General features: G+C 46.4%; 4 protein-coding genes across 8 annotated transcripts; 2 read left to right on the forward strand and 2 right to left on the reverse strand.

The window, feature by feature from the left end:
- Positions 1-12,877: 12,877 nt before the first annotated feature.
- On the forward strand, positions 12,878-31,062 carry LOC309970173 (myelin and lymphocyte protein; the record flags this gene model as incomplete). 4 transcript variants are annotated; one of them, XM_082852434.1, is made up of 4 exons in its annotated part: positions 12,878-12,970; positions 25,322-25,489; positions 26,629-26,754; positions 30,972-31,062. In XM_082852434.1, 4 exons carry the CDS (start codon positions 12,878-12,880, stop codon positions 31,044-31,046), a joined length of 462 nt encoding a protein of 153 aa, XP_082708560.1. The 4 variants fall into 4 exon arrangements, with proteins under 4 accessions (XP_082708560.1, XP_082708562.1, XP_082708561.1 ...); XM_082852436.1 differs by lacking the exon at positions 25,322-25,489; XM_082852435.1 differs by lacking the exon at positions 26,629-26,754 and having other exon boundaries at positions 30,972-31,046.
- A 14,834-nt stretch (positions 31,063-45,896) lies between these two features.
- On the reverse strand, positions 45,897-72,432 carry MRPS5 (mitochondrial ribosomal protein S5). Its single transcript, XM_082851302.1, has 12 exons — positions 72,363-72,432; positions 69,059-69,139; positions 66,159-66,296; positions 62,160-62,285; positions 60,109-60,342; positions 58,117-58,151; positions 56,478-56,568; positions 54,212-54,258; positions 53,679-53,736; positions 53,309-53,371; positions 49,730-49,866; positions 45,897-47,340 (listed from the first exon to the last, which is right to left on the reverse strand). The coding sequence occupies exons 1-12, from the start codon at positions 72,418-72,420 to the stop codon at positions 47,116-47,118; spliced, it is 1,293 nt and encodes a 430-aa protein (XP_082707428.1). The 5' UTR covers positions 72,421-72,432; the 3' UTR covers positions 45,897-47,115.
- ZNF2 (zinc finger protein 2) lies at positions 72,419-115,276 on the forward strand (the record flags this gene model as incomplete). The annotated part of the gene is made up of 6 exons (XM_082851229.1): positions 72,419-72,556; positions 72,646-72,816; positions 110,392-110,463; positions 111,725-111,851; positions 113,300-113,413; positions 113,942-115,276. The coding sequence occupies 6 exons, from the start codon at positions 72,419-72,421 to the stop codon at positions 114,946-114,948; spliced, it is 1,629 nt and encodes a 542-aa protein (XP_082707355.1). The 3' UTR covers positions 114,949-115,276.
- ZNF514 (zinc finger protein 514) lies at positions 84,559-95,333 on the reverse strand. Of its 2 annotated transcripts, XM_082851246.1 has the most exons (5): positions 94,757-95,333; positions 92,922-93,010; positions 88,379-88,505; positions 87,964-88,059; positions 84,559-85,593 (listed from the first exon to the last, which is right to left on the reverse strand). In XM_082851246.1, the coding sequence occupies exons 1-5, from the start codon at positions 94,890-94,892 to the stop codon at positions 84,608-84,610; spliced, it is 1,434 nt and encodes a 477-aa protein (XP_082707372.1). In that variant the 5' UTR covers positions 94,893-95,333; the 3' UTR covers positions 84,559-84,607. The 2 variants fall into 2 exon arrangements, with proteins under 2 accessions (XP_082707372.1, XP_082707373.1); XM_082851247.1 differs by lacking the exon at positions 84,559-85,593 and having other exon boundaries at positions 87,886-88,059.
- Positions 115,277-115,599: the final 323 nt, after the last annotated feature.

Here is a 115,599-nt window from a genome sequence, read left to right on the forward strand (position 1 = left end):
CATTTTTGTAATTGACGTAAAAGCAGTATTAACAGTATATTGGTTTCGGGTGTACAACCTAATCATTCGATATTTGTATACACTGCAAAGCGACCACCACAAAAGTCTAGCTCCCATCCGTCACCACACAACTGGAGCCCTTCACCCTTTTGTCCAGCCCACAGCCCCTGGCCCTCTGATATAGCCACCAATCTGTTCTCTGCATCTATGAGGTTTTTGGTTTGGTTTTGTTTTCTTTGTTCATTTGTTCTGTTTCCTTTAGCAACAGACACATAGATAATGGAACAGAATAGAGCCCAGAAATAAACATAAATTTATGGTCGATTAATTTACAACAAAGGAGGCAAGAATACACACTGGGGAAAGGACAGTCTCTTCAATAACTGGTGTTGGGGAAACTGGACAGCTACATGTAAAAGAATGAAATTAGAGCACTCTCTAACACCACACACACAGAACTAACTCAAAATGGATTAAAGACCTGAATGTAAGACCAGAAACCATAAAACTCCTGGCAGAAATCATAGGCAGTAAGCTTCCTGGTACCGGACTTACCAGACGGGTCCTGTGGTGTGATCCGGCACTGGCAGAGGTGGGAGCGGCCTCTTTCTCAGACAGGTGTTTTCATGACTTCTAGGGAGATCCCCAACCCACTTCAAGTGCTTTGCTGCGCACCTGTGACCCACAGACCCGCAGTGAGGGAGGCGGTCTCTGTGCACCCTGGCTGCTTACTGAGGAGCCCTGGGCAGCCAGCCTTGCCTCCAGTCCCTCAATGTGGCCCTTTTCCCATGCGAGCCCATGCGAGGCCCCTCCCTCGCTCTCTGGTCCACAGTAAACCTTCCCAGCATCCTTTGCCACGACCCTTGGGGGCTCCAGCAGGAGAGCAGACCACCAGCTGGTCACTCACTGTCTGGATTTTTCAGGCTGGAATCCCAGACCAGTCCCTGTGTTCCCCAAACCGTGGGGTCACATGTTAGCCTCTTCAAGCAGGCTCCTTAAAGCCCTGTACTTGAAGCAGATAGTACCCCCTCCATCCCCTTGGGGATCAGCTCCTGAGGCCCGCCAAACTCCTTCTCATTTCCAACTCTCAGCCTTCTACCCCGTGATGTGAGCCCACTGTTAGGAGTCTTGTAACCGATTTTCATCGCTTTGTTTCCAAAGCTCCAGGGCACAGCGTGCCTGGGGGTTCCCATGAGAACTCCCCTCACTGCCAGGCCAAAATTTCCCGAAGTGTGACCTAAAGCGGCTGCCTTGCTGCAGGGATGACCTCCCTGGGCCCTGTCTGGGTTTCCTCGTCGAGTAGATGCATGGACGTTAGCACACGTGACCTCACAGTGCTGTGCTCACTCCCATGAAGATGGTTCCACTGTGAGCAGTCGCTCTGGTCTCTGTTCTAGAACATTCTCCGTCTCACACAGCTGCGCACCGGGCCCCTAACATTCTCCATGTCCTCAGTCAAGTTCAGAGCCAGGCCTCTTGACTTCTAGCAGGTTGCACTCGGCCCCCTCCTCCTTCTACCCAGTGGGGTCCGGCCTCTCCTGTGAAATGCAGCATCTGCTGTCCATGGTTGCCTAAACTGACATTTCTGTGCTAACATCTGCTGCACACGTGTGCAGCTAAATGGGCTCTTACTACACACGCTCCCTTCCATGTAGTAGATTTGAACATCTCTCCAGGTCACTGTAGGTTCACATTAGAGTTTCCACATGGCAGATCCCAGAATCTCTGCAAGGCAGGGGTGATGAAACCGCCTCTAGCTTGGCTTGCGGCCCCCTGTCTCTGTGGCAGCTGCCTGTCTAGAAAGCGGTGTGGCACCTTGAGAGGGAAGCAGCCTCCCCTCCCTGGCAAGTTGGGGTGCACGAGGGCTTCTTTCAACCCGGAAACATCCTCTTCAACACCACACTGCTCATGGCTGCACTGCGGTCAAAGCAGTGTCTCAGACGATGTCTCCAACCTGTGCCCCGAGGTCCCTGCCGTCTGGAAGGCTCATGGAAGAGCTTGCTGGAGGAGCAGGAATTGGGGGTGAAGAGGAAGGGACCCTCCGGGCCAGGACACAGGGAAGGCCGGCGGGGTGGGGGCATGCAGGCTGGCTGGGTTTTACAGAGAGGAGGAGAGACGGGAAGGCGTCTACATCATCACTAGTGCCTGACGCTGTCCTTGATTAGTCCGCCGGTGGGATGGGCTCCAGGTAGGAAAGGCTGGTTTAATCCCTCAGCAGCCCCAAGGGGAGGTACCACAATTGTGTCTACTTCACAGGTGAGGAGACTGAGGCTTCGGGGCGTGAAATGACTTGAGCAGCCTCCAGGTGACAGAAGTGGACTTGAACTCATGCTATGTGACCCACACCCAGCAGACTTCACAGCACCTGCTGAGGGCCCCTTCCTGAGATCCCCGTTGTCCCTGCCCTACAACTACCATACTATCCACACCAGGGGCCAGGAGTTGGAACAGGCCTTCCCATGAGCACTTGGTACAACACTCTTGGAGGTGGCAGAGCTGCAGGGGCAGTGGCCCAGCTCTGCCCCAGTCGGTCGCACCGTGGGCTCACTGGGCTCCAGTCCTCCACCACGGACAGAGACTTAAAGGCACCCAGTGACCAGTGGCCCAGCCCAGCACGGGCCGGCGATGGCCAGTCCTGTTCCAGCTGTGGAGTGACGGAAACCCAGATTACATTCCAGGGTCTCTCTCCAGGCTGTACACCCTGGAGCCGGTTGGCGACCCCAGCCCTGTGTGTACACGGCCGCTGTGCATCTCCAGCTCCCTGCACATCAGAGGCTGGGGCGGGGGTCTCTGCAGTGGGGGAGATGAGATGGTGGGGTCACCGTGACTGTGAGTGAAAGCCCAGGGCTTCACTCTAGGAGATGAGAAATTCCTCAAGCTGGCCAATCCACAGGGAGCCCGAGAAGCCTAGCTAACGGCTTGCAAGCTGCCCTCTGCAGCTCCAGCTGCCTGGTCCCCGGGTACGAGCCCCTGTGTGGCTTTGCCTGGCGGCTTGCTCTGGCTTGGAGCTGTAAGTAACAGAGTCTGCCTTTCATATATCTGAGGATCTTTGTGTCAGGGCCACCATCAAAGGGACCTTTAAGTCTTAGGAAACAATTGGTGCTGTGAGCAGAATGGCGGGGCCCTGACCGTTGGCTTCTGGAGAGCTTTGTCGGGAGGCGGCTCTTGGTTTATTTATTGGTTCTAGACCACGGTGAGAGGGCTGGGGACAGAGCTGGGGCTTGCATGTCGGGCTTGTTGCTGCTGCTGTGTGCTTGCTACTCTCCCCGCGCCCAAGCGTCCTCAGCACGGGAACATTCAAATGAGGGGTGCTAACTGGCGGAGCTCTGGGGACTGCCTACCCCCTCAGGTGGCCCACTTTAGGGCCACAGGAGTGACGTGGGTCACCAGAGCAGCACTTTTCTGGGTTGCTTGTTCCAGTGTGTCTCCAGCATTTGTCCAGGACCTCATCCTGTCTTCGGTGTCGTTTTTTTTTTTTTTTTTTTTGCGGTACGTGGGCCTCTCACTGTTGTGGCCTCTCTCCCGTTGCGGAGCACAGGCTCCGGACGCGCAGGCTCAGCGGCCATGGCTCACGGGCCCAGCCGCTCCGCGGCATGTGGGATCTTCCCGGACCGGGGCACGAACCCGTGTCCCCTGCATCGGCAGGCGGACTCTCAACCACTGCGCCACCAGGGAAGGCCGGTGTCATTTATTTAATTGTCCTTTGGGGCGGGACTCTGGTTTGTCTGTGTGTTTTGGGTGATCCCCGTGGAAAGACGTGTTGGTTGGACCCCCCTGAGGTAGAGAAATGGGCCCCGTCTCACTGTCCGTGTTGCTCAGGTGGCGCTGGCGGCCTCCGTGTCTTTGTGGCTGCATAACTCACTGCTCTCACCTGCACACTCCCCGCTCCCCAGACCCTCGGGGGTATTGTGAGTTACATGTTCTCCCACCCACCTCCAGCCCCTGCCCGAGCCACGTGTGCTTGGGCCTGACTAAGCACCCCCAAATGTTAACATGCAAAGGGACTGATCCCTCAGACTGAGGGCCCAACTGTGCTGTCCCAAGGAGAGGCTGCTATCGCTCTTCTAAATGCAAACCCCCATCTCTGGGAGGGGGAGGCCCTTTCCCCACTCCTTTTCCTTAACCTCCTAGAAGGCCTACACTATCAGTTATCACAGACAAAAACTAAAAACCACAGCTTTAGGATACTAGAAGCCCCCCAAAAGAAAGAAACCTGGATACAGAAGGAGGTGCATATATATGTATATTATATATATAAATTATACACCAACCTTAAAAATACCTTCCCATTCCCCTTTCCTATATTTAAAGGGAGATATGTCTCAACTTCATATATACGAAGACTCGTTACACATGAGGCCCTTTACTCACATCTTTCCTTATCTATATGGATTTTCAATCCTGCCCCCATCCCATAGGGCTGGAGGCCAGATCGAGGGCATATATTCCCTCGGGACGCATTGACCACAGATTGTCTCATGGGCCAGACACCTGCCCATCTGGTATAGGGCCCATTTGAAACTAAATTTCCACCATCCAAAACTCCTTCCTTAACGACTGGGTTCTAAGGGTGCATAACTCATCCGGGCTTCCCCAAGGATCCTCTCCAGGAAAGTACAATTATTTCCTCAGAGCTGTTCCCACAGATAGTGTGGTCTATCAGAAAGAGAGATAAAAAGACAAAAGGTCCACTCAGTAAATAAAAATCACTGTACCCCATAATGGTGAAACCAGCCAATCCCTCATTTGTAATAACACATGCTAGGGGAAGATCGACCGCAGACCAGAAAAGCCTGTCTGGTACAACTACACGCCATGCTATTAACTCTTGGTCTTGTTAATGCTGCTCTGGGTGCTTTCACCACTTTGCAATTCAGAGGCCAGAACCCTCCAAATAAGCCACCGTTTCAACCAACCATGGCAAATGCCAAGGCCCGCACGCATTCTATCGTATTAGGCTGATACTCTCTCTGAAGCCCAAAGACCCGGCTGGCGTGGCCGTCACCAACCAAACCAGCACCTGAGCCAGGAGCCCCATGGCAATTGCCAGATTGGAGGGCCTGCCCCCGGGCTGTGCTAAACTCCTACCTCAGCCACGGGGATCTCAACTGACAAACAACCTGACACTCTCTTAAGGGCCCAAATCAGGCCGTATGTTTCCAGCCTATCCGCGGCAAAACCCCTCTCATCACCCATCTGGGCAAAGGCTTGGAACCTTGGAAACCATTAGATTCGGTCACGCTTAAACAGGGCTTGAATTGTGCCAGCTGGGTTCCAGAGCTTCGGTCCAGTTACAACAATATCAGAGATGCTGGGCTCACCTTTGCTGGCTGTGCACCCACAAAACCACTTGATTTAAAAGATATTCGCAGGGACTTTGCTGGTGGCACAGTGGATAAGAATCCACCTGTCAATGCAGGGGACCCGGGTTCGATCCCTGGTCCGGAAAGATGCCACAGAGCAGCTAAGTCCTTGCGCCACAACTACTGAGCCTGCGCTCTAGAGCCCACAAACCTCAACTACTGAGCCCGCGTGCCACAACTACTGAAGCCTGCGCGCCTAGAGCCCGTGCTCCGCAACAAGAGAAGTCACCGCAATGAGAAGCCCGCGCACCGCAACAAAGAGTAGCCCCAGCTCACCACAACTAGAGAAAGCTCGCGGCAGCAACAAAGACCCAACACAGCCCCCCAAAAAAGATATTCACAAATCAAGCTCCCAGGCTTCAGATTACAAGGAGCTCAGCCACAGAGCCACAAAAACACAACCCACATCAACCCAAGTGGATCTCCACTTGGAAAGACTACCCCAGTCCCACAATCCACATCCAAGACCTGATTGTTAGAGACGGCTTTGCTCCAGACAATGAGACCGTTGCCACAGTGAAGGCCAGGGGCCGCTCCTAAGGGGCTGACAAACTGGACTCAGGATATTTATGGCTTTTCTTCCCTTGATATTAGGGATTCTATTCTGTTTCCTGAGCTTGCTGTTTGCCTAGCCCACGATCCTGTATATTCCTCGCTCTCTGCCAAAACGTACACCTCTATATTGCCACGCCTGGGGTGAAATCTTGTAGATGTTACTACTGTCCATGCATTTGCAGCCATGTTCACCACAAGCACCTCCTCCCCCTTGGTCACCAGCAAGTACCACTGTTCCTTGTCCATGTGTCTCACTGAACTATCAGTTCAGACCCTCCAACAACATAGCTGCTGGACCTGCCCCCTCGGCCCAAGAAATATACCAAGACATTATCGTCATAAAAATGTCACTCGTACTTTTAACGTACTTTACAATTCCACCAAGATATTATTAAAGACCCCAAAACATTTCAGATCTGTTTTCTTAGCTAATGCCACGTAACCAGGAAACTTGGTTATGGGCCAGCCTATACGGACTCCCTGTATAGATATTTCTTCTTGTTTTCCTACCATTTACAGCAATGTATGCCCTGCGCTCTAAAAGTCTCCTCTACTAGTCAGGCCACTAGTAATACCCCAAATAATCAAGCTCAAAACTGACGCCAGGACATTAAGGGGTCAATTGTAATAGAGTTGTGTTTTGAACACCATCTAGACCCACTTTTGAGGCCGTGGCTAGAGGCTTGTCAGTTCCTTTTCTTGAGAAGATGATTAAGTCCACACTCCAACCACTTCCCTTATCAGGCTCTCCACTGTGGACCACTACGCATCAGGCCCCGGGAGCAGGTGCCACAGGTACCCGCCAACCAGGCACAGGCCCTAGACCCTAGGGCTTATAATTCCAAGTCATTCAAATTAGCCAGTCCCCGGGGAGGCTGTGAACCCCAGTTAGCTCACCTCACTGGCTACAGCCAAACTGCTCCACACAGCTCCCACTGCCTGTTATTCTGCTCCCAGGTGCGCGTCCCCTGCTGTGGCCCTGCCTGGAGGCCTTCTCCCATTTGGAGCCATAAGGAACAAAAAATTCTGCTAGAAACTGCCTGCCTAGAAACAGGCTCAGGCCCGGGAAGTGACCACCAGGAAACCAGGCAGGCATGCAGGGATGTGAATAAAAGCCAGAATGTTCTCTAATGGAATCTGGGTTCAATAAGGGAGAAAATTTATCCTCTCCCTTATTGGACCCAGAATGAAGGTGTGTGAAAGGGCACACGCACGGCAATGATGAATCCCAGGGGAATTTTGCGAGCATCGACTCATACAAACTTCCAAGTCTTGAAGTTTACCTCATGGCAGGCACGGCAAAGGGCACCTGACACATATTACCTCATTTAATTCACAAATATCCCTGTGAGAGAGGGACTACTCTTGCCATTTTATAGACAAGCAAACCAAGGCAAAGAAATCAAGTACTTCATCTGAAGTTGCAGCGAGTATATTTCTATCTACTTCTATTTACTTCTTCTCAGGAGAGATGTTTAACCCAAGTTCCACATTCACACTCTATAAGCTGAGGGCTCACCAAGGTCTCTCACTAAGTATCTATTGTATATTCAACATGGGACCAGAGGGAGGGCCATGACTGTGATAAAATTAGGGGTGCAGCTGTGGCTGTACGTGGCTGTCTTTGTGGAACACAAGATGCAGAAGAGAAAGCCAGAGGCCACAGTTCAGAACAGCCAGATGCCTGAGCGCTCAGGTCCTTCTTGCAGGAAGGAAACCCAGGCAGGAGGACTGACAACCAGCGGACCTGAGGCAGCCCAAGCAAGCAGAGCCAAGATGTGCCCTCCTGAATGGGGTCTCCAACGACAAGTTCTATGTTCCGTGTCCACTGTTCAAGAAACAGTGTCATTTCTCTCCTACCCTCAGCCTCACGTCTCTACGTACTGGTCTGCAGCTTCGTCTTTTCACCTCCAAATTAGGCTCTCCTGGTCATGTTCCTGTGTCAGCACATGGACGTCTACTGTGCCTTTTCCAGCTCTGAGAGGGCCTCCCACAGAATGGACACAGCCCTGGTGCGTCTGGATGACTTGTTCTATTCGGAGTGGATGTGGTCACAGGGCTTCTTGAGAATGGGCTGTCCTTTCCCACAGAGTTGCTCTCTCCCATTGACTGACCAGAGGTGGGGAGGGGATGTCGTGTCTCAGAGAACCTGGTAAGGCCAGGATTCGGGTCCTTCTGATGTTTAAGTTGGGGTCTGAAGCACCTCCCATGATGCAATGGCTGCTCTGCACAGTCACGACTGCTGCCCAAAACAGCTGGGCTGGTCAGATGAGGGCCAGGCCTCGTCCCCAGGGGCTGTGGCCCCGTCCACCCTGTTCAGCCAGGCTGTGTCCTGCACACTTCTGGGTGCAGCTCTCTGGAGCCTTCTCTGTCATCCAGGTGAAGCAACGACAGGCGCCCTCCCTTCCTTGCAAGGGCTTAGCTGTTCCGAGTCATAGACCAAGACCTAGAGCAGCCAAGAGCTCTTCCTCCTTTCTGTTCCCCACATCTGGAAAAGCCAGTCTGTTTACAGTGATGGCAATCAATTCACCCAAAGGACACATCCTGGCAAGTTCAGGAAACCAGTGGGACACAGCCCCTGTGGAAGCTGAGTGTTCCTGGGCTTCCAGAAACCTGCCTGCACGCTTAATATTTCCCTCCCTCTTTCTGTCCCTCCTTCTCCCCACCCTTTCTCCCTGTCCTTCAACAAACACTCATCACCCTTCACATGTACCAGGCACTGTGGTTAAGTACTGAGCACCGAAAGGTGAATTAGCAAGTTCCTACTACTCTTCATAAGGACATGCCGTTCTTCTGCACCAAGTTTCAAATTCCTCTTGGTTGAGGTTTTCTATAGTTTTATTGTATTTTCTGAATTCATGCTGTCCCAGATATCGAGGGTCCCTACGCTGATTCAGAGAACTATGGGCTGGTCCCTGGACCCCTGTTTCTTTAGGCTCTGTCCCAAGTGCTTTGCACTGACCAAGTCTTCCAAGAACTGAAGAAACATGGGCACCTGCTGGAATCCCCTCTCTTTCCTGGAGGAGAACTCACAATGGCCTTGTCAAAGGCCGTCATTGCTGCCACCTGGAATGCTCCCAGGTACAATGGCCTCACCTCCGCTACCCAGGCTCCCACATATACCTCCCTCTCCAGCCTGGTCACTTGTGCTCAGACAGCTTGGGCGTGGCACTTTGAGGGTACATTTTAGGTTGAATGAATGGACAAGTCACCAGGTGGAAACAGAAGCTCAGAGACGTAGCAAGTCTGCCCCTTCATGACTTCTAAAAGGTAACATGCAGAGCTGAAAATAGTTGCCTTGATTTGGGAGAATCAGGGAGTATTAGTACAATTTTCCTTTCTATGTTTTCTAAGTTTAAGTGTATTTTTTCTAAAAGAAAACAAATGCAGAGAAAAGATAACAAGAAAGGTCCCTCTGGCACAGTAGGTGGGAGGGTAAAGGTTTCTCAATACCTGGAGGCAAGTGGCTTCTCTAAAAGGTGGGTTCCTGGTCATCCAAGAGGGGGTCAGTTCCCATGGGGAGGCCTTCGGAGGAAGCCTGAGTCTGAGAGTGAAAGGCCCAGGATCAAGGCTGTTCCGGGATGCACCTGCTAAATTCTAGTTCTTTCTCAGCAATTCTTCGAAGTCTTAGTAGCATGCTGCATGGCAAAGGCTATTTGAGAGGTGCTGTAAGTGAAACCTGGAAAGGACATGCTTAACAGGGAGCAGGCTGCAAGCCCCAACCTGCACAGCTTGAGTAGTGAGTCTGCATCCAGGGGACCCACTGGCCCAGCCCTCTCTGTGCATCTGATGCTTCCTGATGTCCTGGGCAACTTGGGCCAAACTCTAGGTGTAACTCACTGGGCAGGCAGTGAGCTCTCCTGCAGAGTGGCAGGGTCCCCACCCCTCTCTGGGGCAGAGAGCATGAACCTGATTATTCTCAGGGCTGAACAGGGGGAAATTACTAAGCTTGAAGTATGCTTAATACTCTTTAGCTTTTGCCCCTTTCCTCTGAGCCCAGCCTGCCCTTGGCCTTTCCAGCTCTGCCCCAGGAGCCACCCTGCTCCCTACAGAGATCAAAGACTTTCCAGCCTCCAGGACCCTTCCAGGTGCACCCTGCCTCCCTCTTCCTGCACAGACTCCCCTATCAGCATCTGTCCTGTCTTCTTCTCCCAGAACCCACCGTCTGTGCCTATTTCCTTCTGCCCTAGACGTCCATGGCTCTTCTCCTTTCTCCCCCAGCACAGTGGCTCTGACCCCTATCAGGGATTCCCTTATGTATCCTGCAGCCCTTGCAGCATGTGGAGCAGGGCCTGACCATTCTCCAGGGCCCGTGCCTGCTGTTCCTCTGTAGGGAAGGCCTCCTTCTCCCTCTAGTTAACCACTGCACACTCGCTCAAGGGTCACTTCCTCCCACAAGCTCCCTCCACCCCTAGGCCAAGCCAGGCTGGGCTGCTGGGTGCCTCTGAGGATCCCTGCAGTCTCCTCCCAGCACCAAACCCTTTACACATTTATCATGCAGTGTTTGATTGATCTCTCTCTCTCCTTTCCCTAGAGTAAGCTTCAAAAAGGCAGGGATCCACATCCTTGCCAACATTTGTTCTATGTGTTCTTTTTGATGACAGCCATTCTGAAAGGTATGAGGTGACATATCACCATGGTTTTGATTTGCATTTCCTGGATTAGTGATCAGCATCTTTTCATGTCCCTTGGCCATAGGCATTTCCTCTTTGGAAAAATGTATATTCAGTTCTTCTACCCATTTTTAAATCGGTTTATTTATTTATTTTTTTAAGTTATATTAGCTGTTTATATATGTTGGATATTAACTACTGTCGGTCATATAATTTGCAAATATTTTTCTCATTCAGTAGGTTGTCTTTTCATTTGTCAATTGTTGTCTTTGTTGTGCAAAAGCATTTAAGTTTTATTACTAAGGTCCTATTTGTTTATTTTTGCTTTTATGTCCTTTGCTTTAGGAGACAGATCCAAAAAATATTGCTACAATTTATTTCAAAGAATATTTTGGCTATGTTTTCCTCTAGGAATTTTATGGTTTCCTATCTTACATTTAGGTCTTTAATCCATTTTGAGTTTAGTTTTGTATATGGTGTTAGAGAATGTTCTAATTTCATTCTTTTATGTGTGGCTGTCTAGTTTTCCCTGCACCACTTATTGAAAAGACTGTCTTTTCTCCATTGTATATTCTTTCCTCCTTTGTCATAGATTAATTGAACATAAGTGTGTGAGTTTCTTTCTGGGCTCTCTATTCTGTTCCATTGATTTATGTGTCTGTTTTTGTACCAGTACCATACTGTTTTGATGACTGTAGCATTGTAGTATAGTCTGAAGTCAGGGAGTATGATTGCTCCAGCTCTGTTCTTTCTCAAGATTGTTTTGGCTATTCAGGGTCTATTGTGTTTCCATACAAAATTTAAAATTATTTGTTCTAGTTCTGCAAAAAATGCCATTGGTATTTTACTAGGTGTTGCACTGAATCTTTAGATTGCCTTGGGTAGTATGGTCATTTTAACAATATTAATTCTTCCAATCCATGTTGGTGAGGATGTGGAGAAAAGGGAAAGCCCATACACAGTTGGTGGGAAGGTAAATTGGTGCAGCCACTTTGGAAAACAGTATGGAGGTTTCTCAAAATACTAAAAATAGAACTACCATCTGACACTACTCCTGGGTATAACTAAACCACTCATTTGAAAAGATACATGCACCCCAATGTTCATAGCAGCATTATTTACAATTGCCAAGATATAGAAGCAACATGAATGTCCATCAACAGAGAATGGATAAAGAAGATGTGAGATACAGACACACACACACACACACACACACACAATGGAATACTACTCAGCCATATAAAAGAATAAAATTTTGCCATTTGCAGCAACATGGACGGACTTGGAAGACGTGCTAAATGAAATAAGTCAGACAGAGAAAGACAAATACTGTTGATATCACTTATATGTGAAATTTTAAAAATACAACAAACTACTGAATATCACATAAAAGAAGCAGACTCACAGATATAGTTTTCAAGTGTGTGGATTTTATGCAGGGGGCACGGAGGCAGTGGGACAGTCTGCCTTCTAGAGTCAAGAGACCCAGTTGCCCTCCATGTGGCCTGGGCATGTTCCTTCCCCACTCTGAGCCTGTAGGTGGGGTGACACCTACTGGAAAGGCTCTGTGGGATTAAATGAGGTCGTGTGTGCAAAGAGCCTATGGCAGTGCTGGACACTTAGTAGGCCCTCAGCAATGCTGGCTCCCCTCCACCCTCCAAGGTCCGAGGCAGCTGTGACTGTCCTTAATCCATCGCCCAGCAGCTCCACCACAGAGTGATGCGGACCGGGGTGCAGCGTTCCGGGCTCCGGGCTCTGAGGGTGCAGGGAGAAGGAATGGGTGGCCGGAGCTGGTCTCAGCACCGCCTCTGCAGGGCAGGGAACTGGTCTCACGATGAGCCTGGACCCAGAGGTCACGCGTATTAACTAACCCAGCAGAAAGATGAAAGAGCTCCAACTTATGAACAGTTCGAGCAGTGGTGACCCGAGGGGTGCCACGGTGGAGAGTTTGGGGGGAATAGTGGTTGATGGTGATCATTCTTAAGAAATGGCGATCACCTGCAGAGTGCAAAGTGTGCCAAGTGTGCGAAGCGCCTCACCGCGGTAGCTTTGGCTCCGGGTGGGAGGTGGCGCCCAGACGTGGGAATCAGGAGTCAAACCCCCGCCCCAACCTCGGGGTGGTTCAGGGCTGCGCCCTTGGCGCTGGGCAGGTCCCTTGGGGTGCCCCTCAGTCTAGGGCGGGGGCCGGGCGGCGGCCGGGGCTCCTCCCTCTTCGTCAGGGGCGCCCCTGCTCTTAACCCGCGCGCGGGGGCGCCCTGGCCACTGAGCTCCGCCGGGCAAGCGAGTGCTCAGCGCAGAGCCAGAGCTGCGCGCGTCCTGTTCCGAGGTCGTCGCCAGCCCACCAGCATGGCCCCCTCTGCGGCGTCGGGTGGCAGCAGCCTGCCTAGCGGCTTCGCGGTCTTCATCACCTTCCCGGACCTGCTCTTCATCTTCGAGTTTGTGAGTGGCTGGCGCGCCCCGCGCCCGCGCCGAGGAGGGCGGGATGGGATGGGTCGTGCCGCGCGCTCTCCTGGGGGATCCGCACAGCGCGCCGACTGATCCGCAAGCAGCGAGGGTCCCTGAGCCTCGGTAGCCGGGCCCGGGGAGGAAAGGCTCTCCCGCACGCCCACCCCGCAGTAATACTTTGGCCCCTTCTAGCTAACGGCCATGGGGAAACCGTCTCCAAGACTTAGGTGGAAAAAACGAACTCGCAACACGGGTCAGATACCCGAAGCCGGCCCCGGTCCACTCTTTGCGCGCCGGTTTCGATGCTGCGCTCCCAACCTGTCTCCCATGGGCCGAGCAGAGGAAGCCCTTATTGGAGAGCGACGTCCCTGTAGAGGGGCCCAGCTCTTTCCAGGGTTAGGATTTTGCTTCAAAATTTAAAAATCATCAAAAGAAACCTGAGGATTACCAAGCGAACTGTGGAGATTGGGTTGGTGTCATAGGAGGAGCCGAATCCGGATTATTTTCTCTTGAACGTCTCTGGTGAAGGTATTTGCGACAACTTTGATCTGGAACTAATAAAACACGCTGTCGTTTGCTCCGCCACAGCCATGGTGCCCAGTGTGGGGTGTGCGAGGGGAGAGGGACCTGTGAGAGCCGTCCCCGGCCTTGGCTGACTTTGAGCAGTCTGTAGACCTCTGCACCGCGGCTGGTCCCTCCTTACACTGGAGCCGCACAGCCGCGCACGGCTGCAGGAAATCACTTCCTACTCTGGGCTCCTGTAAAGTGCTCACTGCCGGGAGACTTCAGACCCGCCTTCAGCCTAAACTCCCCAGGGCCCCAGGGCCTCACCTAAGGGGGTGGGGGGAGCGGGTGCGGTATTTCTTCTGTGGGTGCCGTTCCACGGGCTCCGAGACTCCTTTCCCTGCGTCCCCACCGCAGAAGTGGCTGCCTGGAGAGTCAGCCGGAAAAGAAAACGTCCAAGCCTGTTTAAAAACGGGACCCCAGCTTCTTATCTCCTGACGGTCAGGGAGGGTGTGAACAACAAAGGGATCAGGTTCTGTCATCCATGGAGGGTTGGGGGAAAGGGAAGCGGGGGTTAAGTTTGCTTGATGGTACCATATCAAGGAAGTGACATCTAGGAGACACCCTGGACACCTCTAAGCTGAGCCACACCATTTATAGGTAGGGACACCCAGGCCCAGAGTGGAAGGGGCTTGCAGTCACTGGAACATTCCTTCCCCAAATGGCTCATCTCTGCGCTTCCAGTCGCACTTAGCCTGAAAATGAGTAATAGGTGGTTTCTTCAGAGGCTACTGTACTTACAAAGGCAGCATTTGGTGACTGTAAGTGATGACGGCTAGAGGTGAGATGGGGCAGAGAGATTTTTAAGCATCAAAATGACTTGCTCGTATCTCTTGAGTTGCCCTAATGAGTTTTTTACTCTGCCTTTGTAGCTGTTTGGGGAGCATTATAACAAGAATCATAAGAAAGTGTGTTGAGAATTCCCTGGCAGTCCGGTGGTTAGGACTCTGTGCTTCCACTGCCAGGGGCCCGGGTTCAATCCCTGGCTGGGGAACTAAGATCCCGCACGCCACACGGCATGGTCAAATAAATAAAAAATTTTTTTTAAGTGTGTTAATCGGGCTTCATGCAAAAGACTCTAGCACACCCTCCTCCTCTTGCCCTGACCTGAACAGGTACATGAACATGTGTGTCACAATAATCAACAGGTGGAAACAGCCCAAATGTCCCATCAACGGGTGAACGGATAAGCAAACTGTAATATTCCATGCAACAGAATATTACTCAGCTGTAGAAAGGAATGAAGTACTGATACAGGTTGATAAACACTGAAACACTGCTCTAAGTAAAAGAAGCCAGGCACAAAAGGTTACGTAGCGTATGACTGCATTTATCTGAAATGTCCAGAATGGGTAAGTCTATAGAGACAGAACACAAGTTGGTGGTTTGCCAGGGGCCGAGAGGAGAGGGAAATTGGGAGCGGCTTAATGGGTATGGGCTTTTCTTTCGGGTGATGAAAAGGTTTTGGAGTTGGCGGTGATGGTTGCACAACATCGTGAGTGTATTAAATGCCATCGAACTGGTCCATTTTAAATGGTTAGTTTTCTGTTGTACCAACTTCAAATCAAATTTTTTTAAGTAAGAACTATTTCAAAAATGACAGAAAACTATATATACCTTAATAGGCATCCATGTAATTAACACTCAACTTTGTCAAATCTTACTATTTTGCCTTATTTACTCTCAGTATTAAGGAAATAGGGCTTTCAGATGACATCTAAGGCCCCTGGGTATTTTGCTATGACCTTACCTTATCTCTCCTCCCTCCAGCCTCAGGACGACCCCTGGGCTGAATGTGTGTTCAAGATTAGACCTTTACTGCACACCTAGCTACCCATGACTACACACGGTGTGGTTTTATATTTTTTCCCACTTTCTGAAAGTACCGTCACCCCGTACACATCCTTCTGCAACATGCTTTTCATGCAACCTTGTTCTGAGCTTTATACATGTTGACACTGTTTATTCAGTCTTCTATTGATGGACGCTTGGGCAATTTCCAATGTGTTGCATTTTGATAGCGCAGCTGGAACCGCCAAAGAACATCCTTGTATTTGCCTCTTTACCTTTGGGAATTTCTTGTGGGAACACACAGAGATTTGACTTGCTGGGTATAGGGAATGCACACCCTTGTTTTCCCAGATGTTAGCGCACTGATGTCCAAAAGGGTTACAACGTACACAGCCAGAAGTGAAGTCTCCAGGAAGCTGATGAAGCTTAATTAAGCTCAGGACCCCCGCTTGCTCAGGACCCTTCCACGACTCCGACTCACTCTGCGTGCTTTCGTAAAGAGGGTCCCCATATTGTATAACTTCCTGACCCCACCAGCGGCTTATGAAAGTCTGCATTGTTCCTCATCCTGCCACACTTGGTGGAGTCAGACTTTGTAATTTTCTGCTGGTCCAGAGGGTGTGAAATGCTTGATTATTTTCTAACTCTGTGGTCCAGCGAGTCGTTGATTACTCCCAGTCTGTATTCTCATGCCTGACCTCCCAATAGCCTGGGAGGTGCAGATGCCAAACTTTCAGCCTCCAGGACTGAGGGTGGAGCTCTGCCCAGCTCCCAAGACATGCCCACAGAGCAGGGAAGGCTGGTAGCTCGGGCTGGCGCAGGGCAGCTCAACTCTGGCCCTGCACCCCTAACCCTGAGCTCCTGACTTCTGAGAGTTGCAGGGTCTTCACGGGAAGGGGAAGGCAGGCCCAACCAGTGGTGTGACCCTGCCCCCGTGAGCACTCCAGAGCCGCAGAGGCCATGCCGCTGTTGCAGGCGGTGGGGTCACAGGTGTACCCCCATTCAGGTGCAGGTGGAACGCCCAGTGTCCCCCCTCCCACAACAACTCCGCCTAGGGCTTTGCTTCTGGTCTGTTCCCGCACTGCCACCCAAGGACATTTTTCCTTTTGGAACCAAGGCTCTGTCTCCCCATCCTCGTCTTCCCTCTAAGCCAGGGGCTTCGGGACACTCGGGACATGTTCAGAAAATGGGATGTTAACATAGGATGTTTTTTGTCTCAGCTCTGGCCAGCTCTGGTCTCCCCAAGTGCCGGGAGAGACGCCTCCCTTTCGAAACTTGTGAAGGGGATACCTGAAAACAGGTTATGTAATAATCTTTAACCCAACTGCCTCTTCCCCAGCCTGCTAGAGATGGAGCCGCTGATAGAATGGCTGGACCTTGAGAGAACATTTCTTTGGAAAGAGTGTGCGCACCTCAGAGTGTGCCCTTTGGGGGGCGGGGGTGGGAGTTGGAAGCCACCCGGAATCAGCTGGCAGTGTCGATTCTTACAGTGAACTGGACATAGTAGTTACTGAAATGAGACTGCTTCTAGGACCCAAAGTGACTGGGGACTTTTTATTATTTGCGAGTGACCAGAAAAATCCTGGGACTGCGGGGGGCGGGGGGGGGGCAGGATGACAAAGCACTTTTCTGACGGGTGGTCCACATTCTGGCTACACTGGGAAGGCAGCATGAGGACCCCTAGGAGATGAGAGATGTGGAATCACAGAAACATAGTTTTCAAGAGGTGGGGGGAAACTGAGGCTCAGAGAGGGGAGGCAGCTCGCCTGGTACCTCCGTCTCCAGTGGTACTTCTTGCAGTGACAGCAGAGCTCTCGCAGGTTCCTGCATTCGCCCAAACACCCACGATGAACTTCCGTCTACAGCAGAAGGGACCACACTGCCCACCTGGCAGCCCTGGGCAAGGCCTGGTTCCCTCTTCTCCCCCCAAGGGAGTGAAGGGACAGCTCGGAGCCACTGGGGAGCTCACAGCTGCCTAGGCCTTATTGTCAAAAACACCCTGGAGGTCCTGAGTCGCTAGGTCCTGGGCCGGCCCAAGAATCTGCATTTGATAAGCACTGCACAGCCCGCATCATCCACCTAGGTTTGGAGTGGTCGACGGGAGGCCAGTCTACCCCTCAACGTTAAATGGGCGACACGACACTGGAGATGGCTCTCAGTGAAAGGCTTGGGCAAGAAGCCAGGTGCCCTGAGGTTCTCCTGGGCTCGGCGGAAGCACCCTCTCTGCTCCTGGGGAAACATTCCTGCTGCCCCAGCCAGGGACCTCTCCTACAGTCACCAGAGAGTGCGGGCCGGCCCTGCTGCTAGCGCAGGACGGTGGCAGAGCCTCACTTCCCTGGCTGTGCCCACTGACTCCTGGCCCTGTGTCTCTCCTCGTGTTGCAGGCCCCTCCCTGGAGCTGTTTAGAAGGAGGTAAGGGTACTGCTGGGTTTTCTCCTTTCCTCTTCTCTAAAGGGAGGGGAAGAATTACAGGTAGAGGTCTCTCAGGGGTTTGTCCTTGGAGCTGAGAAGTGACTTTTCCAGGTTTTCAAGAATGGGAGGCCTGCTTTGATCCGAAGTCAGTGACTGAGCTGTTCTCTGGAAACCGCTAAGCGTGATGATGCAGCTCAGCTCCAGGATCCTCATGCGTATGTCGTCACAACCAAGCTGCCTTGAAAAAGATCGCTTTAACGCTTTCCATAGGTCACCCGCAACTCGACGCAGATGGGCCCCCCTCTCTGTCCGAGTGCTTTCAGAAGAGAGTAGGCGGGTTCCAGATGCCCCTGCAACGCACAGCTCACACTCAAGTCAGGCCAGGACAAAGGATGGCTGTTGTACCCACTCCCTCCATGCTGGCTGCCAGGGCGCGTTGGGGACGTGTGCTGTGCTGCCAGCCAAGGCTGGTTCTGCAGAGCCTTAGGAATAGCTTGTGTTTTTTGTTTGTTTGTTTTTTTTAATTGAAGGATAGTTGATTTACGTTGGGCCAATCTCTGCTGTACAGCAAAGTGACTCAGTTATACACATACAGACATTCTTTTTTAAAATATTCTTTTCCATTATGGTTCATCCCAGGAGACTGGGTATAGTTTCCTGTGCTATACGGTAGGACCTCGTGGTCTATCCATTCTAAATGTAATGGTTTGCATCTACCAACCCCAAGTTCCCAGTCCATCCCTCTCCCTTCCTCCCCCTTGGCAACCACAGGTCTATTCTTTATGTCTATAAGTCTTTTTCTGCTTTGTAGATAGGTTCATTTGTGCCCTATTTTAGATTCCACATGTAAGTGACATCATATGGTATTTGTCTTTCCCTTTCTGACTTACTTCACTTAGTATGACAATCTCTAGTTGCATCCATGTTGCTGCAAATGGCATTATTTCGTTCTTTTTAATGGCTGTGTAGTATTCTATTGTATATATGTACCACATCTTCTTTACCCAAGGAATAGCTTGGCTTTGCTCTGGACTCAGGACACTTTATCTGAGGGAAGGGCTGGGCATGGGAACTGGGCCACCTGGGGCCTGCCTCCAGGCAGGATGGGGCCAGCCAGTCTGGACCTGGATGGGGGCTGGGGACTGACTCCCCCTGGATTCCGTGCTGAGCCCTGGCTTCCACCCCTGATACAAGCCCAGCTGCACTTCTTCTTGGCTCTCAAGTATAGGTCCCCGGACTTGGTGCTTTGGACCAGAGGCCACCAGGGTCAGGCACTGATGAGATGCCCCAGCAGGTGCTCTCTCTGGATGCTCATGAATGTGAGGACAGCAGGTGAATGACAGCCCTGGTCCCTGAAGCACTGATGCCTTGGGTAGGTGTGGGCCAACTCCTCACGGGTTCCAGATTATTCCTCAGAGCACGCAGCAGGGCCCTGGTACTCTCTGCATTGTGAGGCTCTGACCTGTCTTCTGCATTCTGGTGGGAGGCTGTGGTTCCTGGTAGCTTCTGGATGGGTAGCTTCTAGTGGCATAACTACTTCCTAGGGGAATGTAGTGGCCTTGATTCTCTGTCCCTCCCACCATGTGAAAAATATTCTGTTCACGCTGGGGCAAAACAACCCTTGTGTTGAATCATTTTAATACACCAAGGTCCTAGGACCTAGAACATACACGTAGGAACTAAAAGAAAAGCCTTGGCACCAGCCATCACACATTGATGTGCATGTGCAGTGAGAAAAAGGGCCACACGGCCAGCCTCAGCTGACCTGAAATTCCACACTGGAGCCTTGGTTCCTATTAGAATACAGTCAGGCTGGGAGGGGAGGGGGCAGAAAGAGAGGGACGGGGGGGAAGGGGGAGAAGTACCCCCGCATGCTAATGACCAGTGCTATGGAGAGAGCGGGGGTGGGTACTCACCTGAGGGAAGAGGGACTCAGGCCTGGACGGGGGGCCACTTCCCAGTCCACACTCACCCTGTTAATATCAACTACAGACGTGAACCCACACCCTGTCTTTTTGAATCCCAGACCTCTATCCTCCTCTTCACAAACAGACTCAAGGTCCCCTGAGTCCTGGTCTCACCCTCAGATTAAAGGGACATTATCTAAGTCTATATTGGGAGGGTCATGTAATGATGGTTCCCCAGAAGGAAGGAGCCTGCTGACAATGGGACCAGGAGGGCAGAGCACCTGGCATAGGTAAACTGAGTCACGAAGCCTCAGCGGCATTCCTGGCATTCACCATGGGAATAGACTCAGAGGTCAGACTCCTCAGTTGGCAGAGGGGGAGAGGGTCCCCACAGAGAGAATCTCTGACCTGCCCCAGATACCTCCATGCGGTCCAAGGAGAGGACGCTGTGCAAATTTCTGGGCTCTTTCCCTCTCCTTGGCAGAGGTGTTCAGCTGGTCACCCTCCCTGGGGCCCTGACACTCACCAGGACCTGCCTCTGCCCTTGGTGGCCCCAGAGCTGCTTGAGTCGGGCTCGGCAGCAAGACTGGAGGAGAGAGGCCAGGACGGGCGAGATGGGCTCCATTTACTGGTGTGTCTTTGAAGAAAGTCTGTCTCCCTGGACATACCTGCCCCCAGTGCTGCCATTTCCTCTCAGTATCTGTTAAATGCATAAGTGAATGAATGAATGAATGGGTGGCTGAGTAAGTGAGAGATGAAGGAAGGCTTTCCTTACTTGCTGGGAGCCTAGTTCCTCCGTACAAGGGTGGTGGGGCTCATATGAGAACTAGTGTTTGCTTCCTGCTGTCTCTGCTTTTCAGAACAGGAAGAGCCCCCAGCCTCCCCCTCAGACCCCTTTTCGTGGGTCTTGGGGAAGATTTCAGTGCTCCGACCTCCCTCTCTCTATACTCTCCTGCTGCCTGGCGCTTAAGTCCTCTTGACCTGGTGCCTATTCCCTTCCCTGCAGTAGCTCAGCCTCCAGACACACACGTGCAAGAAAACGCCCTCTGCTCTACCTCACGGAACGACTGCTTGTTTTAGTCAACCAAGGCTCAGAGCTGGGACTGCTGCTTCTCCTGGAACACCGTTACTCTACCGGCCAAGTCGCCTGCATAGGCCCTCCCAGCATTGCAGTGACCCCTGACTGCCAAAAGAGTTCAGTGGATAGAGGCACTTCCAGAAACACAAACTGGAGTTGCTCTTCCTGGTGGCCTTGGGAGAGCACCTAAGGGCTCGGAGCTCTCGGCAGCCGGGACAAGTCTCATCGGTGTGTCCATCTCTCTTCTCCCTCCTGGGGAGGTGGTTTTTGCCCACCTGACCGAAGTAGCAGGACTGCTCCGGGCTGGGTGCGCCACCTGTGTTCTGTGGCCAGTTTCCTTCTCAAGAGTTCAGGGCACAAGCTCCTGTTCACATACATGTGCCCTTCAAGACCACACCGTGCCCTCGGAGCTTGGGAATTCTGACACTGGGCCCCGAGGGACTTACTACCGGGTGTGTGTGTGAACAGCCCCACGTGGACGTCCTCCTTGGGTCACGTCTTGCCTTGTTATGGGAAGACTGCCTGCTTGTGGTAACCCTGACAGAGTAAAATGAGCCCCAGAAAAATATTCAGAGAATTTGAGCGATTCTTCTGCCTTGAACTCGATGATCCAAGTCCTGCCGCAAAAACACTGGACAATTGTGGACCCAGAGCTCTCAGCCCTGCACAAGCAATGGAGACACCCTACCAATCTCAAGAATGTGCCGGAGGAGTCCTTTTCCCACTTCTGTAACCAGAGCTCATTGCTGGAAGGAAGGCTTTCGCATATTTTTATGTCCTTTGTGTTCCCTTCGGCAGAGGCAGACACATTTTCCTCAGCTTTTGATTTCTGGGAGATTTTAGGTTTTTCTCTTTTTGATGCTTCTGAAGTTATTTTAAAATTCTTGGTCCCCACAAGGTCTGGGGGGGGATAATTGTGCAAGTTGAGATCTTGACCTACTGGGGTTTTCACGTGGTTACAGGAGCGGCTTCGCCCCATCGTACGACAGTTAAGACAGCAAGTACTTAGAGCACTCGCCGTGTGCCAGGCACCTGTAGGTATAAACTCATTTCACCCCCGTCCCATTGGGTGGGCACTACTGCTATCACTATTTTTCAGATAGGGACCAGAGAGGAAGTAACCTGCCCAGAGACAACCAGTGACCCAGCAAAATGTGGCAGAGCTGATTCAGATTCAGTAATTCTGAAGTCTACACCCATAACCACCCTTGCCTGCCTCCTCTGGATTAATTCAGAAAAGAAAAGAAAGAACCTACTCTTGAGTTCACGTGAGACCTTCCCCAAGACCATCTCCTGAGGAAATTGTTTTCACAAAAATCATGTGACAGGGTAGACCGCAGATTAAAACTTTTTTAAGTCTTTGGAAATTTTTTGTCTGGATTTGTACGATATCCTTGGTTCTTACAGAACTTCACCTCTGCTCAGCCTCCACAAGCACACTGAATGAAAGATGGGCGGTTTCCAGGCCTGAAACACCAGGGTGGGTAGAGGCCTCCGATCCCCAGCTCCACCCCATTCCTGGATACTGAGGCTCTGTCCCCGTGTCTAGAGGACACCCAAGGACGAGCGACTCTCACGTTCAGAGCAAGACAGGGATGGAGCCTTAAGGAGAGGAAAGGAAACTTTGTATCAGAGCCAGGGAGGAACTGGAGAGGCCTCTTGGCCGGCATTGCTGGACGTTGGAGACAGGAACCATTTCTCCTTGTTTGACAGGAGTTACCAAAACTCCATCCATGGACCGCTTGTGTTATGGAAACATACTCCAAAGCCTTTGGCAAAGAGCCTGGGATGTTTGCTTCTTGTCCTATCATTCTGCTTCTCTCCTTGGCATGAGACCTGGGCACTGGGGTTTTCGAGGTGAACCAGGCGATTCCAGTGCAGAGTGAGGGCTGAGGACCACTGAGCCCTAGTCCAGGCCCCACCCCCGTTTTCTAGCGTGGGGATCTGGGACCCAGAGAGCGAGCTCAAGTCTGGTGACTCTCGGGCCACTCAGCTAAGAGATGTTATGCAAGACGGTGACCTGGGCGCAGGTGAGGGTGGTAGGAATCTGGCCTGTTGACGGAGATGAACGGAAACTGGGGCCATGCCTCCACCTGTGTAACTGATGTGTCAAAACGATTGCCTCTCAGCGTGCTTCCTGAGAGCTGGGAGCCCCTCCGGGTTCCCTTTAGGAAGGGAAGTGCTTGAACCCTCACCTACCCCTTTGCTCTGGACAAATATTTGGCCAGTAGGGCTCTGAGGCCAGGGTGCAGTGGACTGCTCCCTGCCTGGGATGCCTTATCTCCTAGGTGTGGGCGCTGTACTTGCTGTGTTTGCTCTCTGCAAACTTTGTAGGTCGAGTGAGGCAGGCACTGGCTTTGCCCCGTGATTCATGCTGAATCTCGGCTTTCCACTGAGCAGGGCCTGGCACGCCTTTGAGGTGGCCCAACGATCAGTCCTGTGTGAAGGTCACCCTTCCTCAAGCCGCACTCCCTGCCACTCCTTGTTCCCCAACCTCGTGCCAACTCATGGCCTTCCCAAGCCCTCACTGCTGCTGCAGCATCCTTTGGGCTTGGCATGTACCCTTCCTCCCCTGGAAAGCCTCGTCCTGACCTTCTGGCCTAAGTCCACCTCTCCCTTCAAGACTCATTTGGGCCGTGTCCCAGTCGGGACTGCCTTGCCCAATCGTCCTGCGCTGTCACTGGCTGACTCTACATCTGTCTGCACTGGGCTGCCGGCATCCTGGGTGAGCAGACTTCCCTCTGCTGTTGGGTGGTGAGGGGGCACAGGGCCAGAAGCTTCACACTCACGCCCACAGTTTCAGGCGGTTCGCACCAGCCGGCAACGTGCGGAGTGAGCTGCCAGGTGCCATTTACAGTGGAGGAAGCTGGGGCCCGACAGGTGGAACCACAGGCTACAGCATCCTCCAGCCAGGGCCCGACAGGTGGAACCACAGGCTACAGCATCCTCCAGCCAGGGCCCGACAGGTGGAACCACAGGCTACAGCATCCTCCAGCCAGGGCCCGACAGGTGGAACCACAGGCTACAGCATCCTCCAGTGGGTGCGGTGGAGAGGCCCTCTCACGCCGTGTGCCAGCAGCCCTCTGCTCCCAAGATGGGCCAGTTCCACCCTCTTCTCCACGCCACACTCTCGTGCCTTCTAAAGCCAAGTCTGTCTCAGCCATCGGCACGATCACATCCTTTTGTTAAGCGTCCCTTATGAAAAAGTCCCGGCAATCTGTTTGATCTTAAGGGCAACTATGGATGAATCTACACACACATCTTACTCTACAGCAGTCTGAGGATTTTTATTTAATCGATTTTGCTCCACTTATTGTAAGTTGGAAAGTGTGTCCCACTGCCTCTCAATCATCAGTAGAGGAGTTTTCTGATCAGAGATGCCCACATATGATTCATCAGACCCAACTTGGTTTTGATAACTCCAGATTCTTCACTGCACTGATTTTCCTACCCAAATGTGATGGTCTCCTGAAGCTTCTCAGCTAAGAGGCTCAGAGAACACCTGGGGAAGTGCTATCTCTTACCCAGCAAGTGGGCAGCAGGTGCAGGGAGACAAGGTCAGGGTACCACATGCATTTACACCCCAGGGAATGCAGGGCTAGGAGGGCAGCCCGTCCTCAGCCCCCAGACCCTCAGGAGGATGGAGCTAAGCTCTGCAGTACCTTGGACCCTGTGACTATCTCCACCCGTGTCCCAGCCCAGTCCTTCTCTGGGTGGGGTCGGTGGAGGAGGCTGAGGTGACTTCACTGGGATGGAGAGGGACAAGGAGAATGGAAGACAAGTAAAGGAAATCCCAGCTTGGGTTGTACCTTGTCCACAGGGGGAGCCGGACTATACCATTGAGATTATGAACCCCAAGTCTGTCCTTATGCTTCTCTTGAAAACATGGGGCTCCCTGACCCTGAGGACACCAAGTGGGATGTCTTCTGGATAATGACAGGGGGGAGGAACGCTTCTCCCACCTCTGAGGAGACCAGGCTGATCTGGGCCCTCCCCACTCCAACCCCATCTCCAAAAGTCAGAGAACTTCTGGGACTGGGGGATTTAAAGGTCAAGTTGTTTTCTTAAATGCTAATGATATAGTATGGCTAATTTGTTTTGCCAAGTAAAGACCAAAAGAATCAGCTGGCCACTACCATTTTATAAAAGAAAGAATATTTGGGGGAGTTTCCTGGTGGTGCAGTGGTTAGGACTCAGTGCTCTCACTGCCGTGGCCCCGGGTTCAAGCCTTGGGCCACAAGCCGTGCAGCGTGGCCAAAACAAAACAAAAAGGATATTTGTCTATAAAAAATACTAGGAAGGATATAATCTCAGGGTTTGCCCTTCTACTAAAAGACCCTGGATGGCCTCAGTCCTTTCTAGGGATAACACATTTTTTTGGGGGGGGGGGGATAACGAATTTTTAATTCAAAGGTGCCTCTGTTTCCCCATCTCACAGATGGGTCAGTACCACACTCCCGGGGATGTTGTGAGGATTGACTGAGTTACCATTTATAGAGTGCCCCCGGTTCCCCAGCGTGACCTCCGGGTCTGCCTGCCTGGGTGTGGGCTCTCCTGGTCTGACCCTCAGCCCTTCTCTCCCTCCCTCTGCAGGTCTTTGGGGGGCTGGTATGGATCCTGATTGCCTCGTCCCATGTGCCCATCCCACTGATCCAGGGCTGGGTCATGTTCACGTCTGTGTCTTGCTTCATAGCCACCACTCTACTGCTCTTCCTGTACCTAATTGGTGCCCACGGCAGCAGAACTTCCTGGATCACCCTGGTGAGTCCCGGTCCTGAGATGTTTGAGGTGGGGGTGGGGGTGGGGTGCGGCATCGGAGCGTAGCCCCTGGTAGGTTGGCTTTGCCGCTGCTGGGTGAGGTGCCCCGTACACGTCTCCCACCCATGCGCCAAGGCTGAGCCGGGCAGGCCCTCAGATCCGAGCTGCCCATAGCAGCCCAGGGCTCCCCGCCGCAGGAGGTCGGGCAGAGGTGAAAGGCAGAAGCGGACTGTCACTGTCACAACCCTCCCTGTACCTCCTGCACCTGCCAGGGGCCAGCTGGCATCTCCCACCACCCAGAAGGGCTGGCTTCCATTTCGGGGGAGGGGACAGGGTGCTGGGGGCTGGTCCTGGCTGCCCAGCGTGAGACCACGCTCACTGCCCAGCTCTCAGTCACCACCTTCTAGAGCAGGGTCACCAGAGAGGGACTTGGCCCAGGAAGAGGGAAGGCCTATGATCGCTCTTGCACATGAATTCTGCTTTGAGGCCCATGAAGGGGGTAAACTTACACGTGGGCCACCTGCCCTTACCTCCCCTGGAAGGGGGTGGGGCTGTTAGCCAGGCCTCTTAGTCTCAAAGGGCCTCCAACCTAAACCTTAGAAACCACCTCCAAATCGTAACTACTCAAAAACCTGTTCTAGCGCTTTTCTGCTTTTAAAACATACCTGGAGCCCCAATCCCTGGCTCCCCCCAAGAAAAAGCTAACAACACCACAACAGTGAAAATGGCCTGAGCCTCTCACTCTGTGTTGGCCACCAAGGCCACACCCGAACTGGGGACTGTGACTGCAGCTGACACTTCTCAGGTCCAGAACCAATTTCTACCAATCCCAAAGGGCCACCTCCCCACCCCTTACTAGATCCCACCTCAAGGGAAAGCAGTATCCTTCCTCCATCAAAGTCCTTACTCTGGCCCCAAACCAGTGAGATAACTCAGCTCGGCATCTCTGGTTAATCAATGTCTCTGAGGAGGGGGGCTGGGTTGGGGGGTGTCAAAGGGAGTAGCAGATGATGACGGGGGACCTGGTCCTGGGGTGGGTCCCCCGTCATCTGAGGGGTGGACAGGCCCTGCTGGGACCACAGCTGCCCCACATCTCCATATCTGGGTGCCCCACCTGTCTAGTGGCCTTTTCTCACCTGCAGGATGCAGCCTACCACTGTGTCGCCTCCCTGTTTTACTTTGGTGCCTCTGTCCTGGAAGCTTTGGCCGCCATCGAGCTGCAAGTGGGCTTCACCTACAAACATTACCATGAAAACATCGCTGCTGTGGTGAGTCCCCAGTCAATTTGCCCTGTTCACAGCTCCCACTGAAAAGGTTCTGAGTGGAAGGCTGCCCGGGCCCTCCCGCATTTTTTTAGTTCACTAAATTTTGAATAAAATAAACCTTCTCCTCATTTCTGAAGAAACAAAGCCTCAGAAAAGGGAAATGATGAGCCCCAGACTCCCTCAGCCATCAGTCAGTGCTGCACTGCCCAGGCCTGCACTGCCCAGGGGTCCAAGCCTGGTTGGGCTTTGAGGCAGATGCGGGAGGAGACATGACCGTGGGGCCTGGCACAGTCTTGAGCCCTTGTGAACAATCTTGCTTACCCCTAACGACACCGCTAGGAGGGAGGTGCCGTTATACCCATTTCACAGATGGAGAACTAGGGCCTTAAGAGCATGCACAACCTGCCCCAGGGTCACCAGGAATTGGAAAGGCCTGGTGTCCAGGCCAGGTGCTCTTTCACCCACACTCTTAGCACCAGTGTGAACAGAACATCTGGCCACTTGGGTTCCTGGCTCTCCATGAGTGTCTTCCAGGGAAGCACACCATCAGGGCAGGGGCAGTGCTGAGACCACAGATGGAAAGTCGAGTGGCCAGTGTCTCCCAGGCCCTGGCTCTGCGGCTGTGGGGAGGCCCTGCCACGCGCAGCATGTCCAGACCCCCAGCCATGGATGGTTGCTGCTGGGATTAGGCCTTCGTCTCTTGACGACGGTGTCTCCTGCCTGACAGCTCTGAGAACCTGTGCAGGAGGAAGCCTGGAGTTCACACTCGCCCATTCCTTGTGCAAGTCCCTTTGTGCCCTCTGAGCCTCGGTTTGCTCATCTATAAAATGGGACAGTAATTCCTGTTGTTTCCCTGGAGAATGAGACAGCTCTTAAACCGCTTCCATCCAAGGCCTCATGATGAGCAATGGGTGGAATAGGGCTGTGATCTCCTTCACCCCATTAGGAGGTGAGATGGGGCTGAAACTGTGTGTCTGGGGAGCACACCGCACGTAGGTCTGAGCTTTAAAAGGAACAACCTCCAACTGGGGGACCAGATCCATGGCGGTCTGTGAGGTCATGACCTGATTTTCTTGTTGATGGAAGAGATCAGAGTGACAGGGAATATGAGAAGGTACTGTTTCATGAAACTCTTTCCCAGACTTGTGCGCGTGTGTCCTTGCACCAGTGTGCTAACGCATGATATCAGATGTATTTCTAACCATGGATATTGTTTAAAAACTAAGAAAAAGTTTCAGAAATAGCACTCAGGTTTCTAGCGATCGACCTATGAACTGAGCAAATCCCAAGGTCAAATGTGATGACACACCACGAGATGTCCGCCCCAGGTGCCAAATCTGTGCCACCCCCGCCTCTCTTTGGGAAGGGTAGAGCAGAGGCTGAGAGAAAACCCACAGGGTGGGCGCAGTTGGGCTCTGGGAAGGGGGTTAGTGAGGGTGCCCTTCCTGTCCCCAGAGGGAGGGGTCTGGGGGAAAGCTCCTCAAAGCCTGTCTGCTGGTCCCCAGGGGCCCACCTCCTTCCCTGGGGAAGCCACACACTCCCCTCAGCTCCCAGCCGCTCTCCAGTTCCATAAGCATGGCCACCTCCTGGTTCCTGGCATCTCCTCAAATGTCCCACCGTGTGGGACCCTCCCCCATGTGGGCTCATCTCCCAAGGTGGCTGGTTCCTAACCAGGAGCACAGCCAGGCAGCACCTTGGGTGTTCTTCCCTCTCTTGGGAGACTGGTCATCTGCCTCCTCCGTCACCTTCAAATGACTATTTCATCGCCCCCTCACAAGAGAACCCACACACACCTCCCCCATCCCAAGCCCAGAAGCCTTGTCTCTGAACAGACATCAGCCAGGCATTTGACAATCGTTTCTGTAAAATTACTGCAGAAGAGGGCAGTGAAAGGTAGATGGAATGTGGGTAGTGGGCCAGCCCTTGACTGAGCAACGCAGGAGCGGGGAGTGAATGACCTGCCCACTGGGCAGATATCTAGTTGGGAACCACTGGGCTCTACCAGGCTCTACCCTATTCTGACTTCTCCCTTTTACTTTCCATCAAAATGCAGCATAAACAGGCATCCAGGGAGGTGACCTGGAAGCACGTGTACAACCTGATGAATTCCCATAATGCACCCATGACTCATAGTTCACAAGCCCTCCGTGTAACAAAGCATCCAGGCTAAGAAACAACATGATAAGCAGCTCCCAGAAGCCCCCTTCTTGTCCTGCTGCGGTCACTGGGCCCCTGAATGAGGACAAGCGCTGGCCTGGTTTCCAGCTCAGGTTCCACTTCCCCTGCTTTGCATTCTCACGAGCGTGACGCGCCTTCTCCCGTGTCTGGCTTCTCTCTCTTCGCCTCCGGTTTGTGAGGCTCCTCCATACTGCTGGGTGGGGATGCAGAGGTTCGTCCTCTGTGCTGTTTAGTGCTCCACTGAGGACTGTACCAACATCTATTTATCCCTGCCACGACGCATCACGTCCCCACGTCTCTGGGAGCTGAGCTGGAGAACCATGAGGAGGCCCAGGCAAAGTCAGCAGGGCTGGAACCAGGAATCCACATGTTGCCAGCAGACGGAAACGCTGGGCTGGAGCCCCCCGGGGGAAATACGAGCCCAGTTCAATGGAAACTCACGCCTTTCTGTTCAAAACATCAGTTTGTGTCCGTGCACGTGGGAGACGGGATCATGATGACACGCTCAGGATTTAACCCCAGACCCTGCCCCACACCCACATGCCCCTCCCATGGTCTCAGGGTGGGGCGGGGCTGCGGCAGTCCGGGGATGTGACCTCCCGCACACCCCTGGCCTTTGGGAGCATCTGGCCTCCTCTCACCCCTCTGGGGCTCCTCACCTGCCTCAAAAGCTGAGCTTCTCCCTCTCTCCTCGGCTGGCAGCAGAGAATCTGCACCAGAGGGATCCCTGGGATTGGTGAGAGTTGCCTGAGAGTAGCTGGAAATTTCTGGAGAAATCTAGAGGTTTCTGGATCTTAACTGTGGTGGGCAATAATGGCAGCTGTTTAGGGAGAGGGGTTTTTAAGGGCCTAAGTTCATGTCCATTCATGGCCCTGGCTCTCCATGTTCCGTGTGCCATTTCTTGACCCCCCTTTAAAGTAAGTGTTTCCTGTTCCTGTGGGGACTTCTGAGGTGCTCCTGCCAAGGGTCTCCATTGGGCTCGGAGTCCCCGACACAATACACTGCTCCCTCCTGATGCACAGGGGGGTCTTCGAGGGGCTTCTCAGTCGTGTGTGACTGCTCCCTTCAGACAGGGTATTTGATTCCCAGATACATTTTCTTACCTTGGTTATTAAATAACTCAGGTTACTTACCGCCTCCGGCAGTGAGGGTGAGGGTTCGCCCAGGTGTGGAGGCAGCGGAAGAGCAGGCACAGTTACGGCTGGTTTTAGGGGAATTTTCAACAGTCACGGGAGTGTAGCCGCCCTGATGTTATGCCTGGGTTAGAAACTCCTGACCCTACACCCAAGGTCACAAGCCAGGTGCAGATATTTGCTTGGGAGCAGGCAGCCCTCAGGGCCGGCCACCCAGAGCAGGGTGATAGGACAGATGGTGCCCAGGTGCACAACAGCAGGTCAGAGCCTTGACAGGGCACAAAGTGACCTTTTGCCACATTCCCCAGCCTCTGCTCCCAGTAGTAGCTTTCTCAGTAAGCTCCCTCCTTTTGCCAAAAGCTCAAAATCCCTCCTCTCCATCCCAGTCCCTCACTTCCTGTGGCCTGGCTCCCTGGCCCATGCTTGTGCAATTCAGAATCTTAGAATAAAATTCTGGTCGGGGTCTGAACACGTCCAGGCGGCAAACCCATGTGTTCAGACTCTCTTAGCCGAGGCCGCTGGGATCACAGCTGGTGGACTCTGGTCTTATCGGTGTGCAGGCAGGAAGTTTTCCATGAAGAGCCCTTCAATCATCACTTGAAGGGTCTCTGAGGACCCTCGTTTCCAGTTGGATGGTACCAATATGATGATGTGTGACGGCAAATAGTTGACCTTGCACACCAAGTTCAGTATATCATTAGGTCACCTGGAGTCTGTGCTGAGAGCGTTCTGGGTCGCACCTAGGCTCTGCAGGAAAGCATATCTGCGTGTGTGATGGGAAGCAGTGGCAGTCCACAGACGTAAGGGCTGCCGATCGCAAGCCATGCACGTGGCGACCCCAGTGTGCACAGCCCTTGCCTTTCCCTCTCCCCATGCACGGCCATTAATTGTCACTTATCTTGCTTTCAGGTGTTTTCATTCGTAGTCACTCTGCTGTACGTGGTCCATGCAGTGTTTTCTTTAATCAGATGGAAGTCTTCCTAAAGCAGCAGAAGACCTTTAGCTGAAAACCAAGAGGGTTATTAACTGATCGGCCCGCCTTCCAGCATAACACTTTAGAATGCAGAAATGTTCCTGATAGTGGGGAAAGAAAGAGGTTTACTCTCCCATATACCTTCATGTCAGAGTAGGAGGCTTGCTACATTTATCCTCCAACTACTGAGCTGTCTTTCCAAGATCGTTTCCTATTTGAAAGGGGGCAGTGGGAGTGGGAAGTGAGGAATGTGATCTGAGAGACCACAAAACTGGACTGCTGACTCCTGGACCGGATCGTGAGAACCGTCTACTGGAATTTTCCTCCGGCTCTTTTGAGTGTCCATCTTGCAGCAAGTTTCTCTGTCTTCAAGAATATTCTACCTGTCATGGGGAACAAAATTCACCCAACAAATACTTGCAGATGTCCACAGTGGGATGTGATAAACCTTTGAAATACTTTATAAAGTACCTTTATGTTCAATACTTTCATGGGGGTGTTTTTCAGTTTTTTTTTTTTTTAATTCTCCAGCATAGAGAACACAATCATGTCAGCTTTCTGAGGAATCCTTGGTTTAGACCAAATCTCTAGAGGCAGCATCAAAGGGCAGTTCAGGTGACAGTGTGCCCAGCCACTGCATCTCAGAGAGACCACCGTGGGTATCCCATCCTCCCCAGGAACCAGGGAGGTCAGAGGGCTTCACCATCTCTGGAAACTAACCAAGTACCAGCCTGGGTGACCCCTTCTTTTTCCTACAAAACAGAGGGGTGGGTCCGTGCTAAATTAGAAAATCCTTAAGCCAAAAGAAAACAGGGGCAGAAGTTTCTTCTCACTCTCTATGAAGCTGATCAGAAATTTTCTGGGCAGTATCTTCCATGTTCTATTCCCATTAGGAACGTGGATAAGAAACTGTTTTTAGAATTTCCTTGGACCACACTGTTGTAGAGAAAGGGGACCGGGCCACAGTGTGAAAGGAAGTAGTATGACAAGTGGCAGTGCTACCTTTCAGGTATGAGATGTCTGGGTCGGGAGGAGAAAGGATGATTAGGAAGGAGGGCACTCAGTAAGGAATCCTGAAAACTCCGCTCCCGTTACGAAATGCTCCTTCATTAAAGGAAGGGAATGATATTCTAGAGCTGGGACGCCAGAACAGGTGTCTCAAAAGCTGGTCACGTTCCAGCGTGGAGGTGCAGATGCAGAGGCTGCACGACTGCTGGCTGGCGGGCACGCAGAGCAAAGACTGAAGCCTCAAGCAGAGGTCTGACTAGTTGACGTGTCACTCCCCTTCCAACATGGGGACCCTGTGACTAAACTGGATCTCAGTGGTATCTTCAGGAGCTGTTATCCCAGGGTAATTGTACCAGAAAAGGCCACTTTCACCGAGTCCACTTAAATTTAAGGTAAAATTTTACATTATTAGGAGCAAAAGGTGATTGGGGCTATATCCTGAAAAATACAAGTTAAGAAATGATAGGAAGTTTGTCACGTGTTTAACAAAATTTGCTACCAGGTGTTGACTGAGGGAAGTCTACAATTTTTTCATCACGCACCAAGATGCTAACAGAAGCTCACATTCGACCCCATCGGAAAAAAAAGAAACCAGAGGCTTAGTCGAATTTCCCAAGGGTTTCTCAGTGTTTTTTCAATTATCCTCTTTAAAGGAAATTTGATGTGCTCTTTCTCTACTTTCCCTTTTTCAGTTGGGAACTGTCTAATTCTAAACCCTCATTAATCCCAAGCTTTGCAGAAGATTCTCTGACATGACCTTCTCATTCCTTCTATCCTGAGTCATTTTTATAATTTGCAGTTTCACTGGGCATTCGACTTGCCTCCTCTTGCTTTGGGTGTAATAAGGGTGGGCAGCCTCAAAAAAGGCCCTCTCCTGGTCCCGTTTTCCTTCACCCAGACCACCCCGCCTCTCCCCACCCCCAGCAGACCCTGGTCCAGTCTCCCGGCCGGTGCACCTCACTGCTCAGCTCCATCTGCATCCAGCTACTTAGGAAGTGTTTGCAGGTACAACTTCTGGCCAGTGGGCAGGGCTCCTTGCTAAGGGCAGTGCTCCCAGGAACCCATGTGGCCTGGGGAAGGGGGCATTTAAGAAGCCTGCTGGGCAACAGCAGAAAGGTCCTCCGATCACAGAGACTGGGCGTCAACTGAGCACCTACTGTGTGCTGGGACCATTGGTCCCTCCAGGTGTGGGATGGTGTCTGCCCCCCAAAGCTTCTCATGGCTGGCATGCCTCAGCTCTGCCTCTGGGTCTTGAGCAAAAGGGAACCTCCTATGGGGCACATCTGGCTGCCACCCCAAGGGCAGGTGGGACATGCCTTAGAGGTTGCCTGCTTGGTGGCCCTGGCTTGGACCAAAGGGCAGGTCACACCAACACCCAAATTTGCACTGTGTGACCATCTTGGCTGCCATGTTTGGAGCTCCTGGCTTGGGTCAGACACTGTGGAAGCACCTCCCATGTAGAGAGCCTCCTGTCATCCTCCCAGTGGGCACAGTAGACAGCTATGACTGTCCTTGTACAGGTAAGGAGACAGACTCACTTAGCAGGTGAGAACTGGAGCTGGGTCTGGGGCCAACTTCTTCCGTCCCTGAAGCCCTGTGCTCACTCACTGTCCTCAGGTGTCCAGACCTGTCCCCATGAGGGTCTGTCCTCTGGCTGCTTCTCAGGAAGTGACAGTGAGACAAGACCTTGTAGTAGACCTGCTATCAGTGAGCAGAGGACGTCAGAGGGGGATGAAGCCGGGCATGTGGGACAGACCCGGACCGCTAGCAGGGCTTGCAGGAGGCCACACAGCTGAGTCCAGGTCCTGGGCACCGTTGTCTTCCTGAAAGGGGTGGGCTGCTCTGAGCTGCAAAGTCATGGCCAAGCCTGTCCAGGCAGCGGCCGAGCTCCACGCTGCAGCCCCGACAAAGCCAAAGGGCCCCCGGGCCAGATGACGCTCTGTGAAGAAGGTGAATAACTGGAAGTCTCTAAGTTCATAGAACAAAGAGCTATGTCCCTCCACGGGCCTGAGAAAGGAGTAAGAAGTCAATGTCTGTACGTGACCAAGAGGCAAAGCTTGCAGCACAGAACAAACCATGGTGAGTACAAGCTTGGGTGAGGGTGTGCGTCTCTGGACGGAGAGAAGGAGAGGCAGCCGTGGATCAAATCCCGCCAGGATATTCGGGGTGCTTCTACCTGTGACTTCAGTGCCTGTGGCCCCCTTGCTCTATGGGGGCTCTGGGGACACATCCTAAGGGCCTTCCCTGGGCAGGGCAGGCGGCCTGGGAGGGGCTTCATCACACGTAGTCCCCCTCCAGGAACCGAGCCCCTACCCCTTGCTGCGCTCCCAGTGGGTCCCACCAGATCTGCCCTTCTCCTGGAGAGGACAAAGCGTAGAGGAGCTGGGCTTCACCGACATGCCCGAACCGAACTCTAAAAAGCACCTCTTATCAGAGCCCCTGCAGCAGCCCACGTGCGGGATTTAAGGCCTCTCCATGCTGACCTTAAAGAGACACAGGCTTTGCACTGCCAGCCGTGGCCCGTGGGCCGTGGGCCAGTGCAGCCTTCAAGCCCACACAAGGGATGATTGTTCCCGGGGTCACAATGGGGCCTCTGAGGGCCAAAGTGCCTCTGGCCTGGCCGAGTGCTCCTACACACATGGGCATCCGCCCAGGGCATTTAGAATAACACGGCTTGAGAAAAAGACTGAAAGTGATTTTCCCCGCTCTCCGCATGACTCATGGCCTTTGTTCTCATGGGCCTCGTTCAGCAGCCTCCAAGAACTGGGGTGCTGGAGGCAGGCGCTGGGGCTCCTAGCTATGCCCTCTCTCTGCTCTCACAGGTAATCTGGGACAATCACAGTGCCAGGCTCTAGACATGGTACCCAGAGAGGTTTGATACATGCAGGGCGTTCAGCTTCCAAGACGTCCTTCAGCCAATTTGTAGTCAAGGAGAGCCTGGTAGGAGGCAGGCGCCCAGGGACATGATGGGAGAAGCCTTGCCAACAACACTGGCTGCTCAGTGCTGCTTAAAGCACTTTACTTATGCACTTAATCCTCATGACAACCCTATGTGGTGGATACTGTTTAGACAAGGACTCTGAGGCGAAGAGAGGTTAAGTGATTTACCCAAGGTCACAGAGCAAGCAGGCGTGACTCGAGTTCCAAGGGTCTGGCTCCACGGCCCCCAGTGTTACCTGTCATGTGCCACATCTCATAGGACCAGGGGGCACAGACCTGCCGAGCGAGTCCATCAAACCCACAACGCTGACAGACGATACAGAAGGTTCCAGACTACACACAGGGACTTTCAGGAAACGCAGGCCGAAGCCCAACCCGCCAAGGAAGCGTGTCTGATATGAGAACACCTGCAGGCAGGGAGTCTTCCCCAGGCAGAGCCGGGACAATGATCCAGCCAGGTGGGGCGGGGGAGGGGAGGTGTCCAGAGGTCAGGAGAGTCTGACATGGCCCTGAAGGCGAGTACCTGTTGGCAGGGGCAGCTCTCCAGGTGAGAGATGCTATGGGTGTGGGCAGTAGCAGGGGTGGTGGGGGAAGAGCGGCGGACAGGCTGGGCTGGGGAGGTGGGATAGACCTGACCAGGTTTTGGTGAACAGAGATCCCATGGAAGGCAGCGGCTGAAGACACGGACCCTGAGCCTGCACACGTGTGTGACCTCTCAGCCTCAGGGCCCTTGCCCACAGAAGGGGAATATTCATCCTGCCTCACAGGTTGTTGGGAGGATTCAAGAACTTGGTTCAGGTAAGCACCTAGGACCAAGGAAGGCTGAGGCAGTGTCAGCTGGGCTCACCATCATGGGAATGAAGGAGGAAAAGGTCTAGAATGATCCTAAGTCTCTAACCTGGGCAGATGATGGTTATTGGCATTGTGTTTATTAATTAACCATGTTCCTGACATTGTCAGAAACTCGGACTGACACTTGCTTTTCCCCACAGAACTGAACATTTAATCAGCCATGACATACTTTAAAATAGCCCCACCTAGAGAGAGTGGCATAGACATATATACACTGCCAAACGTGAAGTGGATAGCTGGTGGGATGCAGCCGCATGGCACAGGGAGATCAGCTCGGTGCTTTGTGACCACCTAGAGGGGTGGGATAGAGAGGGTGGGAGGGAGGGAGACGCAAGAGGGAAGAGATATGGGAACATATGTATATGTATAACTGATTCACTCTGTTATAAAGAAGAAACACACCATTGTAAAGCAATTATACTCCAACAAAGATGTTAAAAAAAAAACAAGCCCCACCTAGTTGATGACAGACTGAAATCATACGGAAGTAATCACAACTCAGGAATACAAAACAGGGCAGGTGGCCACTGAGAATCTTGTCTCAGACACGTCCCTGCACCACTGAGAACTTCAACATTTTCTTAACTATATCAAACCAAGGACACCAGTTGTTTTTCAAACAACATCTGTGGTCTCAAGGCTGTTCCCCCTTCTAACTACACAATCACTTCAGACTCCAACTGATCCTTACCTCCTGCCGGCTCCAATTATAATTCTTGATCAACAACTCGTAACTAACTGTGGCCTTGCGGGTTTTGCCTTTATAAGCCCTCTCCATTTTGTCGTCCAGCAGAACACGATTCAAGTGCTTCTTGAATCTGGCTCTCCTGGGCTGCAGTCCTAAAAAACCCCAAAGAAATGCCTCTTTATTTCCATTAAGTCTTCATTCCCCAAATTGTGATTCACAGAGTAAACCCACTTTCAGTCCCTTGGGAAGGAAGCCATTTCTGCCAGAGCCCTCTGACCGCCAAGTGCAGGTCACTGTCATGGTCATGGTCATCTGACCAGACCCTTCAGTCCCTTAGTTGCCCAGGCATGAGTAGCCAGACCTAACAAGCTTCACTCCTCCCTCCTGGGGGCAGTGCTGGGAGGGGTCGGGGACATTCCAGATGAAGAACAGGAGGCTGGAGAGGCCAAGAGACTCACCTGAGCACCCAGTAAGTTAGCGCTGGAGCAGGCGCGCAGCCTCAGGGCTCCCGGGCACCCTCCTCTGAAAGCTGCCCCCCTTGTCTTCCTGCCCCTGCCACCCTCCTCTTTTTCCCTCCAGTTTTATTAAGATACAGTTGTCATATAACATGGTAGAAGTTTAAGGTGTACAACATGATGATTTGATCTATGTATATATATACTGTGAAATGCTACAAATGCTTTAATTAACATCCATCACCTCACATAGTTGACACAATCTTTTCTCCTTGGGATGAGAACTTTTAAGATTTACTCTCTTAGCTACTTTCAAATATACAGAAGAGTGTTATCACCTATTGTCATCATGCTGTACAAACATGCCCGGGACTTATTTATCTCTAACTGGAAGTTTGTACCTTTGACCATTTTCACCCAATTCTCCAACGCCCTAGCCCCACTTTGGCAACCACAAAACTGATCTGTTTCTATAAGGTAGTTTTTGTTTGTTTGTTTTAGATTCCATATGTGAGATCATACACTGTCTTTCTCTGACTTACTTCACTCAGCATAAGGTAATCACTATCCCAGAGAGACACCTGTACCCTCACGTTCACTGCAGCATTATTTACAGTCGCCAAGACACGGAATCAATCGAAGTGTCCACTGACAGGAACTTGAGGGCGTTGTGTCTTCCTCTTTTAAGATATCCCACCGCTTTCTGCCACTTGCACTGAGGCAGAACAGAGAGAGGGGCTAAATTAGCAACCTGCACTGACCACAGGGCAGGAGGTCAAAAAGAGCCATCCCTGTGAGTGTGGAGGTTCAGTGCCTGGGCTCTGGGGCCCACCAGCTGCCCTGCGGACTTCAGTTTCTGGGGTAAGAATGGACGACGACCTTGCGAATCACCGGACAGCATCCACCAGCGGCTCGGGACGGGCACGGCCATCCCTGAGAGTCAGGCACAGATCACCCAGCCCACTCTTTGAACACTGTACCACGAACATCTGTGATGATGCCGACGCATCCCCACACCCAGCCTGCTCCCGCTGTCCTGCTCTCCACACCACCAGCCTCTGCTCTTTAACCCTACGCGCACCTCGCCCACCCCCACCTCCCAGGCAGATGCCCTGACTGGTTCCTTCTCTGCAGATGCTCGCCCTACCCACACCCCAACAGGACACAGTGAGGCTAGAAGGACCGAGGGGCTCTCAACAGCTCCCAGGAGGAAGAAGTTCTTTGGTCCAAAGGGCCCCTCCTGGGACTCATTCCTATCGCCCCGGTCGGGAAGGGATGGCAGGCAGGGCAGGTGCAGGTGGACAGACAGCATATTTCTGCCAAGCCCTCACTTCTAAAAGTGGGGCAGGGGCCTCCAGTCTCGGCCTGTGCCCTGCCTTGGGCAAACAATGCCTGGAATGCACCCCGAGACAGCGTGCCTGCAGAGCTGGCCTCTTCCACCAGATGCTCTGATAGGGCTGCCCGCCCTTCGCCCCACTCTCCTAAGTCAGGTGGATTTCTGGCCTCTGATTCTAACAGGGGAAAGATCCTGGACCCTTTCGGGGGTCTCCCGACAGGGTGTCCTCCGTGGCCCGGCACAGCCCTCAGCGGTAATGGAAGGCGCAGGGGACTCTGGCCTCACCAGGCAGGGAGGTGGGGGAGGGTTAGGGGGAGAGGAAGCTGCCACGTGGTCACCATAGGGCCCCATCCTGCCCCCCCGCCACCCGCTCAGCTCTGCTCCCTCCTGGGACCCACACGAGGGCCCCTAGTGGCTGGCGTGCACCCCCAGTGGGACGGAAGCTAAGAGCTCCCCACGTGTTCTCTGCCGTCACCTCACGGCGATCCTACCAGGCAGGTGTGGTCACCGTTTCCACGGCGCAGCCTCTGGATCACGCCCCGCTGAGGCCGCTGCTAAGAGGCTGAGCCCAGCCCTGAAGCAGGGAGGCTGAGCGGGCGCCCAGGCAGGGAAGGAGCCGTCCCCGAAGAAGCATCGCATTCCCCACCTTCCCCGGTCCCCTCGAGCACCTGCCTCCCCCGCTCCCCCAGCTCCATACAGGTTCTCAGCTGCCCCGGTTCACCTTCGGGGCTTAAAGGGACTATGGCTCCCGAGGATGTTGCATTTTAGCAGGAGACCCTGAAAATCTGCAAGGAAGGATTTAACGGTGTTTGGCCACCAGGATCCCATCCTTCCCGGCCCCGAAACCTTTCTCTCAAGGAGACTCTTCTTCCCGCTGGGGTGAGAGAACAGACCCACAGGGAATGGAACCCCCCTCACACCCCCAACCCTGAGGAGCAGTAAGGAGCCCCAGCTGGACTCCGCGAGCTCCGGTCTCCTGGGCCCAGAGAAGTCATTTCCCAGAACAGCTGTGAGCAGGAACAGACGCGGCTGCAGAAGCCGCCGGGGTCCGGAGTTGGCAGGAGGCAGGGAGAGGTGCCCGGGACAAGGGCAGCAAAGCCACATGCAAGACGGCTCTCCTGTCACTTGCCCAGAGGGTGGGCACTAGCGTCACTGGCAAAGCTCATTCACAATTCCTAGTATATAAAAACAGAATCTGAATAATCAAGTCTAAGCTCTTTTCCTCCTCTCGTTTCCTTTGTGCTCAGTCCGGTGTCACTTGGTCAAAGGGTGCCTCGAGCAGTGGCTTCGCACCCGGCACTTCAGACAGAGTTCCCACAGCCAGGGGCTGCGCCTGACACCCCAGCTCGGCGCGCCGTGCGCAAACGGTGCCCAAGACACTCAACCCAGGATGGCGGCGGCGGGCGGTGTGCAGAGACGTTGCCCCGCCCTTCAGTGTTACGTGCAGAGGGCAATGCGCCTGCGCTGGACCTGCAGGAGCCCACCCGGCCCTCCATGGAAGAGAACCTGATTGAGCAGCCCGGCCCGTAGCCTTTCGGGAAAAGCGTGTACTCTGAGGCCGCTCACACCTCTCCATTCTTTTATCAGAGAATAAAACTTCCCTTCGCTTCTGAATCGAACTCCCTCTCGTTCTATTGGCACAAGTGATGCCGGACAGAAGGACCTTTGTTGGGGCCTGAATCCAAAGTGTCAGTAACATGACTACTTTTCTTTTCCTTAAAATAATTTTATTTCCCATAGGGTTAATATCTGTGGTTTTTTGTTTTGTGTTTGTTTTTAAAGGGGAGGGATTTATTTTTTTCTATTATCATTAATTCAACCAAAATACTGTAGCAGTTTTCTAAATCTCTCAAGTTGTGAGATGTGTCAGATATTCCCTCAGTTTTTTTTTGTTTTGTTTTGTTTTTTTTGACGTTAATAAGTCTCTCCCAGAGCTCTGCAATCTGAATTGGTTGTCCTGTTGGGACCTTGTGCCCAGCTGTCCCCTCATCATCACTCTGCATGTTCTCTCCCTGCCACGTTGCTCTCTGGTTTCCTGTGGTCCATGCAACCCTTGCTCCTTGTTTGGCTCACTCCTTCATTTGGGGGAGCACATGCTTTAGTTACTTCCTAGGAAACAGTTCAATGGGGACTGAGGTGATTGCTTTTAGACTGCTTGTGTTTGAAAATATTTTATTCTACCTTTGCACTTGATTAATAGTTTAGCAGGGTATATACAATTTGGGTTAAAAATAATTTCCCTCCAATCATCAAACAAATAACAGCTCTGAAATCTTGAATGCAACAGAGCAATGCTTCACATATACATAGCAGATCTACATCTGATTATCATTATTCACAATAACTAGGTTCTATAAAGTCCCCACAAACACTGGCTTGGTAAATACTGAACTACTGCTCCTAGGATAAATACAGCATTAGGTTCTATAAGCCTACGGTCACTACATTTTCACCAGTTGGCAAACACATCCCCTTGTTTTATCTGTGTTTCTGTTTAAAGACGCCTTATTTAATGTATTTGGTTGATTCATTAACACCGAATTCATGACTAACAGCACTATAATTCATTCCTGAATGAAGCTTACCTAACACAGGTATTTTCCCCATAAGGCACATTACAGCCTTTTTGCGCTTAGGGACACTAGTCAGCACTGACTGTGCTGCACTAACTGTGCTGCACTGACTGTGCTGCATTAACTGCACCATTTTAAAAAGTAAAATCACCAACAAAGAGCACAAAAATTCAAAACACATGGCGCTAAATAGACCGTGAAAAGGATACTTGGCTACAGGACAAGGGCTGAAACATGAAAGCAGAGCACCACCTTGTTCAACCTCAGCCAGAATGTGCACATCAGGCAACTCAAATTCCCAAGTACCCTGCACATGTCCACAAATGACCCAGAAGTACCATGAGGATCCACTTCAGGGGTAAAATGAATGTTAGCAAGTTGGCAAATTCACAGTACAGAACAAATAATGAGAAGCAAGTGTACATATTGTCAGAGGGATGCATGACCCAAGTTGGATACAAGTCCTTTGTCAGTTATATGTGTTGTGAATATTTGCTCCCAATCTGTGGCTTGTCTTTTTGTTTTCTTTTTCTGTCTTTTGAGAAGCAGAACATTTATTTTTATGAAGACTGGTCTACCAATGTATCTTTTTTAATGATTTATGTTTTTGTGTTTCTAAGACATCAGTTATCGCCTACCCTGAGGTCTTCAAGATTATCTTCTAGAAATTTTATTGATTTAACTTTTATATTTAGGTCTATGATCCATTTCGAGCTAACTTTTGTGTGTAGCCTAAAGTAAGGTCAAGCTTTTTTTTTCCATATGAATATCCAAGGGTTCCAGGCACTAAATGTTGAAAAGACTATTCTTTTCCTCCTTGAATTACCATGGAGTCTGTCAAAAATCATTTGACAATATATGTGTAAGTCTGAAATTGCAGAAAATCAGAGAGTTCCATGATGGCCTAGTGATTAGGATTCTGGGCTTTCACTGCTGTGGCCCGGGTTCAACCCCTAGTTACAGAACTAACATCCCACAAGCCACATGGCCAAAAAAAAAGTACCCTCTGAAATTTCAGAAAATCAAAGGTAAAGAAAAGCCTTGAGAGAAGCCAAGGGAAAAAATATCTCACCCATAGAGAAGCAAAGATAAGAATTACATCCATCTTCTCCTCAGAAACCATGCAAGTAAGAAGCGAGTGGAATGAAATGTTTAAAGTATTGAGGGGAAAAAAATCTCACCAAACTTGAATTTTGTATCCTGTAAAATTATCTTTCAAAAGCAAGGGAGAAATAAAGACTTTCTCAGACAAACAACAATTAGGGAATTTGTCAAGTAGACTTGCCTTGCAAGAAATGTTAAAAGAAGCTGTTCAGAAAGATGGAAAATGATATAGGCCAGAAACTCGGGTCTGCATCAAGAAAGGAAGAGCATTAAAGAAGGAATAAGTGAAGGAAAAATAAAAATTTTTTCTTAGTTATCTAACATATAACAGTTCAAAATAAAAATAGTCACAGTGTATCATTGGTTATAAATTATGTATAAGTGAAAAGAATGACATTAAGGGACGAGAGGGAGGAATTAGAAATACTTTATTATTATAAGGTACTTGCACTACCCATGAAGTGGTACAGTGTTATTTGAAAGTGGACTTGGATTAGTTGTAAGTTTATACTGGAAACTTTAGGGCAGCCACTAAAAAAAAAAAGTATAATGACATGCTGAGAGAGAAAATGAAATCATATAAAATGCTCAATTATAACAACACACACACAAAGCAGATAGGGGTGGAAGACAACAATAGGAACAGAGAACAAGGGCAACAAGAAAGGGTTCTCAGAACCCTTTGGTTGTAGCAGGCACCAGGAATCTGTCTCCCCATCTAAATAACAACTGTGCTGGCAGAATCTGATGTAACTGTTTTGGAATTGTGGAGTCTATTGAAGGTTTCTGACTTTCAGGGAAATGCATGGATGGTAAATTGTGGCTAATTTTGGTCAGTTTCATCACTCAGCACAGTAGCAGCTCCCCACCCCTGCTTTCAGCCACCTGGCAGGCAGCTGTGCAAGTGTCCTTGGAGCAGCCTGCACACAGCTTGCTGAAGCCAGGGTGAGCAAAAAGGACCCTGTCCCCCAAATACCAGGGATCTCTGCTCTGATCACTGATTGTTGCCTCTGATCAGAGAGGTGTAGACAAAAAGGCTGGTGGCTAATTTTGTTGCACCTCCCACAACTGTTTGAAGCCCCTCCACCTCCAGCTGAAGTGACTTTAAGGGGATTTAAAGGGATGATTTCCCCTTCTCTTTATTTTTCTCTTTTTCACCTTTTGGGGGTCACACATTAAAGAGTAGGAGGTTCAAAAGGAGCTGCATATACAAGGAACATTATAAAGTGACCATTCATACCCAGGGAAAGGCACAGACTCAGAAAAGACCTGAGAAGACCTTAAGTTTACATCTTGGCATATTCTTGACATAGAGGCAACCTACAACAATATAAATACATACATACATAAATTTAAAACATTTAAAAACATCAAACCCTGGGGAAGGAGGAGAATCTGATTTCTGGAGTTACCACATTATTAGATTAAAATGTCTACTTTTGAATCTGTCCCTGAGAAAGACCTAATGGCAGATCTAACAGACAAAGACATTAAAACAACTGTCTTAAAGACACTCAAAGAACTAAAGGAAGATGGGGACAAAACCAAAAAACACAATGTACGAACAAAATGGAAACACCAATAAAGATATCGAACACCTAGAACAAAGCAAACAAAAAAGTTCTGTAGCTATATTTTAATAACTGAAATGGAAATTTTTATTAAAGGGATTAAAAGGCAGGTTTGAGCAGGCAAAAGATAGAGTCAATTAACTTAAAGAAATTATCAATCTGAGGAACAGAAAGAAAAAGGTTGAAGAAAAATGAACAGCGCTAAGGGACCTGTGGGACAGCATCAAACAGATGAACACGCAAATTGTGGGAGTCTCAGAAAAAAGAGAAAAGGGGAGAATAAAACACTTGAAGAAGTAATGGCTGAAAACTTCTCAAATTTGATGAAAGACATGAATATAAACATCTAAAATATAAATTCCAAGTAAGATAAACTCAAAGGGATCCACACCAAGACACATTATAATCAAATTTTCAAAGGACAAGCACAAAGAGACAATCTTCAAAGAGGCAAGAAGTAAATCATCACATACAAGGGATCCTCATTAAAACTACCAGCATATCTCATCAGAAAATTTGGCTACATCATATGTTAGGCCAGAAACTGTCATACAGATTTTAAAAGATAACTATTATAAAAAGTAACTTATCCAACCACAACAAAAAGTCAGAAATCAATAACAAAAGGAAAACTTGGAAATTCACAAATTTGTAGATATCAAACAACACACTTTAAACAATAAGTCAAAAAAGTAATCACAAAGTGAATTAGAAATACTTAGAGATATATAAAAAAGAAAATACAACATACCAAAACTTATGGGACACAACAAAGCAGTGCAAAGGGTGAATTACACAGCTATAAATGCTTACACTGAAAACCAAGAAAGATTTCAAATTGACAACCTAATTTATAAATTAAGGAACTAGAATAAACTAAACCCAAAACTTGCAGAAAGAAGGAAATAATAAAGATTAGAGCAGAGATAACAAAATAGAGAATAGAAAAATAATTGAAAAACATCAATGAAAGCAAGAGTTGGTTCTTTGAAAAGATCAACAGAATTGACAAACCTTTAGCTCGATGGACTAAGAACAAAAAGAGAGAAGACTCAAATTATTAAAAAATTAGAAATAAAACTAAGGTTGTTAATACTGATTCTACAGAAATAAAAAGGATTATAAGAGAGTATACTGGACAATTGTACACCCATAAATTGGGTCAGCTAGATGAAATGAACAAATTCATAAAAACACAAAACCTACCAAAATAAATCACGAAGAAATAGAAAATATGAATAGACCTATAACTACTGAGGAGATTAAGTAGGTAATCAAAAATCTTGTGACAAAGAAAACCCCTAGACCTGGTGGCTTCACTGTTGAATTCTATCAAATATTTAAAGATGAATTAATATTAATCTTTCTCAAACTTTCCCCCAAAAATTGAAGAGGGGGGAATACTTCCTAACTCATTCTATGAGACTACCATTAGCCTGATAGAAAAGCCAAAGACACTACAAGAAAACTACAGACCAATATCCCTTATCAAATGGAAACTGCAAAAGCAATTTCATTTAAAATGGCATCAAAAAGAATAAAACACTTAGGAATTAATTTAACCAAGGAAGTGAAAGTACAATGAAAACTATAAAACATTGCTAAAAGAAATTAAAGAAGATGTAAATAAGTGAACACATACCCACGTTCATGGAATGGAAGACTTAATATTTAAGATGTCAATACTACCCAAAGTGATCTACAGAGTCAATGCAATCCCTATCAATATCCCAAAGATATTTTTTGCAGAAACAGAAATACCCATCCTAAAATTCATATGGAATTTCAAGTGACACCTGACCAGCCAAAACAATCTTGAAAAAGAAGAACAAAACGGAAAGACTCATACTTCCTGATTTCAAAATATCCAACAAAGGTATAGTCACCAAAACAGTGTGGTACTGGCATAAAGACAGACATGTTAACCAATGGGATAGAATAGAGAGCCCAGAAATAAACCTCTGTATATACGGTTGAATGATTTTTGACAAAGGTGCCAAGACCATTCAATGGGGAAAGGACAGTGTTTTCAACAAATGTTGCTGGGAAAACTGGATATCCACATGCAAAAGAATGAAGTTGATCTCTAACACCATACACAAAAAACAAACTCAAAAGAAATCAAAGGCCTAAATGTAAGACCCAAAACTATAAAACTCTTAGAAGAAAACATAGGACAAAAGCTTCACGACACTGGATTTAGCAATAATTACTTGTACAGAACACCAAAGATACAGGCAACAAAAGAAAAACAGACAAATTAGACTTCATGAAAATTTTAAAATTCTGTCTCTCTTCCATCTGGAAGTTCATCTGTATCCTTTATCATAGGCAATAAATAAACTGTATTCCTAAATTCTGTAAGCCACTCTAGCAAATTATCAAACACAATGAGGGAGTCATGGGAACCTCTGATTTACAGCTGATGAGTAAGAAGCACAGGTGACAACCGGACTTGCAATTGGTGTGAAGTGGGGTGGGGGGGCAGTCTTGAGGGACTGAGCCTTTAACCAGTGGAATTTGATGTTACCTCCAGGTAGACAGTGTCAGAATTGAGTTAAATTGTAGGACAAGTAGCTGGTATTGCAGAGGACTGCTTGGTGAGGGGAAACCCCCCACGTCTGCTGTCAGAAGTGCTGGGAGTGTGGTAGTACTGTGAGAGTTAAGGAGACACACAGGAGGGGACCTTGGCTTTTCCCCACTCAAAATGACAAAAGGACTCTTGGAATATCAGGAAAGAAGAACGACTGAAAGAGCAAAAACATGGGTAAATACAATAGGCTATTTTCTTTTCTTCTTTAGTTTTTTTGTTTTTGTTGTTTTTTCTGCGGTACGCAGGCCTCTCACTGTTGTGGCCTCTCCCGTTGCGGAGCACAGGCTCCGGACGCGCAGGCTCAGCAGCCATGGCTCACGGGACTAGCCGCTCCATGGCATGAGGGATCTTCCCGGACCGGGCACAAACCTGTGTCCCCTGCATCAGCAGGCAGACTCACAACCACTGCACCACCAGGGAAGCCCTGCATATTATTTTTTATTAGGTCAGACGAGAAGCCCTGCCTCCCTAATTTGCTAGTTTAAATGAATATTTAAAGTAGTTTTTAACTAAGATATGTATGTAAAGTTCCTATCACAGTAATTGGTATATATGATGTGCTCAATAAATTAAATCTATAATTATTTGTTATTTGTAAATAAAGAAATGTAAGGTTGGCCTTTCCTTTAAAAAAAAAAAAAGTGACAATCCAAAGTGTGAGGGGTTGAGGGCTTCACTGGTGGCACAGTGGTTGAGAGTCTGCCTGCCGACGCATGGGACACGGGTTCGTGCCCTGGTCCGGGAAGATCCCACATGCCACTGAGAGGCTGGGCCCGTGAGCCATGGCTACTGAGCCTGCGCGTCCGGAGCCTGTGCTCCTCAACGGGAAAGGCCACAGCAGTGAGAGGCCCGTGTACTGCAAAAAAAAAAAAAAAAAAAAATCAACAAAGTGTGAGGGGTTGAGTCTCTCCCAGGTGCCAGAAGCGAGAGATGCCAGGCTGAGCCAGGCCAGAGGGAGGCCTAGGTGGCGCCTCTCTTTAAACTTGACCACACAGAGCGCTTCATACCCTGGGCAGCCTTCACGTCTTCCCAGTCCAGTTTGATGTTTGGAACCTCATCTTCCGGCTCCGGATCCTTTCTCAAGGCCCCCTTGGGGGAGGCAACCACGATGGGCAGAGGGCCACATTCGTCCCGGAATTCCACAACATGGAGACTCTTCTTATCAGCCAGCTGTTGATGGGTTTCCTGGACACGACCAAATTGAGAACACGAGGTTAGGTCTATGAGGTTGGTCTAACATGGTCCAGCCCTGATACTTATCTTGCATGGCCAAAACTGTTTGGTTGATTAAAATGTAGCAACTCTTTAAAATTCATTAATTGAGGGTGATTATTACAGCAGGAAACATGGCCCAGGTAATATAATATCAAGTTTAGTTGTTTACTCAATTATTTAAGAGTGATTAAAAACAAGATCTTAGGGCTTCCCTGGTGACGCAGTGGTTGAGAGTCCGCCTGCCGATGCAGGGGACACGGGTTCGTGCCCCGGTCTGGGAAGATCCCACATGCCGCGGAGCGGCTGGGCCCGTGAGCCATGGCTGCTGGGCCTGCACGTCTGGAGCCTGTGCTCCACAACGGGAGAGGCCACAACAGTGAGAGGACCGCGTACCGCAAAAAAAAAAAGAATCCGCCTGCCAATGCAGGGGTCACGGGTTCGAACCCTGGTCCCGAACGATCCCACATGCCGCGGAGCAACTAAGCCCGTGCACCACAACTACTGAGCCTGCCCACGTGCCACAACTACTGAAGGCCGCACGCCTAGAGCCCGTGCTCCGCAACAAGAGAAGCCACCGCAATGAGAAGCCTGTGCACCGCAGTGAAAGAGTCGCCCCCGCTCGCTGCAACTAGAGAAAACCTGTGCACAGCAACAAAGGCCCAAAGCAGGCAAAAATAAATTAATTAAAAAAATTTTTTTAATCTGACAAATGGATACATTTCTATGAACACTGACTAGATGTCTGATATCTCGTTACTGTTAATTTTTTACATATGTTATTAGTATTGTTGGGTCCTTTTTAATCCTTACCTTTTAGAGATACATGATAAAATATTTATGAGTGAAATAAATTGATATCTGAGATTTGGGTCAAAATGACTAGGGCTGGTTGGGGGTGGTTTAGAGAAACAAAACTGGCCACGAGCTGCTAACTGTTGATGCTGTATAAAAGAGCCATGGGGATTCATAACAGAAGGTAGCCATAAAAGTCGGAAAAAGGCGAATAAACTCAATAGATGGTTTATTGATCGTAATTAAAATACCTAAAATACCATGAGAAATGTACAATCTCATGTTTCCAGACTTTATGCGCATCTTGTACTATTCTAATTCTATACACGTTTGAAATTAGAAAAGAGAAGAGCGGATTCATAAAAAAAAAAACATAAAATAATTTAAATTGGAGTGTCTTATAATCAGTGGCATGTTGCTTACACTGGTGTCATTTTTTTTCTTTGAGTAGCAAAATGCAAATTTTTATAGCTGATGGCATTTTAGAACAGGTCTACTTGACCATAAATATGACCTATCTAAAACAAATATCTTAGCTACATCAAACAATTAAACCTCTTAACAGTAAGTGTAAATTTAGAAGTGCTTTTGAAGGATGTTTTAGATAGTAGTAACACACACACACACGTTTTAGACAGTAGTAACACAAACACACATACACACACATGAACACAGCTGTTCAAAAAAAGTTTTTTAAGCAAAGCTTTTTCTTTCAATTAATTTTCCTATTTTAAACAGAGACGGCTACAATTATTCCATGGATCACTTTATTCAGAAACAGCCATCACACTCTGTCAGGAAACCTGTCAAAGTCCTCAGCAAATGGAGGTCAGCAAATGTCTCTTGAACCTGGCTGTCTTTCTGCTCACCCAGCTCTGCTAAGGTCCACCCATCCTTTCAAGGCACAAGCCATCCCCACCGAGCTGGCGGAGAGGCAGCAGGCAGCCCAGAAGGGGGGGCCCCGTGCAGCGACAGCCCTTCCTCCCTACCGCTGGAGTGACTGTGAGCCTAGCCGAGGCTGAGGGGGTGAGCTGGGCAGGGGCCCAGAGCCCCCATCTATGTGGAGAAATAACCTGAACTACTAATGTTCATATTCCTACTGACTCAGATGTCCCTCTGAACTACCGATACAGGTGACATGAAAACTGACTGTGCTTCAGTTGAAGACCGCTCTCGAGTAGAGGTGCCCGAGGGGCTTCACCCCAGTTCCAAAGGAACAGACGAAATTAGGAAAGAGACTTTCTCTTTTTACTTTACATCTTTATGTTGTTGAAGCTTTAGAACAAGTGGGTATTCTTTCCATAATAAAGCAGATTATAATTACTGGCTTTTAAAAATACTTAATTTTAAAACTTCAAAACGCCCTTAGAGTATTTTTTTACAGGATAATTCTCATGAACTAACTCGTCAGCTGGATTAACTAACCTGATGCAGCCACAGACAACAAAGAATGCCCAGTCCTCAGGTGGCCTGAGAGCAACTACAGGACAGCCCAGGAGACGGTGGTCTCAGAGCACACAAATGACATACAAACTAGCCCTTCCGTTTCAGAGCCCAGGGAAGTTACCTGGCGGGAGAGCCCGCGGAAGAGGCCCCGGGTGAGGTTAAGCATGTTGACGGAGCCAGAGACCTTGGCATACATGTCTTTGATGCCAATGAGCCGGCAGATGGTGATGATGGCCCGGTGGCAGCGGAGGCCATAACCTAGAAAGAGGAAGAACAAGTCAAACACCTGCCCACTGCCCACGGTGCAGGCGGCATCACCTGCTGGCTTCGCACAGCTTCCAGCTCTGGGTTTAGGGGATGCTGGTTCACATTCCGGCTTCACCACTTCCCAGCTGGGTGACACTTCACAACTTACTTAACTTCCACAATGACACTTATTTAAATGAGATGTTATAAGGATTAAACAAATAATATATAAGTTTCTTAAACATATGGGCAAAAAAACCAGGGCTGTTAAGATTAACAGAGATGCCTGAAGGTTCTTGGTGCCCCATGTCCAGGTTAACTAAGACTCGAGGGACACATCTGTTCTCAACCTCCCTGAATGCTCAGCTGCACTGAGCAGAGACATCCACTTCCTCCTGGAAAAACTCTTTTAGCTTCGGTAACACACCCTCTCCCAGACTTCCTCCTAGCTACTGGCCCATCCTTCTCACCTCCTTGCTGGCCTCTAAATCTTGGGTGGTTTCCCCTCCAGCCATTCGCCCTACTCTGGTCTACCTGTAATCCCTTCCCTAGGGAGAGCTTTAAAAACACAAAGCAAACACATCACTCCCTATTTAAAGCCCTTCACTTCCCACTGTCCCTTGAATTAAAATAAGTACAGTTGACCCTTGAACAGTGTGGAGGTTAGGGGAGCCGACCCTCCACATAGTGGAAAATCTGAGTCTAACTTATAGTTGGCCCTCCATGTCCTCAGTTTCTCCATATCCAAGGTTCCACATCCATGGATTCAACCAGCCACGGACTATGAAGCACTATAGTATTTAGAAAAATAGCCGAGTATAAGTGGACCCGAGCAGTGCAAACCCGTGCTGTTCAAGGGTCGACTGTAACAAAGAACTCCACGGCCTTCAAAGCGCTCTGTGACTGACATCTCACCAACTTCATCCAGAGACACCACTCTCTGTGTGCTGGCCTTCCCGCCGCAAGGACTTTGCACTCAGTGTTTCCCTCAGCCTGCTCTCCCTGCATGACCCCTTCTTACCTGCAATGTCTCGCTCAGATACATCCTCCTCAAAGAGACCTTCCCAGACCACACTAGTGAAGGTGGCCTCCTTCCTCCCTCCCCATGCCCTCCCCTGCAAACCAGACCCGGATGGCTGCTTTCAAGCACTCAGCCGAACTTGTTATCCGATGTTTCCCCTCAGCAGAATGCGAGTTCCATGAGAGCCAGGATATTGTTTGCTTACTGCTGTATCCCCAGAGCCCCTGGCAGATGCAGGTGGGAATGATGCAGAGAAAAAGCCCAAATTTAGACTCTTAACATTCTGATTAACCAGGCATGGACCTCAGCACATGGCTTAAAGGCAGGACTGAAAACTACAGCTTTGATTAGAAGACAGGGAAGATAAAAAAGGTAACTTCTGCAATTAAAACGGTAGCAGTCTTTCCAAAATCATTCAGATAAAGATGTATCCAAAGTAACATGTCTAACAAAAACATGACACAAGCCACAAATGTAAGCCATATATATGATTTTAAATTCTCTCGCAGATATGTTTTTTAAAGTTTTTTTTAAAAACAGGTAAAACTGAATTTAGTAATGTATTTTATTAACCCAATATGTCTAAAACATTATCATCTGAACATGTAATCAATACAGTAATATTTTTGAGATATTTCTTATTCTTTTTTTATACTAAGTCTTTGAAATCTGGTGGTGTTTGACACTTACAGGGTCTCTCAGAAGCCACATTTCACGTGCTCCATAGCCACACAGGCCGCAACTACCACATGGGACACACCTTAGCACAGGTCTAAACCTTAATGTCTAAGTGTTCAACTCAATACTTTTTCTAATAATAAGATAAATGGTTTTTATCTGGCATATGAATGATTAATTATGACTTTAAAGCAGAAGGCAAGTTCTGGTGCACTGATACAATAGGTACTGTATTTGATTTTTATTTCTCTTGGTTTATTTCCATGCCATAGCTCTAGCAAAGTTGTATGAGAAGCTTTGACATGAAAAATTTAAATACTGTTTAATATTTTATCTTCTGATCCAGACCTTGTAAGTATACCTAGAGTTATATGAGATCGTTTTTACTGTAGAACCACAGGTGAAACACAAATCAGAATGTTCAAGAATTCTACACCTCGAGACCACTGGGCATGACTGGCATAGCTCCATGACCCTGAACTCTGCCTGCTTGCTCTTTCCAAGACAGGAAGAAGGTCCATCTCTGAAACCTCAGAGCTCAGTGTAGCACCTGGTTCACAGAAGATGCTCAGTCAATACCTGGTGATGAGAATAAATGAGTGGAACTGAACAAGCTGTAAGAAAAGAACCATCTGGGACTTCCCTGGTGGCACAGTGGTTGAGAATCCGCCTGCCAATGCAGGGTACGTGGGTTCGATCCCTGGTCCGGGAAGATCCCACATGCTGTGGAGCAACTAAGCCCGTGAGCCACAACTACTGAGCCTGCGTGACACTACTACTGAAGCCCGTGCGCCTAGAGCCCGTGTTCTGCAACAACAGAAGCCACTGCAGTGAGAAGCCCGCACACCGCAATGAAGAGTAGCCCCTGCTCGCCGCAACTAAAGAAAGCCCGCATGCAGCAACTAAGACCAAACGCAGCCAAAATAAATAAACAAATTTATTTTTAAAAAAAAGAATCCGCCTGCCAATGCAGGGGAAATGGGTTCAATCCCCAGTCTGGGAAGATCCCACATGCCACAGAGCTACTAAGCCTGTGCGCCACAACTACTGAAGCCCACGCGCCTAGAGCCCGTGCTCCGCAACAAGAGAAGCCACCACAACCAAGAGTAGTCCCCAGCTCGCCGCAACTAGAGAAAGCCCACGCACAGCAACAAAGATCCAACACAGCCATAAATAAATAAATTTAAAAATTTTTTTTAAAAAAAGAACCAGCTAGTAGCATCAATGAATTGTCTAGGAGTAACCAATGTTCCCACTACAAACCCAACTATTCACTCACTCAGTTACTTTTTCTTTTTTTTTTTTTTGCAGACACGGGCCTCTCACTGTTGTGGCCTCTCCCGTTGCGGAGCACAGGCTCTGGACGCGCAGGCTCAGCGGCCATGGCTCACAGGCCCAGCCGCTCCGCGGCATGTGGGATCCTCCCGGACCGGGGCACGAACCCGTGTCCCCTGCATCGGCAGGCGGAGTCTCAACCACTGCGCCACCAGAGAAGCCCCAGTTATTGTTTCTTATTCATTAAGTGCTCTTCCCACCTACAGTCACCCCTGGAAGTGTTTTAATCATGAGAGCCTGGGTAGGATGACTGCTTTTTATTTCCCCCAAAGCCTCAATCTTCTTAAATCTAACTTGGGCCTTTACATTTTGGTATTTTCAAAATGAGTTCAGGTAAAGGTGAGCAAAAATAGAGGGCAGGATGAAATTGGTACAGTTTCTCTGCTTTATCTTCAACAAATTATGAGTTTTTTTAGTTACCTCTGGTTTGTTTCTTCATCTTGATATGCGTCCTTTTAAATCTTAAAGAAATATCATGGTATACTGGAGGGTAAAAACATAAATATAAGAAGGGTTAGGGGTATAGATTTAATGCCCTTGCAAATATCACAAAGCAACCACTACTACCCTAAGCAGACACCACATGTTGGCCAAGGATGAGTAACAAACTCCGATCTCACTCATTACTCATCTTCTCAGGAGAGAAAGTTTGTTTCTACATTTTATATATTTATATGTAAGAATGCAGTAACAAGCAGGGAAACACAGAAACACCCACAGAGATATACAGCCACACATAAATAAAACAAATATAATCCTGCAAAGTTTAAAAGCAAAGATTAAAACTCACTTGTATGGTCTTCATATCGTTCTATATAATGCAAATAGTGAACGGCCTTGTTCTTTGCCTGAAAGAAAGAAGGAAAATATTTTTCTTCAATCTACTGTTAGAATTTACATTTCTTCAGAGATTTCAAAAAATACCTTTCATAAAATATTTTATTATGGAAAATTTCAAACTTACACAAAAATTTCAGTATATACTTCTAAAAGCTAAGGATTTAATTAAAAAACAAACAAACGTAAGTATAACATCACTATCACACCAGAAAACAAACCCAAAACAATTCCTTAATATCTCTGACAGTGTTCAAACATTCCCTGTTGTCTCGTAATTTTGGTAAGCAATTACAAGTCTGATAGAAATGATGCAAGAATACAGGCACTTCTGAAATTGCTTTTTCTGAGGTAAGTAACCTTTGCCAGTAAGTATTTGACAGTTATTAAGTAACCTTTGACAGTAAGTATTTTTTTGTGGTTCCCACAATGTCTAGCACATAGCTTATTGGTCTTTTACTGTTAACAAAGGGAAAATGTACATACTTTTCTGAAAGCATCTGCCCGTTCACTGGCTTTCCCAATGGCAAAACCTTTAAAAGAAAAAGCATAAATATGAAAAGGGGCATAAATTTGGCACATAATGTCTTTTACCACATTTCAGGTTTCAGTTCCTACAACATTTCACAGTAGTTCATCTTTCCTCTGCCCACAGAAAACCCGCTATCCGAAACAAATGGCAAAGCGTGAGGCTACAGAGATTTGCTTCTTTGTTCTGGGGCATTTTGGAAACATTACATTTGAACGTACCTATGAAATTCAAGGTTAGATGCATAACATTACCTTTTATGAATTTCTAGATAAAACTACACTGAATAAAAAAACAAACGAAAAACCCAAAAAAACCCTAACCATGCTAAATTAATAAGGTAAATGGTTTTCACAAATTCTGAAAACAGATTAAAATAACCAGAACAGCTGGGAAAAAAACATACACTGCTAGACATACACGGAAATAAAAATCAATGATTCCTGAGTTTGTAAATGCTTAATCCTGTGAAATGAGGTTTACCACAAGTTAAGAAAATGTCTGCATTATTTGCTATCACCATTATTTATTCTGAAGAATGTATTTTGTTTTTAAATTATACACAGAAAAGTAACATAAGACAGTACTGTTCCATGAGATATGCAAGACATCTGAGAAGCTGGGGCAAAAGGGGCTGTGGATTAAAATTACTAGTTTAAAAAAAATTAAACCATATAAGTCCTTGAGGAATATATGGGTGAACTTACTTGCTATATAAAGGTATAAAGTTCCTGTGATTTAAAAACTTTCATGTGGAAAAAATTTAAAACTAAGTCAAAATATATGACAGATAAAGGGCTAATGTCCTTAACATACAAAGAGGAAAATCATTGAAGAGAATAATCACCCAACAGAAAGTGGGTGAAACACATGAACTAACAGATCTCAAAAAGGAAATTATAATGGCCAACAGACATGTAAAATGGTGTCCTAACTCTCATAACTAAAGAAATACAGATCAAAACTAAGAGTTATGTTTCATATCGTCACTTACTTACAGTCAGTAAAGTCTGACTCTATCCAGGACTGGCAAGGGTGTGACGGTGCAGATAAACATAAACGGATGCAGCCTTTTGGGAGGGCAATCTGGCAACACTCAACATTTCAAATGCATGTAACTTAGAGGCAGCAATTTCACTGCAAGAAATTTCCCCCATCGATATGCTTGCAAAAGTACAACATATGACATGTACAAGAAGCTCACTGTTTTTATAAATAGTAAAAAAAAAAAAGTATAAACAACATAAATATTCAGCAATAGGAAAAAGGTTACAAAAATTACGCTATCCATACACTGGAACACGATGCAATCAATACAAAAAAATGAGGGGGAATCCACTTATGCTAATATATAAATCTCTGGGTATAATACTAGGCAAGAAAAACAAGCTATAAAATTATGGATATAATATGACCCTTTGTATAATTTTTTTAAAAAGATATATGGTGATATTTAAACAAAGAATTTCTGAAAAGATATAAAAGTAACTGTTAAGAGTGGTTTCCTTTGGCAACATACTATCTACAGGTATTGTTTTGAAAGTGTCAGTATGGATTTAAATAGGCAGTTTTCCATTTTTCTTTCCACTTTTCTTTCCCTTTTGAAATGTATTCATGTATACATTTCAAAAACAGATGTTCACTATGGAAACTTTAGAGAAAAGTATCAAGAAGAAATTTAAATGATTGGCAAACATACTAATTAAACATTTTTAATCTTTTCAGTGTATATCCTTCCAATCCTTCCAGTCTTTTCTTCACATATAAACATACTTTTAAAAAACTGGGATTATATTATACAGTTCTATATGAAGTGGGTTTTTGTTTGTCTGTTCATTTGACTTACCATTATTTTTTAAGTAATTTTCCATAATTCTTTAATGGCTATAGACTATTACAATGTATAGCTATACTCTTCTTGTAACTGTGTCCCTACTGTGGAACATTTAGTGTCCACCCCCCTTGTTTTTCACTATTATACATAAACAATAGTGTCTTAAGCCTTTTAAAATATTAATTGTCTTCATGGAAAAAGGCAGATGTAGGAAGAGCCTTCTTTTGACTCTAAGGGATTATATGGGTTTACCACAAGGTTTGTGAGCCCAAGCCGCTGAAAGATTTGATTAGTCAAAAAAGCCTGAACCCACTGACTCCACGGCTGAGCCCAGGCCACAGCTGTCCCTCCACCACCAGCTCTCCGTATATGATCACAGCCCCATTCACCTGCAGCTCCTCTGCCATTCCCCACAGCGACCAGGACACGGACTGATCTCTTTCTTCCCTCTTTTGCTGTCATGTTGAAAACATTCCTCACCTAAAAGAAAATGTTTCATAAATATTACACCTTAAGAAAATTCTGAAGTAGGGAACTGGAGTGACCTCCTCACACACACACAGGCACACGTGGTGAATGCACACATCATCCCTCAATCCCACGAGCACCAACAGCACACTGTCTCCACTGGGAAACCTCCATCTGGACTGTTTCTTCAGGAGTAAAACGGAAGTAAGGCTTTCTCTTCTTATTTCACAGGCTTGTTAGAAAGTTTGACTGAGAAACCTTTTAAAGGATGTGAAACTGTAAAACTCAATGCACCCTATTTTAATGAACGCACCACAAGAAAGATAAAAAATTGCCGATTAAACTCTGACGTAGTTTATAACTAACTGATTATAAGAGCACATCCTTCGAATTCCCTGGAGGTCCAGTGGCTAGGACTTGGCGTTCTCACTGCTGGGGCCTGGGTTCCATCCCCGGTCGGGGGACTAAGGTATAACCAGCTGCGGGGAGCAGCCAAAAATCAATCAATCAGTCAATCAATCACATCCCAATATCACAGATGTTAAAATATGAAAAAATGTGCATCTCAGAAATGATAAAATGCAGTGTATAGAAATAATTAGCACAGGACTGGATCTCTATGGGTTAGGCTCAACTGAAAATAGAAAATTTGGAAATACCTGCTTATTATGAACTACAAGAAAATCTGCATTTTTTGGGCAAATTTATAAATTTACCAAGAACTATGAAACGTTAACTAAACTGCTTACATGGCAGCCCCTTTCCCATAAGGTAAGAAAAGGGGGCTCAAGCCCACTCCTGTGGATAATCCTACAGGAAATCACCCACACAGACAAGAGTTCTTCAAAGGAATTAATTTCAAAAGGGTGTAAGCTAGGACCCAAAGATTTAAAATACTTGTAAATATATCTTAAACTCTGTAATGCAACTGATATTGAAGAAACAATATACACATTCAATCACAAACTCAATACATGATTATTGCATATGGCATTTAACACTAAGTATGCAGCACTAGCTCAAAGGGAAGTTGACTATTTTAGGAAACACCAAGAGTGATTGCAATTTACCTGATACAGGCTTCAGTTTCAAGGGCCTACAAGCAGCCCAGCAGATCATTTCCCCACCAAGAGCTGGACATACACAGTAACTCCAAGCTTTCTGCCCTTCCCCATGGCTCCCCTCAATCTCTGCCCGCTGAACTGAGTGTCAGATACACCGAATTCAAGGAGAAATTGCTACTGCAACCCCTTTGCTTTAAGAAGGAGGAAATTTAAATGCAATCTCCAAATTCTGTTACCAACAATACCACTGAAGTTGCTTTGTCTTGAGACCTTAATGGGTGGCCCTCCAGAAGGGCAGCAGTCAGAAAAGCCAATATGATCAAGTAACTGAAATTAAAGTTTCATTATTTCCTTACCCAAAGCAGCTCTGTAGCTCAGAAAAAGTCATGCATCAAAGGCTTTTCCTCACTGTTCCTCTTACCCTCTCCACCCACCCCACTCCATCCATCCCAACTCCTCCAAAGGCTTAACTGGGTATTTAATTCAGCATGCCCACCTCAAGTATTCTGGTATCGAAATCATCATATGTTTCTGTAGGGAGAAAAGAAACAGGTATACAGATAAATGTGTCTATATAATTAGTGTATGAAAGTTTTTTTTGTTTTTTTTTTTTTGTTTTGCGGTACGCGGGCCTCTCACTGCTGTGGCCTCTCCCGTTGCAGAGCACAGGCTCCGGATGCGCAGGCTCAGCGGCCATGGCTCACGGGCCCAGGCGCTCCGCGGCATGTGGCATCTTCCCGGACCGGGGCACGAACCCGTGTCCCCTGCATCGGCAGGCGGACTATCAACCACTGCGCCACCAGGGAAGCCCCATCACTGACTTTTAACTAAGAAAGACTCTCAGATATTTTGGTGCCACTATCAAAGCAACACCCTGGTCCTCCATCATCACCAGAAACTGTTCTACCACTAAATTCACAAACTCGACCACTATCTCCCTGCCTGCATCCTCCCACCTCTCCAGCTCTCACTCAGTGACTGAAAGGTGATGGTCCTTGGGGCTTCCCAGCACCTCCAGACTCTTGACCACTGTTCCCCTTCCCCATCACCCCTCTGGTCTTCCAGTCTCTCCCACTCAGTCAAGACACCACAGCCCAACACTTCCACCAGGTCTAGTGAATATCCTCAACTCTCTCACCTCTTCCCCTCTCCACCACACTATCCAGGATGGAATCAATGCCGCTGTCTGGGCACACCTGACCTGCCAGGTGCTGCTGTAGAGAAGTCAAAGCATGGGACACACGTGGGCCACGAAAGACTCATGGTCTCCAACTCAGTCAAGTCCTCCCTGCTGCCTGCTGGCCTTTTGCATCCTTTTAGTTAGGTCTCTCTCCTCTCACCACAGCAGCCATTTCAAACACTCTCTGTGTTCTTTTATTGTTAATGACTTTTTACTATAGAAAATTTACATTCATAGGCAAAAAAACACCCCAAAAAACAGTAAAACGTGAGCTTATGTACCATTAGCTAGCTTCAACGATTATCAACTCACAGCCAATCTTCTTTCCTCTAAACTCTGTCCAAGTCCCACTCCACTGGATAATTCTGAGGCCCGTCCCAGATACCCTACCTTTTCATCAAAATATTCTAGTGGCCATGCTCATCCAGGCCCATCTCCTCCTCACAGACTAACTGAAGGCTCCAGAGAGACAGCATTCACACAGGCCCCACCCCCTCCTTCCACTACCAACAACACAGCTTACCTGGCTCTGTCCCCTGCCCTTTCTTCCATCACAAGTTCGTCCATTTATCTACACTCTAAATCTGGGCCCTCCCTAGGGACTTAAGTTTATGGGTTTTTTCTCTCCCTCCCGTATCTTCATTCTCCCAGTGGAAGCATTCTGCTCAGTCCTAAGCATGCTGGCCTGAGTCTCTCCACCTCAACCTCTCGTCTCCTCTTTGAGCCGAACTAAAGAAAGCAGCGGAACACTTGTCTATTTCTTCATCTCCTATTCATTGACAAGAATGAACATTTCAGATGATTTTTACTTCTTTACGTACTCAGGAAGCAGTGGGGAGATGACTTTGCTTTCTAATTTAGTCTGATAAATATTATCAATTTTTATTTCATGTGCACTTTTATGAGGCTTAATGACAACTATTTGGTTTCTTCTGTTATCAAAACAGCACTCCCAAGCCATGCTGCTCCGTACCCAATGACCAACAGCATTTGGGAAACTGCATCCCACAGGTGACTTATATAGAGCCATATGCACACCACCAAGTTCAAATGCTCTGAGAAGCCACACAGTAAAGACACCAGAACCCAGTGCTTTGCCCCCTATTTGTGGAATACTTCTTGGCTCATAGGCCTCTAGTGCTCCATAAAATACATTTGGGTAATAATGTGAAGTTATTTCAATGATGCTCAAATCCTTTTTAGGAAGAAGGCAATCTAAACAGACGAGTAAATAAAATCATATCAAAGAATTCCAGAAATAGGAGTGCTCTCTCTGTCACAATGTAAGCAAAACCAGGACTCTGCTACCTCCATTGGGACCAGGGTCAGGGGGGCCGAGACTGACGCCTCCCCACGTGTTTCCGCTCCATCCTCGCTCCCGTTTAACCTTCATCTTCCTCTTCCAGTCCCACTCTTCTCTCTGCCGGACCATATCCGCCTCTACCTTCTCCTGCTCTTCCTTGCTTCTTTGAGCAATGGTCTGCACAGCTCCGTTTCTCATAAGAGGGACGTTCAGACCAGGCCATAGGAAGCCATAACGCCCTGAAGGTTTAAAAACATACATAAATAAGGATTTTTTTAAAAGCATTCATTTCTTGAGTATTAAAATGCCAGGCAATGTGTATATAGATAATGATACCGCTGGTGGGAGCTTAAGCTAACATAATCACTCTACAGGCCACTTGGCATTGTTCAGTAAAATTTTAAACATACCTACCGTAACAGCTAGTAATTCTACTTACTGGTATTGCCTAGAAAAACACTCCCATGCAGGTATGAGGCATATGTGTGCTTGGACAAGGATGTCCACTGAAGTGTTATTTGTAAAGGCAAAAAACAGAAACAATCTAAATGTCCAGCAATATTGGAACAGTAAAATGAACTACGGCATATCCAACCTATGAAATACTACTCTATACTAAATTCAAAGAATAAGTTAGCATTATAGGTTCTGATATAGAACAATTTCCAAGACCTATTATTGAGTGAAAAAAAGCAAATAAGACAATATGTACCATATGACATAATCTAATTATTTTTAAAAGAAAATATATACTCCTTTTAGGGTATTTATATATATATAAGCATTAGAAAATGTCAGAAGGAAACACATCAAAATGAAATCAGTGGTTTCCTTAGGGGAGGCAACTGGGATTGGGGGAGATAAAAAAGGCATCAAGGGGGACTTTAGGTTTCTCTATTTTTTTTTATTGAGAAATTTTTTTTATTGAGAAAGTATACATATATGATTGTTTAAAATGTTAAAAAAATAAATAAATAAAAAAGATATAAGGTAAGTCATGGAGAAAAACATCCAAGTAGACATGCAACAGCTACAAGTGCAGTGAAAGGTGTTTTCTTTACATCCAAAAGGCTATTACTATCAAAGATAATTTGTCAGCAACCACAGTAAAGAATGTTGATTCAAGTATACTATTTTTATTCTTTAAAAAACACAAGTATAACCAATCATGTGTTCCAGAAGTTGGCAAAGTAAGGCCCACAATCCAAATCTACTCCACCACTTTTTTTTATTTTTAATAAATTTATTTATTTATTTATTTATTTTTGGCTGTGTTAGGTCTTTGTTGCTGCACGCGGGCTTCCTCTAGTTGTGGCGAGCAGGGGCTACTCTTCGTTGCGGTGCGTGGGCTTCTTATTCCGGTGCCTACTCTTGTCGCGGAGCACGGGCTCTAGGCGCGCAGGCTGCAGTAGTTATGGCTCGCAGGCTCTAGAGCACAGGCTCAGTAGTTGTGGCGCACGGGCTTAGCTGCTCCGCAGCATGTGGGATCTTCCCAGACCAGGGCTCAAACCCGTGTTCCCTGCATTGGCAGGCGGATTCTTAACCACTGCCCCACCAGGGAAGCCCTAGCCCACCACTTATTTTTGTAAATAAAGTTTTATTGGAACACAGGTATGCCCATTTGGTTATGTATTGTCTATGACTGTTCTTGTGCTACAACAGCAGAGTTGAATAGTTGGAACAGAGACCATGTGGCCCATAAGGCTAAAAAAGTATTTACTACCTGGCCCTTCAGAGAGAAAGTTAAGCCAGTTCTCCAGTTATTCCACCTTCTACCTCTGAATCGTAAGTTCTCTGAGGATAGGGACTTTTGCAGCAGATGCTACACAAGGGCATTTAAGGCTTGTTGAATGAATAACTAAATGAATGAATCCCTTTCTATGGGATTTTCCTTTCCCTGAATCATGGGGCAATAAGCCATTTGGCTGGACCCTAAAATCACAGAACCTAATACCCTTCATGAGAAATGTTTTATCTTTTAGTTTGTAAAATAGCTATAAAATTTTGGAGAAAAAATCTTAGAAAGCACATTAGCTGTTTTTATAAATAAGTTTACCTTCACCGATGATCTGACCCCTGTTCAAATCTTTTCTTTTCTTTTTCTTAGTTCTTTTGCCTCTTCCTTTTCTTGTTCCGGCACCAGACTCTGCTAAGGCACCTTTCCACAGCTCATCTGCTGTCACTATAAAGAAAGAGGTTTTAAAAAATTTCTTCAAAAAAAAAAAATTTCTTCAAGAAATGATCTACGGTCTATTGATTTATTCCTGTTGAATACAAAAGGCTGGAAGAAGTCGGGTCACATATCATTATGGCAATGAAAGCAAAATTGAAACATTCTTTGTACACATCACATGGTTACATTTGGAAAGCCCAAGAGGAAGCGATTCTACTCCTTTTACAGAATATGGCCTTCCCCCACAAAAGACAACCATATTTCAATCCCTGTTACTTTCCAGTAGATTTGTCTCCCAGACATTTTAACAACTGTGTGACCGGTCTCTTCCCTGCCCTCTTGCCTCCATTATAACTATTGAGATAATCAGTAACTAGACTTCCAAAATACAGATCTCTTAGCCCAAAGTACCAACACTGCAATTTGAACCCAAAAATCTTAATAATTTGGATTGTTTGCTCTATTCTGTAAATTCCCTAAACACCTCTGTATATCCTTCAAAATGAGATGCCCAAATTCACCTTCAACTCTGATTATAGCCTAACCAATACTTGCAAAAGAATGAGTGTGTAGAGGTCTGATAGTTAATACCTGCATGTGTATGTGTGTATTTCTTAAATCATTGTTGTTGTCTTTTTCTTTATATATAGACCCTGACACTGCTGATTTATTTCCATTTGTGAATTTCCAGGGTCCCCAGATCTTTTTCTATCATAAATTGCAAGCAGTATTTTCCCCTTTGTACTTGTGGAATATTCAGATTCTTTACTTTTGACCACTTCTGAATTTTATTGGTCTGTGTTGTTTAGCTAGCTATGTTGTTTATTAGATTTAAATTGTCTTCACAAGGACTTCTACCTTTCACAGTATCACCAATTGATTTTATGACCACAGATTGTTCCATTACCAATTTAATAAAGAATCAGAGCCATACAAATGTTGTACTAGTCAAAAATCTAAGATACATATATCTACATGCCTGAAATATTAAACATATTCTAGAACTCAAATGAGTATCTTCATTCTCCTCTTCTGAGCCCTTAAGCTTTAAAAGTTCTACCATACCAAGGGGGTAAGAGGGGGTGGGTGGGATGAATTGGGAGATTGGGATTGACATATATACACTATATATACACTATTGATACTATGCATAAAACAGGTAACTAGTAAGAACCTACTGTATAGCTCAGGGAACTCTACTCAATGCTCTGTGGGGACCTATATAGGAAGGAAATCCCAAAAAGAGGGGATATATATTATACATATAGCTGATTCAGTCTGCTGTACAGTAGAAACTAACACAACATTGTAAAGCAACTATACTCCAATAAAAATTTTTAAAAATAATAAAAATGAAAGTTCTACCTGCTAGCCTCCTGAGAGGCCTTACACCTTGATCCTTTGGGTAGATAACATGAAAAGGGAAAAATGCTTTGGATTTATAATATTTTTTAATGCTTTATAGCTATACAGTACCCTGTTTTTAAAAATACAAATGTATTATTACAGATGATCTGCATAACTGAAGCTCACAAAAGTCAGTAAGCTTCCACATCACATGCTGCGTTGTGTATCCCTGATCAAAGCAAAGGGTTAACTTCAAACTTTAGGCTGACACTGATTCTTTTAAAAGAACCACAGGTTTGAAATAAAATTACCAACCTCAAACTAAACTCTCACTAAAGACTGCTTTTCTTTCCTAATTGCTTAAAAATGATGGTATCTATAAACGCCATCAAAAACTTGGAAGTTCACAGCGAGAGCACTTTTAATGGAGGCCTAAGGCGGTCAATCAATTACAGTTTCTCTTAGAATCAGAATAAGCAAATCACTCATTAAGGCTAAAAGGGATTCAATTTTAAAAGAAACAATATTAAGACGAAGATTTAAAAGACTCCACCATTTAATGGTGGACCCTCTATGGCAGAGGGATAGATTTACAAATACAATGTTAAACATTTTTAGGAAACCTTAATGAGTAAAAATTATGGTTTTCTTTATTTCTTGGAAGAGATTTAGAAAGTCAAAGACTAGCTCCTATCAAAACAGCAAAAACTAGCCCCATGCTGGTTTCAACTGAGTTCACCCCCACCCCGCCCTGACTTGGGAGCAATAAACTCATAAGGGTTCAGAGTCCTATGACTGCGGAAGAAGGGAGGCTAATGGAGAGTCAGAGGCAGGTGCGAGTGGTCTCAGAGGGCAAGGGGCACCTCTAGAACAAGAAGAGTTAGAGAAAAGGCCTTTCAGGGCAGGGCAAAGACTATTTTTAAAAAGGCCTGTAAGTCTGATATACACCCGCCCAACACCCCCCAACCACCACCATCGAAGCACAAAGTCAGCTCTCAGAAAACACTGGGGCTGGGGGCACCAAGAGCCTCATGGCTCCAACTCTACCCACCTCTCTTTTCTCTTTACACCAAAATCCTCTAATACAAGAAAGACTGTGTTACTTGCAATTCCCCATCACCTGGTCCTCTTTTCTGCATAGCTACACAAATGACCTAGTAGGTCATTATTTAATTTAATCCAAATTAAAGTGATCTGTACCCACACAATGAAATATTCTACAGTTATGACACTGCACTGGAGAAGCCCATGTACTGTCATGGGAAAATGTATAGCGTACTGCTGTATGAAAATAGCAGCAAATCCAGGATTTCAGGGTAGTAGGATTACAAGTGATTTTTTGCTTTTTGATTCTGTATTTACCAAACAGTCTAAAATGAATTGGCTTTATAATCCTAATTTCTTTTAATTTGCCTAATGCTGAATTGTGGATTCAATCTCCATTTCTTACAAGCTAATTTCAGTTCAGACTGGACTCTCAAATACTATCTCAGGTAGGAGTAATATTAGTAAAACAACATCTACTTAAAATTAACTTTTCCTGATTAGTCCTATCTCCTCAACTAAAGTGCAACTGAAAACAGATTTTGAGTATATTCTTGGTGTGAATCTAAATCAGCAGGGATTTGGGCCACAATTCCATCCTGGAATTCCAGGGATTCCACAGGTCCTTTAGACCTCAGGTGCCCCAAATGAGGGGATTAAAGTAAACTAGTACTCCCAAAAGTGTGTATAGTACAACTGGTAGCATGTAAGATAATTCTAGGAGGTACATGGAGGAACATTTTTATTTGAATAGCACAGGCGTACCTTGGAGACATTGAGGGTTTGGTTCCAGACCACTGTGACGAAGCAAACATCACAATAAAGTGAGTCACACACATTTTCTGGTTTCCCAGTGCCTACAAAAGTTATGTTTATACTATACTGCAGTCTTAAGCATGCAATAGCATTATGTCTAAAACAACAATATATATACTTTAATTTAAAAAATATTCAAAAATAAAATAAAAAATACTCTACTGCTAAAAAATGCTAATCTTCAGCCAGTCATAGTAGCAACATCAAAGACCACTGATCACATATCACCATATCAAATATAATAATAACTAAAAAGTCTGAGATAGTGCAAGAATTACCAAAATATGACACAGAGACAACACACAAATGCTGTTGGAAAAAATGGTGCAGATAGATCTGTTCAACACAGGTTGCCACAAACCTTAAATATGTCAAAAACGCAATATCCACAAAGCCCAATACAGTGAAGTGCAATAAAATGAGGTACGCCTGTACATCATCATTAACACATTAAAATGAGGTACGCCTGTACATCATCATTGATACATTAAAATGAGGTACGCCTGTACATCATCATTAATACGTTAAAATGAGGTATGCCTGTACATCATATATTAATCTCTGAAGTGTTAGTTCATTTAAGGAGGAAAAAGAAAAAGAAGAAAAATTAAGATACAAATCCACCTTTTATTTTCCTGTTTCATGAAATGGGAAGTTTGTGGCCAGTCTACGTACATTTAGTGAAGAAACTATAGAATCTATACTGTTGGCCCATCAAGTTACTGGGAGAAGAAATACAGCACTGTGTCTGTAGCGCACGGGTCAAGCTGATAAAATGACGGTTGTCTCTGGTTCCTGGAGATGACAAACAGCCTGCAGGTAGATGGAATAAAACTTTGTTAGATGCTCCACACCTATGGAGAAACACTGCCAGCACCAAAAAATTAACTGTTACTAATAAAAATAAGTCACTAAAATCCTGAACTTTTGAGAATCTTTTTTTTTTTTTTTTGCGGTACACGGCCTCTCACTGTTGTGGCCTCTCCTGTTGCGGAGCACAGGCTCCAGACGCACAGGCCCAGCGGCCATGGCTCACGGGCCTAGCCACTCCGCGGCACGTGGGATCTTCCCGGACTGGGGCACAAATCCGTGTCCCCTGCGTTGGCAGGCGGACTCTCAACCACTGTGCCACCAGGGAAGCCCTAAGAATCATATTTCGAGGACAGTCTTTCTTTAAAAAATAAAACTTCTGGAGGCTGGCTCAGATGACATAGTGAGGTCTCTCTGGACCTATTAGCTTACTTTGTAAATTACTCAATTAAAAGTAAATAGAAAATACTGGCTTTTCATTTTGAATATATTCAGATCTTCAATAATCATTCTAAATCCCATTATGTTGGACACATTTTAGTTTTCCTTGTAACCTTCTCAATCTTCAACAAAATATCAAGTGCGCATGAATTTATTCTTGTAGTTTAGAACTACAATCCTTGACATACTTTAAGAGTGTAAAAATCACTACCATCAAATTGAGAAATCTTTAATCTTTTTCTAAAGACCAAAATACTATTCACAAATAATAATGTAGTTAGCCTACAAAGGTCCAACTGTCAAAAATAGAAAGAAATCAACTTCAAACTTCAGAAATAATCTCTTTCAATGTACTGTTGCTACAACTGTTTGCTCAAATTGCATTGTGCTTTTTAAAACAGGAGGTGGCAGCAGCTCATGCTAAATCACATTTGAAGTCCAATTACAGATTATCATCCACCAATGATCAATTAACAATTTTGCTCTGATCCTTTGAATGCTTATTAATTTCAGACCATGAAGTCTCCATCTCAGGAATAGCATGGAGTCCACAGAGGGCCAAGCCCAGGATGCTCCCTTGGGTGGACTTCTTCAAAGACAGTCTGCCCTTGAAGGTTTCACTTCAGTGTTTAACAGTTTTCACCATGAAGAATTTCTTCCTTCTAATTTAAATCTCTTCTATTAAATCAAACTGGTTAATTAGTGGTGTGTTTCAGGGATTTTAGAAAAATTATTGCTATATCTGACCAATCTGTTGCAGCCTTTAGGAAAATACTGCAACAGGTACAAAGAATACAAAGCAATTTTTTAAAAACAAGGCAATTACTAACTCTAGGGAAAAGAAAATGTTGTAGGAGAAAGGAAACATAATAAGAGAATACAGCTGACCCTTAAACAGCGTGAGGGTGATGGGCACTGACCGCCCCCCCCACCCCGCCAGTTAAAAATCCACGTATAACGTATAGTTGGCCTTCCCTATCTGCGATTCCACATCCTTGGATTCAACCAACCTCGAATTGCATGGTACTGTAGTACTTATTTCTTGAAAAAAATCCACATATAATTGGACCCGTGCAGTTTAAACCCGTTCTGGTTGTACAGGGTCAACTGTACTACCTAGCTCGGCTGTGAAGAACATATACATAACTGCCTACAGATTCGACCAAAACTGTGCTTACAACTATGCTCAGAAAAAGCAGGGATGGTGCCTAATTAAATATTCAATTAGCATAACGACGTTAACAGAGAAAAGAACAAGTATATACACTATCTGTTTAGAAATATAACCAGATGGAAGTTAAAGTGTCACTGGAAGATGAGAAGGCCTAGAAAAGGGAAGTGGTTTTTTGTTTTTTTGTTTTTTTTTTTTTTTGCGGTACGCAAGCATGTGGGATCTTCTTGGACTGGGGCACGAACCCGTGTCCCCTGCATCGGCAGGCGGACTCTCAATCACTGCGCCACCAGGGAAGCCCTGGGAAGTGGTTTTAAGATATAAACCTTTTAGTACTCTTCGGAAGTACAATGTTTCAATATAACAACCTTTAAAGTAGGAACTACCATCCTCATTTTATAGAAGAGGAAACTGAGGGTCCAAGGGGTGTCATTAGTTCATGGTCGCACAGGCAGAAAGTGGAGGAGCCGAGAACTGTGCAGTCATTCCACCAGTCAGCACTCTCCCCACCCCTTCTACAAACACTGTGCTTCCAGAACACATCACAGTATCCAAGATAGCTCAGGACCCAGTCCTGCCATTACTGGCTGTGTGACCTTAAAGCAAGTCACTTAGCCTCTCAGAGACTCACTTCAGCATCTGTAAAATGGGAATAACAACTCCTCATAAAAACTGGTGTGAGGATTAACCAAGATAACATACTATTAACCTGATACAGTCATTACTCAATAAATCATGGCTATTATTTTTTAAAGCCTTGAATTATAACAGCTGTAATCATTAAAAATCTGAAAAATACTCTTTAGACCTTATCCATTTCTATTACAAAGAATGTACTTCATTCCTCTACATTTTTTTTTTTTTTTTTTTTTTTGCAGTATGCGGGCCTCTCACTGTTGTGGCCTCTCCCGTTGGCGGAGCACAGGAGCCGGACACGCAGGCTCAGCGGCCATGGCTCACGGGCTTAACCGCTCCGCGGCATGTGGGATCTTCCCGAACTGGGGCACGAACCCGTGTCCCCTGCATCGGCAGGCGGACTCTCAACCACTGCGCCACCAGGGAAGCCCCATTCCTCTACATTTTTAAAAAACTACATAAAGTACTCTTAACACTAGCTCTTATAAGAAAAGGTAGTTAGATACATAAATCTCACCATTGCTGGGAACAGTCTTCAATGCCAAAATGGAAGCTGCTGGAAAGCTGTTTAGGTAAAGCTGCCTGGACCATAGATGACCTATAAATTAAAAAAAAAAAAATTAAGATCCATTTCTACATGAAAAGAAACATTTTTTAACACCTAAAGAATAGTATTATCTATAGAATAAAAGAACCAAGACAAGTAAATGAGTAATTTCTGGGCTCCATGACCACTTGCCCAAGTAAATGAAATCACATCACATCGGCTCCTTCACTCTCACATCTGACCTGTTACCAAGCCCTAGAGATTCTCCTCAAAGGACAGTCTCCTGTTGACAGTCTCCTAACAGGTCTCCAGTCTGCCTCCAGTCTCCCTCTAATTCACCATCTGCTGTCAAGCAGGCCCTTTTCTCTCTCTCTCTCTTTTTTTTTTTTGCTTATTTCAAACTCCTAATTTACCCCCCTCCCCTTTTCCCTTTGGTAACAGGCAGGCCTTTCTAAAACTACAAGTCTAGTCACCGCACAGCCCTGATATATCATTCTTTGGCTCCCTACTATCTGCAGAACAAATTCAAAACTCCTCAGCATCACCTACAGGGCTGCGGCTTGGCCCCAACCTTCCACGTCAGCCTCATCTCCACCACTCTCCTCTCCATCCCCCTCTGGCCACACCAGACTCGCAGTCAGTATGGAACACACTCAGCTCTTGAATCCTTTACTGTGTCTCTGACAGGTTCTCCTGGTTTGCCTGAAACACCACCTCTCGGTGAAGGCTCCCCAATTCCCACAGCACTCTGCTCCCCTCTTTCATCAGGAGCTCCTGCAGCGCCAGGCTGTAACTATACGGTGTATCACTTCACACAGTACAGTACTTCAGAACAGGCTCTGACAACATTCACTGGACACTAATTTTTGAAAAAGGCACCAAGAAAAACCAGTGGAGAAAGAATAATCTTTCCAACAAATGATGCTGGGACAACTGAGTATTCACATGCAAAAAGAATGAAGTTGGAGCCCTACTTATACCATACATAAAACTTAACTCAAAATGGATCAAAGACCTAAAGGTAAGAGCAAAAACTATAAAACCTTTAGAATAAAACATAAGGGTAAATAATTATGACCTTGGATTTTGCAATGGTTTCTTAGATATAACACTAAAAGCATAAGCAACAAAAACCAAAAACAGGTAAATCAGACATTATCCAAATTTAAAACTTTTGTTTTTCAAAGGACACTATCAAGAAAATGAAAAGACAACACACAGATGGGGAGAAAATTTTACAAATCACTTATCTGACAAGGGACTTGTATCTAGAAAATATAAAGAACTCTTACAATTCACTAATAAAAAGACAGCCCAGTTTAAAAATGGATATAGATTAGAACAGACATTTCTCCAAAGAACATATAGAAATGGCCAAGAAGCACAAAAGAAGACGTTCATTAGCTATCAGGGAAATGCAAATCAAAACCACAAATTGATACCACTTCACACCCACTAGGATGACTACAGTCAAAACGACAGAAAATAACAAGTGTTGACAAGGATGTGGAGAAATAAAAATCCTCATGCTGGTGGGAATGTAAAAAGGTGCAGCTACTTTAGACAACAGTCTAGCAGTTCCTCAAAAAGTGAAACATGGAGTCGCCATTTGATCCAGCAATTCCACTCCAAGGTGTATACACATGAGAAATGAAAATATAAGTACATACAAAAACACTGCACACAAATATTTACAGCCACATTAGGCATAATAGCCAAAAGGTACAAATTACCCAAATGCTCAATAGATAAACAAAATGTGGTATATACACACAACAAAATATTATTCAGCCATAAAAAGGAATTAAGTACTGATTTATGCTACAACATGGACAAATCTGGAAAACATTATGCTAAGTGAAAGAAGCCAGTCACAAAAGATCACATATTACTTGATTCCATTTATATGAAATCTCTAGAACATGCAAACTATAGAGAAAAAAGTAAATTAGTGGTTGCCCAGGGCTGGGGGCAATGGGGGTCTGGGGGGATGCTAGCTAAAAGAGTACAGGGTTTCTTTTTGGGGTGATGAAAATGTTCTAAAATTGACTGTGGTGATGGTTGCACAGCTCTGTGAATACACTAAAAACCACTGAACTGTATACTTTAAGAAGATGAATCCTGTGGTACGTAAATTACATCCCAATAAAGCCACTACCAAAAAAAGTTTATACACTAGAAAAAGAAAAAGAAAAAAAAAAAAGGAAAGAAATAAAGAGGCTCTGGAGCCAGGTGGTGTGGGTGAAAAACCTGACATCCTCCCAGTCTAACTTTGAACAAGTTTCTCAACCTCTGTGTGCCTTAATTCCTTCATCTGTAAAATGGGAATAATAAAGGCATCTATCTCATAAAGGCATTGTGAAGATGAAGCAAGGAAAAAAGCATAAAGAGTTTAAAACAGTCCCAGCTACACATAAGAGCTCATGAAAGAAAGTTACACATGCTGAGTGCTATTTGATCGGGGCTTTGGAAAAGAAGGAGGTGGTCACAACATGAACAAAAGTAAAAAATGCTCAGGTCAGATTTTCCTACAAACGACTGTAGGTCAAGTTTCCCAACAAAATGAGTTACTAAAAAGAACTTTTCGATTTTTACAGATCTTTGGATTTCGGAATTACGAATGCTGGATTGTGGGTTTACAATAAAATAGAGCGAATAGAGGTCAAATTAATTACGAAGTGGTTCCTAGAGATAAACATCAGGCTGGAGGATAGCAGATTGCCTTTCCTCGGGCTGCAAACAACCAACTAGGGGTGGGGGAGGACAATAAGAGCAAAACTACTGACATTCCCAACATCCTTCTTTTTAATAAAGGGCACTGATCAGCCCGGAATCTAAAATAACTGACACTAATCCTATCCGACTCAAGCTGGAGGGCAGCCTATTTCCCTTTCGAGCTTCGCTGGCCGCCATCCACCTCGAACCCCACATCAACATCACCAAATGAACCTGTGAATCACGCCCGCGGGGAAGGCGATGCTCGCCTGCCACTACCCTGCCCCTTTTAACCGAGCATGCACGAGCGGCCTGGTGAACTGGAAGAGACTCTGGACCGCGTCCAGTCCACCCTCAATTTACAGACCCGGGCCCTGCGACCCAGAGAGGATGCGGACGCGCGCAAGGTCACACAGCAGGTCCCAGCGGGACAAGAGCCGGGCGTGAGAAGCCGGCGCTGCGGCTTCTCGCTTCTTTCCACCCGGGTGTCTGAAAGCCCTGGGCGAACCCCCACTCCCGCCCCGCTCAGAGCCCCTGCTCCCAGCGTCCTGGCTCTCACCCGCCGGCGCGCCACACAGCACAGGGAGAATTCCCGCAGCGCGCACCGTCGCAGCCATGGTGGAGACCCACGAGCGCCTCCGTCCGGGCAGCCTTCCCACCGCCTGCCGCGACTGCTCCTCGTCCAACGGCCGCGGACCTCGGCCCGAGACTGAATTTCCGAGGCCAGGGGGCCGCCCCGCAACGCAGGCCCGAGTGAGGGGTTGTCTGGACGGGAAGCAAAGTAGGATGAGTACGGCGCAGCCTCGGACAGCCCCCGCGGGGGACCTCGCGTTAGGACCCAGGGGCGGGGCTTGGGCTGGCTGCCGGTGTGGCCGGGGCTGGCTCACGGTGTTCTCTCCAGGGACCCGGCGGCACAGTCGGGATCTACAGGGCGGCGGGACCGCGAGCCGGTGACATCCTCCTCCCTCGGAACGGAGCTGATGCTGCGGACTCTTCCCAACCAGAAGTGCGAGGTACAGACGAGCACGGAGAGGGTCTCAGTGAAGGTCCGAGGGGGGGAAATAAATAGGAGAATGAAAAAGCTATTCATACCCAACTCCAGCAAAGCTCTGGATTGTTGTTTTGGGAGAAGCATTGCGGGCAATGAAGACAAATCCATATCCAGAGTGTCTGTTCCAGTCAGAACAAGGTGCTGCTCCTTCCATGATAGAGCTGGCCCGATGTAATCAATCTGCAACCAGATAGCTGGCTAATCCTCGGGAAGTAGTGTCATACTGGGGGCTCAGTGTTGGTCTCTGCTGTTGGAATATTGCGCACCAAGCAGTGGCTGGAGCCCGATTGGCCCTGGTGAGTGGAAGTCCATGTTGCTGAGCGCAAACGTGACCTCCATCCCTAGTGCTTTGTTCTTGAGTCCATTTCTGTGGAAGGAGGCTGACTGACATTCACAGGTTGGTTATTCTGTCCACCTCATTAAAATCCTCCTCTGTGGAGGACACCCTTTGGTAAGCATTTATATGGAACATAATTATCTTAACATTCTGTGCCAAATTAGAGAAGTCTGTCGACACACCTCTCCCCAGACTCCTTGTCAGGCTTCCTTGAATTTTCTAATCATACTCCTTTCAAGTACCTGACCATCCAGCCAAGCCATTAGCCACAGCGCATGAAAAAGTATGGCTCTGTGCTTCTGATCAGGCAAAATGAACAACGAGGTGCACTGCTCAAATTTCTGCCCACTGAGAGGATTTCCCTTCATCACTGTCCCGCAGAGCCTTCCCAAAGTGAGATGTTGTGCAGCTGTGTCCTTTTAGGTGATGCATACCATGCAGAACCCAAGAGTTTTCCTCTCCAGGCAACTGGTCAGAGGGAGGTTACCGTGAAGCTGTAGGTAGGGGTTGGAGAGAGAAGATAATGTCGCAAGAGTAGAGGCCACGGTCATGAGGAAATCAATTTCTTGTGCCTCCAGGATCTGCTTGAGCCCAGCTTCATATATACCACTTCCACCTGATGATGGCGTGCTGCTGTGTGCCCAGCTTTATGGCTTGGTGGGTCAGATGGCACCCAGTTCATGATGGACAGCTCAGGTCACAAGGGAACTTGCTGGCCCATGGCCAAGCAGTCAAGTTCTGGTTTGTTTGTTTTTTCTAACTTGTCATTTTGAAATAATTACAGACTTATAGGGAGCTGCAAAAATAGGACAGAAAGGTCCCATGCACCCCTCACCCAGTTTTTCCCAATCGTGACATCTTATACAGTCATCTCTCAGTATCCACAGAGGATTGGCTCCACGGATACCAAAATCCATGGGTGATCAGGTCCCATAGTTGGCCCTCTGAATTCGTACTGTTGCATCCATGGATTTAACCAATCGCATATCATGTAGTACAGCAGTATTTATGGAGAAAAAATTTGCATATAAGCAGACTCATGCAGTCCAAACCCATGTTGTTCAAGGGTCAACTGTATAACTATAATACAGTATCAAAACCATTGTACACATTGATACAATTCACAGAGTTCATTTGGATTTTATCAGTTTACATGCATTCTTGGGGGTGGTGTGTAGTTCTACACAATTTTTATCACGTGTAGACTTCTATAACCACCACAATCACGATACAGAACTATCATCACAAAGATCCCTTGTGCTTTCTCTTTAGAGCCACATTCTCCCTCTTCTGTCTTCCCCAACCATCCCTAACCCTTGGCAACCACTAGTATGTTCTCTATATCTAAAATGCTGTCATTTTGAGAATGTTATATAAATGGAATAGAGAGATTGGCTTTTTTCACTTAGCATAATACCATTGATGTACATCCAAGTTGTTGAATGCATCAATAGTTTCTTCCTTTTGTTCCACCATTCATCATTGTAGGATAGGTCGTTTTTCTCCAATTTTCGGTTGTTCCAAACAAAGCTGCTGTGAATATTCATGTGCATTTTTTGACATTTAAAAATTTTCAAATTGTGCTAAAATACACGTAACATAAAATTTACCATCTTAACTATTTTTAAGTGTACAGTTCAGAGCATTGAGTCCATTCATATTGTTGGCAACCATCACTACCATCTATCTCCAGAACTCTTTTCATCTTGCAAAACAGAAACTCCCTATTCCTTTCTCTCGCCAGTCTCTGGCAACCACCATTCTATTTTCTGTCTCTATGAATTTGATTAACTATCTCCTATAAGTAGAATCATACAGTGTTTGTCCTTTTGTGATTGGCTTATTTCACTTAACATAATGTCCTCAAGGTTCATCCTTGTGTAGCATGTGTCAGAATTTCCTTCCTTTTTAAAGGCTGAATAATATTCCATTGTATGTATATACTGTATTTTGTTTATCTATCCATCTGCCAATGGACAGTTGGGTTGCTTCTACCTTTTTGCTATTTTGAATAATACTGCTATGAACATGGGGTACAAATAGATTTTCAGGTCCCTGCTTTCAATACTTAGAGGTATATACCCATCATGTACATGTTTTTGTGTGGGCATAAGCTTTCATTTCTCTGGAATGAATGCCAAGCAGTGAGATTGCATGGTAAAGGTATGTTTTGTTTTTTAAGAACGGCCAAACTCTTTCATAGTGGCCGTACCATTTTATATTTCCACCAGCAATGTGTGAGATCTACTTCCTCTGATCTTCACTAGCATTTAGAATTGTCACTTAAAAAACACTTTTTTAAGCTGTTCTAATAGCTGAGTAGTGATAAATCATCATGGTTTTAATTTACATTTCCCTAATAGGTAATGATGTTTGAATGTCTTTTCACGTGCTTGTTTGCCATCTGTATGTCCTCTTTGGTGAAATGTTTGCTCACTCTCTAGTTGGATTGCTTGGTTTCTTTTACTATTGAGTTTTGAGAGTTCTTTGTATATTCTAGATGGGAGTACATTTCAAAATAAGTTGTCTGCAAATATTTTCTCCCAGCCTGTAGCCTGTCTTTTCATCCTCTTAATAGGGTCTTTCACCAAGCAAAAGGTTTCAGTTTTGATGAAGTCCAGTTTATCGGTTTGTTTCTTTTATGGATCATGTATGGAAATATTATTGATTTTTGTATATTGATCTGATTGTATCCAGGAACTTTGCTGAATTCATTTATTCCAATAGGTTTTTAGTGTATTTCTTAGGATTTTCTACATATCAGATCATGTCATCTGTGAAAAGAGAGAGTTTACACTGTCAGCCTGCTAATTAACATCTTATTATGTTATATTCTGTTACTCTCTCCCTCTCACATTTCTGTTCACTACTGCAGCACGCTGAACCCTGCCACATTCCTGCCCCTAACAGAAGGAGAACCTCATGATTGTCTTACCTTAGTTAGGAAACTTTCTGTACCTTGCTCAGATTTACTAGAGACTCCAATTAAGAATTCTGAACTAATATTTTTTTGTTGATGAAGCATATCTCAAGTATGAAACCAAAGGTTATCAAGAAGGATATGGTGTCACTAATTTAAGTTCTCTTTAGAATGTAGTCCTTTCTACCTGAGTTACAGTCAGCCCAGATGGCAGAACTTATTGCACTTACTCTATACAGTTAGTCGACTGGCCAAAGACCAGAGGGTAAGCACATACACAGATAGGAGATATGCTTGAGATCAGAACATGACTTTGAGATGCTTTGAAACAAAGAAGGTTTCCTAACCTCTCCTAGAATCCCCATCAAAAACGGACAACAGGGCTTCCCTGGTGGCGCAGTGGTTGAGAGTCCGCCTGCCGATGCAGGGGACACGGGTTCGTGCCCCGGTCCGGGAAGATCCCACATGCCGCGGAGCGGCTAGGCCCGTGAGCCATGGCCGCTGAGCCTGTGCATCCGGAGCCTGTGCTCTGCAACGGGAGAGTCCACAACAGTGAGAGGTCCGCGTACCACAAAAAAAAAAAAAAAAAAAAAAAAAAAAAACGGACAACAAGAACTTACGGATTCACTCCTGTTTCCTAGAGAGGTGGCTATTATAAGGGCTGAGGCTCATATAAAAGAGATAATATGGATGTGAAAGGAAATGCACTAGCAGATCATTAGGCCAAACAAGCAGCCTTAACCCAGGTGAGGTTCCTAACTAAACCCTCAAAGGATAAATCTCTGGAGGAATTCAGAGAGGCCACTATAGAATATCAACGTTTAGCCCCTGACTCTGAAAAAGAAGAATGTTAAAAAATGTAACCTTCACTCAGATCATCACTGGTGCTCCCAAGGTGGCCACTTGGTGGTGCCAGATGATTTCAGATGATAGCTGAACTTTTCCATGAAACTACACATCATGGTACAAATTGGTTACAATCTTAAATTAACATTGGTAAATAAACTTTAAAAAGAAAACTTTTTAACAGGTTATTTTTAGGCCACGTGTCACCTATAATCATAATCTTGACAAAACTAAAGGTGGGACATGGCCTGGAACCAAAGCCTCCAAGATCCTTGGACACCTTCAGATGGATTTTATCCAGCTCCTACCCTTCATGAAATGGGAATGTTTTAGTTTTTAATATGTCTATTTTTATGATGGACTGAAGCATTTAGCTGCTATGAAAAGCTATAGTCCTTACTAAAAGCTGCTTGATTTTGTGTATCCAACCTATCACATCCCATTTTTTATATCAGGTGGTCAAAGCACACACTTTACAGGAATCAGTGACATCCTTAACTTAAAATTAGCAAAAATCTCAGAAACCCTTTAGCTCCCTGGCCAAGGGTACTCTCAGAAGCCCTTATGGCCGTATGGTTCACTCCCTTGGGGATACATCAGTTATCTAAGAACTGAACCCATTTATTTAGAGATTCCACTTCCAATACTAGACTCTACCCTGCTGCATGCAGACATGGCAAAATATTACAAGGGATTAATGTACTCCACCCAGTCCTATCATCAGCAGGTTAGTTAAGGACATCTTCCCCCAGCATCTTCCTAAATAGCTTCTTGGTGATCTTCAACCATGAGATTTTTGTCTGAGACATCAGAGAAAAATTGTTCTTGAACCTTATTGTATAGAACCTTATCGGGTACTGTTAACAAATACAGCAGTGAAACTCCAGGGGGTCAATTCTTCAATACATATTTTACAACTAAAGAAGAATTTCCGAATTGACACAACTGGAAGCCTATTCCAGTAGAGGACTTCAAACTGAGGATTCTCCCAGATGCTCTAGAAGCAGCTGGTCTTCAGAAGTATACAGCTGACCAAAGACCTTTGGAATAAACAGATGACTTCAGATGACAGATAGCTTCTGCCCAAGATGTCAGACCAAGACCTGTGTCAAAGCCCTGTTTTGCCTAACACAATACTGTATCAACTATACTTCAAAAATAGTCTTGTTTTGTTTTTCATCTGCTTGCTTATAGTTACTCTTCTCATTTCTATTGATTCCTGGTTGTCATCCACCCATAACAACCCGTTTTCTCTTTTCTTCCCTCTTCATTCTAATTGTTAGGTCAGAGCGTACTCATTCTTTTTTTTAAAAGTCTTTTATTGAATTTGTTACAATATTGCTTCTGTTTTATGTTTTGGTCTTTTGGCATGTGGGATCTTAGCTTCCCAACCAGGGATTGAACCCGCACCCCCTGCACTGGAAGGCAAAGTCTTAACCACTGGACCGCCAGGGAAGTCCCCAGAGCGTACTCATTCTAATGCCATTCTTAGATTATCCTAAATAGTAGCCACTACTCTAAATCTCACCAACTGCTGGATATGCCATCCACTGGCAGACCATCATGATAAATATATATGAATGGTTCTGGTCTCACCAAATGAGACTATAGAGAATTAAAGCCAGTGGTTTTTCCATTAGCACCTACAGGGACAAATGAACTTAAACAAAGCAACCTGTGACTTTGCTGGTGTCCCACTCTCCCAGAAGAAGAGCCAGTTATCACAATCTGTTGATCAGAATCCAGGTAATTCTGAATTCGAATTCAACAACCTTCATTAGGGTAGTAGGCCAGTTACTTATCAGCTGGAAGACAGTAAAGGGATCCAAGTATATAGCAGAGCTAAATATATAGCAAAGCCACCTAAGGGTGGCTTTGGCGCCAATCTCATGTCATGAACAACTTTTTTCCTGGATCTCTATGTGCCCTTACTGGATTCTACTTCCTCTGTAACCAGGTCAACAGGTCTCGTTTTCCTCAGACTAAAAATTCATGCACTTTAGGAATAGCATCCCAAAACTGTCTGTATATAGAAATCCTAACTTTATACATCACCAGTGCTGGAAATTCCAACCCAGGCAAGAGCTCCAAAATGAGGCCACCCTTAATTATTCATGCACTCTGCCTTGGGGAATTGCTGACTCATTGTTTATGTGAACAATCAGAGCAGTATTTCCAATGGTGGGAGACAGAAAGACTATAAGAGACCTATCACTCACTAACTGCCACAAGTTATGACATCACCTCTTCCCTAGATTGAAGATCTGTAGATTTGTCTCAGCTCATTGGCTCAAGTAGTTACGGGCGATTGCTTTGCACTAAACTTCTTACTGACTGATCATGGGGGCATCTATGCCATTGCTATAGTTGGCTCAATGAAACAGGCATGGTAGAACAGGCAGTACATCACCTTAAAGAAAACACTACTTGGCTCAATGCTTCTGCACAGCTTCTCTCTCATCAGATCTGATTGCCATGATGATACAACAAAAAGATCAAAAAGATCTCATGATAAGTTTACTATGGAGACAACCAAACAGTCCTCCGTAAAGATCTGGCTCTCTAGCATCTCTGAATTGGTCAACCTCTCTCAAGCAAGAAAGTGACCAAAAGGGAGAACTGAGGGACTAAATATACCAGTGGACAATGGATACACCTCATATGACAATAGAACTCTGTCCCACACCTTTGCAGCAACCAGCCTGGAAGCCAAACCACAGCCTCTGCAGCAATCAGCTCAGAACAGCCAAATGACTGCTACTTCCCCCCTATTCTTTGCCCTCACTTCCAACTTAGAACCAACCATAGAAAACCAAATATGCTGCCCAAACCAATCACATAAGATATGCTGCTCCGACTTAGCCCCCCTCCAGTTTTCCCATGCCGACAACTTCCAGTCAGGGTATACCTGAAGCTTTCACTTTTTTTCTTCTCATCGTAAAGCTTTCTTAATCCCTTCATGCCTTTGGGTCTCTGCCAGGTGCAGGTGATAGTGGCTGATCCTTTGCTATGGCAAGCTCTGAATAAACAGCCTGTTTCTTCTCATTTGGGTAGTCTTCATTTATTTCCACAAGTGCAAAGCCCTTCATCTTACAGAGGAGAAGACTGAGACCCAGAGAGGATCGTGGATATGATCTCATTCCCAAATGACTTTGAAGTATTGGGGTCTTCAGGCACAGATTCCTGGTCATTTGTCAATATCCATCCTCCTCTTCTTCCTTAGTAATAGAATCCCCCAATTTTCGTTGGCCCCATTGCTGCCCAGGACAGAAACTTCCATTTCCAGCCTCCCTTGCCATCAGCCATAGTCCTATGTCTAAGTTCTTGCCAGTGGTCTGCAAGCAGAAGTGGTATATTGCAATTATTTGATGAGGAATGTTTAAAGTACAGTCTTTATGTTTATGACTTATTTGAATAATAATTGAAGAAGCTTTTTTTTTTTTTTTTTTTTTTTTTTTTTGCGGTACGCGGGCCTCTCACTGTTGTGGCCTCTCCCGTTGCGGAGCACAGGCTCCGGATGCGCAGGCTCAGCGGCCACGGCTCATGGGCCCAGCCGCTCCGCGGCATGTGGGATCTTCCCGGACCAGGGCACGAACCCATGTCCCCTGCATCGGCAGGCGGACTCTCAACCACTGCGCCACCAGGGAAGCCCAGCATTTTTACATTGATTTGAATGTGTGTTAGGAGGTAACCTCTAAATCCTTGGAACTTCCTGAGTGATAGGATATCTCTGTTATTCATAGTGACCCCCCCAAGGACCATATCTGATAGTTTATGCTAATGAAGTGACTCGTGGTTGGCCCCTAGTTTACTCAGATGAGATGACTCAAGATGGGGACTGGCCATGCCTGACAGATCAACCAAGTGATTAGAGGGTTGAGGCTTTGAGCCACATGGTATCAGCCCAACCTGGGGGTGGAGGGCACTGGAGATGGAATTCAACTGTGTGGTCCAATTGATCACGCCAACGTAATGAAACCCCAATAAAATTCTGGGCAATGAAGCTCAGGTGAGTTTCCTGGCCTGGAAGCACTCTATGTATTATTGTTACACATCAATGTGCCAGAAGGGTAATGTGTTCCTGGGGAAGCCTCACATTTGTGCTGTTCCCAAACCTTACCCTATGTGTCTCTTCCTTAGGCTGGTTTTGATTTGTATCCTTTTGCTATAATAAAATTATCATAATAAATACAGCACTTTTTTGAGTTCTGAGAGTAGTTATATATATAGAATTACCGAGTCTGAAAGAGTAGTGGGAACTCCCAAATTTGTAGCCAGATGGTCAGAAGGGTGACCTAGGGACCCCCAATTCATGGCTGGTGTCTGAAGTGAGAGCAGTCTTGTGGGTGACTGTTTCCTTAACCTGTGAAGTTTGGCCCACCTCTGGGCAGCTGGAATGAGAAGTCATTGTAGTGCTACAAAATAAAATAGCAGTGAATTTTCATATACGCATACAACAACCCCAAAAGATGGAACAATGCTAATCTATATTTGAAATTGAAAAATAATTACAAGAACAATGTAGTATTTTTCTAAGAAAATATTTGATTGGTAGTGTTCTAGAAGGAAAGATTTTCATCTAGTAGAAACTGTGCAGTCAGAGCACTGAGAAAACTTGGGCAATACAAGTTGTTTTTCAAATTAATACGTGGTTAGTGAGGACCTACTGGGTGCTCATTTCTGAGAGGAAGTATGAGAAATGACCTGAAGCAGCTGATAATTTGGTTCAGGAGACAAAGTGGCAAGATGATAAACAACCCGTGACTTAAATAGATCAAGACAGTGATAAGAACTATCCCTATCTATATGTTCATTTTTAAATACTTACGGATACAACAAATGCTTTTACAATTGCAAATGAATAAGACCTGACTTCTCATCAGTGTTCAAGAGAATTATTCCCCAAGGAGTGGACCTTTGAACAGGGTTCTGACTGATTATTAGGCTTTAGACAGTGGAGGGGGCATTCCAGGCTGGTGGAAAGGCTTGAGGAGAATGGCCCAGGCTGGGAAGTGCAGAGGCATGTCTTAAGTATGGCAGGCAAGCTAGTTTTTCTGAAATAGAGGTTCTTGTCAGGAGCAGCTCAGGAGATTAGGGCAGACTGAAGAGGGCAATAAATGCTAAACTGAGAGGTGAGCATTTATCCTGTAGGCAGTACAAAGGCTTTCAGGGGTGCGAATGGGTGCACACTGATGAGAATGGTTAATGTGGCCGAGATACAAAAGAGGAAGGGACAGATGTTAGGCAAAGACCAGCTACAAAGTTGTTGCAGGTATCCAGGTATATAAAGTGACCTGGGCGGGGGTTAGAGAAGGGCACTGGAGGGAAAGAATGTGTGATAGAGCAAACTAAGCTGTTACTAATGTAAAATATTTGCTATTTCTGCTTGTGAACTTTGAATCTCTGGGAAGAATTTCCCATGATTTTCAGGCTCCTAGGCTGGCATCATGATCTTAGCTGTCCAGATGCCTCCTGTGCCTTCTACCTGCCTACTCCCCTCTGCCAACCTCTTGTACCCCTAGATCCTGCTTGTCTGCATGGCCCCACTTTGAGCTGGTTCCCTGAATTCTGGGCTCAGCTAACTCATCTGGACTTTAAATGTTTGAACGACTGTCCTTAGTGCAAGCTAATTCCTTTAGCCAAGACTCCTCTGGCCTATGACAGCTCTTGGTCTTGGCTTCTCCACATAGGTTGCAGAGACAACATGATATGAACTTGAGACCCAGTAAGCTTAGGAATAACCATTACAGAAAATAGAAAGTGATAGCAAAGACACACAGATGGCTTGAAGTAACAGACGAGATAGGAAAATTGGTTTAGCAATAGTTGGTATGTCTGTATATTTGATTGTTGAAAAACAGTTGAGGTATAATTTACATACCATAAAATTTAATTTTATTTGCACATTTCAGTGAATTTTAGTAATTTACCAAGTTGTTCAGCCATCACCATAATCCAGTTTTAGGACAGCCCCACCACCCCAGTGAGATTCCTTGAAATATTTGCAGTCACTCCCAGTTGCCACTCCCAGCCCCAGGCAACCACTGATCTACTTTGTCTCTGAAGATTTGCCTTTTCTGGCCATTTCATATAAAGGGAACCATACAATATGTGGTCCCTGGCATCTGGCTACTCTCACTTAGGATAATGTTTTTGAGGTTTTGATTTTTAAAATACCCATATTTTAATTGATGTTTAAAATTTTTTTATTTCAAAAATCCCAAATCTAGTAGCATAAAGATCTATTAAAATTGCTTTTTGCTCGCAAAAACTTTAATAAGAGTACTCTACTGCCTCATAAAAGTAACATTACAGAGAAACAAGTGCATGGAGCTTTTGTGTAGAGAAGGCCTTCACTCTCTCAATCCCCAAACTATAGCTGTAAACCAGGAGGAAAGAAGTCCAGCAGTTAGGTGTATAGACCAGGGCATGGCACTCTCTGAACCTCAGATTCCTTAGCTGTAAAATATGGCTGGGCTAGGTCACTGGTGCCTCCACCTTCCTCAGCCTTCACTCTCTTCACCCACACAGCACCCCCTCTCCCATCAGTAACAGGATGGGGAGACAACACAAGTGGTTATAAAAACAACCCCCAGCAGGTAGGAAATCACCAGACTAGGTGGTCTCTTAGCTTCCTTTCAGCTCTAGATTTATGAATCAACTTTCCTCACATTTATTAAGCTCCCAGGGTTTCCCTTTTGGGTGAAGCCTTAATGTATGCTGAGGGTTTTGGATTTGGAAAGGCTTTAGTTAGAGAACACACATTATTACTAGTGGAGTTCATATAAAGGGAACTATACAATATGTGTAGTTCTGGCTTCTGACTAGTGGGCTTTCCCAGTTTCACTAAATTCAGAGAGTCACTCTAGTACAAATTCTCTGATGTGCAAAGGGCAGAACATCCACCAAAGCCTTTCCCACATGCTTTACATCCCCAGGGTTTCTAACCAGTGGGGTGAGCTTGCTGATGTTTATAAGGGGAAGAGGTTTGGCTGAAGGCTCTCCCACATTCACCATGTCCACAGGGTTTTTCTCAAGAACGAATTCTCTGATGCTTAACAAGGGATGTGCTGTGATTGAAGGCCTTCCCACATTTACTGCTTTCTCAGCGATTCTCTTTAGTATGTATTCCTGCTGCTTAGTAAGGCAAGAAGAGAAGTACTACTGACAGCTTTTACTGTACTTGAGGAGTTTCTCTCCAGTATGGTTATCTGGTTTGTTTGTGTTTTTTTTGGAATAGTATGTGACTGAAGGCTGTGCTATACTCATTACACAGATAAGGCTTCTCCCCAGTATAAATTGTCTGATGTTGAATAATGTGTGTCCACTAACTAAAGCCTTTCCAAATCCATTATGTTCACATAGTTTACTAGTTTGAATTCTCTGGTGTTTGATAAGGGAGGAGTTGTGACAAAAGCCCACTCCCTCTCTTGATATTAGCAGAACTTCAGTTTAGTATGTCCTGTCTGATGTTTAACAAGGTCCTCCGACCAGAAGCCTTCCCACATACATTACACTCATATAATATGTGTGTGTGTATATATATATATATATATATATATATATATATATATATATACATATATGTATATTCTCTGAGGTTTAGTGGTGTGTGTACTCCAGCTGAAAGCCTTCCCACATTGTCTGAATTCATAGGGTATTTTTCCCAGCATGACTTTTCTGATGTTTAATAAGGGATGCAGTGTGAGCAAAGGCTCTTCCACATTCGTTACATTTATAGGGTTTCTCTCCGGTGTGAAATCTATAATGTTGAGTGAGAGAGGAACTCTGGCTGAAGGCTCTCCCACATCTATTACATTTGTAGGGTTTCTCTCCTGTATGAAATCTGTAATGTACAATGAGAGAGGAACTCTGGCTGAAGGTTCTCCCACATTCTCTGCATTCATAGGGCTTTTCTCCAGTGTGAGTTCTCTGGTGTTTAATAAGGGATGAAGTATGACCAAAGGCCCTTCCACATTCATTACATTTGTAGGGTTTCTCTCCAGTATGAAATCTATAATGTAGAACAAGAGATGAACTCTGGCTAAAGGCTCTCCCACATTCGCTGCATTCATAGGGCTTTTCTCCAGTATGAGTTCTCTGATGTTTAATAAGGGATGAAATATGACCAAAGGCTCTTCCACATTCACTGCACTCATAGGGCTTTTCTCCAGTGTGACATCTCTGATGGCGCCTAAGTTCTGACTGGAAATGGAACAACTTCCCACATTCATTGCATTTACAAGATTTCTTCCCTGGATGGGTTCTCTGAGAGTTATTTCTCCCTGAAGTCTCTCTGAAATCTGTATCACATTTATAGTATCCTTCTCCCATGAGAACACTGTGTTGGTTAACAGGGACTGATCTTAAACCCAAACTTGTCCCAAATTCACTCCACTCATGATCTCTCCTAAGGGTGGTAGTATATTTGTGAGTGAGTGACATTTCTTTCAGATGTCTCTCCTGCTTTTTTGGATGCATCTCTAACTGGTCATCACAACCACAAGTTGCTTTCAGTTTGGAGGACCAGAGTTCATCTCTAATGTCTTTTTCCACTGATGCTATCTGGAATAATTCTTCTTTGGAAATTCCCTGACTTAGCATTGATTCCTTGGCTTGATGCCTTCTCTCCCAGTCTGGGGAAAAAAAAAAAAAGACAGTCTGTTATTACCTGTTCTATGTGCCAAGAGGAAGTAAAGTCCTATAATAAATGTAAGATAATTAACCTTTAAAATAATATCTAGGGACTTCCCCTGGTGGCACAGTGGTTAAGAATCCACCTGCCAATGCAGCGGACACGGGTTAGATCCCTGGTCCGGGAAGATCCCACATGCCATGGAGCAAATAAGCCCGTGTGCCACAACTACTGAGCCTGTGTCCTAGAGCCCACGAGCCACAACTACTGAGCCCACGTGCTACAACCACTGAAGCTCACATGCCTAGAGCCCATGCTCCACAACAAGAGAGGCTACCGCAATGAGAAGCCTGTACACCGCAACAAAGAGTAGCCCCTGCTCACCACAAGTAGAGAAAGCCCGCACACAGCAACAAAGACCCAATGCAGCCGAAAATAAAATTTAAAAAAAAATTTTAATAAATAAAGTAATATATAAAAGAGGTGTACAGTTTCTTCCAAGAATGGTGTATGTCTGAACAAAGTTTTGGAGGTGTCAAGAATAAGATACACAGGTGACTGGAGATTAGGAAAACCTGAGAGAACAGTGTTTGGACTCCAGGACACAAGATAAGTCCAAAGATTGTAAAGATGAGAGGAGGGTTAGGAAGATGCCCTCCACAAAATCTTCCCTCAGTCCACACCACACATTATTATGTATTATATAATATACATATACCATGTATTATATTACTGTATGTAATTGTGGTGGGCAGAATAATTATCCCCCAAAGATTTCCATGCTCTAATCCCAGGAACATATGTTACTTTACATGGCAAAAGGGACTTTGCAGATGTGATTAAGGGCACAGACCTTGAGATGGGGAGATTATCCTGAATCATTCAGGTGGGCCCAATCTAATCACAAGAGTTCTCAAAATCAGAGAACATTTCCTGGCTGAGTCAGAGAGATGTGGTGTGAGAAGGACTCAATCCACCATTTCTGGCTTTGAAGGTGGAGGAAGGACCCCAGGGGCCAAGGAATGTAGCAGTCTCTAGAAGCTAGGAACGCCCCTCAGCTTACAGCCAGTAAGACAACGAGGAGCTCAGTTTTACAACTACAAGGAATTGGTACTGCCAACAACCCAAAGGGACAGGAAACAGATTCTTCCCTAGACACTCCAGAAAGGAACTCGGCCCTGCTGATACCTTGGTTGTAACACTGTGAGACCCATGCTTGATTCTGACCTATGAACTGTGAGATAATAAACATGTTGCTTAAAGCCTCTAAGTTTGTGACAGTTTGTTTCAGCAACAACAGAAAGCTAATACAATAACAGTGACCCTTCTGAAGAGTAAAATGACTGGCAATGCCTAACCAGGGCTCCCAGAGGCCAGATTCTGAGCCAGTAGGTCTTGTGTGGCTCCTGGGGATATGAATGTTTATCAAGCTCCCCGAGAGATTCTGAAACACAGCCATGTTTGCAGAACATTGTAAACAGACATATTGATGATGAGACTAGATCCAGACGTCAGACCCTTGCCCTCATTCTGGAAGGAAACAAGATCAAGAGAGTACTAAATACAGAGGAGATCAGCATCTTCCCTCTCTCTCCTCTCTTCTAGGTTCCCATGACGAGGCCCATCCTGTGCTGTCAGGATTCGAGCCCTGCTTTCAGGAGCGTTAGCTCTGGCCTGAGGCTGATTCTGCCTCAGAGATGGACACTGACACAGACTGTCATCTCCAGTATGCTTGGGCTACACACGGGAGTCAGGAGAGCTTTGTGTCCATAATTCTACCCCAAGGGGTGGAGCCTACGGGGTACTCTCAAATCACCTAGGAATAAACAGTTTCAAAGAGGTTCCATCAACAGCTAGTAAGGAGTAGTCTTTGTTCCTGGAATCACCTCTGTTGCAGCTTAGCTTAACCAAGCTTGAAGTGTCCTCACTTTGATCTTCCTGACTTTATCCATCAGGATGTCCTTGCCAGTGACCCTTTAATTTCTGGGCTACTTAACTGTTCAGTCTGGTCCCTTGCTAACTCTCTTAGCCCTGCTGATACAGGATTGCTGGGCACTTACATCTGTTGATCCTTAGATTCCATCTAATACTGACCGTGTGACATCTAGTGATGATGTACAGCCCCAAGAACCCTGAAGGGTGGGCAGAGATAGGTAACAAGGGAAATATAAACACTAGAGAAGAAAATGAACATCTCTTCTTTTCCCACCAGAAAAACATTACAAAAGCCTACAAGTATTCAAAATACTGGTGTTGAGGGTTCCTGGCAAGTGACCTCACCCTTTCAAAGAAAAGCCCCCTGACCAAGGGCTCAGGGGAACTTCCCACTCTCGGTTGGGCCTTATTATCTGCTTTGGTCCAACTCACTCACCTGCGGGGGCACCTGTTGAGATTTCTGTCTCCAAAATACAGGGCTCTTCCCCTTCCTCCAACCGGCAGATCACATACGGTTTGGACATTGGAAACCCTGGGGGAAAGGAAAAGGATCATGACTGTGTATGTCAGAGGTCAAGGCTTGTAGACAGCCTCCAAAGAATAAGCATTGTGAAGTATCAGGAGCAGAGTCATGAAACTTCTTATTCTGAGTTCATATGGAGTGGGACCTTTCCTAGGAACAAGGAGTAGAAATACTGTATCTCTGGGCGCCAAAGAGAATGTAAATGTCTAATTCCAGAATCCCAGGGCAAAAATCAGCCAACAGGCCCAGACACCTGTAGCTTTTAAACACCAAAGAAATAAAGATGGCATGATGGGCAGGCTTTGGGCTTTGGAGGAGCTGAGCTCACCCAGGGAGGCCAGGTTCTTGAAATTCTCCAGCATCACTTCCCGGTACACGTCCTTCTGAGTAGGGTCCAGCTGCCCCCACTCCCACCGGGTGAGTTCCACAGCCACATCCTCAAATGTCATCAGGTCCTGAAACACAGAAGACACTCTTGCACCCTCGGGAGCACACTCATGACCCTAGGGAGGAGAGTAGACTGGTGTCTGAGGAGAACCTCAGGATGTACAGGAAGGGATTCCGAGAGTTCCTAGCGATGGCAATGCCCCTGTTCTGGGTTTTATCATCTCAAAAGTATTTTAAGCTGCTCCAGGGATTGTGTCATCCTTACTACTTGGCATCCCACCTAGTGCCCACATATGTCAACATCAAGTGCTTAGAAATGTAATCGGGGTCTCAGGAGAATCAGGCCTACAGAGACACTCTGCTTATATGGGAGAGAGAAATACAATCCATTTCCTCAGTTTTCCAAAGATTTCACTCTCAATTTAGTGACATTTAAATAGAATCAATTCGAAGTAACAAACTCATATACTCTGCATTCTGAAATGCAATGGCATCAGTAGTTTTCTAATTAAGTATTTTTGAAACTTGTGACCTAGTATTTCAATGACAACTGTTGCTAAGGCCAAATAAAATCATTTGGGGCTTAGAATAACTTATCCCCAAAACAGCCTGCCAGCACGCAGTTCACTGAAAGTATATCAGGTGGCCTTATAGTGAATCGGTTAAGACTTCTGCGAGTTTGATTCACATAAATCCTCTCCCCCAAAGCCTAATCATTTTTCAGTTCCTGAATGTGCAAAGTTGAGAGTGAGACCCTGGATCTCAGGTCCCCACCAGGTACAACCATTCTGTGGATCCCAACCAGAACTATCCTGTCACTCTCTATAACAGCAACACTCTCATTTGACTTACATTGTACAATAATCCGTAAACTATGAACTATAAAGCAGATAAGTGAACGTAGTACTGTTACTTTCCCCCCAAAACGTTTAAAAGTCAAATCCCATTTAGATACTAAGGTTTCCATAGAATGAGCCAAAGTAACAATTTTATATGAAGTTAAAGGCAGCCCAGAATAATCAAATGTGGAAAACACTACTTTAGTAACCTCTTGTGATCGATTATTATATTATTCGTTCAAAATATTCATTGGCCCTCCCTACAAAATTGATCTTCCTACCCCACTGACTCAGGTGTGGCCAAATACTCTGCTTTCACAGATGGAATGTGAAGGAAGTGACATGAGCTTCTTAATGAGCAAAAGCCTTCAGGGTCAGTGGAGGTTCTCCAATTGCTTCTTTTTCCTCTGCTTTGAGAACAGCAAACGATCCCAGAGTGAAGATGTGGGGCAAAACCACAGCTTGTGTGTAATGTGGACAAGAAATAAACCATTGCTGGTGTAAGTCTCTCAGGGTTTGCTGTTGTTATCACAGCATAACTAGCCTAAACGGACTCATTAAAAAAGCTGGTACTCCAATAGGGTTCTGCCATGACAAAAAGCCTAAAATACATGACACTGTCTTCAGGGCCAGGCAGTGAGGAAACTTATTGGCAAGATGGCAACCCATGTACTTTGGTGCTGAACTGTGGGGTAAAGCTGTTGCTGCCGTAACTTGAAAGACGAACAGTGCAAGCATGAGCTTGTGAGGTTACGAAAAGAGGAGGGAAACATAATATCAGTAGTATGAGTTGGTTGTCATTGGCACTGTCACTTGACAGTATTACAGGAAAACCAAAAAAAATGAGCTCAAGAGTTTGCTGATTTGCAAAATAAAAATGGAAGGCCAAAGAAAGTGTCCAGAAACCCCAGGACCTGCAGGGTTGGAGATTTAACCAGTTCTCGTTTCCAGCTGGTCAAAGACAAAATAAATATGGCTTTCGCATAACAGAGGCTGATTAAAACTCAGCCTAATGGCAAGGACCAAATCATGGGTGTGATTGTCAAACCTTTTGTTTAAACCTCTTATTAATTTCAGATGGCTCCCAGTAAATCCTTTCAGTGGGACCAATCTGTTCAGAGTGACTAAAAGTATGGTTTTCCCAAGGAAACCCCAAAAGCTCCACAATTAAGTCTAAAGAGAGGGGCATATTTCAACAAGAACTGTGGGAAAAAACTATTGACACAGGGAGCTAATGGAAGGAAGTACACAAAAAGCTGGTCGAGTTTTTGAGAGTTACACTGAATGTTCATGACTTGAAACAATCCTTGGGCCATCAACCTACTCAGGCAGAATGAAAAAGCTGCTTAGCCCTCAAAAGAGTTTATCCTCCAACATCATCTTCATATGTGACCAAGGGGGATACTGCAAAAGGAAGGAACTTCTGGAGGGCAGAGCCAGGAGCCAAGGAGAACACTGGACTGGGGAGCTATACCCAGGGAGCAGAGCCACTGCATATAACCAAAAGACTTCCCCACTCCCGAGGCCAAGGTCCTCACCAAGTCTGCCCAGTGGAATTTTTCTTTTTAAGAGATCTTTATTGGAGTATAACTGCTTCACAATTCTGTGTTAGTTGCTGTGGCACAACAAAGTGAATCAGCCATATGCATACCCTGCCCGGTGGAATTTCCTAACTGTTACAGACCAGGGACTGCTGGACTCCTCCCATGTTCCCCTTTCTGAACAGCGGTGTTTATTGTGGTTATCCAGCCCCATTGTTCCACTGTATGTGCGATATCTGGATTCTTTTTTCAGAGATCTCCATATCCAGAGGAGAAATATCCAGACCTGATGTCCAAAATATCACACCATCCAGGACTTCAATCCTCATGCTCTGACTGGTTGGGGCTTTGGGGTTATATCTCCCCTGGGGAGAGATTTTGTGTGCAGGAGGGAGGGAAGTGAACATCTGTGAGCAAGAGAACAGACAGCGTAATTGTCTGTTCAGAATGTTTACTGCCCCTCCCTCTGGGCCCCTTACTATGGGAGGCCTATACTTCCCACCTCACGGACATTAGGCATGGCCACGTGACCTGCTCTGGCCAATGGGTTGTGAGCAGAAGCAGCACATGCTAGTTCTCAGCAGAAGCCTGGAGAGCCGGCTCCTGAGCCTCACACTGCACCCTCCCCCAGCCACGAGAACGGCACACCCCAGAGGAGGGCTGATCCTTCAGCCTGAATCCCAGAGTGAAGAGGGTGTGGATGGAGCAGAGTCACGGCCAGCCCCCTAATGACAGGTAACGTATAGAAGAAACACACTTCGTCACCGTGAGCCAGTGAGAGCTGGGGGCTGTTGCTACCACAGCATAACTAGACGAAGCTCTCTGATATACCTCTGAATGGTGTACATCAAGGCCAAAGAGGTTTAAGCTCTTTATTACTCTACTAATTACTTGAGACAATTCCTTATTGGTGAGGGTTTCCCCTACCGACTAGAAAACTAATTATGAATGTCTATTATCAAGCCAGAATCCCACCAAACCACCATCTCGGATGCTAGGAAGCGATGCAGGCTGGCGTTCACGGCCCTCCACTTGGTTCTCCCTCCACATCCAGCCTCCTACAGCCAAACCTGAATCCACCTCTACAGTCAGTCACCATTAACCCCTGCATCCCCATCGCAACTGAAGCTGGCGAGGACTAGGCAACTCCATGCGCCAGAGACTCCAAGAGCTACATGAGGTGGCTGTGTTACTGAGTGGTTGAGTCTGGAGCCAGACAACCCAGATCTGAAACTGGCTCCCCCCCCCATTAGCTAGATAACCAGGACCACGTTACTTTATCTCTCTGTGCCTTGGTTTCCTCAGGTTACCTCTCTGTGCCTCAGTTGCCATTCTTCAAAATGGGACTGTTTTAAAGATGAAATTAATTAGTATAAATAAATTGTGTAGAATAGTTCCTGATACCTATTTGGTTTTCAGCAAATAATAGCTTTTATTATTTTCATCATTATCATCCACATGATTATCATCCTCATTTTACAGTTGGCAAAACCAGGGCATTGAGAGCTTAGGTGATTCATCCAAGGTCACGCAGCCGGAAGCAGGGGAGTTAAGTGTGTTGCCACACTAATCCGGGAAGATAACATGTGCACGGGGGTCCAGCCTCAAATGACCTCCTCACCTGTCCGAACCCTCAGAACCTCCTTGTCCCCCCTTCTCCATGCACCTTCCCCAACGTCTCCAGCACAGGCTGGTTCTCCTTTTCCCAAACTCTGATGGAAAGGCCTGTCTATGCCATTCCACCTGCCATCAAACCACGCACATCCTTACTGTGATTGGGGCTGCATCCCGGGTGCGAGAGTCCCCTCCCCTCGTGGCTGTGACATCTCCTTCAGGGCCAGGGTGCTCTCGCATTACTTGGTACTCACCACAGTGCCCGTTACAGAAATAAACCAAAGGATCTGAGTGAGTGCTCACTGAGCAGAGAGGAGAGGGCCCTGGACGAGGGGCAAGGAGGCCAGCAAAAGCCTTGATGGGCTCGGCCTCCTGCAGAGCAGGAGTTGGGGTCAGTTCCCTTTGGCAAACCAGGAAGCTCCAGAGAAAAGGAGGCAAAACTAGCCACAGTTCAGGCAATTGAGGAAACATCAAGAGAACCCCAACTCACCTGGGGCCTGGCTTTCAGGAATAAGCTGGCTGTTCCCTTTTCTCCTGGGCATCTCTCTGGAGGAAGAGCAGGGTCCTGAGAAGGGAGAACTAGGAAGGTAAAAGGAGATATAAGGAAGGCTAACCCTCATGAGATTTACAGCTCCCAGACTCCCCAAGTCAGTGTGTCACTTCCATGGTTCTGGGGACAAGGCTGGGCCAAAGGGAGCTGACGGACGGGCTAGAGGCCGCCCTTGTACACAGCTGCGTGAGGTCCCCACCTGTCCATAGGCCACACCAAGCTGTAGGTAGCTGAAGTGTGACCACAGTCTGGCCACTCTATCGGAGAGTTATTTACTGGGCCTCCAATAATGCAGGTCCTTTACTAGGCCTTTTGAAAATATAAATGTGAATAAGAACTTCAAAGAATTTTAATGTAACCTGAGGATATAAGACAGGTTAACAATACAAAATAAGGCCTAGGACAAGGCCACATAGGGATATAGGACTTTTGGGAAGAAGTTACACCTCTCCCCTTATCCCTGGGAAGCAACGCAGAGGCCAGCTCTTCCTGAGAAGCTGTCCTCTATGTTCTTAAGCACCATTAGGTCTCTAGAGTGTATTTTTGAGAGCCCCTCTATTATAGGCCTTTGTATCATACTCTTTTTAAAGTCTTCAAACAAAAAACTAACCCCAACCATGCCAGAGAAGTGGCTACGGCCACCACCAACAAAAGTAGGGAGGTAGGCGGGCAGCGTGGTATAGCACAGGCCAGCACTTTTCAAACTTTAATGTGCATATGCATTCCTGAGGCTCTTGCTAGACAGACTGGGTCAGGGGATGTGGGGTAGGGCGTGAGAGTGCATTTCTAGAGAGCTTGCAGGGGAAGCCTGTGCTGCTGGTCTACAGACCACAAGGCATATAGGAAAAAAGAGGGGGTGAGAGTCCCAGAGATTTAGCCCAGTTCTGTCATTGGCCAGTTTTATGACCCTGAGCATGTGCACTGAAGAACTAAAATGCCCACCTGGGACTTCCCTGGTGGCACAGTGGTTAAGAACCCACCTGGCAATGCAGGGGACATGGGTTTGAGCCCTGGTCTGGGAAGATCCCACATGCCGCAGAGCAACTAAGCCTGTGTGCCACAACTACTGAGCCTGCGAGCCACAACTACTGAGACCACGCACCTAGAGCTCGTGCTCCGCAACAAGAGAAGCCACCACAATGAGAAGCCCGTGCATCACAACAAAGAGTAGCCCCTGCTCGCCGCAACTAGAGAAAGCCCGCGTGCAGCAATGAAGACCCAAGGCAGCAAAAATAAAATGCCCACTTGGTGAAGGGCGGGAGATTCTAAACTAAGAAAGGAATGGCTTAAAATCTCCTGGGTTACCTGGATTGCACTCTCCCCAACACTGGGGCAGACGGTGGTCACAGGAGGTGCCCACCGTGTACACTGCTGACCTTGTAGCCAGCTGCTCCGGAAGAACATTATTACTTAATGAAGTAATAAAGGAAGTGGGTGGCAAGGCTCCAAATGGCCCCACTGTCCTCTGATCCCTGGCCAAGGGCCACTCCCTCACAGGTCTATTGCCGTCTCCCTGCCACAGCAGGAAGAGATCCCCTCCTGCTCTCCCCTCTGTCCTCTGGCCTTTGGGATAAGTCTCCCATGGCCATGCCCTCCATGGTCTCTGGATGCTGGGACTTCACGCTCATTAGCCTGGAAGGCACCGCCACAGGGAAGGTGGTTGCAGGCTCTGCCTCTCCAGTGGGATTCCCCGGCCCTTTCCTAGGGCCCTCCTCCTCGACCCAGCACTAACCCCCCAGAAGGGGTCTGGCCCGCGGCACCCTCGAGAGCCAAACCTGATGCTGTGGAGTCCATAGCTGGTGCTAAGGGACGATGTCCTTTCACTAGGTCCAAATCTCTGTCCTCCGGCCGGGTCCCTGCGGTCCTCCCGGGGTTCAGGGAGCGGGGAGCAAGCTGGGTGACACCAGGCATTCCCACTCCGGCAGCGACGCCCAGCCAACCCGCAGCGCCCAGAGCAGGGCTGTCAAACCCGGGTCCACTTCCCAGCGGCGCGCAGCATGGCTGCGGGGGCGATGCTTTTCTCCCGCTCCCACTCCCAGAACCCTCACGCGCCCTGCCTCCGCCCACGGGCTCCGATCCGCCGCTCTCCTCCTAGAGACCAGGCTCTGGAACCCAGCTCTCACGCAGAGCACCAGGAAAAACGGCCCCAGCCACACCTGCGACCTCGGTGCCCGCTCCTCCACTGCCCGGAGGCAGCAGGGATTCTGGGGAGAGCCTCACAGGGAAACGACCGGCCCCGCAACTCTGCGCCCAGCTCCGGGCCTCCTCAGCCCCTCGCAGGCGGGCAGATGAAGGGACACTCCCCACTGTGTCGCGGGCTCGGGGCGCGGTGCCCAGGTCAGGCCTGCGCGCCAGGAGTAGCTAAACCCACAAAGATCCAAGGGACGCCCGGGTTCCAGCCCCAGCCCCGCCTCCCGAGACCCGTCCTGAGCCTGCGCAGACCGGCCGCCACGCGAGGGGACGCGGCTGCAGGGCGGGACCCAGCAGCGCCTGCGCCCTGGCAACTGGGGAATCTTGGGTGCTGTGCTCCCGCAGCTGCGGATGGGGAAAGTGGGCATCAGCTACGTGGATGGAGGTGTCACCCTGCTCCCAGCCACGGGCAGGGAACCGGAAGCAACCCCCATATGGGGAGTGCCTTTAGTACCCGGGCCGGAGAGCCTGGCTTGGGGCTGCTGAACAGAAGTCACTGGAGATTTGTTAAAAAGCCTGGGCCCTACCCTTAATCTGCCAAATAAGAATTTCTAGGAGGCTCTCCAGACATGTGTATTTCTTATAAAGTGCCCAGGAGATCTGATGGCCCATTGTGAGGCAGGAGATAGATGGGTCCCAGGCTGGAAGGGGCCAAAATAGCAGGAAGGAAGAGAAGCTAAGCGCTAGACCGCTTATTTCTCATCTCGAGGTCGAGGAGACCTTCCTGACTACACATGCGCAGAAAGGCTCCTTGAAGGTCAAAAAGGGAGGGGCCGCCACCACATAGTAGGTGATGTCAACCTACCCATAGGCCTCTTCGCTAGAATCCATCTTGGCTAAGAGGTGCATGCGCACATATGAGAGGACCCTGAGATATACCAAATACGAACTCAGAACCAGGCAAAGCAAGATGATCGGCCAAAGGAAACGTGGAAGAAATGCCCCATAAAAGTGATTCAAACTACCACAGTGGCAGGACCCTCTCTGAGCCCACCTGTGTGCCTATCCACACGTACCCTTTTTCCTCCTAATATATACTTTGTTTCACTACTTTCTGACTCTATGTGGAAATTCATTTCTACACAGCTGATGGGCCAGGGCCTTGTCACTGGCCACTGGTCCCTGGTGGTCTGAGGCTAGGATTCAGCACTCTCACTGCCACAGCCTGACTTCAATCTCTGGCTACAAACCGAAATCCTGCTTCAAGCCACTGCAGGCCGAGGCCACCTGAGATCAACTGCAGGCTACTAACTGCATTCTACAGGCTGTTAACGTGCCTGTCTTTCTCCCACTGCCCCCCGGTTTTGGATTCAGTGAAGGGTGAACTCAAAGAAGGGAGGGCTTTGGACTCCCTCCTCTTCTGGAAACGCGTATCATCTAGGACCTAAAAGAAATGGAGAAACAGTCGGGATATTAAAACAGTGGTTCTCTGGGGGCACTCCTCAATCAGAGAGGGGATTTGTGAGGACTGAGAGGTTGATTTATAGACCCTAATTAGGGGTTCAAGGAAGAATAACCTATTAAATCAGGGCAAAAAGTCCACCCTCTTTTTTTTTTAATAAATTTATTTTTGGCTCCGTTGGGTCTTCGTTGCTGTGCGCGTGGGCTTTCTCTAGTTGCGGCGAGGGGGGCTACTCTTTGTTGTGGTGCATGGGCTTCTCATCGCAGTGGCTTCTCTTTGTTGCAGAGCACGGGCCCTAGAGTGCGCGGGCTTCAGTAGTTGTGGCACGTGGGCTCAGTGGTTGTGGCTCACGGGTTCTAGAGCACAGGCTCAGTAGTTTTGGCACATGGGCTTAGTTGCTCCGCGGTATGTGGGATCTTCCCGGACCAGGGCTAGAACCCATGTCCCCTGCATTGGCAGGCGGATTCTTAAGCACTGCACCACCAGGGAAGTCCCCATTCTCCTTGCTTGTTCTTTCAATCTGTTTCACTTTTCTGCCAGCACTTCTGGTGGCACAGATGGCCAGGGTGGTACAGCAACTGCCCGGCAAGTAAGCCCTCTTTCTCCCAAGCCGAGGAGGTGTGGAAAGAGGGTGCTGCCTGGGAACCATGGCTGGCACAGGAGTTTCTGTTCTCTTCTGTGCTCTGGAACCAAAAAGGGGAGGGTATGGACACATGAGAAAAGAGCGTCATCTCATTGGTGGCTGACATAACTAGAAATGGAAGCGCTTCAGATGAACTTGAGGGGCTCTGCCTGCCCCTGATACCTTTTCCTTTAGGCATCGGCCTGCTACAGTGCCTGACATTTCCCACTCTTAAATTCCGTCCTTTGGGACAGACCTTGAGCTAGAGGCCCTTGTTACAATGCTCATTTGTTACCCTGGAGAGTTAATCAATAGCTGACCAGTGATGTCTCTTCCCCGACTCCGAGTGCTCTGGTGCGCCATTTGATGCCAAGTGCAGTCAGGGGAGCCCTGGTCCCCAGCAGCCTGATAGGTTTCCCCATTACCCCTGACATTCCCTTTTGCTGCTCCTTTGTACTCAAACCTTTCTCCCATCCCAACCCTTTGTGATCACTGCTCTATTCTGTGCTGTAGTTTTCCAGAATACCTTATAAACAAGATTATACAGTATGTAACCTTCTGAGAGTGGCTTCTTTCACTCAGAATAAAGTCCTTGAGATCCAGCCATGTTGTCATGTGTATCAGTAGTTCATTCCTTTTTGCTCTGAGTCCAGCTCTCCTTTACGGAAGGTTGTCAGAAGGTGCTGTACAACACACCCACTTACATCCTATTTACCAGAACACATGACCACACCTAGCTACCAGGAAATGTAGTCTTTATTTTTGTGCCTGGCTAAAATTCTATTACCACAGAAAAATAATGGGAAATATCAGATTTTAAGAACAATACTCATAATATTTTATCCAGAGGAAAATCAGATAGCAAGAGCATCTCTCTAACTCACATTAGCCTGAAGGAGCTGGCTTACTCTAGTTTAAAGAGCTAAAGGAATTTTAAGAACTAATTAAAAGAAACAAAAATGTGAAAGACTGGCTGGTGCTTTTGAAAGGCAGAACTGAAGCACAGAGATTTCTGCAGGTCCAACATGTGCTCTAGCAGACAGAGCTTCCTTAACTAATGTGGGATGTTAGAGCACCGCCATGTGACTTACCTGGGTAAGGAGTCCCACGGTAAAAACAGGAACCTGTTCACAATTAGGGCTCAGGCATATACAGTCATTTAGGGTGGACTAAAAATCCAATGGTATCTATTTTGAAAAAAATATATTAAACAAACAAAGGTATAGAAGTAGATTACCAATCTGACCTGGAATCAGACCTAGGCATCAGAAGAAACAATGCTTTTCTGGTATAGTGTAAAATTGTGCCTGAATATTTCTCTTCCACCTCATCTACCCAGCTTCTGATGATACACATGCACCCCAGGAAAAGAGAGGTCGTAGTAGAAAATAAAGAATATTACTGCTAACTAGCCAAATCCCTTTGCTAGGGGACAAACCATCCTCTACGCCATAGACTGAATGGTAAAACTGAAAACACTTATCACTAAGGGCCCATGCTCTTCTGCTAAGATAACGCCTCTTAAAAGGCCACATGATGTAAAAGAATGATGTTTTCTTTTGACAGAGAGTTTGGAGAGATGTAGATCTGGATACAGAGTACCAGGTAGTAGCAGCAAAGAGAAGAGACGCTCAGAGAAATAAGGTCAAATGGTGTCCAAGAGGGGTCTTAGAATTGCAAGAGGGGGCCTGGGAGGAGCTGTTAGAAGCAAACTACAGCAGTTCAGGAGACAGCAACACAGCTGAGCAAAACAACGAGACACAGCAAAACTGTCCGCTGAAAACAGGGACACTGCAAGGCCACACTCCACCCCCGCCCCACCTGTCTCATAGAGGAACACCCATGAAAGGGGAAGGCTAAAATCCTATGTTGCAGATTTTTTTTAAACGACCATCGTTTCTTTGACATGCCTCCCTTTGAGAGGTGGGCTGCAACGCCCTACCCTTGAATCTGGGCAAGCTTGTGACTGCTTCAGCCAACAGTGTAAAGCAGAAGTGAACTGATTTTCGAGGCTAGGTCATAAAAGGCCATGCAGCTTCTGTCTTGTTCACTGGGACTCTCTCTCTTGGAGCCCTGAGTTGCCATGTAAGAAGTCTGACCACCCTGAGACCACCACGCTGTGAGGAGGTCCAAGTACAAAGAGAGGCTACGTGTAGGGACTTTGGTCCACAGTCCTGGTGAGCCCAGCCATGGATGCCAGTCCATGTACCAGACACACAAGTGATGAAGACACTTGAGTCCTCTTCACACTGGAGTCAGTGTGAAGCGGTGACAAACCACCCTTGCTGTGCCCTGTCCGAGTCCCTGACCCACAGAAGTTATTGGCATAATAAACGTTGTTTTAAGCCACTAAGTTTGAAGTGATTTGTTACACAGCAGCAGATAGCCGTAACATCTTGCAGTTTGGCAGAGCCCCCAGCTGGCAGGCCTTGTTTTATTCTAAACAACGTTGTTTCTTGGCTGTTCAGCATCCATATGCCCTGCCTAACTCTTCTAAGAAAACTGGCTAAAGTTCTCTTAATCTTTCCAGCAACATGGCAGATTGGGTTCCCTGAACAACCCTAACTGGAAAAAACTAAAAAACTAAAAATGCTGAAAACTTATAAATCATCTCTCTAAACACACAGGCATGAAAGTAAGGAATTTGCAAAGTTAAAAAAAAGAAAGAACGAAAACAAAAAGATACACTCACCCCAATGTTCACAGCAGCATTATTTACAATAGCCAAGATATGGAAGCAACCTGTGTCCAGCAACAGATGAATAAGATGTGGTATAAAATATTCCAGCAAAGAATGGGGGTAGGTTGGGCTGGGTCTCCTTCAGAGGACAGTGGACTTGTGTGTACACACACACACACACACACACACACACACACACACATAATGGAATACTACTCAGCCATAAAAAAGAATGCGACTTTGCCACCTGCAACAACATGGGTGGACTTAGAGGGTATTATGCTTAGTGAAATAAGTGAGACAGAGAAAGACAAACACTTTATGATATCACTTATATGCAGAATCTAAAAAATACAACAAACTAGTGAATATAACAAAATGGAAACAGACTCACAGATATAGAGAACAAACTAGTGGTTACCAGTGGGGAGAGGGAAGTGGAGAGGGGCAAGATAGGGATCGGGGATTAAGAGGTACAAACTACTATGTAAAAAATAAATAAGCAACAAGGATATATTGTACAGCACAGGGAATATAGCCAATATTTTATAGTAACTATAAATGGAGTATAATCTTTTAAAATTGTGAATCACTATGTTGTATAACTGAGACTAATATAATATTGTAAATCAACTATACCTCAATTTAAAAAAATAAGGAAGTGTGAGCTAGAGCCCTGAGAGGTGAGTGAGCAGTAAACCCAACTCTTACCCTGCTAAACCCTGGAGAACTTAAGCTCCCACTCTGACAGCAACCTGGGGAGTTAAGGTAGCGATGAAACCCTAAGGCCTGCCCAAGGGTAGGGAACTCTAAGAAACTCACCCAGGACCCACAAATTTCCACTCTCAGCATAAGGCTAAACGAATAACAAAAACCATCTGGGCTTCCCTGGTGGCGCAGTGGTTGAGAGTCCGCCTGCTGATTCAGGGGACACGGGTTCGTGCCCCGGTCCGGGAAGGTCCCACATGCCGCGGAGCAGCTAGGCCCGTGAGCCATGGCCGCTGGGCCTGCGCGTCCGGAGCCTGTGCTCCGCAACGCGAGTAGGCCACAACAGTGAAAGGCCCACGTACCGCAAGAAACAAACAAAAAAAACATCCACAGAAGGGAACAGCAAGAAAATATGTCTTGGACATTGCAACTTTTCCAAGTCCTAATCCTCTTGGAAGGTCCAAACCCCTTACTATAGCACAAAATCGCCCTCCATCTGGCTCCAGGTCATGGTTATCAGCCCCTAAACCTTATCCATCAGCCACTCATCTTGCTAGTAATTCTTTGCACTTTTATCCTCTAGCCTATACCTTTGCAGATGCTATTCTCTCTGCATTTTTTCTAATTACTCTTCTTCAAGGATACCAGTTATAGGAAGCTTTTTCCAACTTTCTCGGCCATAGTTAATTGCTTCCTCAGTTGTACTCCCAATAGTGTCTCCCAATAGTGACATAATTGTAGAACACACTGCTTGTGTTGTAACAATTTCACATTCTGATTTGTCCACTGGAACATGAGTTCCTTTGGGGCAGTAACTGTGTCTTATTTGTATTTGTAACAATGCCTTGCCTACGGCAGGCAATTTAGGTTTTTTGAGCGCAAGTGTAGACTTGTTCCTGACTGTAGAACTTCATCACATTCTTTGTATAATCTCAAGTCTTCTCTGAAGCTACAGAGCAGTGATTCTTAGCTTCAGCTGCACATTAGGATCACCTGCAGATCTTTTCAAACTTTCAATCCTCATAGTGGGCCCCAGGAATCAATGTATCAAAGCTCTTCAGTGATTCCGGCGTGCAGTCAAGGTTGAAAAGCCTGCGAGACTCCAACGAGGGTCCTTCCAGTAGCACCAAGGAAGACAGGCTGGTGTGCACTCAAAATGTCGGGAGTCGGGCTACCTGACTTACTCCTGGGCTCTTCTCTTTTCTGCACAAAAATGTGCACATACCCAGCCCCACCCTCAGAACCAAACTCTGCGTCACTCCTGCCCAAATTTTACAACCAAATTCCTTAAAGTGAACAAGCTGAAGCGGAAACAAGCCCCTTCCGAGGGCCAGAAGACTCGAAGTCGTTCTCAGTAGGGACCGGCCCCCAAAGCTAAAAGAGGCACATTTCCTTAGGACGGCCCTCCCATCGGAGGACTGGAGGGACGTGACATCACACATTGGCAGCACTTCGAGGCTGACCACAAGCCTCCCTAGCATCCACGACGGTTCCCTCTCCGCGCTCAGGTTGCCGCACTGCAGCGTCGGATCCGGTTCGGCACCGCCCTCCCCTTCATTAGAAGGGTACGCTTGCGCAGATCGTTAGACATCAAATTAAAGCTCGCCAACCGCTGAGACTTCTGGGAAATGGAGTCTGCCAAAGCCGAACATTGGTGGGGAGCGCGGACGTCAGAACCCCCTGCGCCGGCGCACTGCTTTCCCGACCTGAAAAGGCGCCGTCTTCCTGGGTCGCGAGCAGTCTGTGCCGGAGGTGAGGGCTGTGGGTGTGTGTCTTGGCGGAGTCGAGTGAGCGCAGCGGCCGAGAGAAGGGGACACTGAGAACTTGGGGGAGGTGCTGTGGGAGTAGAACAGGTGACGCGGGCGGAGCCAACCTGCAGAACGTCTGAGTGTATGCGTGTGTGCGCGTGAGTGTGTGCGTGTGCGTGTGTGTGTGTGTGTGTGTGTGTGTCGACGTCCCGGCTCGGACAGGTGCGGACGGAAAGTTGTTCCCCCAGCCCCCGTGTGTGCGTGTGTTCCGTGGGAAGTTTGGAGCCTTCCTCTGCACCTCCCGTACCTTCTTCCCATAATAGGTGCTTAATAAACGTGGGTGGAATTGACACTAAATCTAGGGTGCCGCCCACTCCAGTCCCTCCGTCTTTCCCAGAAATCGCATCAGATTGTCTCGTTTAGCTCCCTACCATAGGCCTCCGCACTAGATCAGGGGACCTTCGTGGAGGAGGTAGAATTTGATGTGAAAAAAATAGGAAAGAAGTAGCGAAGCATTAGGCAGATTTGAGAAGGAAATGCTATGTATAAGAGTGAAGTATCGAGGAACAGTGGGGGACAAGGGTGGGGAAAAGCACAGTGGGGTCAGAGCATAGGGGATCAGGACGAGACACGGTCAGCAGGGTGGATTGTATGGGACGGATCGGGGACTGACAGGACTAAAACTATTATGGTACAGTTATTCTAGAGGTTCCATCCAGGACTAGAGAGGGGAAGGGACTAGTGCAGGGAACCAGTTAGGAACGCTTGGTAGTGGTAGTAGTCCTGAAGCAAGCTGTTGTGGACCTGAATGATGATGGTGTCGGTGGTGGGTAAGGATACAAATGACATTGCAAAAGAAGACTCAAAAGGATCTGGTGACTAACTAGATTTGGGAGGAAAGATAGCTAGATAAGAGTTTGAATTTGGGGCACCTGGGAGAATAATAGAACATCTGCTAGAAACGTAAGGACAGGGAGAGGAGCTCATGTGGGGAATTGCATAGGGGGAGGTGGTTTTAAGATGCCAACAAAATGTCTAATTGAAAATTCTTAGTCATTTGGAAATGCAGGATGAGTTTGGAAGAGAGGTTGGGACTAGACCCGGGAAGCATTTCTGTAGAGGCGGAAATGGAGCACCAGGTGTGCATGGACTTTCTGCGGGATAGCGGGAAGAATGCTGTACGCAATCTGAGCCTTGGGCAGCATCAGAAACTTGTCAAAACAGGCAAAAAGCTGCAGAGAAATGAGGAGAAAAGGACTATCGGAATTAGAGCTCAGAAATGCATTGGCAGTTTTCAGGCATGCGGTTTCAGGTGTGTGAGGGGTGGCAGGAGCAGAAAAATGGCTTTGAGAAGAGTAGGTGGTGATGATGTGGCATCAGTAGGTATGTAGAAGAAGTTTGATCATGAAAGGAAAATCTAAATCAGAACTGTTTTGCCAGAGGGAGGCCATGGGATTCAGTGAAGATAATTTCACATCGAGGAGGATTATATCTGTTTGCAGATATGTGAAGAAGCTCCTGAAGCGATGGGAGATGCTGGAGAAAGGAAGAGTGGGTCATGCAGGAAGCAGATTCTGAGAGGAAACAATGGTGGAAAAGAAAGTAGGACACAGATGTAGGACGCTAAGGTAAAGTCCTGGAGAAGAGACATTTCCATTTTGCTGGCCTCACACCCAGGCTGCCTAGCACATAACAGGTACTTGGAAATATTGGTTGAATGGGTTGGTGTTGGGCAGTAGAAAGGAAAGAAGCTTTCATTTATTGAACAGACTGTAAGATAAACGCTTTACATTAATTGTCTAACTTACTATTATAACTGCCCTGTGAAATAGGTATTAAAAAACAGGGGATGGGGGGTCAACAGTTAGCTTAAGTAACTTGCCCAAGCCTTCACAGTCAGTAATCCAGGCCTGTGGAATGCTTTCTACCACAGTCCTACCTTGCTCAGTGACTCACTCTTGCGAAGCTTCAGTGTGGTGAAAGACAGTGTTCTGCTGAAATTGAAGGGTAGCCATGGAGGTTTGGGATAGCTGTGTAGCTAAGATGGGAATGGCAAAAGCTTTCTAGGCGAGCACTCTTTGAAGGTATCGAATAAGACTTTGAAAAGCATTTTCTCCAGAAATACTCTGAGATCCAGAAATAGGGAAAGGAAAAACAGAGGTGACCCTTTGCTGGCAGTGATTCCATGTGAATGTGGTGGATTTGAGGAGTCCTGAGTACCACTGAGAGCTTACCAAAGTGACTGCTGGTGGAGTCTAGACCTGACGGGGAATGAAGTTGGCCTGGCAGGGAGCCCACAGACGATGAGCACCTTGGGAATACTAGCTGGTCGTTTAATGGCTGGGGAGCTTTTATGCTCACCTTTGTTTGTAATTTGGTTAATACTCAGTGTATTAAAGTTATAATCTAATAAATGAAACTTTGAAAATTGTCTTTAAGCATTTAAACATTGAGCAGTTTCAACCACAATTTCAGATGTAGTTCAGCTGATTTGTTCAAAAAGTTCTAATGCTTTAGACAACATATACGAATACTTTGATCCCAATATTGTGGCTACACTTACACTTAAACCTACTCTAAAACAGCAGCGACACAGGGTAATTAATATTTTCTTTATTTCTACCTTCCTAGGACTCCTGACACTTACTTAGCATATTATTCTAAATGCCTTACACGTATTATCCTATTTAAGGATCACAATAACTTTATGAGATGTGTACTTTCACTATCCCAATTTTACAGATGGGCGAACTGAGATGTTAAGAAACTTACCTGAGGTCACACAGGTAGGAAGAGGCAGAGCTGGACTTTGATTTCAAGCGGTCTGCCAGAGCCTTTACTCCTATACTCTCCTGTATCTCTAAATGCTAATTTTGACATCTCCATAGGACCCAAGGGTAATATTTTGAGACCCTCCTGGGGATGGAGGAATCTTGACAGACCAACAAGTGTAAGAATACATATTGCCGCAGACAACACAAGTTGGAGGCTCTGGTTGCCAACTGATGTTGTATATTTGTTTCCATTTGTACAGGTATCCTCTTGGCCTCCTAGCAAGATTCAAACCCCAATCTCTCCTCAGGTTGAGATTCCTTTTTATAATTACACCAAACTTCTTTTTCCAGTAAGTTTTGTTTTACGTTTTTGCCTTTCACATAGGTTTTAGTTTTTGCAAACTGTTGTTCACCCTCAAGGCAATATTGTTTTAAAGTTTGCTTGGCCGGTGTTAACCCGTTGTCTAGTAAGTATATATTGATCTAGTCTTTTGGCATTTTTGAAAACGTAACTTACCTTATTAGTATCTTATAATTAATAAGACCAGCTGGAGGGCTCATCTCCTAAGGGAAGAAGGATTAAGTCTGCAGTTACTTTGCCTCTTTAGAACCTGAGGTTGGTTCATTGTGAGGAGCCCATGTTCTTTCTACCTGGTCCCATTGCTGGTTAGTCCTTCCTTTTTGGGGTACGGAATTCCTATTTCTGGGATTACTTTGTTTATCCCCTTTTCCTAGGTTTCTTTTTTCATGCTTATGTGAATGTATACAACTATATATCTCAAGGCTACGTCTATACTTTATGAATAGTCTTACAAATAATAGAAAAAAACAAAGTACTATTATATAAAACTAAAGGCTTGAACATTCTCTTCTTTGTATTATAACCATTTTTAAAATACTTTATATTAACCTTTCTATTTTGAATGAAACTCACAGTTTTTCAAAATTCAAGTGATTTCATTTGGCAATAATAATTTTTACAACTTGGTCAGTGGGAGCCAGAGTCATCTGATTTTTTTCCTATCCAGAGGTGTGGAAACAGCTCAAATTCTAAATGCCCAAAACTGTACTTCTTAGCTTTCCCTCTAAAACTACTTTTCTGTCGCTCATCTCTATGAATGGTGCCATTATTCACACGTTGCTCAGATCTGTGACCTGGAGTCATCCTTGCCTCTCCCATCACCTTCAGCCTCCGCTTCTAATCTATGGTCTATTCTTAATATCTCAACAGTAATTCCCCTTCTCTCTATGTCTGCTGTCCAGTTCTTCATCATTTCTTGCTTAGTTAATTGTAATAGTCTCCTCACCGGTCTACTCACCTCCTCTGCTCCCATTCTGCCACAGCTACCCAGAGTGGTATGGCCGCCTGTGTCGGGGGTGCCCAAGATCACCCCTCATTCAGGGATTTGTTAGCAGGACTCAGGACTCAGCCCAAGTTATACTCATGGCTAAGATGAGGACAGTGATCTCGCAAGGATACACAGACAGATCATAAGGGGGACAGATAGGCAGAGTCTGGAGGAACCCATGGGAAGTCTTCCTCATGCTCTCTCCCTCCCATGAGGGGTCACACAGAGCACTTCCTCCTCCGACAATGAAAATGCAGCAACATGTGTGTGATGTGTCAGCCCAGATAAGTTCTTTAGACTCAGAGCCCAAGCTTTTTAGTGAGGGCTAGCCACGTAGGCACCTCCTGCCTAACATATACCAAAGTTCCAGGCCCTCTAGCAAGACAGCAGGTGTTCAGCAGAAACCATATTGTTTGCACAAATAGTTTAGGCATAATGGCCCACCCTACCTCTTAGGAAACCCTCTTAAAATTGAAGTTCCCAGACCCCAGCCAAGGGCCAACATTGCAAGTAGATGTTCCCAAGAATGGCAGTCTCAGGTCTGCTATAACTTTCTGCACACCTCCTTTCCTTCCTTCCTGTTATTTTTCCTGTACACCAAAGTAAACACATAACTCTTGTAAAAAAAAAAAAAATCAGAATATAAGGAATTGTAAGAAATAAAATAAAAATCACTTGTAATGCCACCACTCAAATTCCATTTACATTTTAATATATATTCTTCCAGTCTTTTTTCTGTACGTGTGTGCATGCTCAATTATGTAATTTTAAAAGTGTGCATTCTTCACTTAATATTGTGTGAATTTCTTTGGGTTTTGTTTTCCCTTTAAATTTTTTTTAACAAAACATTACAAAGTTGAAGTCTCCTAGGTATCCCTCCCCAATCCTATTTCCCTTCTTTCCCAGAGATACTCACAATCTGTTGCTTATTGTCCCATATAGATTTTTGTAGATACCATTTACCTGTTTTTAAATTTTATGTAACTATTACATAGTAAGTCATTCTATAACTTTATTTTTGCTCAGTAATTATATTTCTGAAATTTGTATGACTAACATGAGGTTCTAGTTCATTCATCTTAATCAAGGTGTAATATTCACACACACATACACATATAAAATCACAGTTTATCCTATTGATGAACATGTAAGTTGTTTGCCGTTTATTACTAGTGATCGTTCCCCCAGTGATTTGTGATGCCACTTCTGTCATGTGTCAAGCTTTCCTACCTGCTTTGATATGTTTTGGTATTTTCTAGTCTATTGGTCTGTTATCTGTGTGGCTATCTTTTCATGAAAATAAATCATTACAGCATAGAGGTTAAAAACTGCTAGCCAGACTGGGGTTCAAATTCTGCCTCAGCCTCTTACAAAGCCTAAATTTCCTAATCTGTGAAACAGTACGTACCTTATTGATTCATAAGGATGGAATTAAACTATTCTTATAAAGAGTACTTAGTACAGTGCCTGGTCAGTAGCATAAGTTCAATAAATGCTAGTTATTATTAATATGATATTAATTATCATATAAAATAACATTTAAAATATGATAACATTATCATATTAATATGATAATATCAGTGGTATTCCATTATATGTATGGTCTGGACCATAAATTATTTAATCAAATCTCCTATTTTATTTTATCTTTTTAATAAATTTATTTATTTATTTATTTTTGGCTGCATTGGGTCTTCATTGCTGTGCGCGGGCTTTTTCTAGCTGCAGTGAGCAGGGGCTACTCTTCGTTGCGGTGCGTGGGCTTCTCATTGTGGTGGCTTCTCTTGTTGCAGAGCATGGGCTCTAGGCACACGGGCTTCAGTAGTTGTGGCTCGTGGGCTCTAGAGCGCAGGCTCAGTAGTTGTGGCACATGGGCTTAGTTGCTCTGCGGCATGTGGGATCTTCCCGAACCAGGGCTCGAACCCGTGTCCCCTGCATTAGCAGGGGGATTCTTAACCACTGTGCCACCAGGGAAGCCCTCAAATCTCCTATTTTAGAAACTTAGGCTATTTCAAATTTTTGCTGTATTGTAAGGATTAAATGAGATGACACATGTAGAGTGCTTAGGAGGTTGCCTCACATGGCACTCAGTAAAGGTTAGTATTAGCGATGATTAATAAAAAACTTTGCATGTGTTCTTACTTATTTCCTTAGGAAAAACTCCGAGGAGAAAATTGCTGGGTCAAAGATATGTATTTTAAGGCCCTTGATACAAATTGCAAAGATCTTTCTAAAACACAAATCTGGTGGTGACCCTTCCATGCTTAAATCCTTCTGTGATCCCCATGCCAGTGGGAGTAGGACCACGCAGAGCTCTCCTTGATCTAGTTGGTCTCTGCCTACTTCTTCAACCCCATCTTCCCCCCCAGCACTGCCCCAACCTAAACATTGCCATTCTAAACTCATTACAGTTGTTAATCCTTTCCCTGTAAAGACCTGCCTCCTTGTTTTTGGAAAACTTGATTTTTTTGTGTGTGTGTGCCTAGAATGTTCTAATGCCTCCCCCAAATCAAAACTTACCTTAGGTCCCACTTCTGCCAAGAAACCGGCAGTGTTCCTCCCTGCCTCCCGTCTGGGTTAGGCGAGCCTCTGATGTGCTGTCTCATAGTTAGCTGTGCACATCTCTTTAGAGCATCTATTCATCCTGTAGTGAAATATTAACTTGATTACTTGTTTGTCCTGCGTAGTAGTCCATAAGCTTTTGAAAGACAAGGACAGTGTCATACTTCTTTTGCATAAATAGTTGGTGCTGAATAAATGTTGGTTGGATAGATGGATGAAGGAATAACAAGGATCAATGAATACATTCCCTTGGCTGCAGGACAGTAGTCATTGAGCCACATACACACCCTTTCCTTCTCCTTCTCAGGACCACACTCTCCCCACACCCCACTCATGAATCCCCAAAACGCTTGATTTGACTATGTCTCAATTAGACTCTTGATTGTGAGAAACTGATGGACTCAGTTAATGCAAGTAAAGTTTGGTGATAAAGATTCACACAAAGCCTGAGAGGGTTACAGTCTTATGGAAATCTAAGAATAAATAAGGCTGGTCTGCATGCACATTGCTGTCTGGGGTGGTGCTAGGTGAATTAGGGCCTTCAAGGCCAGGAATTCTTGGGTCTTTGCTTCAGTGCTTCACCACCAACGTGCCCGCCTGTGTTGAGTCTGTTACAGCCTATTCTCTACCTCGTGCCTCCCACATGCTCATGGGTTCTGCTTCCTGGTACCTTTGGCTCCTTGACCCTCGTGGCTACTTCTGTCCCTCATGGTATCCTTTCAGCTCATCACCCCCTCGTCGTCCCAACATTTCTTAGTTCACGATCCTGAGGATGGATGTCATCTTTTCAAGCCAGACCATACGTCCGTCCACTGGTCAGCCTGTGCATTGCCCACCTGTGGCCTAATCAGTGTGGCTCCAGGAGTGAGAGGCAGGGTCACGCGGAACAAACTGTGGCTGCCCAAGGGCTGCTCCTTTAGCATCGGATATTGCTGTGAATGGGGCATTTTTCCTTTGAAGAGGCTATGGGTATTTCCCTGACAGAACTTGTCCATATAGCCGTTCATAAAATTTCTTATGCTTTTTGTCTAGTAATCATTCTGCGCAATGTTGAATGTGAATTTGTAAAGACGGTATAAGCCTTAATATGTTCTTGACTGCCAGGAACAGAACTTTGCCTCTAAGATTATGGTAAAACAAGCACCACGTTGTGTTCTGCATAGCAACATCCATGGCCTTTCGCTCTAGCTCTGGGATGGGGTGGGCTTGCTCTTGGCCTCGCTTTACTTTGCCTTCCCTTTTTGTAGGGTATTGAGAATGAAGGTGAGTACGTAACTCACTGATGTGTGGAGATTTCTTGCTTCATGGGTCACAAAACTACAAAACAAGACTGCTCTTCTACCCTCTTTCTCATCCCACACCTCTGCCTCATTAGGACTCGGCTCTTCTCTGCAAGGAGAGCACTCGGGAGGGAATGGCTGCTGTGTCTCCGACTACCAGATTCCAGGTGAGTTGGACTTTTGTGTTTCTGAAATACTCTATCGGGCTCCAGAATGGAACCACGTTTCTTTCTCTATCTTGGAGCTTCTTTGATCCAACCCAACCAGGCGGAGGAAGGACTCCTTAGGGAGTGTGTCCTTCCCATTTGATTTGTGATATCTTTCAGTGATGCTTCCTTGCCTTGAACATGTGCTCACTAGCCTGTCACCAGGCACGCAGCCCCTGTGGCCTTCACCCTAAGCAATTTTGCCCAAAAACCAATGGTACGGGTCTGATTGGAAGGTTTGGGGAACAGCGGGCTGTTTCTAGTTCTGACTTCCCTTTAGTACATCCACTATGTATGGACTGAAAGTAGGTCCCCATATCCCAGGGAGTTGTTGGGTTAGGCGGAGAACGTGACACATACTGTAAAGCACCTCAGTGAAGTTGAAAGAGTCCTGAAGAGAGTTATGTGTGGGTAGAGACATGTGGTTTACCCCCTTCCTGCCCAAGGGCAGGGAGTCTTGAATTCCATGCTCTGGCTTAGAGCTTCTGCAGACACTGTGGAGACTCATCTGGGTTTCAGGATTGGGGGTAAAGATGCAACCTTACAGAATCACAGAACAGCAGAGTGAAATGAGAGCGATCTTAAAGATGATCTAATCTACACCATTATTTGAAGGATTTTTTAAAACACACACACACACACACACACACACACACACACACACACAGACAATTGGTGAAATTTGACTAAGGTTGTAGATTAGATAATTATATAATATCACTGCTATCCTGATTTTTACAATCATGCTGTGATTATACAAGAGGATATCCTTGTTCTTACAAAATACACATTGAAACATTTATGAGTAAAGAGACATCATGTTTGCAAGTTACTCTAAAGAAGTTCAGGAAGAAGATAGGTGAATGTGCGTGTACTGAGAGAGACAGAAAGACAAAGCCAGTGTGGAAAATGTTAATTTGGGGAAGCTGGGTGAAGGGTACATGGGAATTCTTTGTTCTATTCTTGCACATTTTCTGTAAGTCTGAAAAAAGAGCCCCTGATATTCAGAGGCTCGGCTAGGAAGAGAGTGTGGGGTTGTGACCAAGAACTTCATGCCTCGGGGGAGTATAGCCCTTTCCCCAAATGCTTCAAAGCCTTACTTTGTCAGAACCATTTCCTTTCCACTCCCTCTGCATCCTCCAGGCTGTCATCATTATGATAGTTTTGTCTGGCCATGTAAAGAGAAGGGTTATGAATAAGGAGAACATAATTGTGTTTCCAGGACCCAGTGACATTCGAGGACGTGGCGGTGGTTTTCACAGATGAAGAGTGGAGGTGTCTGGTCCCTACTCAGAGGGACCTCTACAAGGAGGTGATGCTAGAGAACTATAAGAGCATTGTCTCGTTGGGTAAGGAGAGTTTCCCACCAGGAGTAGACTCTGTACTGTGTTGATGTGGGCTCGAGAGGCTAATAAATTGACACCTCTTCTCCTCCCACCCAAGTCAGAACCCCTGAGAGACAAGATCGAAGAGCAGAGGGATGTGGCTTAGGTGTACAGCAAGAGTGGGTTTCTTAATCCTGAACCCCAGCCTGGGACAGGCTTGCTCCCTGAGCTGTAAGCAGACTGGACAACCAAGGGGCCCTTGCTGAGAAGCCTGGCCCTGCAACACGGAGGGCCAGGGCCAGGGCCAGGAGGAGCAGGGCATGTGAGAGCCTGCTGCAGGGAACTGCTCTCCAGAGGGTTGGGGCCAGCAGAAGAGGCCGAGTTACCTACGCCCAGGTCTTCCCTCAGCTCAGCAGCATCTACTTGTAGATGTCAAAATAAATCAAATAGGAATGATTTCAGTTGGCATAGTCTTAGTTATTTCCCAAAGTCGCTCTCCAGTAGTTTTTTATTATTTTCAAAAATTGAGATATAATTGTCATTATCCAGTTTTTAACAAAATGTATCTATAGGTATCTTTCAGTATCAAAGTGAATAGAAAGAAAGAAATGAATACAAAGTACGAAAGGTGATTTTTCTTATTACTTGTACATGTCTCTAGATTTCCTACAATGAACATGATCCACTTGTTTAAATAAAATCACAATAGTAAAGGGTACATAAACAAACAAAAATGGGCACCTATATAATACACATTACATATTCTTTTTTTAAAAAATAAATGTATTTATTTTTGGCTGCATGGGGTCTTCATTGCTGCACATGGGCTTTCTCTAGTTGCAGCGAGCGGGGGCTACTCTTTGTTGTGGTGCACGGGCTTCTCATTGCGGTGGCTTCTCTTTGTTGCGGAGCATGGGCTCTAGGTGCGCGGGCTTCAGCAGCTGTGGCTCGAAGGCTCTAGAGCGCAGGCTCAGTAGTTGTGGCGCATGGGCTTAGTTGCTCCGCGGCATGTGGGATCTTCCCAGACCAAGGCTCGAACCTGTGTCTTCTGCATTGGCAGGCAGATTCTTAACCACTGCGCCACCAGAGAAGCCCCCACATTACACATTCTTATTCGCTGTGACCTTTCTTCATTCTCATCTTCTCTGAGTTAAGGACTTTCCCCCCCATCCTACCAGTGCTAAAGCTAGGATCATCCCATTCACTTCATGGGGAAGAATAAACACATTAATTCAAATGGAGTCTATCAACTCTCTGACCAAATGCTATTTGTTCCTTTTTAGAACCTCAGTCTTGACCTCCATTCAGAGTTTCCTGAATTCCTTATATGACTTCATACTCTGTATTCCTGGTGTGCACTTTCTGCCTTTTGCATTTGCTCTCTGAAAGACGTAGAGGTTGGGATTAGCTTTGGAATCATTGTGTATTTAATCAAACATGACCACCTGGCTTGTTTCTTTCTCCATGAGCAGGACTTCCAGTTCCTGGACCTGATGTGATTTTTCAGTTGAAGAGAGGGGATGAGCCTTGGATAGTGGAGCTTCATGGATCTGAGGGGAAAGAATGTGCAGAGAATGTCTCTCAAGGTAATTGAGTATGAACTGGGCAGGGCAGAGTTTTGTTTTGCTTTGTGGTTGTTATTTAGGTGTATGTGGGAGGGAGTATTGGGTATCACCTTTTTCTCAAATTCAAATCTTGTCCTTTATTATTTATTCTCTGTCCCCCACCAGCGCTTTTTTTTTTCTTTTTCTCTACACCTTAAAGTTCTGTGCACTATTATTCACCAAATGTTTACTTTCTCAGACCTGTCACATTACCCATTCACACTTTGATATTCCTATTCCTCACCATCCCCTCCACTTAGCCAGCTCTCCTAATTAACCTAGCCATGCTCCCAATGGAAATTCTCCTCTTTTCTGAGATTTCCACTATCAGTTCTATTCCCTGTTTCAGTCCCAAGTCTTGGTTTCTCCCTAGAGTGTAACACTTTCTGGGAGCAAGCAATGTGGTGACTGTACATGACTTTTCAGATTTATCATAGCATCTCTCCTCTCTGCTGTAACATTTCCTAGCCCAAGAAAGAAACATGCATCTGTGTTTTCTGTCCATTCCAGACTGGGAGACTAAGCCTGAGATTCAAGGTGCTTCAGAAGAAGAAAAATCAGAAAGAACATTGAGGGAAAAGCTTGGAATGAAAGGTCCTTCATCTCCTAAATTTGAAGTTCATGCAGTGGATAGTGGGTTGGGAACAGAGAAGGAAAGCCCTGCAGTGGAGGCCTGCAAGAAATCCCTTTCTCAGGAGGAAAGGTTGCAGCATGGGGCAACCCCTCCCAAGAAAATTCTCACTAAAGAGAGAGACCAGGAATGCAGTGACTGTGGGAAGACCTTTTTTGACCACTCCTCCCTTATTCGCCATCAGAGGACTCACACTGGAGAGAAGCCCTATGACTGTCCTGAGTGCGGGAAAGCCTTCAGTCACAGGAGCAGTCTCAGTAGACATCTGATGTCGCACACTGGGGAGAGCCCCTACGAGTGCAATGCCTGTGGGAAAGCCTTTTTCGACCGTTCATCCCTAACTGTACATCAGCGAATTCATACTGGAGAGAAGCCCTTTAAATGCAATGAGTGTGGAAAAGCCTTCTTTGACCGCTCGTCCCTTACTCGACACCAGAGAATTCATACTGGAGAAAGTCCTTATGAATGTAATCAGTGTGGGAAAGCCTTTAGCCAGAAAAGTATTCTTACTCGACATCAGCTAATCCATACGGGCAGGAAGCCGTATGAATGTAACGAGTGTGGGAAAGCCTTCTACGGTGTCTCATCACTGAATAGACATCAGAAAGCCCACGCTGGAGAGCCTCGCTATCAGTGCAGCGAGTGTGGGAAAGCTTTCTTTGACCGCTCCTCCCTTACTCAACATCAGAAGATTCACACTGGAGACAAGCCATATGAATGCAACGAATGTGGAAAAGCCTTTAGCCAGAGGTGCCGGCTTACGCGACACCAGAGGGTTCATACAGGAGAGAAGCCCTTTGAATGCAGCGTGTGTGGGAAGGTTTTCAGTTCCAAATCATCAGTTATTCAACATCAAAGGCGTTATGCCAAACAGGGAATAGACTGAGTTGAGCAAAAGCTTTAGTTAAAGGACCTCCATGCAATCTCAAGATAGGTCTTCCCCAACTTAAATCCATCTCCCGGTCATTGCACCTATTCTGGCTACTACTCTCCTTACCTGCCTCTGTTACCACAGTGTTTGAAGGAACATTCTCTACCCACTGTGTTATAGAGCTGATGTGGGATGCCAGAAATTAGGATGTGACTCTTTAGAGTCAGCATTTTGCAGAGGTTTGTCAGACGATAGGGACAAACGTTAGGAGGCCGTCCTCAGACACACCTCTCGTCCTAGGCCCCAGGTATCACTACACTTTAAATAACTGGAGGCCACAGCAGGAGGGGAAGGCACACTAATGTCAGAGCAGTACTGTTGTTTCCAGAACAGTTCTTTATAGCCGTTAGTCCCTCTCTCTTGGAGACTTTTTGGGCACTGACCTTGTTCTGTTGTGTCCCAGCTTCTAGATCTCTTAATACTACTACTAGTAGCTAGCACTTATTGAGCGCTTATTATGGGGCAAGCACTCAGCTGAGAGTTTTGCAAGGAGTAGATTATTTGCTCCTCTCACTAACCCTCTGAAGTAGGTACTGTTAGTACCCACATATTACAGATGAGCAAACTGAAGTTTAGAGGAGTTAAATAACTTGCCCAATATGACAG

Source organism: Leucopleurus acutus (assembly GCF_964270905.1).
Source record: "Leucopleurus acutus genome assembly, chromosome: 12".
Lineage (NCBI taxonomy): Eukaryota > Metazoa > Chordata > Mammalia > Artiodactyla > Delphinidae > Leucopleurus > Leucopleurus acutus.

Excerpts from the sequence above, each read along its gene's own strand:
- MRPS5 (XM_082851302.1), bottom strand. The coding sequence starts at position 72,420 with ATGGCTGCGACGGTGCGCGCTGCGGGAATTCTCCCTGTGCTGTGTGGC. Across the intron at positions 62,286-66,158 it reads CTATAGTTTCTTCACTAAAT|TGACAGCAGATGAGCTGTGG; the intron begins GTACGTAGACTG and ends CTTTCTTTATAG. Across the intron at positions 49,867-53,308 it reads GATGAAGAAACAAACCAGAG|GTTATGGCCTCCGCTGCCAC; the intron begins GTAACTAAAAAA and ends TCCTCTTTCTAG.
- ZNF514 (XM_082851246.1), bottom strand. The coding sequence starts at position 94,892 with ATGCCTGGTGTCACCCAGCTTGCTCCCCGCTCCCTGAACCCCGGGAGG. Across the intron at positions 93,011-94,756 it reads TATGGACTCCACAGCATCAG|TTCTCCCTTCTCAGGACCCT; the intron begins GTTTGGCTCTCG and ends TTACCTTCCTAG. Across the intron at positions 88,506-92,921 it reads TCCTGAAAGCCAGGCCCCAG|GACCTGATGACATTTGAGGA; the intron begins GTGAGTTGGGGT and ends TCTGTGTTTCAG.